The sequence below is a fragment of the Phyllostomus discolor genome, chromosome 14 (genome assembly GCF_004126475.2).
Source record: "Phyllostomus discolor isolate MPI-MPIP mPhyDis1 chromosome 14, mPhyDis1.pri.v3, whole genome shotgun sequence".
Taxonomy (NCBI): domain Eukaryota; kingdom Metazoa; phylum Chordata; class Mammalia; order Chiroptera; family Phyllostomidae; genus Phyllostomus; species Phyllostomus discolor.
This window is the reverse complement of record NC_040916.2, coordinates 36,408,763-36,547,996: the sequence shown is the minus strand read 5'-3', so window position 1 is coordinate 36,547,996 and position 139,234 is coordinate 36,408,763. Positions and strand designations below refer to the sequence as shown.

Sequence of the window (139,234 nt, the reverse complement as noted above, 5' to 3'; positions counted from 1 at the left end):
CCGTGGGCTGGAGGGCAGCGGTGTCTGGTCTGCTCCTCGCTCCCAGACCCAGGGTCAGCTTCTCCTCAAGCCCAAGCTTTTCCCCCGACTTAAGGCTGCCCCACGCTCCCCAGGCCTGACCTGAAGCCACCCTGGAGCCTCCGTGGGCCCCTGCCTTGGGTCTCACTAGGCGCCCCTGCCCCCCAGGACTTCCTAGAATGGGCACCAGAACGCTCCTCCTTCTCAAGGCCTCCGGCCCCGTGTAATGTCTTCCAAGGGAGGCTCGGTGGCTCCTCAGCAGAGGCTGGACTCCTTGGCACAACATGGAGGCGTGTCACAACCTACTCCTCGCCCTGGCCAGGTGGCTAGGTTGGTTGGAGCCTTGACGGGTACACCAAAGGGTTGTAGGTTCAGCCCTGGCTGGTGTGGCTCAGTGGACGGAGTGCCGGCCTGTGAACCAAAGGGTTGCCAGTTCGATTCCCAGTCAGGGCACATGCCTGGGTTGCGGACCAGGTTCCCCAGCTGCGGACGTGAGAGAGGCAACCGATCGATGTTCCTCTCCCTCTCTTTCTCCTTCCCTTCCTCTCTGTCTAAAAATAAATAAATAAAATCTTTTAAATAAAATGTTGCAGGTTCAATGCCCAGTCAGGGCATGTATGGGAGGAAACGATTTGATGTTTTTCTCTCATGTCAGTGTTTCTCTCTCTAAAAGCAATAAACAATGACAAAAATGAAACAAAACAAACACAGAAAACATTCTTCTTCTCTAGCCTAGTGCTCTAACCCGGCCAGAGACTCCGCTCCACCCCCACCCCACAGTTCACACGGGAGGTATGACAGGGCGCAGCCGGGATTACCCAGCCCCTGGGAGCTGTCTCTAAGTCCACTCCCTTCTCTCCTGCTCAAGGAGCAGCCTCGCCCTGCACCCCCTTTCAGGTCTGCTCAGGCACACCACCTCTGGAAGAGCCCCCTCGTCCCCCTAACGCCAGGCTGCTGGCTGGGGCCCTTCCTTGGCGCCGCCAAAGCACCTGTGTGAGGCTTCGTCATCCTCACTCCATCGCCTCTCCCTGCAGCCCCCCGAGCCCCCAGCACCCGGCGGGCTCGTTCATATCAGCTGGCTGGCTGGAAGGAAGCCCACCTTGACCATCTGCCCAGGAGGCGTTCTCCCGGCCTGAAGCCAGACCGTGGGTCCTGGCTCAGCCCCAAGCAGATGAAAGAATGAAGGCAGGACCTACAACTGATGTCGTTTATCAAGCGCCCTTCAGACGACGCCCGGGCCTGAGAGCTGTCGACGCCCCCGTGCGGCCTCACCGCCCTCTCCCCCCTGAAGAGTGAAGACCCAGCTAGGGCCGGGCTGGTCCCCTCCACAGAGCAGCTGCTCCGTCAGTGTTTATCGGGTGATTCGCTCCCCGTGCTCAGTTCTCAGGATGACGCTGAGCTCGGGTTCAGTTTTGTTGTTGCTGTTTCCTTCCTTGTTGTTTTCTGGTCTGTAGGGGGCAGCGCAAAGGACGGACTGAGGGGCAGGGGGTGTGAGCCGCTCCTCTCCGCCCACTTCCCTCTACGGATGCACAGTCAGAGCTTCCAGAGGTGGGGGAGCCCAGCAGGCTGTCCTGCTCTCTGGGCTGCTCTTTTGGGGCGGCTTCCTGCAGCCTCCCCCATCCTCCGGAGCAGCCAAGACGTCTTATTCACGGATGCGCCTTCTGCGCGGGGCCTCGGCAGTGCCACTCCGCCGCCGCTCTGCCACTTGCTCCGCTGGGGCCCTGCCAGCTTCCCTCCTCCACACCTGATGGCGCACCTGGCCGGCTTCTCAGCCTCGCTCGGGGGTGCTTCCTTGGGTTCCAAGTCAGGTTGGCTTTGCTCTTCTCCTCGGAAGGAGCGCCCATGGGGCCTCGGCCTTCACGCATTTGCCGCCTGACTCCTCTTCTTTCCTTGGGCCTCCCCCATCCCCCCGGGTGCATCTCCCAGAATGCTGCGGGGCCCTCGTCACGCCGTTTTTAGCACGGAACGGCACTCAGCCTCCTTGAGTCTCAGCGATGCTTTATCTCCCTGGGTCTTGCTTGGATTCCTTGAGAGCAGGTCCCAGACGAAGTGCAGCCTCATATCCTCCCACACTGTCCATCTCATTCCACAGGACCTTGCCCGCGCTCGGTGAGCTTTAATGCCTCTGTATCGATTGCTCCGATGCGGAGGCTCATTAAGGGGCCTGTGGAACTTGGGATCTGTTCCATTAAGACAATGGGACTGGGACCGCTTCCCCGAGGACCATGTTTGCCAAGGGGCGTGTGCTGTGGGCTGCAGGATATTAACAGGCATTACAGAAGAAAGAGATCCACGATCAGCTACACCGTATTTCTTCATGCCTTTAATTATGTTCGCGCACACATTGTGGTTTCTCAAGAAAGAGGATGTGGGAGCCCGAAGCCCCCATGGTCGAGGGCTGGCAGACACAGGAGTCCCTGATGCACAGGGACTCAGCCTGGTCCCAGGGAGAGGACAGAGACATCTGGTCAGAAGACATCTGGACTGGGGTGGGGCGAGGTGAGCAAGTAAAGCTGGCTGATCCGGCCTGGCTCACACTGCCACCGCCAGGTGGGCGTCCCGTCAGGGGAGGGGAGCGTGCGTCTCCTCACTCCCAGGGGCTTACCCCCCCAGCCCCGGGTGGTGCTGGGCTGCTCAGCCATTACACCTGCCCTCCGCCCACCACGCTCCCGGACCCGGCAGCCAAACTCCAGATACAGAATTCCTACCTGAGCTTCAGATCGAGAAAGGTTCTAAGCCAGGACTGAAAGGAAAACAGGGGGGCTTCCCAAGAGGCCGGCCTGGCCACAGCCAGACAAATGCGGCTGAGAAACCCTTCTTTGGAAGACACCTCACGAGACTGATGTGCCTAAGAACACACCGAGGTCGAGCGTCCTGGAGGCGCTGGTGACAGCCCCAGGCTCTGCCATCAGGGAGGAAGCGCCTCAGTGTCCTTTTGTTTACGAGGCGCCTGTGGGCACCTAGCCCGTCCTTCCCCTGGACGGTGGGGCTCCCGTGGCCATCGCCCCCATTGCACAGGTGGCAGAGGGCGGTGAGGGCGCTAGGAGGCGGCACAGTCCTGGGACATGTGTTTGAGACGCTGCTCTGCCCTTCACCACTTGTGGGCTCTCTCCCTCTGACGCAGGGGTCATTCTCTCGCAGGGTCACTGACGGGGCGTCGTGAACACGCGTGTCAGAGTCCCGGTAAAGCTCAGCACTCCCATAGGCGTGTATCGGGCCCACGCCGTGTGGCTCTCCGGAACAATGGCTGCGGGTCCCTGGGAGCTCGTCGGGGCCTGGCACAGTTCTCAGCACGCTCTATGCGCTGCTTCGCGTAATCCTCACGGTCACCTGGTGGGCTGGGTGGTTATAGCCCCATTGCACAGGCGAGGACGCTGAGGGTCAGAGATTTGAGGGGACGGGCCCAAATTTACACACCCGAAGTGCCAGTCGGAAGACTTGAACTCAGAGCTAGCCTGAAGTCTGCATTCCATACTCTTTAATGTTGGCAGTTAAGATGCTAGTTCAAAGTAAATAAGTAAATAAGTAAAGCCTACCTCACAAGTAATCAAAAACAAATTTCAAAATACTAGTTCTAAGTGAGGCTGTGCGTGGTTCTATAGCATAAAGATGAACAGCACTAACGTGTTCTAAAATTAAAAGCAGTAAGTTAGTGTTGCAAGAAGTGTATCCAAAGCTTCGTTCCCGGAGTCCCTGGCATAGCCAAACCCCCTCCTCTCCGTCTCCCACGGTCCCTCTCTGGAAAACGGGAGTCGTTGCCGCCACCTCCCAAGGCTGCCGCAAAAAGTAAATTGACCTAGAATATGCGAAAGCAGCTCCAGCAGTGTCTGCCTCTTGGCAGGCACTCAATACTTTTTAGCTGAATGAGATTCTTTGTAGCTTATAATCTGACAATGGCACCCGAGCACGCTGGAGAGAGAGTGATTGTTAACACGGCACGCAATGCCCGCGACAAAGCAGTGCTACTGTTTATCATCGCCTTTTAACCATCGAGTGGAAAGATGAGAGGGTGGGGCAGGAGCGGGCGGAGCACCGAGGGGTTAAGAGCACCTTGCAAGCTGATCCAATCCACTTACCAGCTTGGGGCCCTGGGGAAGGTGACTCAGCCTCTCCGTGCCTGTTTCCTGCTCTGCGAAATGGCAGGGCGGTAGCGGGGATTAAAAGGATGAATCGGTGCAAAGTGCTGAGAACCTCGACGCGGGGTGAGCGCTGTGTGAGCGCCCCCCTCCCCCACCAGCAGTCTCTCCCTCCTCGGAGCCCCTGTGACTCTGGCAAATGCCAATGTCAGGGTCAGGTAACTTCCACGCTTTGGTATTGTTTTGGTGGGGACAGGTCTCATCACTCCTACCAGTTCTAAGAACCTGAGGGCCGGGTGATGTCTGATTCAGCCCGTGCAGGGCTCACGCCACAGTCAGCTCTGCACAGCCGCTCGTGGGCTTGGTGAAGAAGCCAGCGACTCAGATAGAACACAGCCTCGGGGCCAGCTCTGAGGGGCCCTGGGGGGCCCTGGGCTTCCTTTTCCTGTCCAGCTCCGTCCTGGGCCAGGCCCCTCACCGCACCGGTGCCCCTGGGTTTCTCTGCTTTTCTCCTCTCGTCCAGGCTACAGGGGACCCCCCAGAAGCACCTGTGCTCTGGGGGGGCTGACGGAGGCCCTGGAGGCTTCTCTGCTGCCTCCCCACGATCCTCTGGCCACGCAGCCGGCACCCGGGGCCTGCCAGACAGGCCTGCGGACACGGCGCTCGAAGCACCTGGGCGCTGTGAGGTGAGAGGCTCTCCCCCGACCACTGTCCGGAAGTCCACAGCAGCCCTCCGGCACCCTGTGGGCCACACCCGGAGAGCGTTAGCCGCTCAGCGGTTAGCTCCAAGGCCCTCCCGGAGCTCGGGGCCCCGAGAAACCTGATCAAGGCACCTTCCGATGGGAATGGAGAGGAGGGAAGCAGGCTTCTCTGGAGCCTGGGAAGCAGGATCGCTCTGTTCCCCCCTCCAGACCCGGAGGGTCAGGCTCACTGGGTGTCGGGGGGAAGGAGCCCCAGTGATGCTCAGCCTCCAGTCCTCCTGGGGCAACGCCCGGAGATGGCCAAGTACACCATTTGCACCTCTGTTCCCTGCCCGGCCTCCACTCCTGTCTTCCCATCTGCTTCCCAGCCCCCTCGGCCGCTGTTCAACACACGGGCCACCTTCCGGAGAGGCCGCCTGGCGTGGCTGCTCAAGCCCGGGCTTTGGGAACAACCAGCCCTGATGTCAAGTGAGGACTCGGCCAGTTTCTCTCTGTGTGATGCTGGCCAAGTCCCGTGGCCTCTCCGGGCTCATGTGACTCCTCCAGCATTGTGGTTTCACGGTGTTGTTGAGACCGGTGAGAGCTCATTACGTGGCGTCTCCAATGGGGCCTCGTGCGTGGTGAGTGTTCTTCGGCGAATCAGTCCTCGGGGGTACAGTCCCCGGTCTAGTCCTGTGGTGCCGTCTCCCTTCCCCTCTGTTTCCCTCCAACTGGAAACCGGCCAGAGTCCCAGCGCGGCGACGTCAGGTCACCAGGGCGGCTGTTGGGAAGCAGGACGGCCCTTCCTGTTGCCTGGGCGACCTGGTGGAGGAGGCCCAGGGAGAGGCCCAGGCCGAGCGCCTCTCCCTGGGCCCGAGACCATCTCCCACCTGCACTGTGTCCCAGGAGAGTGGTGACGACCTCTGTGCTCGGTACCCTCCGCCTCCCTGTTCGGGTCGGAGGACCAGGAAGCCTCGGCAGATCAGAAGCCGCCGGAAAGAGGTCGGGGTTTTGGATCTGTCCCTCCTGCCCTGCCTTGCGTTGATTCTGTGACGTAGCTCCTTCTGTGCATCCCCTGGTGTGGCTCCAACTCTTTCTGTCCTGGGAACGCCCTCTCCTCCAGGCACCCCTGCTGGCCTCGGGGCGGGAAGAGCTTCGGGTTGAGGCTCTGGAAGCCTCAGAGGTCCTTGTCCATTACCTGCCAATGGCTCTTCCGTTCACTCACCTTCCTCACCCCAGCTGCTGCGTGTCTTTCTGCTTCCCGCTGGGGTCTGAACAAGCCTCCGAACATCCATCCGAGGCTGCTGCTGTTAGAGCGACTTGGCAGGAAAGCCAACAGCTTCTCTGTTGGCCAGACAGGCCCAGGGCTTTCTCAGCTAATTAGTGACAAACAGGACAGTGGCCAGGGACTGGAGGCTGGCTCCTGATGGTGTCCTTGCCCCCGTCCATCTGGAACTTCAGCTTCGGGCCGCCTGGCTTCTCCACGTCCTCATCTGTAGTAAGTGGGGTTTCAGCAGAGCTTCTCCCTGCGCCGTCCCAGCCCTGACCCCAGAGAGGGAGAGGGCTTGCCCAGCCTGCACAGCAAGGTAAGGGGCGAGGACCAGAACTCGTGTGTCTCAAATCAGTTGCCGGTTCTCCGCTTTCCTCTGCAGCCTTTCCTTCAAGGCTCAATAAACATGTCAGCGGCGGTGACTCAGAATTATCGCCTGCAACATGCCATCGCAGAGAGTTTACAATCTAGAAACCGTCACGGCCTGTCGCCGTATCCTGCCACTCTGCCTACCAGGTCCCCCTCCTCTCGGCAGCCTCTGGCTCTCCTCACACGGGAGAGAGCTGGTGGAAAGGCACCGTTATTCCCAGGTATTCCCAGGGGCAGGCTCAGGACCAAAGGGAGAAGACAGCTCTTCGGGGAGAGACGGGCACGCCAGCTGCCTCTCCCCACCTGGGTGAATACCTAGAGGAGGGGACGGTGGCTCGAGCTCTGGGAGATGAGCTGTCTTCTGGGACAGAAATACCTCCACTGATGGGATGCGGAATCCATTCTGGAAAACATGGGCCCTAGCTGATCCTGCTACTGGGCTATGAGAGGTAAACTGCCTTTGTTTCCAGCGCATAAACCCGGCCCGTTGGCTTTGCAGAAATTGCTGGGGAGAGGTTGAGGAGGAAGCAGGGCCCAGGACAGGTCTGGGAGGGGAATGTGGGCTGGAAGTAGAGATGGTCAGGTGGGCTGTACCCCTGACAATGTGGGGGCTGGGGGGCATAGAGAATGGCCTGTGGGGGGACTGTGCAGGGGCTGAGGAGGAGGGCACAGGGTCACAGCCCTCTCGGCCAGGCATGTGTGTGGGGAGATGTAGTTCCGTGTTGCCTCTCCACTCCTCCCTCCACACCAGCACCCTTCCCTGCCTGCACATCAGGAGGCCCTGTCCCGAGGACCCCCAGCAGCTCAGCTAGGAAGCTCCGGGGGTGGGGGACAGTGCTGGGAAGCAGCCCGGACCAGGGCCAGAGAGGCGCTGGAGAGGGAAGGCCCATCAATGGAGGGGGAGAGTGCCGCAGACAGCTGTGGGGAGGGCCTGGGGGCAGGGGCGGCTGGCAGAGGAGGGCACGTGGGGTGAGCAGAGGAGGGGAGCTGAGCTCCGGGTACAGGAGGGGGAGGTGCTGCTCCCCCATTTCCCATGGGGCTTATGCTGTTTAATTGAGTAATTCCTGGCCCCAGGGCAACTCAGAGAGTTTCTCTGGCTGGCTTTGGAGTTGTCACTTCATTGCCTTACGATTCTGCTTGGGGTTTTTCCTTCTGCATTTCCTCACATGGCCCGGCGTCACCTTGAGTGCCATGTTCGTGCGTTGTGTTTTCTCTGCCACCTAGGGTTTCTGGCAGAGCACGCCTTGCTGAAAGTCCCCGGGGGCCTCCTCCCTCTGAGTGTCTGGACCCCAGCCTAGGCAGACCCACTGACGAGCGGTGATTCAGGCACCAGGCCCCCACCCCCGCCCAATGCCCACTTTCCCAGAACACAGACTCTCAGGCAGTGTCTGAAATGCCGCTCAATTCTCCCCCAACAGTGGTTCCTTGGAAGAACAGGTAGGCTCCTGTACAGCTCTGGGACTTCAAGTGCAGGCTCGCAGTCAGGGTGAGCTGGCGTGCTGGCTGGGTACGAATTTGTCTACCCCGCACCTTTTGTCCTTGGGAGATTGATCTCAGATCTGACACTGCTCTGTCTCTGAAACCCTCATTTCAAACATGCTACTCTCTGCCCTGGCTGGTGTGACTCAGTGGGTTGAGCAATGGCTTGCAAACAGAAAGGTCGCAGGTTCGATTCCCAGTCAGGGCACATGCCTGGGTTGCAGGCCAGGTCCCCAGTTGGGGGCGTGCAAGAGGCAACTGATCAGTGTTTCCCTCCCTCTTTTTCTCCCTCCCTCCCCTTCTATCTAAAAAATAAATAAAAATCTTTTTTAAAAAACCAACACAATACACCACTCTCTGGCTACAGATTTGTCCTTCCTGCTTTCCCCTAAAGCTGTCGCTCTTCCTCAGGACCCTCAGCCCTGAGCCCCTCCTCCGAATCTGTTGTTCTCTCCTGACCTCATTGCTTTCCTGACTAGGTCTCTTCTCCTTGGCTGGCCGTTTAACCCAGCCCCCACCAGCCTCTTGAGGTCCGGCTGCTGCCGTAACAAAGTACCATAAGCCGGGGCTGGCGGGTATGGCGGGGGGAAGGCTTACAACAATGAAGAGGTTATTATCTCACAGTTCCGGAGGCCGCAGCGTGCATGCACAGTGCTTGGCTCGTGGCAGCCTAGCTGCAGGGTCTGCCTGCGTCTTCGAATGGCCTTCTTCCCTGCGTGTCCTTTCCTGTCCCCTACAGTGACACCCGTCATTAGATTCCGAGCGCACCCTACCCCAGTACGTCTCATCTCAATGCTCACCCAACTGCAGCGGCAACGTCCTTGTTTTCGAACAAGGGCACGTTCTGAGGTTCTGGACGGACATGAATTCCAGGAGGACGCTATTCAACCCACCTCGGGCTGCCTGTTTCCTTCTAAGGCACCTGCCCTCCTAAGCCCCGAGCTGGGCCCGTGACCGCAGATGGCATCTCCCTTCCGACCTTGGGGCTGTGGAGCCCGGCTTTCTAGCCCTTCCCATTCTCGGTTGACCCTCAGCCGAAAGAGGACCTCCCTCAGCCTGTCCGTGCCTTTCCCTCGGGAATGAGGCTTCGCAGGGACCCTGGAGCTCAGTGGGCAGGCGCTCCCTCGACTTCCAGCCCCAGGGCCCTGCCCGTGTATCCGCTCTTCCCCGCTCCCACCTGCCTGCCGCCCCGTTTCAGCCCCCTTGTGTCCCTCCCCTTCTTGGAGCCTGATTTGGTCCTCACAACACTCGTCTGGCTTGTAGTGCGTTACCCAGGCTGCAGTTCTGTGCCTTCACATCCGTCCCACTCTTGCCTCTCTTCTTGTGCCCTTCTGCCGCTTACAAGCCATTCATTCATTCATTCATTCATTCACTCACCGATTTATCAAGTGCCTGCTTTGTACCGGACAGGATGTCAGCTCCTGCCTAGCACTCTGGCCTCCTTTTTCACACCCAGTGAGACCCCTGCCTTTTCAGAGCTTCCGGTAGAGAAAGGGTTTTCCGTGGCTGTGCTGTAGGACAAAGGTGACGTTCTTTAGGCTGTGGGTGCCCACTTTAATACGTGGCCCAATCTACCTTTGACCTCGGCCTCCCACAGCCCACATCTCTAGCCAGGCCAAGCTGGGCTCTAACACTTCCGAGCCACGGTGCTCCTCCCTCTGACTGACATGCCTCTGCCCCTTGTCTGCCTGGAGACCTCCTTGTCATCTTCAAAGGCTCTGTTCCAAGGTTACCGCCTCCTAAAAGCCTTCCCGGACAATCTTCTCCTGGACGCCCCCCACCCCCACCTGTATCACATCAATCTTTTACTGCATGAGTCAGACTGACTTGTATACACAGCTGTCTTTCTTTTCCCTTGAAGTCAAGGACAGTATTTTATTCATTTTTCTATCCTCTGTGTCTGGGATATGTAGACATTTAACAAACGTTTGTTTGTGATAAAGGGTGGTGAGACTCAGTCCAGCTGCAAGCCCGAAAGTGGAACCAACCTCAAAGACTTGGAACCTCTTTACTTTATTTCGACCTTGCACTTGACCTCGCTGTGCATTCATTCTCCTGGGCTACCCACTGCCAAGGAGGGTCAGTGGGGTTCATGGAGGTGATTGGGGTTGAATTCATATATTGAAGCATTCACTCTCAGCGCCTTGGAATGTGTGACCTTATTTGGAACAAGGGCACTTGCCGATGTAATGAGCTCAGATGAGGTCACACCGGAGGAGGGCGGCCCCTGCTCCAATACGACTGGTGTCTTTACACAAGCGGGAAATGTGGACCCAGACGCGCACACGGGGACATGCCATGTGGAGGTGAAGGCCGAGATCAGGGCGTGGCTCTGCAGAGGCTGGAGCACCAGAGGCCGCCCGCAGGCCCCAGGAGCTAGAGGAGAGGGGCGGGACAGCTGCTGACGCCCCGCCCTCAGAGAGCTCATGTCCTCCTCGCCCGGCAGACAGTCAGTTTCTGTTGTTTAAGCCACTCGGTTTGCCGCGCTCTGTCACAGTGCCCTGGGGACCCAACACAGGAAGGAGGAGTGCTCAGAGGCCGACAGTCTTGACTCCACGACAGAGTCCTCAGCCTTCCACACCCGCACGCCTCCGATCCCCGCACAAACCAGCGAGGTCGGGTCCTCAGCACTTATCACCCACCCCGTGTCTGGTGTTTAAAATAAAATACATGGGATTGTGAAGGGAATCAATTCCTCTGAAATAGCTATCAAACATATTTTAAAGTTTGGTGATGTAGCAACATGTGCTTCATTACTAGGATATGGAATAGCATGATCTGGCTTCAGATCTTATCCTTGTTGTAACTTTAAAGTCGTAGCACAACAGAGGCCATTTCAAGACACTGAAAGTAACTGTGGCGTGTTAGGGACAGACCCGCGATTCCGGCTGGCGACAAAGCCCAAGTACTGCGAATACTTCTGTGACCTGCTGTGTACATGCACAGATGAAGCAAGGCCAAAGGTTGGTTAGCGGCGAGTGCACGTGAAAATGGTATGTCTCCTTTCCCCATTCAAGGCCATGGTCCAAGGTTAAGCGCCCCTGCATCTCAGACTTTCCTGTGCACCTGAGTCCCCTGGGGATCTTGTTAAAATGGAGGTAAGGACTCAGTAGGCCGGGGCGGGCCTGAGGTTCTGCATTCTTTACAATCTCTCGAGACGCTAGGCCAATGGACCCTTGGGCAGGGGCACTCTCTGGGTAGCAAGGTGCCAGACAACGGTCCCTACCCAGAGCCATCACCAGGGATCCGAGAGAGTTGCTGAGCCGGCTGGTCGGGGGCGGGGGTGGCGGGAAGGTGGTCAGGGCCTCAGAGCGACTGAGTGAACTGTCCTATGGTGACAGGGCTGTCCCAGCGTATCACCCGAGGAGAATGCAGAGGACAAAGCTTCAGGGAATCTGTCGCGTCTTCAATGCTCCAGCTCGGAGGACTGAGGCTTTAACCCGTGGGACCTGATGTTATCTCCAGGTAGATAGTGTGAGAATTGAATTAAATTGAAGGACACCCCACAGGAGTAGGGAACTTGCTTGGTGGTGTAGGAAAACCGCCCACGCGTGGGTGTCAGAATCACAGGACCCAGTCCATTCCGATACGTGATTGAGATACAACACGTCACCGTGTCCCTTGACCCTTACCCTGTGAGATCATCATTAATGTCGCCATTTCGTCCCAACAAAACCACGGCGTGTGGCGGTTTAGCAATTGCCTAACGTAACACAGCCAGTGGCTGGGCTAAGCCTCAAACAGAGACCCCGGTGCACACAAAAATAGGATAAAAATCCTGAGATCAGAGGGACCGATCTATGGTTCATTAAAAGGACTCTATGTACCTAGGGAGCTACAGAAAGGTAGTCCCAGAACCTGGAGCGGAAGTCGCTTTCAAGAAAATAAAACAGCCCTAACTAGTGTGGCTCAGTTGGTTGGGTAACATTCCGCAGGGTGGGGGGAGGGGTCTCCGGTTCAATTCCCAGTCAGGGCACATACCTGGGTTGTAGGTTCGGGCCCCAGTCAGGGCCCTTCCAAGGGGCAGCCGATCTATGTTTCTCTCTTGAGTTGATGTTTCTTTCCCTCTCCTTCTCCCTCCCTCCCTTCCCCCCCTCAAATAATAAATAACATCTTTTAAGAAGAAAGCAAAACAGCTAATAACCAAAAAAAATGGACACATTTAGCCATTTATGGAAGAGATCCACTCTAAGCGGTGTTTTGTAAATGTGTAATGAAGAGACTGGGAAATTCCCAAGCCCGAAAAGGTGACCAGGACTAAAAATGGAGCTCGAGACTCACAGCCCAATCAATAGTTCTTGGGCGGGCTGCAGAAAGGGCATGGTAACCGAAGGCCTGTGGTCGGCCAGGAGCCCGGGGAGGGGATGATCAAAGGCCACAACCAGTCACCGTGTCTCTGACTCTGCCTGCGGGAGACGGTCTGGCTCTGGGGAGAGAGACTCCGCTGGGGGCCAGGCGCAATCCGTCTCAACTGTCTACAGCCTGGACACCATGTCCCTTCGCTCTGTCCTCACTGAGCAGCCTTCCGACTGGCAGTTTTCTGGGTGAGCTGATACCAGAAAGGGGATACCTGGTAGGAGTGGTCACCCCTTTGATGTTTGCCTTGGGTTTCTCAGTCTCATAGGAGTTTCACGATTGAGTCAACCCCTCTTGAGCTTGGTCTCCAGTGTGATGCTGGCCTCAGGCTCATCGGTGTCGGATGGATTCAGAGGGTGTGTCGATGCCTCTTGAGCTGGAGTGTTTACAATCATATTTAGAATTCCTAGGTCTGGTCTTGGCTGGCGTAGCTCAGCGGATTGAGCACAGGCTGCAAACCAAAGCATCGCAGGGTCCCAGTCAGGGCACACGCCTGGGTTGCAGGCCACGGCCCCCAGCAACCGCACATTGATATTTCTCTCTCTCTCTCTCTCTCTCTCTCTCTCTCTCTCTCTCTTTCTCCCTCCCTTCCTTCTCTAAAAATAAATAAATAAAATCTTAAAAAAAAAAAAGAATTCCCAGGCCTGGGACTGCAAAGCATGCCCTGGTCCACAGCAGCCCTGCAAAGGTGCCCGGGAGACCCTTGACATGCACGCAGGATGTCTGGAGTGAGATTTCTCTTCCTTCAGCCACACACCTGCAGAGTGCAGTGAGGTTCACAGGTCACTTTGGTGACACCTTGCTGGGCACCCGCCACCATCGGGAGCACAGGGCTCCTAGGAACTAGAGGGATGCTTTTGGCTGCTCGAAATAGCACAGGTGATTGGAAGAGAACAATGCCGCAGGTACCCCATACGCCGAGGCAGAGGGCACCCAGAGAAGGGCTGTCATCTTTTTTCTTCCACGAGGTCAGATGTGTGTGAGCCCTGCTCCTTCCCCCGGAGGAGAAGGAAGCAGTGAGACGACAGATGGAGGCAGAGTTTGGGGGGCAGCGGGAGGCTTGGTAAACACTGGAGGCTGTCTGTCCCCCAGAGGGAGAAGTCACTGGGGTGGGGAGAAGTGGGGGGGACGGTACGGGGGGAGCAGAGCAGGCTACTCCAGCTCCACTCTTGAGGGATGACAGCTCCCTTTTGTCTCTTTCCCCCCCTGGGATTCGGGGAGTGATTGAGATAATGTACCAGTTAATGTGGGCAGATGGCTTAATTAAGCAAAATCGAAAGGCATTCACTGCGGTCTCTGACTCAGGGTGGGTGGGACCCTGGGAGGTGCCTGCCAGATGTGTCCTGGCCCCTCTGCGGGGTCTCCTGCTTGGTCCCCAGGTGCCAGTGCACAGGGCCGCCTGCTTGGTAACTCAGGGTCTTGACTCGGAAGCAGCTTCCTCCTGCAGCCTCAGCCAGAGCAGCCTGGGCAGGTCCCCGCTCCCCCTTTGACAAAGGCCTCTGGCCTGGTGGGCAGTCCCCGGGTCTAGGGACAGGAACAATAGAAGCGACTGGACCCACCCTGAGGCTGGCGGGCTCCGGGTGCTCAGTCACCCAGGGGGTGGACGCCCAGGTCCTGCCCCGCGGGAGTTCATGGTGGGGTAGTTCACTGAACTCCTGGGCCTTTCCAGGCAAGGCCTGAGGTCCTGGTCCTGAATCTGACGATCGGGCACGCTGATGCCTAGACAAGGGGAAGGGACTGCCTCACCGTGAGCTGCAGAAGAGGCGCGAGCACCAGCCTCCCAGCTCCTGTGACGGGAGTGTGTGTGCTCGCGTGTATCATGTGCGTGTCTGTGCGTGTGTGTGTGTGTTCCGTGTTCCGGGAGAACACGGAAAACTCGGCTCTTCTCATTCCTCCTTCCTCCTGGGCCCCCTCCTCATCTTCCTCAGTGTGGGGGCGCCTTCCCACCACTGCGGCCATGTCTGAATGGAGGGGTGGCAGCCCCCCAGCAGGCAGTGAGCGTCCAGGTTCCTCGGGCTCCAAACAGGAGCTTTACAGCCTTAGAAACAGACCCGGGGGGAGGGTCTCGGCATCATCTCCCCGAGGGAATTCTGCTTCCACAGCTCATTAACCTGTCCTGTCTGCAGCTGGGGGAGACACTGGCAACAAACCACCCTCCTCTCACAGCCCCCCAGCCCCGCCCCCTAAACACCTTACAATGGTTGCCTGGCCCAGAGCCAGGGAAGTGGTGCTGTTTTCCAAATGGCGAGACAACCTTTTGGGACTCGTTAGCTTCATTGTTCTGCTGGCCAGAAGCCCCTTCGTCATGCCCATGGGGAGCTGGGGTCTGAACAAGGAAGCTCAGGGCCCTGTCTGCAGGGCCACAGCCGTTCGCTTCCAAGAGGGCTCCAGGAGCGCCCGAGCTGCGTGAGGAGCACCCACCTGGCAGCCCCGGGCAGGGAGCGGGGCACAGGCACTCGGCGGCCTGTGTGAGCCAGGAGTTCCCACTGGGGCCAGGAGGGCTGGGGGTGTGCAGGGGGTGGCGGATCTGTAAACCAGGGACGATGGATGGAATTGCTACATCAAATACAGCACAACCCATGACATTCTAATTTCAGATAAGCAACCAATGATTTCTGAGTATAACTATGTCACGAACATTTCCTGGAACATACTTATACTGAACGATTATTTGTTGTGATTTGAATTGCCGAGTTAACTGGCCACTCGGTGTGTTTCAGTGCAAAGTCTGGCAGCCCTAATGGTGGGACAGGTAACCAGGAGACGGGGTGGGGCAGCTCGGACTACAGGGTCAATAGGAGATGGTGGGCAGTAACCAGGGGGTCATGGGGCAGTAGAGCAGAAATATACCCCATCCTGGACCCCCAATTCATTCCTCTCCCACCCTGGGGAGATTCCCAGAGTTCAGTTCTGCGAAGATAATTCCTAACCAGGCCAGCACCTTGGGGCTTTCTTCCACCTTCCCTGAGCTCTGGGGCCCTGGGCTGCTCGGCTGCCACCAGCTGGGCAGAGGGACGGGCCGCCGTCTCCTCCCCCCCTGCAGCCCCCGAGCACCAGCTCCCAGACCCCTTCCCGCTGAAGGGTCTGGGTCTACGGCCATGCCACCCTGAACGCGCCCGACCTCGTCTGAAGGGTTTGTGAGTGCCGGCTGTGGGGGTGCCCTGGCCTGGGCTCACGTGACATCCAGTCACCCCCTAGCTGAGCCTCTGGGCCTGACATGAGCTCCTCTGAGCCTCGGCGTCTGAGAGACGGGGGTAGAAAGAGAGCCGACCCATCGTGACCAACTGGTGGGTTGCTGTTGATAAAGCTGTTGGAACGTAGCACTCAATAAACAAGAGCTTCAAATGCCGAAAGCCCTCTCATCTCCACGGGGAACCGGGAAACAGATAATTAAAAAATAATAAATGTGGGGAGGTTACACAAGTACCAGATTCTTTCACAGTTCTCATTCCCAGCCACCAGCCTTCTTCTAAAAATAATGGAAACCAGCCTCCCCTCAGCCCCCTTTCTGTATCTGGGAGCAGAGCTCACCAAGTTGCCTTTGCTCCTTCCTTGCTGTCCTTCCACCCCCACTGGGACGGCTCTCTCCAGCGTTAGCCCAGAGCCAAGTGCGCAGTGGGCAACGCAGGGAGCTCGCCAGCTGCGGAGTTCTTCCCTCATCCAGCAAACCTTTAGTGAGCCTCTCTGGTGTGTCCTGGGAACAGGCCAGTAAACAAAACAGACTTGGGTCTTGCCCTCAAGGAACTTCCAGTCTAGTTGGGGGTCTCATCTCCTTGCCTCTCCCAACTGCTGCCATAGTCACTTGAATGGTTCAGAGACTGGGACAGCAATTTGGTTAAAATCAGAATGCCATCTTTGATCAGCTATGCTGTGTGTAGCCATGCTCCAGGGCAATGGGGAGAGGTTTGTGATTGATTGGTGATGTCTGCCGTGGGTGCAGGAGCGGGCAGCCATCCACAGGTGCCATTGACATGCACATCGAGCATTTCCTTGCATGCCAAGCCCTGGGATAAAAGCTCATAGCTTGCACCCTGAAATCCTTTTTAGGACTGAATCCAAGTCTCCTTGAGTCCCCAGCTCCGATGAAGGTGAGTCTTGCAGCTGGCAGACATCAGTCTCGAAGGAGGAAAGAAATGGACAGTGAAGTAAGAGCACACTCCCGGGTGCCTGACAGATGGAAACTGAGCTCACCAGATAATGAGAGAGATCTGGCGGTGAGAAAAGGCCAGTGATAAGTGACAACCCAGCCAAGTGATGGAGTGATGCCACCGTGGTCTCTGTCTCCACCCCCATCAGCTTCTCTAATGGAGAATGTCTTTCTTGATGACGAATGCTCTGCTAACGTTGGGGATGATACATACGGTGGCAGCAGATGGCCCTGGGTCTTGGCTTGGAAGGTGAGCCCCAGGAGGTAGGGACAAAAACAGGGTTCCTTCCGTGTACCTGAAACCAGTGCCTTGGGCCTTGCCATGCAAACTCAGGGGGCCCCAATATCCATGCTCATGTGGGTATTTTTAATATTTTATTTATCTTTTAGAGAGAGGGGAAGGGAGGGAGAAAGAGAGGGAGAGAAACATCAATGTGTGCTTGCCTCTCACATGGCCCCCCACTGGGGACCTGGCCTACAACCCAGGCATGCGTCCTGACTGGGAATTGAACTGGCAACCCTTTGGTTCACAGGCCACGCTCAATCCTCTGAGCTACACCAGCCAGGGTGATGGTATTTTTTATATTTAAAAAAGATCCTTATCTAAGGATATGTTTACTGATTTTGGAGAGGGAGAAACAGAGAGAGAGAGAGGGAGAGAGAGAGAGAGAGAGAGGAAGAAAGGAAGGAAGAAAAACATTGATGTGAGAGAGAAACATTGATTGGTTGCCTCCCATGTGTGACCTAACCCAGGAATAAATCCTCAGCCTGGATATGTGCCCTTACTGGGAATCGAACCTGCAACCTTTTGGAGCAAGAGACTACACTCCAACCAACTGAGCTATCTTGCCAGGGCTATGTGTGGGTTTTTGATACTCGTGCAAAAGGTCAGATACTCTTGTAGCTTGAAGGGAACTTAGAGGTCATGAACCAGGGCTTCTCAGTCTAGACACTATTGACATTTTAAGACAAATAATTTTGGGGGGCAAGAGGCTGTCAGGGGATTGTGGGATGTTTAGCAGCATCCATAGATACCAGTGGCACTGCACATTCCCCCATGTTGTTACAACCAAAACGATCTCCAGTCCTGGACCTTATGGCTCAGTTGATTGGAGCATCATCCTGTAACCAAAAGGTTGCAGGTTCGATTCCCAGTCAGGGCACCTAGGTTGCAAGTTTGACCACAGGTCAGGGTGCTAACTGGGAGACAACTGATTGATGTTTCTCTTTCATATCCATGTTTCTCTCTTTCTCTTCCTCTTTCTAAAAAAGCAATGAAAAAATCTTCTCAGGTAAAGATTAAAAAAAAAAATCTCCTGACTCTGCCAAACGTCCCCTGGGAGCAGAGGCATCCTGGCTGAAAAACAGACTCAAATCCTTTTGATTTATGGATAGAGACACTGAGGCTCAGAGAGGGGGCCTGCCCAAGGAAACTTCGGTTTGTCCTTTGGGGATCGTCCCTGGAGAATTCTTCTGTAACACCCCCCACAGAAGACAGGGCCTTATAAATATGCACCTACTGTGATCAGATAACTTCAAATACAATATATTTTAAAAAGTTTCGAGTTAGTCCTGCTCCTGAAACTTCTGCTGGGCTGGGGCAGGGCTGGGGCCTTTCACAGTGTTGCTTCCACGCCCAGACCTTCCTGGAATCAGCTTAGAACAGCATGTGTCAGCTTCAGAGGCGGCAACCTGTCACCGGCTGACCCCACGGCAGCCCAGGCCGGCTGACCTGCATGTTAGACTGTACCGGTCGCGGTGTCGAAGGGAAAAGGACTTTCCTTGAGTTCCCCAGGAAGGAAAGCACTTGAGGTGAGCAGCAGGTGGGCTACTTCAGGGTGGAGGAGATGCTGAATAAGAAAGGTGGTCGGCTGTCCATTTTACTAGTAAATCTCGTTTTCTTTTTCTTAAAGAAAAGAACATCTCACTGTTAGTTTGTGAGAGTCCAGAGGTGCCCATGACCTTCATGGTGGCACAGGGAATAACAGCGAGAGCTTTCTGTCAGCTTTCTCCTGTGGATGCGACTCCCTCTTGCTAGGCTATTGCACGTTTCCAGCTAAAAAACAAGCTATTTTTTGCCCTGGCTGGTGTAGCTCAGTGGATAGAGTACTGGCCTGTGAACCAAAGGGTTGTTGGTTTGATTCCCAGTCAGGACACATGGCTGGGTTATAGGCCAGGTCCCCTGGTGTGGGGGCATGGGAGAGGCAAACACACATTGATGTTTCTCCCCTTCTCTTTCTCCCTCCCTCCCCCTCTCTTTAAAACTAAATAAAGCCTTCTAAGAAAATTAAAAGCAAGCCATTTCAAAGGTATTTTGCTGGCCTTGACCGTTTTTAATGATGCGTTCTTTCTAGATTTCGTGTATAATACCCCCCACCACATCAAGTGAGCAGAAGCCCCCGTGATGACTGAGATACTGAACAGGAGATGCTGACTTTAGATTAGGCAGGGACTGGGGTGGTAGGTGGCGCAGAAAGCAGAGGCTTGCAAAGACAAGGACCGTTTACAGGTCCTTCGCAGTTCAGCTAAACTCGAGCCTCTGACTAACTAAACGAGTGTGAGCGACATCGGTAAATCCACACGAGCCAGGTCTCACCATTGTGGAGAACTTATGGGGGAGCTGCCCGTCACCAGCTCACACCAGCGGGTTCCCCCCGCGGGCCCCTGTTTGTGGAGCTTTGCGACGTGATGCCTGGGTCCTGCGTGAGGCGGAAAGCTGCTGGGGCTGTGGTGAGGACACTCTCTTCCCCGCCATCCCAAACACAAAATGCCGTCCTCTCTCTGCCCGAAGACAATGCTCTTGCATGTGTTAGATGCCCTAGAAGGTTAGCTCATGCCAGCTGGCCTCCTAAGAGAGGGATGGTCAGTGAGAATTCTCTTGAGAAATGTCACTCCCAAACCTGGAAGCAAGAGTTTTTTGGGTGGATTTGAAGGTGAACATTGGGACAGGAGATTGGTTTATGTTTTTAATGGTCACAAGAGCTGGGGACCCACATCTCTGCTCTAGAAGGACTTCCGTCAGGGGGTCCAGATACCTGCCCACGGGGGCTAGTCAGGGCTCCCTCATCTTGTTTGTCTGGCCGCCATGAAAACCACCCCATTTTGCCCTGGCTGGTGTAGCTCAGTGGATTGAGTGCGGGCCTGCAAACCAAGGGTCGCTGGTTCGATCCCTTCGGGGCACATGTCTGGGTTGTGGGCCAGGTTTCCAGTAGGGGAGCATGAGAGGCAACCACACATTGATGTTTCTCTCCCTCTCTTTCTCCTTCCCTTCCCCTCTCTCTAAAAATAAATAATTAAAATCTTAAAGGAAAAAGAAAAGAAAACCACCCCATTTCAACTAACTCATGTTTTATGTGTATAGGTCACAAAGCACGTGTTCAGTTCTCAATGGCCTTTTAGTCCTGGGAGCATTCAGGCCCCCCTCAACCGGTTAGACTCTGAGGCCTGGGTGGCCCCTCGGAAAATACAGAGCACCTGGTGAACTAGCTTCGGGACGACTGGTGTTGCTCCCGGCTCTACTCCCCAAGGAGTGGCTTTCGCTGTAAGTGCGGAGGGGAGTGGGGGCTGGGGGGCACCTCTCTACAGACACCACTCACCGACACTCAGAGGCAGGCGCCCTGAGTCCTTTCCGAAAGGCGGTCTGAGTGCTTTCACCTACACTCCTCACCTCCCACCCCTCTCCTTTTATGTCCCGGGAGCACATATTTCCAAGACTTGCTGGTCAGGGCCAGGATGACCATCAGAGGGCCTCAAGGAGCAACACAGCTCAGATCTACAGCCTTGACCCTCTGGTCGCTTCCCGGGAGCCAGACTCCGCCCACGTCTCAGTGTGGGGAAGAGAGATGACAACCCGGCGTCCCTGTCTGTCCTGGACTCCTTGTCTCACAGAAGAGACCACCACAGAGAGAAACAGCTCCCATGGAAGGCAGGCCAGAAGAAAGTCTTCGTCACGGTCCCAACCAACCATGCGCTCACGTGTCTGTCTCCCTCACCGAGCTGTGAGAAGAAACTGTCCAGTTCTCTGCGTCCTCTGTACCAAACCCAGGGTCAAGCCATAATGACCACTCAGGCACCGTAAACGATCACAGAGTGAGTGGAGGAGCTGGCTGAGGAAGCTCAGAGTGCTTCTTCTCCGGGGACCAGCTGAGGCAGTGAAAGCCACGTTCCCACTCGTACTAGACGCCTGCCCACATTCAGCCCCCCAGCCCGATGTCTCCCCGAAGCACTGCAGCTGCAGGGTGGAGCTTCACTCCTTCTTCTCCTCGCTCTGCTTCTTAACGATCCTCCCTTCTGCCAAGGGGATCGTCATGGGGCCTGCGGCGACTCAGGCAGACACCACCACCAACTCCAGGGAGCCTGGGGAGTGATCGTTCTTTATAATGCATGAAATCAGATTATGTGCAGATCAAGGCATTTTAGGAGGGATTTACTGGATGCAAAGGACAGAAAGCACTCATGCAAGCCACAGTAAAGGAGGTAAATAAAGTGCAGCCCAGGCTCTTAGAGAACGGACCTGGGTGATCTGAACTCTGAGGCTCTGCCAGTTTGGTTCAGCCGAGAACTGCAACCACGCGGGGACCTGGACCACGCAGCCTGACGGGCCCCCTAACTGACGTCCTCACTCATTTTGTCTCCCCCTTATTCCGCAGGGCTGCTGGGGTGCTGAGTGAACCACGCTTAAGCACATGCTCCTGCAGCGAGTAAGCGCAATAGTGCTCTCTCTGTCCTTGTGCAGAGCTCAGGATCCAGGCCCCACTCTGCCCCTAGTAACACCCCTGCTCCCCAGCCTGGTACTTCCACTCTCTTTGGTTCTCTTTCCATGGGGCCTCCATGGTGGCTCATCAATTGTACAAGCGGGTGTGATTTTCCTCTGTTCAGCTTACTCAAGAAGCTTCTTGGCCTCTTGGTCACTTTGGCCTGTTCACACCTTTGCTTTGTGGGCAAAGTCCCCAGCTCTCCATAACCTCTGAATTCTGATTGAGGCCTGGCTTTGCATCATTCAATTAGAATTCTCAAGAGGGTGAATCTGATTGGTTACCGACAAGCCAATAGATTATTCAGCACTGAGGGGACATGGTTCTGGTCCAATCAGCTGTAGCTGCCCCCAGTCCCTGCCCCCCAGCAGGGGAGGGAGTGTCATGGGATAGTAATGGCAGCTGGGGCCTGTCCTTTGAGTAGGCTTTCTAGACTAAGAGAGAGAGAGAGAGAGAGAGGGAGAGAGAGGCACAGAGGGAGGGAGGGAGGGAGAGAGAGGGAGAGAGATATCCAGGTACCTCAGAACAAAATGACTGTTGGGTCAGTTTTGAGGTCACCAAAGGTCCACAACCTTAGGGGAAGTTGTGTCAGGAAGAGGAAATCTGGGCCAACGTCTCTCTTCTCTTTGCTCGACGTCTCCACGGCCTCTGGCTCTGCCCAAGCTGCACAAGGGGCACAAAAATGCCCTCGACGCTGCAGAGTCATCTGTTTCACCTTTTCTGTCTGTTTCTGCCCTCCTCCAGGACTGCAGTCCTCGGCACCCCTCCGCATGCCCCCGAGCCCTCCTGAAAAGATCCTTCAGGAGAGTTCCAACCAGCCTCCCATGCCTAAATGTTGGGAACCGCCCTGCCTGGTATCAGAAGCTGTAACCCCTGCCAAGGCTAAGGCTGAGGGAACGACCTTGGACTGTAAGCCAGCTAGGAGACAAAAGCTTATCTCCCTGGCTTAGGAACACTGCTTCTGCTCCTTTTACTTCATCCATAACTGACCCCCAATGCTTGGTCGGTTAGCCAATGATGGGTAAGATTCCCCAAGGGAGGAACGACATAAGACAAGCATGATCACCTGGGAGGCCCCCAAGGAGGGACTTTGGGGGCTCCAGCAAAAGCGGGTGATGGACCCTCGCCCCTTGGCTTTGACATAGCCTGAATCCTCATTGTCTTCGAGAAAATCTCCTAATCTCTTAGCTGCCTTACTTCCCTTGCCCCACCTAAGCCTGAAACAATGACAGAGGGTGGTACAGCCCTGTGCTGGAAAGGGTGGGTTTCCTGAGTGATCAGGCCTAAGAAAGAATATGTAAAACCTTGTGAGACCTGCTTTGTTTAGGATGCTCTCAATGAAATGATAAGGATCCAAGCAAGAAGTAAGTTTGTTCCTCAAAGTTTTACAGCTCTTTAGCTACCTGACCCTGACTCAAAATAGGCCCTCAGAGTTCCTTGTTATCTATTTTTTGATCCTTACTTCCTGGCAATGATGAATGAGCTTTACCTGAATTTCTTGCGTAAATGAACCTAATAAAAGCCTGCTTGGGTGGGAAAACGAGGCGCTCTCCCCTAGGGAGGGTGGCTGTTCGTCCCTATTTCCCCACAGGACCTGGTTGTCTCTGTGTATGTTTTTCTCGTGTTTCGACGAGCCATCTGCAGCATTCCTCGGTCACTGCAGGCAAGTGGTCGTGTCACCTAAAGCCACTGAAAGGCTGACTGTCCACATCGGCAGTCCCCCCACTGTCCCTGAATGTGTAACTCGGAACCGAGGCCACCGCCACACCAGTCTGCGGGGACAAAAGGGGCGCTGTGGCCACTGAGCTAGGCCAGGCACCCCACAGTCAGCCCCTCAGGGCCCCGGTTGGCCGCCGCCCTCGGACGCTGTGTGGCTGCGTCAGCAGACCCAGGCCCGCTCTGGCAGGCAGCCTCTCCCCGCCTTGCAGCCTCATGCCCCCCACCACACGGTGCTGCTCCTTGTCGTCCTCGTCCCCAGCTCCCCGCAGCCATTTCTCTCTGAGTTCATGTTTTCACCCTCCCGGTGTGTGCTCAATGCTCTCTGGTGAGCAGCGGGTCTCCCTGAAGAAGCCTGGTAGCCACGCCGTGGGGACAGCTCACAGGGCTCACAGTGAGTGTGTGGACTCAGGGTCACTGGGCTGCCGGGCTGCCTCTCTCCCAGCCTACCCTGAGGCATCAGTACATCCTCACTCAACTCCGGGGCTGTGGTTTGAACTTTGTGGGCAGAAGCAGCTGTCCTTCCTAACAGTTCCCTCTTAGTTCCTCAGTCCTTACTCGTCCCCAGGAGACCACGCCCAGGACCCGCCGGCCATCACCTGGCCTTAGAAGGGAAGGCCCTCTCTGCACTGCTGAGTCCCAGAAGAATGAGGCTAATGCAGCGGGCAGCACCCTCAGAGAAAGGGGCCAAAGAGAAGACTCTGGGGGTGACAGGACTTTAAGGAGGGGTGAGGGCAGAGGTGGGCCAGGCACTGCCCTATGCCTACAGGGGAGTTGGTTGAATTCAAGTGTTTTTCCAGGTGAGAGTGCTGGAGCACTGATAGCTGCCCTCTAGAAACTTCCAAGTATCCTGGATAGTGTTCATGCATGCATTCATTCATTCATTCGTACAGACGGTATGATGTATTCTGTGAAGCAATATATTGAAGAGAAATAGAGAGATCCCATTTTCTGCCCTCTAGTTCTTCCACCTGAGGGAGAGAAACACAGAAACAGATCCTGAGAGCGCCAGGCAGCACATCTTTAGAGAGGGGGAAAGGTGTGCTGGGGAAACTGACACCCCCTAATGCTGGTGGGGACATGAAGCAATGGGTTTCTCAGACATCTGCAGGCGGAGATGCAGAACGATACTTTGGAAAACAGATTGACAGTTTCTTAAAAGTTCGGTGTATACTTGCCTCCCAACTCAGAGATCCCACTCCTAGGTATTCACCGGAGAGAAATGAAAATGCCCGTCCACAGAAGGACCTCTGCACACGGGACTTACAGCAGCTTCATTCATAATCGCCTAGACGGGAAGCCCCAATGCTCTCCTCCCGGTGGCTGGACGGACAGACTGCGGTGCGGCAGCGCCACCCAGCGCGGCGGAGGACCAGGCTACCGCCACATGCAGCAACACGGAGGAGTCTCCAAAGGCTCAGGCTGACATGACGGCACATTCTGGGACATTCTGGCAACACTAGAGGGGCCGGTAAAACCCACCTGGTTGGTTGCAAGAGGTGGGGTTGACTACAAGGTGTGGTAGGAGGGAAACTTTGGGGGAGATGGAATTGTTCTGTATCTTTGTTTTTCTTTTCTTTTTTTAAATCCCCACGCAAGGATATATTTTTTATTGATTTTAGAGACAGAGAGAGACATCGATCGGTTGCCTCCCATACATGTTCCGACTGGGGATCGAACCTGCAACCTTTTGGTGCGCAGGATGGCACTCCAGCCAACAGAGCCACCCGCCAGGGCCATTGCCTTGCACCTTGGCTGCGGCGGTGACAATACGCCCGCTGGTGTTGGTCAAAAGTCTCAGACCTATGTGCTGAAAAAGGGGGGTTAATTTCGCCTCAGTGACACTGACTGGAGAGAAACAGCCATGAGGTTTACCTGCCGTGTTCCGGGAAGAACTAGGGGCCCTTGCTCCCTCAGGGGGTGGCCCTGTCCGGGGGTGAGGTGTGTGGGAAGAGCGGCAGGGGGGACTCGGAACAGCTGCGCTGCAGAGGGCCCTTCCGCCGAAAGGGAGACAATTAGTGAGACAGTGGCTGCGGGCACGGCCTAGTCCTAGGGCGGCTGAAATGGAGTCCCATTGCTCCGGGCAGGAAGCAGGAGCCAGACCCTGAATGTACCCAGGAGTGAGTTAATGCGGGGGCGAGGGGAGGCGTGGGACCTGGAGGGTACAGATCCGGGAAGGATGCGGAGGCCGCGGGGAGTGAGGACCCGCCCTGTCGGCGGCGGAACCGCTGTGTGCGAGCACAGCGCCGAGCAGGAAAGGTTCTTCCGGGCCCGGCCTCCCCAGCCTGCTTCAAAGGAAACCCCCAGACAGCAACTACCGTATAAATAGCAAACAAGCAAACACAATGTTCTTCTGCTTCGAAATGGAGCGAAGACCTGCGCCGTGCGGAAGCAGCCTGAAGGCCTGATGGGAGGTGCAGCGGCAGCTCCGCCTGCGCCCCAGCCCGCCCCAGTGGCCCTCTCCGCTCCCAGAAGGCTGGAGCCCCTCTCCCCGGCAAAGCCCACCCTGCGCAGGCGCCTGCACCAACCGCAGCCGAAGGAGTGAGGAATGGCAGCCATCCCCAAGGACACGCCCGCAGAGGCTCCGGGCGGCTTGCTAAATGGAAACTATGAGGACCTCTGGGGCCGCTGCAGTTTGCTGTGCTGGGGGCCCCTGGGCACACGCTGTTTGCTCAGCCTGGCGCAAGAGAGAAAGTGGGTGCCCCAGGGGAACCAGCCAGGAGAGGGTGAGGGGACCTTAAAAAGACAACAGCGCTTCAAGGCCCGGGGTCCTCAGGGGACGAGGGAACCCTTGATTCCAGGGGGTCTCTTGGTAATGAGGTACTTTGGGGTACAAATGCCAAGGATTTCAGGGGGACCAATGGGGCCTATCACCAAGAGTGAGTTTTCGCATAGGGGGCCACTCAGGGCCGGGGAGTAGTGGTGACAGCTGTGGCCATCAGAGCTAAGGGACTGGAGCTAGACGGCTTGGGTTCAAACCCCAGCCCTGCCACTTTGCGGCTGTAAGCCCTTCGGCAGGTTGTGTAACCTTTCCGTGCCTGTTTGCAAAAACGGCACAGCCCCCACTTCCCAGGGTTGCTGGAGAGACAAAGAAGCAGTCCCAGGTTTAGAGGAAGCCTGGCCGAGAGTGAGAAATTTCCCAGCAGGGTCCAGGGCTGGACTTACGTGTGGGACCGGGTGATTCTGAGCTGCGGCCCCTCCCAGCCCTGCGGCCATGAACCTCTCAGGCTCTGCTCAGTTCAGTTCAGCCGAGAGCCTCACCCTGCAGCCATGTGGGGGACCCGGACGATGCAGCCTGGCAGGCCCCTTAACTGGCCTCCTTGCTCATTATGTCTCCCCCTTATTCCACAGGGATGCTGGGGTGAACCCCACTCAAGCGTGCGCACCTGCCGCTAGTGGGTGCTCGGTGGTGCTCTGTGTGTCCTCGGGCAGAGCTCAGCAGCCAGGCCCCACTCTGTCCCTGGTAACAGCCCTGCCCCCAGCCTAGTTCTCCACGCTTTCAGGAGTAGTGGGTCTGGTTCTGGGCAGGACCTAACCCGTCCTACCCTCCTCCCAAGGTCCCGGGTTCTTCTTTGGGGCCTGGAGCCGCTCCTTGCTGCTCAATGGATGCCGTCTCTTTAGCACTCCCCCCAGACCAGTGAGGGTTAACCCTCTGCCATGACTGTGCTGTAATCCAGGGAACTCAGGCAGCCAGGAGGACAGTGACCATGACCGGACCATATCCTGCTTCCTGGGAGAGGGCCTTGGATGAGCTCCTGGGGTAGCACCCATTTGGCTTCCGGCTCTAACTTCCAGCAGACTGGAAGACTTTCTTTCCTTTCTTTCCTTCCTTTCCTTCCTTTCCTTCCTTCCTTCCTTTTCTTTCTTTCCTTCTTTCCTTCTTTCCTTCCTTTCCTTTCCTTTCCTTCCTTTCCTTTCCTTTCTTTCCTTTCTTTCTCTCTCTTTCTCTCTCTCCCTCTCTCTCTCTTTCTTTTTTCTATTGCTGGAAACCCAGATAGACTGAAAATTCTACTGTTCACTCATCTGCCACTTGCAAACCTGTTTTCCAAGTCTTTCTGCCTCGCAAGAGCCTGAACACGGTAAAGGAGACATTTTCCTGGGGACTTTCAGAGGGTAGCAGAAGGCAAAGTTGCAAGAAGTTCCAGTAGAGCATCAATAAATTATGTTTTGATTGACAATTGCTTTTGCACTTTTTTGGCTCCTGCCTTTTTTCTCTTTTTCTTTTTTTGCACTGAGTCCCTTTTAGAATCCCAGCCTGCCTCATTTGTACTAAGGGCACCAGAGACAGACTCCCCCCCTCCCTCCCCATTCATTCTTTTAAGGAGAACGGGGAGCTTTGTACTCAAAGGGGAGGCAAAGCCCAGAGGCAAAGAGATGCTTGGGAAGCGGTCCCTGACAAACAAAGACCCTTGATCTTCACCCCATGTTAGGGAACCCGTTGGTTTGCAGGCCTGTATTTGCTTCTTGGAGCCGTCTTACCACTGAAGAGCTGTTGCTTTTCCTAGTGTAAAGCTTGGCTTTGGAACTATTAGCCCCCACGTGAGATGTACCCTGTGGTGAGGGGCTCCTTTATGTCAGGGCCACTTTGAACCCCAGGAACAACAGTAAGGCAGATGGTGGCTGTGTTTGGACCGACCCACGTATTTCCAGTGTCTGCCTGTCTGCCTGTGTCGTCCAGACGTGCCCCTGCTTACTCTGGGTAACCCTTGCTGGGCGAGGGCTGCCAAAGTCAACATCGGTCATTCTATCTGCCGCGACAATCTTAGAGCGCCGAGGAGAAGTCAGCCACAGAAAATAAGTCGTCCTAATATTAGCCCAGACGTGCGGGTATGTTCCCCCAGCAGGTGTAGGGGGAAAAAAACCACCTTAAATTCTTATGTATTTTTAAAGTCTGCCTCATGCAACCAAATCTCCCAGCACGTCGCTAAATGTATTTTGGGCCAGAACGGCAGTTATTACGGTAACTCTTACCCCAGCGAGGAGCTGGCACCCAGCCCTCACGTCTCTGGGCTCAGGCTGGCCATCTATCCCCGGAACAGACTGGGCAGCCCATGTCTCCTGACCCCACATGTCCCCTCTGCCACCAGACAGCCGGCGATTCTGTCACAGCACAGGGCCACTCCCTCCGCCACAGAAAATGTGCACGTGGCAGATGCAGACAAGTGACTGCAAAGACCCTAGGTGTCCCGCTGTCACCGGTGAACATTTCCCGTACTCAGCAGTAACGAGGTCCGGTGAGGCACAGGGCCTGCGTGCAGTGTGCTCCATTGTCCATGGGGCTCTGTTCTCGGTGCTGGGGTGACATGGAGGCTCATGGTCCGGTGCTCACAGGTTCGAGAGACGCGACATCCTCCCCGTAAGCGCTGGTAGTTCCTGACGGCGTGGATAAGTGCTGCAGAAAAGCTCCAGGAGGGGCGCCTGGGAGGCCAGGCCAACAGGTGCAAGGAGGAAATGGGATGTGAGCTGGGGTCTTGGTGCAAACCCGGACCTCAGACCAGCAGGGAGGAGGAAGGGTCCTGGAGGAGGAGGCCTCCCGGGGAAGAATCGAGAAAGGCAGTTTGATGAGGCCAGTAGAGACCGGGCCAGGCAGAGCATGGCCGTCCTGCATAGAAGTCAGGGTTTACCTGTCGGTCGTGAGGGAGCCAGAGGGTGTTGCAGAAACAAGTCCCCAGACGTGGGCTAGAGGACTAGGAAGTCCCTCCTGGCTGAACTTGACATTCCCAGGAACCAATGTGGCACCGGCAACCAGCAGGTGATGATGGTAATGATGGGACTGGGGCAAGGTGGTGGGGGGAGGGGTGGCGGGAGAGGAGGGGCAGGGACAGGAGAATGAGAAAGAGTCCCCCAGCTTCCCTTGGGGCAGATGACCAAGTGCCCTCCCACGGGGTCTGACAACCAGCAATGGAAAGCCGCATACAGCAAGCATCACACAGTTGCTCTAGCACCAAAAGTCTGATTTTAAGCAAACAGAAACATTTTTATGATCATTTCTTATGCAGTGTGTATTATATTTTTATAATTGTAATAACATGGAGATAAAAACCTACGGCGACTTCTCATTTAGAAGATTTAAGAACATCAGAAACTTCTGGCCTCAGTTCTTTCCCGAGGATGCGGATATGAGAGATTTAAAGATGTGACAGGCGGGGCTTTGGGCAAAATCGGATGACAATGGAAACATCCACACATCTGTTTTCAAGTGCTTTTTCCTTAGCACGACTGTATTTTTTTTTTAAAGAGACAATAAAGCATTTATCGGGAAGGGGAAGATCAAGAGTGCTTATTAGAAACGTCTGACAGCCATTTGCCCTCGCAGAGAAGGGTCGTGAAAATGGAGCGTTTGTCTTTACAGGGGAAGCACGTGATTTATCTGGAAGTTTGGCAACTGGTTTGAGAGCGCGCCGTGAAACCGCAGAAAAGAAGGAAACCTTACCCTTTTGCAACTACGTGGACGGACCTGGGGAGTATTATGCTCGGTGGAATCCACCAGTCAGAGAAAGACAAACAGCGTATGATTTCCCTTATACGTGGAACCTGATGAACAAAACAAACCAATGGACAAAGTAGAAACAGACTCACAGACACAGAGAACAGACAGCTGTCAGAGGGGAGGGGGCTGGATGGAAAAAGTAAAGGGATGAAGCAAACAGACAAAAAACAAAACCCCACAGACACGGACAGCAGTGTGGTGATTACCCGAGGGAAAGGGGCTGGGGGAGGTAGGAGGAGATGAAGGGTGGGGCGGGGAGGGGGATGGAGGGAGGCTGGACTCGGGGTGGTGAACACGCAATACAATCCACGGATGATGTATCGTAGAACTGTGCGCCTGAAACGTATAATTTTATTAACCAGTGTCACCCCAGTGAATTCAATAAAAATACATTTAAAAGTTTAGAGACTGCAAAATCTGCTCAAAAAACCAAGCCAAACCGGGGACCCCCCCCGTGGCCACAGGCCAGATCTTCTTGGTCGGCCCCACACCCCAGTAATAAGTGGCGTCAAGACTCGAATATTGTACTTGAGAGACCTTAGTTTTCTAAAACAAACAACACCCACGGTAACATTAACGCTGTGAGCACGTCGGGGCTTCCCTTCTCTGCTGCCGGCTGAACGGACGGATGTCCAGTGTGGGCCCGCCCCTGTCCCCTCGCCCCAGGACCCGTGTGTTCAAGTCAGTAGTCTCGTCTCATGGAGCATTTTGTAAAGGAAGTTGACTCTTCCCACACACACCTCTCCCTCAGTGGTTCAAAAATAGTCTTTCTCCCATGTTTCTAGTATTTAAACAGAATTGAGCAAATCCCATTCACGGAGATGTTAGAAGTCTCTATATTTTTAATCAAACGTAGAGCAATCTTCCTATAAAGCAGGGGTGGCTAGGAATGCGGCCCCACACAAAATCGTAAATCTACTGAAAACATTATGAGATTTTTTTTGTTTTCGTTAGTGTTTCTGTACTTAATGTGGGGCCCAAGACAACTCTTCTCCTTCTAGTGTGGCCCGGAGACCCTAAAAATTTAGACACCCCTGCTCTAGGGGAGATAGAAGAACAGGGTCCCCTGGGGTGCTGATACTCCTCCCCAGGGAGAATACGCCAGGCAGGAAAACGCTTCTGAGCTGAGCAGTCTCTGAGAAGGAAGAACTTGACTCTCCCAAACCCAGGAATAGGACCTTCTCCCTCACCCTTCCGCCCCATGGAGGGCATAAGACGGACCCCTGCCGATGACACCCCCCGCTGACAGCCCCGGAGATGGAGGATCTCAGTCCTTCGGGATCTGGAAGGGGTTCGTAGGCAGGAAATCACGAGTATCCTCTGTGGTACTTTTCTCCATTCAACTTTGTGATTGCCTACTCTGTGTCTTCACAAAATGCGCAAATGGCTTCAAAAGCTTCCTGCAAAGGCATCTGGGTTAAATATGTGCTCAGTAACGCAAATATCAGAAACAATAAGTCCTGACCCTGGCTGGCGTAGCTCAGTGGATTGAGTGTGGGCTGCGAACCAAAGTGTCGCAGGTTCAATTCCCAGTCAGGGCACATGCGTGGGTTGAAAGCCACAGCCCCCAGCAACTGCACATTGATGCTTCTCTCTCTCTCTTTCTCCCTCCCTTCCCTCTCTAAAAATAAAAATAAATAAAATTTTTAAAAATGTCCGGAATGACCTTCTGGATACGCTCTTTGTTAGCTATATTTATATGGCAAAAGCAACAACGACTTAATTGTATCTGAAAAGTTGACCCCCAAAATTCATCATTTTCAATGTAATTCCCTAAAATACGGTTGGCAGTTATCACTAAAGAAGGTTACTGACCTAAGAGTGTTGGCCTTGAGATATTAGCTAATAACTGCAGAAAGCTTCCCCATCAGTAAGATATTTAAAAAGTGAGACTCTGGACCGCAAACATAAACATAAAACATCAATTATTTTATTGACGCTTGAAGTTATTCCAACACTTACCCCAGTATTTCACGACATTTCATTAAATGTAGTGATGAATGTCTTCGAGAGTCTTGCGGTATTTCTTAATAATTGCAAAACACAAAAAGCCACATGCCCGCAGGGAAGCACTTGCTTTGTCTACCATGAAAAATGACTGAAATAACACACGGAAAACAATACGGCAACAAAAATGCAATCTTTTGTCAGCAGACATTACTGAAAGACTCACGGAAAACACTGCCGGAACTTTTAGGAAACCAGTATCAGGACAAAGCGTCCCACTCTCAGGGGTGTCCAGCCTTTGGGCGTCTCCGGGCCACACAGGAAGAAGAAGAGTTGTCTTGGGCCGCACATGAAATACACAAACACTAATGAAAACAACAACAAAGAAACCTCATAATGTTTTCAGGAAACTTACCATTTTGTGTTGGGCTGCACGCCTAGCCCTCCTGGGCCACGGGGTCGGACACCCCTGCAGAGTGACGTACGGACGGACAGACAGTCAAGGAAGAGCCCGGCCCGGCCAGAGAGGCGTGCCAGGCCTGCTGGGGGCTCAGCTGGGCTGGAGGATTCTGCTCCGGTTTCCTCCCCGATCCATGGGGTGGTCTGACCTGAGCTGGCCCGGTTCTAACCCCGCGGGGACCAGGCGATGGAACCAGGACAGCCCTGCGAGTCGGTTGTGGAGGCTGCGATCACACAGGGGGCACGGCCTTCGGCAGCCTTTGGGCATCAGTTAGAACCGCACTTGACTTTTTGTATCAGAAACTGATGCCGGCTGACCCAAATCGGGCTTTTATTTTCGTCATGTAACAGGAAGTCGGGGGCAGGTAGTCCAGGATGCTGCCGAGAAGTCATGGAGGACCCCAGACCCCGGCCCGGCTTCCCCGCCTGGCCCCCCTCGAGTGGGCTGTCCCCCTGAGGGACATGAGCCGGCTGCCATGTCCCCAGGCACCTGCCTCTCCCTGCAGGCAGGAAGGAGGGGAGGGGGAGGCCAGCTTGCCGTCTTCTCCTCTCCAGCCCTTGCCTTTGTGTAGGGAGGGCCGTTACCTCCACTAGGGACCGTTACCTCTGCTTACTGGACAACTTCAAGTGACCCTGAGAGAGGAGACGTCTCCACTGAGAACCCGACTGCTCCCCAGTGGAATCGGTGTTCGCTGAAGACAGACTCAGGCAACAAGGGTTCTGGGATACTAGGAGCATCTCACCTCATCTCATGAACGAACTCCCTGTACTTCAGTTCCATATTGCATCCGAGGGGGAACCAAAAAACCCGGGATTCATTTATTAAAAATTGTGTACTTATTCTTACACGTTTTAACTTCACTCACCTTCAAAGTGCTCTCCATTCGATGCAATACACCTGTCGAGACTTTTCCTCCACTGTTCAAAACAGTTTCTGAACTCATCGATTTTGATGCCTTTCTGTGCTTCTGCCATTTTTTCTTCCACCTCTTCCACATGGGCAAACCATCTCCCTTTGAGGACTTTTTTCATCCAGGGAAACAACAAAAAAGTCACTCAGGATGAGATTGACGGTGAATAGGGAGGGTGGGGCATGGGGCTCACACCATTTTTTGGTTAAAAACTGTTGAACATTCAGTGCAGTGTGGGCAGGTGCGCTCATAAATCACCCATCTTGAAATGGGCAAATGCATTGAAAGAGTCTTCAAAAAAAACCTCATGAAGCCTCTCACAACAACACCAGCTGGTACACTGATGCAGATGGGTTCCTAGAACACTCACCTAGTAGGGGAGGAAGCCTGTACTACAAGGGGCCCGCCCACCAGAAGATAACTCCGGTTCCTTTTGAGTCCCCCCTTGTAGCCTGACCCTTGCTTTGTCATGGCCGCCTCTCAAAAACTTCTCACCGTGACCTGGACACCACATCCCTTAAAAATGCTGAGAAAAAGCTCCGCATCGGGAGGCAGTGTTGGAGTGGGCTCTCAATGCTCCCAGTCAGCAGTCCGGATGCGTGGGCTCCGGCTTCGGTTTACGGGGAGATTCTCCGTGGCTTTGATCTGCCTGATGGGTCCTCGGGGGGGGGGGGGGGGCCAATTCCGATTCATAAATAACCCGTGCCATCTGTGAGAGGCTGTGCAGAGGCCGAGCCTTCCTGGCGGACCTGCAGAGTCCTCCCCTTCTGTTCGGTATGACTCCAGGCATGCATGCGCGCAGCCCAGCAGCCCAGCAGCCCAGAGGCCCAGAGGCCCAGTGGCCCGGCGGCCCGGCAGCCCAGCACTGGATTTCAGCAGGGAGGAGGTTGTATGTGGGAGGGACTCCCAGACAAGATGAGCTGGAGCCTGGAAGCGGGTGGTGGTGGGCTGGGGGTGGAGGGGCTCAGGGCTGGGCAGCTGGCTTTGCAGGAAGCTATGATTTTCTCAGCTCCTGGGTGGATTTGCCACTTCTGCCCCAAGCCTCCTCCAAGGGTGGTATCTACAAGGTCTGTAGATTTCATTCAAAACGAACTGAATTGAGTGTGGTCAAATCCTGTTTCAAGAAGTTTTGCACTGTCCTCATGAAGGTATAACAGGGGACTCTGGGCAGGGCTAACCCACGTGGGAGGAGGGAGGTGGATGGGCAATGTTGTTTTGTTTTTCCTCTTTGTCGAATAAATATACACACACTGCACAAAGTTTAGAAAGGGCAGAGAAGTTTTAATGAGCAGGAAACAAAAACCCTTTGTAAACCATAGGACCCATATTACATATTATATAATACATACATCCATGCAGTGTCCAGCGAAGTGCCTGAGGCACAAATTGCTGATGGCTCCCAATGTCCTTCTCCCATTCTTCATTCCTACCATAACCCCATTTTTATTTAGGTTGGCAATGTGCTCTGGTAAAAGATATGTCTTAACCTCCCTGGCAACAAGTAAGTGTTAATTGGTTATAAGTGCAACTTAGATGGGCGTTCAGGAAGACTCCTAAAGAAGGGAGTGGATCAGACAGGGCAGCACGCATGCTCTTTTGTTCCTTTGTCTTCCTTGTTTTCCTACCTGGAATGTGGATGTGATGGCTAGAACTCCAGCAGCCATTTTGGGTACTTTAGGAGTGAACCTGTGTGCTAAAGACAGTCATGCAGGAAGCTGGAAGGCACCTGCATCCTTGATGACTTTATCAAGCTGTCACTCAGCCCTAGAATACCTGCCTCTAGACTTTTTCTTATGAGAGAGAATAAAACTCTAGTTTGTTTAAATCACTGCGGTCACGTCTCTGGTAATATCAATGAAGGGCAAATTTCACCTGAACTAGGGCCTGACACAGGACGAGTGTCCGGTAAAAATCTGGGGCAGCATGTTGCTCTGGAAAGAGCTCTGGGTGAAGTGAGGAAGAGTGGGAGAAAGAATCCTGGCCCTCTACCACCAACTCCCTGCGTGACCAACTGTCAGGCTCTCTGTGGGCCTCAGTTTACCTTCTGTGAAGTACAAGGGTCAGGTGAAATGCCCTCTGAGAGCTCCTTCGGGCTCTTACCCCCCCGACTCCACGGACCCAACAGACCCGAGTGCCCTTCTGGCTCCATCTCACCGGCTTTGTACCTGCAGGTGGGTCACTTGGCCTTTTGAGGCCTCAGGTTTTTCATGTCGGTTGCCTAGCCTATCAGACACACACAGGAAATGTTTGTTGAATGAATGAGGAAAGTGGGTACCATGCCACCTGTCTTGGCTGCCCTCCCCTCCGAGATGACAGCAAGGCTAAAATGAAATGAGCATGGTCTATATTTCCAGGGCTCTAGGACGAGGCCCCCCTGGCCTCCCCCAGCCCCACACAGAGCTTGTCTTCTAGGTAATTGCCAGGACTGGCTTCCCTTACAAAATGGCCCTGCCACCTTCCCCACCAAGCAGCTTCCAGCAGATGGCCAAAGTCCTCGGGCAAAGGGACAGGGAGAGAACCAACCCAGGCTTATGGCCGGTGTGAGGAAGACACAGAATCAGGCCCTCCCCGAACGAAGTTCCAGAGACAGCATCCTCCGTCACCCAGATGGCCCCTTCTGGGGGTGCCAGGGACTCCTGCCATCCCCTGCCTTCAGGACACAAGGCTGTGGCCATCCGAGGAGCGCCTGCATTCCCATTGGCCCAGGGCTCTACCTGGGCCGCTGATTCCCTGCAGGAAGTTCGGTTGCCCTGGCACTCAATCTCCATGGCAACCCTTGCTTCTGAGACACGGAGTGGAAACTGCTGGTGTGGAGAGGCCAGTAGCAGAATACTGATTTGCCCGGTGTCTGTAACAACAACTGCATCTCGAAACCTGTCCAGATGCCCGAAGAGCTAAAAATACACCCGGCTCCGTCGACGGCCCTCCAGCCAGGCCGAGCGTCTTCTAGGGCGTCTGGCCGACAGCCGCCTGCTAACATCAGTTATCCTTGGCCCCTGGGGCCTGGGGCGCCGCCTGTGAAATCACAGAGCACGGGTCTGGGGCAGGGAGTCGGCTGGAGAGAAGGCAGGGAAGCGAGGCGAGGAAGCTCTGGAGAGAGGAGACTGAGGGGTGCTGGGGTGACAGCCTGGAGCCCTCCCTCCTCCCTGCAGGACTCCGGGGAGCGCGCTGGTCCAGCTCAGGGAAGCCTGGCATTTGCTCATTTGCACGCCCGACAAACGTGTGCTGAGACACACTCTGCTCCAGGCTGTGTCAGGCGCGGGGATGACAGGCGTGCGTGAGAGAGCACGTCTGTTCCTCGCTCTCCCCAGAGTTTACGGAATGTCTGAAACCAGGAATGTCTGAAACCAGGGTTGTTTCTGAGAGTGCTGACATGCCGCCTGCATACCTGGATGTCTCCCGTGCTAGGCAGCCAGTCCCCCAACAGGAAGATGGTTTTACTTAGCCCCCTGGCAGTGTTCCCGCACATAGTAGGTGATCAGCTAACACGGAATGGACTGGAATGGGGTGGAATTGAGTGGCGTGGCTGTTGCAGCTGTGGCCTGTGCTAACCCTAGGGCAGCGGCCCTCTCTCTCTGCGGGCCTCCCAGAGGCTCTGGCCAGCCCTGCAAAGGGCGTGCTTGGGCTGTGAGGTACTGTATGCGGGGTAGAGGAGGTGACTGCTCACTGACACCTGCTCGGGGAGCTCAGTATAAAGTGACAGGTTGAATGAATTCCTAGTCTCCTTGGCAGGATCGACAGACAGCCCCGCCCCCGCCCCATCGCCTTCCCGTAATCCTGCACATGTCATTCAATTAATTCTGCATTTCCCAGAGCAGGAAGCCGTGCAGAGTGTGGAACACGCAGTGCCTGCCAGGGCTGCTCTCAAAGAGCAGGCGTCGCACGCCCAGCCCTGGCCCCAGCCCCGGCCCCGGCCCCGGCCCCGGCCCCGGCCCCGGCCTCACACACGAGGCTGGAGAGATGGAACACAACTGCGACTCTTTGGGACGGTTCTGGGAGATACAGTAGGTGCTACGCAGGCACAGAAGGGTCCCACGAATGACACATCAGGTCACTTGAGGGTGCCTTCGTGACCTTGACACCACTCTCCTGAGCCTCAGGGGGGTCAGGCCCTGCAGCAGACTGGTTGGCTTGGAACAGAGAGAAGGGGCTGGGCTCCTGGATGCACCCCAAATCCTTCAGACTGTCTGGCTGGGACAGGAATGGTTCCATGCAACCTAATCCTCCTTTTCGGTAGAACAGTATGCCCGGGGGGGCACCCACTGCCCGAGGAGGTGCCCATTGCTCTGCTTCTGGTTCCTTCCTGCAACTCCGTGGGCAGCACCCTAGCGCCTGCTTCTCCATTCCCTCTCTCAGGCGAGGTAAGAGCAGGTCTCCGAAGGTTTTCCTTTCCCCTCCTGCTGGAGGAAGGACGCTGTGGCTCGCTGGGGACCGGTCTGCAACTGGCCACCTGTCCTTACTGTGGTCCCCTGCACAGCCACGGGGTGTGGCAGGGATCTGCAGACCCAAGACCTGATGTGAACCCTTCGGGGGACGCTGGAAGGCCCCCTCTCCTGAACCAGGACCTCACCTTGCCAAGTGCTGGACTTATTCAATGCTTCACCTGAGATGCTTCTTGCCAGCCCCCCTCTGACTCAAGCGGCCTCAGAGCCAGTGTGATGACAACCTCAACAGGGCCCCAGCAAGACCCTTCTCACGGCTCTGTGGGGGAAGAGACGGGGAGGAAACCAGCTGGTCGGGGCACGGTCCCATGAAGCAGTTGGTCACAGGGCTGTGGGCCGGCAGAGAAAGAGACTTACCCACAGGGCAAGCCTGGGTCGTGGTCCTGCTCTCCCAGCAACTAGCTCATCCCCTTAGCTCTGGCCAGCCCTCGGGACTCGCACACCCCTGGGCCAGGTTCTCAGGAAGACTCATCCAAAGATGGACATTCAGCCTGGCTGGTATAGCTCCATGGATTGAGCGAACCAAAGGATCGCTGGTTCAATTCCCAGTCAGGGCACATGCCTGGGTTGCAGGCCAGGTCCCCAATGGGGGACGTGTAAGAGGCAACCATACATTGATGTTTCCCTCCCTCTCTTTCTCCTTCCCTTCTCCTCTCTCTAAAAAAAAATAATAATGATAAAATAAATAAAATCTTTAAAAAAAGGACATTCAGCCCTGGCTGATGTGGGTGTGGCTCAGTGGATTGCGTGCTGGCCTGCAAGCCAAAGGGTGGCCGGTTCAATTCCCAGTCTAGGGCACTTGCCTGGATTGCGGGCCATGTCCCCAGTAGGGGGCGTGCAAGAGGCAACCACACATTGGTGTTTCTCTCCCTCTCTTTCTGCCTCTCTTCCCCTCTCTAAAAATAAATAAATAAAATCTTTAAATAGATATTCAAATGCCTTGAACAACACAAACACATGTGTGCAAGCTGAGGACACACCTACAGATCATAACGAAGTGCCTTCTGGTGAGTAAATGCCACAGGAGAGTGGGAAGGAGAGAGCGGGCCCCGCAGTCTGGCATGAACTACACTCACGGGCCATGAAGATGTTCCGTCGCTCCAGAGAGCTGGCCGACGGGATGGGGGCGGGAGCAGGGTGCTGAGGGACCCAGCGAGCCAAGGTGCGGAGGCCCCACTGTGGGTGGCCTGAGGGAAGACGGTCGGCCTGAGGCAGCGGGGAGATCAGGCCGTAAACACAGGTCTGGCCTCCAGTGTTAGCTCTGCCACTTGGCAGTTGTTTGCCGTGGACAAGCGCAGGGAGCCCAAGTCTCAGTGCCCTCGATATGCAAAGTTGACAGCGACACCTGCGATGACCGGGGTGAAGATCATGCTAGAGCCAGGCCACAGTTCTGCGACGCGCTAGCTGCCTGACCCGCCAAGAAAACTCTGACCCTCAGGTTTGTTGTCCTCAGAGAGGGGTCGCACCTCCTCTGAAGGACAGTGCGAAGGTTAGACGTGCTGCTGCGGACGGCAGGGCGGCCCACAGGAAGCACCCGGGGACTGGGATGCGCCAGGTCCTCCTCCCTGGGGAAGTGGGGCTCTGGGATGTTTTCTGAGCAGAGAGGAAGGGTCTGAGCTAAGCCCTCCCCCGTCTCCCACTCTGACCAAGGAACGGCGTTTCCGAGTGCTCCAGGCACCCAGGAGGGAGGGCCCACTGGGGAGCACAGCCTCTCTCTACCCCTCTCCCCGTCAACAAGCTAGCCAGTGAACCTGAGTTAACCAGGCCGGCCACGGCCCTGTGGGGTGGACTTTCATCCCTGAACCGAAATGACCGATTTAATGGCTGTGACTAAGGCAGGAAAGGAACTCTCCTCTGGCAGCCGGGGATGGATGGTCAATCTCATTTCTTTGTTGGAAAGAAAAAGAAATACCTCCAGTGGATTTATTTCCTTGCAAGCACACTGAGTAACAGAGCCGGGACATCCTCCTCGAGCCACAAGCCTCTGAGCTCCCCAGGGCACCTCCGCCAATGCCCGGGAAGGTCAACCATTGCACTCAAGCCGCCAGGGCCACTGGGCCTGGGCACCTAGGTGAAGAGAGGGGGTGGGGTGCGGTGGGCTCCACAGGCCCCAGGGGACCCAGAGCCTGCCCCACCCACCCCCACTCCTTCCCGTGGGCAGTCCTCAGAGAACTACCTGAGCTTGGTCCCACGGACCCCCAGCGTGGGACCTCTCCTTGCACCCATGTGGTCAGGGCTGCAACATAGCACGAGCAGGGACCCCGCACCGAGGACAGAGATACCACCATCGAGTGCCCTTTCTGCTGGGCCGAGCGGCCGGCGAGGGCCTTCACTGTCCGTGGCCTGTTTTCTTCGCCCGCACGATGGGACGGTGCCTCCCCCGAGCATCTGTTAGGGTTGACACGAGGACCATGGGTTAATTAATGTCGTTGGCCTGACGCCTTACAGATAACCAGGAATGACCAAATCACTTAAGTGCCTCCTCTCTCGGGCAGATAAGCTCAGTCCTTGCCGCCCAAATTCAAATTCCGTCTTTCTGCTGTACATTTTTAAGTCCATAGCCTGTGGAGCATGAAGCCCTATAAAAGGATAGGCACTTCCCTTGCCCTCTGGATGCAAACAGTCGCCACACCAGATACCTGGCCGTGTCTCTGTTTGCCTACTGTCCTCCCCCTCCCCACCCCCACCTGCCGTGTGGTCCTCCTGTCCTGTCAGCAAAAGCTGGAGCATCGGCCAGGCCCGCAGGGGAAGCGAGTGTGTCCTGAAATCCAGGGACTCGGCTTCAGAAGCGGCCACCGCTTCCTGCCCTCGGGCACGGCTGAGCCTCCCTGCCCAGCCTCTGTCCCGGTCCCAGAGAAGCCCCAGGCCTCTCCAAGGTGGGGGTTGGGGCCTCTGCCTGCGCACACGGCACCTCAGGAGAGGGCCTGACCTCCCTCTTCCCACTCAGGTGTGAGCTGGGTGCTGAGCAGGTGCCTGACTCAGAGAGCAAGTGCACGTCTGGTAACTGGGGTGACTGGGAACGTAGGAACGAGTGAGTCATCACGCCGAAGCTCGCACAAACGATTGTCCCCTGGGGATCCGGTTGCCGTCCTCCGGACGCGAAATCTACCAACTGGAAGGCTCCTCCTCTCCGTCCTTGGGCCAACCATGCGGGCACACTTCTCCAGGACGATGCTTCCATCGCTTTTCCCCGGAGTTTCCAACCACCCGACCCCCCCCCCCCCCCAGGGGCTCAGGCTTGTGCAGTGTTGCCCCACAGTGGCACAGGAGTCAGTCTGACAACTCTCTGCCTGGCCTGACGCAAACACGAAGTAGAGGAGGGACATTCTGGTTTTCTCTTTCTTCATTCCTCGTCTTCCTTGCTGCCATTGATTGGGTGAGTCACTGTTCATTGATTCCAGCAGCTACAGAGCACCGGGCCCTGGTAGGTGTGAGTGCACAAAGGGACCATGTGAACTGTGCCCGGAGGACCATGCAGCCAGGAAGGAGGGAGTACAGGCAGGCCTGGCAGCCCAGGGAAGCAAGGAGGAGGGACCCCCTCCCAAGGGTGTGGGGGCTGGAGATGAAGCTTGAGCTGAGTGGGGTGGGCCTGAGACAGCAAATGAGCGGGGGTGGGGGGTGGGGGGAGGTGGGAGGTCAGGGAAGGAAGGCTTGTGTCTGGGAGCCATCTGGAAAACAGAGTTACTTTAAGAGAAAACCAGGAATGACCCACTCTTCTCTGAGGTGTTAATTGTTAATTAAGGGAGAGTGTGAGCTGCTAACAGCTTTGGAGGTGTGGCCCGTCCTTTTGAGGACTGCACTGGTTTTCACGCCCCAGCTGCCTGGGAAGAGAGTGGCTTTGGAATCTAGCTGAACCCGGGTTCCAAATCTGACAGCCACTCATTACCTATGACCTCGAGCAAGGCGCTAGGTTTCTGGAAACGTCGCTTTCTGTAAAGTGCAGACGACCGTCTCCACCCCAGAGGGCTGTGGTGTGGAGGGAACGAGGTGTCACGGGGACAGAGACCAGCTCAGAGCCAGGCCGACACAGTCACACGCCCCTTATCCACATCGGCCCAGACTTGGTGTTGAAAGCAACCCAAGTCCTTAGGCCCCTTCTCATCTGCCAATTCCTGTTCCCTGTTTTGGTTATGCATGGTCAATAGAGGTTTGAGACTACAAAATGGAAGGTTCCAGAAATAAATGCCTCATGAGTTTTAAATTGCACACCTTTCTGAGTAGCGTGATGAAATCTCGTGCCATCCCGCCCGGGGACGCGGGTCCTTCTGTTGTGCAGTGTCTCCACATCGCACACGCCCCCACCCGTTAGCTGCTGAGCAGCCACGCCGGTTACCATGGGGACCGTCGAGGGATCGCGGTGCTTGTGTTCCTGTGACCCTACTTTACTTCACCATGGCCCAATGCCATTCGCATGACTCTTATTACAACGTATTGCTATAATTGTTCTGTCTAATTGTTAGTTCCTGTTAGCTCTAACTGAGCTGACTTCATACGCTAAGCCTGTAAGTATTCGCCATGTACGTATAGGAAAACACTTCATACGCATGGTGTTTGGTATTATTATCCTCGGTTTCAGCTGTCCCCTGGAGCTCTGGGGCCATACCTCCCGTGGAGAAGGGGGACTACTGTACGTACAGCGGACTATTTTTCAGCGTCAGAAAAGAAGGGAGTTCTGCCACATGCTACAGTGTGAAGGAGCTTGGAGGACAGTGTGCTAAGCCAGTCACAAAAGGGCTCATACTGCATGGTTCCACCGACGGGAGGCACAGGAAGGGGAAGGTGGCTGGCTGTGGGGGGGGGTGGGGGCGGGGCAGGGAGGCCGGGAGCTGCTGGCGGACAGGCTCAGCGTTTCACTCTCACAAGCTGAAAAGAGTTACGAGGATAAATGGCGGGAATGGTCATACAACACCTGAACGTGCTCAGCACTCTGGAACGGTGCGTTTTATGTAGATGTCACCACAATAAAAAAAAAATATGTGCTTTTATTCTCCTTCTCCAGCAGCAGAGCCTCGATGAACATGTCTTTTGTGTGTGAGGACAGTGGACAGGGCAGGCTTGGCGTGACACTTCTGAAAGGTCACCACCCTGCATTTGCTGCCTGACTGCCGGCAGGCCCGGCCCAGACCCCAGGGCGGGGTTGCCGAGTCCCTGTCCGGGCGAGGCCGCAGAGTCCGGACTCAGGCTCCTGGAGGAAGCTGGATTAGGCTGGAGCTGCGCAGTCAGTGGATTAGCATTCACCGAGCTTCTCCTGAGCCCCAGCAAAGCGCTCAGCTGGTGCCAGGCATACAAATGGCCCTCCAGGAATTCGCAATCAACCTCCGCCCCTACCTGCGGGTGGCCCCTCCCACTGTGGGGACGGAGAGCGGGGTCGGGGAGGAGGCGGTGTTTTGCAGCTGTCGGCCTGGACGCAGGCTCCTGAGACTGTCCAGGCCCCCCAGAGGCCCTGGCTCCGAGCCCAGCCCTGCCTCCGAGCTCCACCACGAAGGTGCTCCTGTGCCCAGACCCGCGTGGGCAGTCAGCGTGGGCAGTCAGCGCGGCCTGGCGGGACCTCACAGTGCTGTGGGCGGCGAGAGCCCAGGCTGGGGGGACAGCTGGGGCAGAGAGACCTATCTGGGTGCCCTGCTTCCAGCAACATCCTGGGGGGAGCTAGGAGGACCCCCCCTTTGAGCTGACCAAAGGGACTGGCTCTGGCCAACATCCCTTCGGGGTCCCCCCAAATCAAAGAATCTTCATGGGGACCACCCAGATAGCTCGGGGTCCTGAAAAGAGGGTCTCCTCTTTCCTATCGTGCATGCCCCGACCCCGGGCACATGGCAGAAAGGTATCCCGCCCTGCACTGTGGTTGGCAGTTTAAACACAAGGGCCCACCGCCAAGCAGGCGCTTTCATCCCTTCAACATTTATCCAGCCCGTTTCACCCAGGTGTGTCAATAATTCAATGTCCGTTCTCAACCTGGTCAGGAGACAGAGCCCTGTCCAAGTAGAACCTCCAAAAGGTTGAAAGCATGCGTCTCACACAGATACAGAGTGACCACGTGGCACAGATGTCCCTGAGCGCATCCATTAACAAGAGAACCGATACGATGACACAGCTGGTTCGGAGCGCCCTCCAGGAGCTAGGGTGCAAAAGAAGGGCACAGAGAAATATTTTTGGTGAAGCTGGAGACAGATCTGGCATATGTATGACACAACTGGGGTGGCCTCTCCTACCGGACAGAAACCATCTGGATCGCTACCAGATGAGAACCTCCAAGTCCGCGGGTAACCTCGCAGTCTGAGCCCCTCCTTAATAACAGCAAAGGGCAGAGGGGAGCAACGAAACTGGCCTCTGGCGCTGCCCAGTAGATGGGTAACCGTGCTTGTAAAATTTAAATTTTCCTGGTAGCCTCATTAACAAGGAAACACGAACAGGTGAAATTTATTTCGACAGGATGTTTTATGTCACCCAACCTGTCCAAATATTGTCACTGGAACACACAGCATTGGCCACATTCCAAGTGCTCAGTAGCCGTGTGCTAACAGCACGGTTCTAGAGAATTCACTAACCTTCGTGCGGGTCTGTTACGCAAAGCTTCACCGTGACACCGAAGAAACACACAGGCATTCTCTTGGCCTTATCTAAAGCTCAGGTAATTTTTCCTTGCACAGCTACCCAGGTCTCCGTGACCCCGTTGGCAGGGGGGTCAGGACAGATGAGTCCAAGCTGAGGGTCCCAGTACCAGGGTTTGTGCAAGGTGGTCGGGTGAACACCTAGCACAACAGACGCCCCTGGGCAGGGGCATCAAAGACACAGAATTCTGCTGGCGGAAGGGGGTGGGTCGGAGAAGACGTCACAGAGGATGAGCGGGCTTCACTCCGGGCAAAGGGAAGAGTGTGCTCGGGCATGTGGAGAGGGAGGGACGGGGGCCCAGGCCTGACAGACCAGCTGGGACAGGATGGGCAAGGGTCTTGGGGACTCACACAGAGGCATCATCACCCAAGAGGGAGCCATAAAGGGCTTGCAGAAAAGGAAGGGCGTGACCAGGCTTGTCCTTCAAGGAGCCTTGGCCCTGGCGCCGGCGGGCGGGGACCTTCCAGGATCCTACCCTCCAGCCGCCCAGTTGTGAATGGGGATGAGGCTGGCGTCATGGCTGGCAGCTAAAAATATTCTTCGCGCTTCGGGTTACAGCTGGGGCATCCAAATCCAGAGGGAAGAAAGCAGGGGGGCGCGGTGGCCTCTGAGGTCAGGACAGAGTGGAGATGACTTTTATGGGCCGGTGGTTCGGTAGCTGACACCCTGGCAGCCTGGGGGGGCGGGTTGGTAAGGGTCAGAGAATGCCCAGCCTGGCGTCAACTCTGGCGCCGGCCTAGGGAGGCAAGAGGGAGCACGTGCTTGGGCCGCTCTGATCCAGTCGCCGGGAGGGACACGAGGGCCGGCCTGGCTCTCTCCAGCCCTTCCCAGCTGAGGAACCCTGCGACCCTCTGGGCACTGCCTCAGATGCCGGGCTCCCGCTGCTGCAGGAGGAGGGTCCAACAAGGGTGGGCAGAGCCGGAACAGGCCCGCACAGCACCAAGTACCAAGAGCTCCGGAATTTTCTGAGACATCCCCTCGGTCCCCCACCTCATCACTGTGGGAAAGGAGGAAGCTGAGTGGCTTTCCCTCCAGGCAGCCCTACCCGACACACACGGACAAGCCACTTCAGGTCTCGAGGAAGAGGAGAGACCGAGTGGGGACCGGGAGACTTCGGGACGGCTTTTCCATCCAGGGTCCCTCAGCGGGGGATGGGTGCATGCATGTACCCAGGACTGTCCCCAACTTCACAAATGGGGGACTGAGCTCAGCCACGTCAAGCCAATGGCCACAGCCTGCATGGCCAGGCCAGGGGTGGGTGCAAGGCCGGAGTCCCAGCCCCTGACTCCTGTCCACCTCGCGTCCCGAGTCAGAGCTGGTCCGAGCTCTAGGGAATTCCATGATGAAGCAAAAGCTCCAAAGTGAGGAGGACTCCTTGGGCCAGATGGAGAAGCAGCCGCCAGGGGCCAAGGGCGCCCGCTGTCTTCACAGCCCGGGCTGGTCCCCCGTCTCACACCCAGAAATCAGTTCTCCATTCTGGGGCGGGGGTGGGGCTGGGCGCAAAGTCCTCGGAGAGTCTGATGAGAGGGCTGGACCCTGTTTCTAGAAGGTGCACATCCACACACACATACACACAACTTCGGCTTGAACTTTACGGGTTCCCTGGGCCCCAAGAGTCAGCGAATTCTCTTTACAACGCAGGAGTCTCCGCGGGGGCCTAGATGGGGAAAGGGAGAGAGAGCGCTGGGAAGAGGGGAGGGACAGGGTGCTGCGGAGCTGGTAGGGAGGGAGGGAGGCGGCCCGGGCACCTGCCAGGGTGAAGTTCGCGGCGTCAAGTCCGGTCATCCAAAGACATGGGGGCCCTGGGGGCTAAGAGAGGCTGCCCCCCCTCCCCCAGCCAGTCCTGAGCCTTCCGAGAACTGGGTTTCGTTCTAATAAGGGAGGTGGTATCCGGTGACACCACTCAGATTCCTAAACCTCCTTTTGGAGAGCGGATTAAGGTCCCTTCCCCTGAAGTCAGCAGCGTCCACAGTTAGAGCAGAAGCCCCGAGAGGTCTTGGTTTCAGAGTCCCCCGAAGCTGCCACCAGCCAAGGATGGGGTGGCGTCAGGCTAGCCCAGCAACCCAGTTAAAAATAACGATTACATAAAGAAAACGTTCGCAGGAAAAACAAGAAAACAGAAAAACCCCAGCTAATCTGGGCCGGGCCGGGCCGGGCCGGGCTGGGCGGCTGCCTCCTCCCGCCCCGACCTGCCTCTGTGGCAACAGGACCTGTTCCTCCCTTGAACTGCGCCCCCAGTTCTGTTCATCCACGTGCTCGCTCAGCAGACACCCAAACAGAGCGCTTGGGGTTCGCCCTGCTGTTCTATTTCCAGCCTGTTGGGTTCATCCTAGGTCCCACTGCCGGGACCGATACCCCTCCTCCCCCTCCTCCCCTCCCAGTCTCCCCCTTCCCGCTCTTTTCCTCCTCCTGCCGGTTTCCCCTCCCACCCTCCAGCTTCCACTCCTGCTTTCTCCCTGCTCTCCCCTCCCCTCCCCTCTCCTCCCCTCCCCATGCTCTCCCCCTCCTCCCCTCCTCCTCTTCCTTACCTTCTGAGATCTCTCTCTCCCCCTTCCCCCCATGGTGCTTCCTCTCACCTCCCCACCCGCCATTCCCAGGGGCTCCCACTGTGTGTGGGGAACAGACTGGGGGCGGCTCCTGACCCCAGGCCCCCGGGAGAGAGGAGTAGGTGCGACAGAGGCGCCCCCAGCACAGGTGGTGGTAGCCTTGGGCGCAGGCAGCTTCTTTAAGGGCTCCCCTCTGACTTCCCACTGCTTTGGGGAGCGGGTACACAGGTGGCACTGCTTCTGAGTCACGGAGAGGGAAGTGGCAGTGCCCATGAGTCATCTCACGGGCACTCATGTCCCCCGGCCCTGCATCGAGCTGGACACAGCCACCGTCCTGTCACCCCATCGTGAGTGGCCCTAGCGAGGGCATTCTGGAAAAGAGCTTCCAGTGCTTTCTGTTGCAGAAGCCAGGCCGGCGCACCCCCACCCCCTGGACCGTTTCTCCAAGTGGAAATGGGGCAGGACGCGCACTGAGCACCGTTCCCCTGCCCGAGTCTGGCTCGCTGCTCCTGGCAAAGTCTGCAGGAGATAAACAATTCCCCACTTCACAGAGGGAGGGCCCTGCTCAGAGAGGTTAAGTCATTTACCCAATGTCACACGGCTCATGAGTGACAACAGCGGTGGCAGCAAATCACTAAGAGTGGTGCTGAGGCCCAGCTCCTGCCCATGGCCATGGCCGTGGGTGGCCATGGAGCCAGGGGGGGGAGCACAGGGGGCCGGAGCCAGGCTGACTGGGTTCAGGTCAACACCAGGCTGTGGAATCTACCGCCCGTGAGATGTCTGTCGAGGTCATCCCTGGGCCTTGGTCTCCGCATCTGTACAATGGGGCCGGCTGCAGGAGCCCTGACCTCCCGGGTGTGCTCTGAGGGCTCACCTGCAGAGGGGGCTTAGCACAGTGCCCCCCCGTATCCAGCGCACAGTGTTCGCCGCTGCTCTTTCCAAGGCCCCAGCTCTCGGGCTCCAGAGGTCCCCCAAGGCCCGTCCGCCTGCTTTCTCCTTTACCCTTCACACCACCCTTGGGTAAGAGCAAGAAGCGGATGCCCCCGTCACAGACGTGGAACCTCCTCCAGTCCAGCAATGTCACAGGACTGGCTCGGTCCCGTGGGAATGACCCTTCTGGCCTCCCAGGACACTTAACAGCAGGGATTCTGCCCAAGAGGGCAAACCTGAGCAGCCACATTGGCGCCTGGAGAGCTGGGGAGAGCACGAGGCCCCTGAAAGAACACCCCCATGAAGACTGAGGAGGAGGAGGAGGAGGAGGATGGAGACGAAGAACCCAGGACACGAGCTCCTGGGGTCCCAAGTAGACTCCGGTGCCAGTCCAAAGCCATTAGCACCAGGAGAGGGGGACCCAGCCTGGGTCTCAGAGGCTGGGAAGCTGAGGGGAGGCGGGGGTAGACTTGGCTGGCACGCACTGGCCGGGTGGTAGGGGATTGTTTTGGACAAATTATGAGGCCCAGAGTTGGGCTGGAATGACAGGGATGAATGACAGAAGTCAGCAGCAAGCCGCTACTTCCTTCCTTCCTGCCTTTTTCCCTTCCTTCCTCCCTTCACTGTTGAGATCCTGAACTCTGAGCAGGGGCCGGAGACAGAAGTGTTGCCACATGGAGCGTCTGTAAGTGAGAAACCAAGCAACACACCATCGCTGTGGTAAGTCTAGTGGACAACAAGGTGCTGGGAGAGCTTAAAGGAAGAGTCCAGGAAGGCTTCTCAGAGGAGGTGACAGTTGAGTGGGCTTTGAGGCATGAATAAGAGCTTGCCAGGCAACGGACTCAATACTGGAATATCAAAGGGGAACAAAAAGGAGAAGAGGACCTTCTATCTAGAGGCAACTTCTATTGTACATCCTTTCTGATTTCCCTTTCACACTTCGTTTTCTTTCTTGTCGATGAGGGCCAGGCCAGAACTCCACGTAGGGCCCTGGACTCGGACTCACACAAGGAAGCCCCTGCTTTCTTTATCCTCTGAACAAAAAGTATGTACTCCGTTTGGAGCTCTCTGGTGCTCAGGGTGCTAGGGTTTCCTGTAACAGAGAACAAGGTTCTCATTCCATAAATTGAGAGGAGGTCTAATAATCCCATGTCCTAGGAAATAAAATACACATGGGTCCTCAATTATACTAGAATGTGGTTGACTGATACAAGATACTTTCCTCTGCATGGATTAGAAAATGAAGAGAACAGGACCCTGGAAGTGTGTGTGTGTGTGTGTATGTTTAAGGGTCAGTAAAATGGTAGCAGTTAGTGAGAGCCCCCAGCAAGGGGAGAGAAACACCCAACCGGAGAGATGAAGAGAACTAGAGACCAATTTTCTAGTCCTGTCCAAGGAAGCCCAACCTGTCGCAATCCAGCACACTGAGGCCTGGAGGGCGAGTGCTACCACTGGAACCTTCTTACCTACCCTGTAGGCTCCACATCCTGCCCCCAGGCTCCCGGGAGCTGGTTGCCACCTGCAGTGGGGTCCTGAGGGAACCGGGGGTCCTGAGGGAACCGAGGTCCCTGATCGATTTGCCAGGAGCACAAACAGTGTTGGCCCTCGGGGGAGGAGGCGGCCCTGGGGCGCAAGGCTGGATGCGGCAGGGGTGTCAGGAAGGGGGCTGGTTCTGACTCCTGTCCCTTGGTCTTACGTGGCCCGGTGCACTGAGAGGATGTCACAGGCTGGCCACCAGGTCTGAGGATCTCCGGGCAGCCTCGCCAGGGTGGTGTTGGTGGTCATGGCATGATTCGGCTCTCCGTAGCGGCTTGGGAGCCACCACCCCAGGGAGGCCCGCCGTGGCTACAGCTAGTCCAGGAGCAGCATCTCGGGGCCTCTGAGCTGCCTGGGCTCGCCCCTCCTCTTCCCAAGGGGCACCTGGCCCGGCCCGGGGCCCTGTGGATGGGGCTCAGGGTTTTTGTTTGGTTCCCTTTGTCCGCTCTGAACGTGTGATCACTGCTACTGAGTCTGAAGTAACTGACCTTAGGTCTGGGGCCTCAATATGGGCACCCGGAAGGAGGCGCTGGGGGCGGGGGATCTCTAGGCCCCCAGAGGCCCCGGGGTCTGTGTGCCCAGGCTCAGGGTGCTGCTGGGAGGCGGGGGGGGGGGGGGGGCGCTCCGCTGCCCCACCCAGAGGCCTGAGCGGGATCAGGAGGCTCTGAGTTTAGGAAGGACTGCATGGGGGTGGGGGGACTGGCCTGAGGGCCATGCTGGGCCAGGCGAGTCCCGGCTCCAGGTTTTCCTTCCCTCCACCCTTACGTTCCACTCTCCATCACCGCCTTCACGGCCCCTCCCTCTTCTTCCTCTTTCCCCCACCTTCTTCCTCATCTCTTCCTTTTCCCACCCCTTTCTCTATTCCCTGGGACACTTCCCGGAGCACTTGCTGTTCTTGGAGCAGCTGGGCCCCAGAGAGAGCCAGGGTGAATCAGTCGGGTCCCTGGGGGGGCTCACCGTGGGGGAGGGGGAAGCCTACAGGAACCTGAACCACCAGGTACCAACGCCAAGTTCCAAAGGAAGAGAAAGGAAGAGCTCTGGGAACTCTCCTCCCCGCCCCCCGGCCACCCTCATTATTCCGACAGTTGCTCGGGCAGGAAATGCATAATGCAGAGAGGAGAGCTTTCCCGTGTTCCCCCACGGCTCTCAGGAATGCCCTAGAAGGGAAGTGCGGAGCCAGCTGCAGCCCGAGCTGGGCGGGGAGGAGGGAGGCTGGCGTGCAGCAGGGCCCTCTCCACCTGGTCGTTCATTCGTGAAAGATCGATGGGGCCCCGGCACGGCGCTGGGCCCAGGCTCCTACAGGGAGGCAGACCACAAACAAATACGCCGCCGAGGTTCCAAGGGGTCTCCGTGCCCTGGGGAAAATGAGCCAGCTGCGGCGACAAACAAACACACGGTGGGGGAGGAGAGGGGGGCCTCACCGAGGAAGTGACATGTGAAGCCAGACTCAAAGGGTGAGAATGCAGCCCAGTAAAGGGGTCGGGGGAGCTGGCCTGTGTGAGGGGGGGTCAGCGTGCATAAGCCACGAATGGTGGAAGAGACGGTGAAAAAAAAAAGGTTCAAAATGCTGGCAGGCTGGGTGGGAGGTGGGGGCAGAGGACTGAGGGAGGGGCAGGAAGGGCCCCAATGAGCCTGCTGCTGGGCCCCCACCGTGGGTTTCAGCAGGGGAACTGGACGGGTTTCCACTTTAAGAAGCCCTGTCCCGGGCTGCTGAGTGGAGCCTGGGGGACCAGGTGAGAGGTCCAGCGGATGAAGAGCGTGCCATTATATTTCAGAGCTAGGAGAGACAGCTTGCTCATGGGCTGGAATGCGGGTGGAAGACACGGTGTTTCTGTTTCATTGACTGATCTTTGGGGTGTCTGCCCCACTGGACTGTGGGCTCCCTGAGGGCAGCGATCCTGTTGGCCTCGTTCACTCTTGGTTCCCCCGGACACGGTGCAGGCATTTAATATAAAGACTGAACACGTGGGGAGTGAGCGGATTAATGAATGAGAGGGCAGGCTTAACGATGGCACCCCGTGTTCCAGTCAGCCTCGGGGAGGCTGGGGGTAGCCCACACAGAGGGGAGGGCCTGGGGCAGAGGGCTGAGGTCCAAGTCCAGTGTCAGGGAGGCAGTGGAGGGGCCAGTGAGGGGCCCAGAGAGCAGGAAGGGGAGGGGGTTGGCTGTTTGGGTCACTTTCGTCTCTCCGGCATGGAGAGCAGGAACTGGAAGAGAGAAGAGGCTCGATATGGGTTTGTTGGATGGACGGAGGGACAGACAGATGAATGGGGGGATGGGGTTGAGAGCTGAGTTCTGGGCTGGAGCTGAGCTTGTGACTGTCCCCAGAGCCTAGAAGGCATTTAAGGCTGTGGGAGTGAAGGAGGTCACCTGGGAAAGAGCGTGGAGAGAGCAAGGACGGGACCCCGGCTAGCCAGCACGTCGCCCCAAGTCCGGTATTGCTGATTTAGGAAGCACAACCCCTGACTCGGCCAAAGGCCGAGCCCTGCAGCTGTGGAGTGGCCCCAGAAGCAGGCAAACAGGGCAGAGGGCGGAGCCGGTTCCACAGGCCCTCAGGGAAAGGAGAAGCTTCCGGCACCAGCAGAGGCCTCTGCCCCGTCTGACCTGCAGCCACAGGTCTCCCCTGGCTCCCTCTCCTTGGACTACGATGCCCAACAGGGGCTGCCCAGGTGACAGCAGGTGCTCGAGTCTCCCGCTGCCCTTGCTGGCCTCTGGAGCAACACGAGCTGTCTGGGGCCCAGGTGTGGCTACCACAGGTCCCGGGGACACAGCCAGCTCACATGCCCCCCCACTGTATGGGTACCAGAGCGTGCACCTACTGTGGCCTGGAGCTGGGACAGGAAGGCGGTGCTCACCGTGATTACAGGTGCTCACCTGTAGGGGAAGGCGTGCTGGGTACGGGTGGTCAACCCAGGCCCGGGGCACCCAAGTCCCTTGGGACTGGCCACACCACCAGTGCTGGCCCCCACCCTGGCACACACCGGGGCTGGCCGGGGAGAGGCAGACAGGGAGTCTAGCAGGGAATTCCACCCAGAGTTTAGGATTTTGAAGAAAAGCATGCTGGGAAAGACCTTTTCATAGTTGTTCTGACCTGGGTTCTGGGCCTGTCCCCACCACTCACGAGCTGGGTGGCCCCCCGTGCGTTGGGACCTCTTAGAAGTGGAAAGGTCTTCTAACTCCACCCTCCACGCAGAGCAGGGATTCCTCCCACAAACCCGGGCACGACATCCTCTGGTGTCTCTCCGAACGGCCAGGGACGGAACCCCTCTGCCCACAGGGCAGCCCGTTCCTATCCGATGGTTTTGTCAGAAAGCACCCCTTTCTCAGCAGGCCTGGAAGGAGCCGGCAGGTGTCGACAGTGTCACCTCCGTCGGGGAGGAGAGCGGGCTTGAGGGAGGGTGGCAGGGGCTGCCCTGTCCGTTTGCTCTGCAATGCCGTGTGTTCAACCTGCTACGGCAAGGACAGTGAGCAAGGTTCCTCAATGAACCCCGTCTGCTCTCCTGACACTCCCGCCCTTTGGGCCCAGGTCTGCTGCCCGGGACCAGAGACCAATCTACCCGCCTCCTCTCGGATGCTCTGCAAGTACCTGAAGGCGGGGGTCTCGTCTCCACCGAGTCTCCTAACTTGGTTTCCAGACAGGTCGCCACCGGTCGTCCCCTTCCGAGCAGAGACAATAGGACGCAGCGGGGTGCAGGAGGGAGGAAGCCGTGTCTCCCTGAGCTGGGTGTGACCTCCTGCTAATTAAGGAAGCCTGGGGAGACAGCCTCCTCACATTTGTGTCGTATGTGGGGTGGGTGGGGCAGGGTGCCTCGGTCCTGCCGCTCCCTTCCTCGAGCCTCGGCGTCTCGTCTACACAGACGAGAAAGCGACACCTTGGCTATGAGGATCCACTGATGGTGAGAACGTGAAACCTTAAAAGGCACTCACCCCCACCCCAGGGGTTATGACTTAGGTGCCCGTTCCATTCACGCAGCAGCTGAGTGGCGGCCCCTAGAGCCAGGCTCCTCGGGTTCAAGCCCAGCTCTGCCGCCTGCCTACGGGCTGTGTGACCTTGGAGATGCGACCTGACATTGCGGGGCCGTTTTGTCCAGGATGACGACACCACGCAGCTCGGAATGCATTTGGAGGAGCATTAGAGGCCAGGCCCGGCGTACCATAAACATCCGCTGTTTGCTATTATTACCCTGTCTTATTCCTCTGTCGGGAAGTGAAGGCGTCACCAAAATGAGGCTAATTCACGGCACCTGTTTGAAAGGTGCGGTCGTTCCCCCACACCAGTCGTGGTTATTGGGGTGAGTTGTTCCCCAATCCCCCCCCCCCATATCGGCAAGCAGTGACGCGTGAGGCAGGCACTGTCTCCGGGCTCCCAGGTCCCGCTCACTGAACTCTCCCCTCGGCCCCAGGCCGTATTGGCATCATTACTCCCATTTGACAGATGAGGAAGTCGAGGGTCACTCAGCTTGTCATTTGCCCAAAGTCGCACCACTGGGAGGTGATGGAGCCAGGGCTCGAACCTGAGCCTCTCTGACTACTGAAGTCAGTCTCAGTCACCAGGGTCCTGCCCTTTTAACCAGCTCCCCAGCCGGGGCTCCCCTCCGGCCGTGGGGACCACAGGAAGCCAAGCCCAGTCCTGCAGTTTCTGGGAGGGGGGGCGCTCCTACTTCTCACTGAGCTCCCTGCCCTCCTGTACCTAGCCCATGGCCCCTCCAGGGATCTGATGGTATCGCTGGGACTCCAGCTGCATCTCCTGGGGTCCCTGCAGGGCCACCCTGGCGTCTGGTACCCTGGGGCTGCTTCTTGGTTGGGTTCTCAGCCCCTGATCATGAAATGGTTCCATATGATCTCCAAAAGAAAAAAGGAAAAAAAAAAAAAAAAAAACCCAGCCATTTTGGACGTGGGCCCTGATGCGTAACATCATCATGGAGCCAACCGACTGTCCCGCCCCATTATCGCCCGCCAAGCTTCTGCACGGCCAGCCGGGCTGCAAATGGCTTTCTCCTGCCGGAGGGGGCAGAAGCCCGGCTCGCCCTCCGCTGCCAGAGGAGAGAGGTTTTATCTTTAATTGACGACTGGCCGCCTGCCACGCCTTGCCTCTGCGGGCCCCGGCTCCGGCCTGAGTTCCCCTCACATTTCAGGAACAGGCTTCCCCTCACGCCTTCCCTGCCCTCGGCCTTGCCCTCATCCCCACTCGGCCCCCCAGTGTGCTCCTGGGCCCCCCAAGGCGCTCCTGTCCTCTCTCGCTGTGACTGGTTGAGGAGATGGCAGAAACCTGGAGACAAACAGCTGAGAACTCCAGGAAAAGGGTGGGGCAAGAGCGAATGCCTTCATGCATCTACTGCATGTCGCATAGAGATAAAGGGCCCCAAAAGAGCGCTTACCACCGTTATCCCCATTCTACAGACAAGGAAACTGAGGTTCCCAAGTTGTCCCAAGGGACCCACCTAGGAAGTGGCAGGCCAAGACTTTAACCTGAGGCCCGTGTGGCTCTCTTGTGTCTGGGGTAGGAGTAAGAAGCCGGGCGAGAGCAAGGAGAACAAACATGCACCCAGGCCTGGCTATGTAATTCTCCGGGCCCAGCGCAAAGTGAAAACCCAGGGTCCCTTCTTCAGTCGTCACTGGTCACTTCAGGATGATGACAGCCCAGAGCGTGGGGGCCCTTGTGAGCAACGGCCCCAGCTCCCCGCCTGTGAAGTCAGCCCTGCGTGTGCCCCTCTGACTCGTGTGACGTTGGGGACCACGTCTGACTGTCCCTTCCCACTACCCCAGCGTCCCCCATCCCCTGAGCCCTGGAGGCATTTGTTCACCGGCCCCCCGTGGTCCGGCTGCGCCACCAGTGCCTTGGCAGCCGCGCTTCGCCAGCCATCCAGCATCTCAGCGACGCTGGCGTCCCTCCCCTGGGCCCTGGCCCACATAGAAACGATGCGATTTCCGGAGGAGGGGAGGGGGCCCCGTGCCACTGCCGAGGCGGAACACGGTGGATCTCCCTACACAAACAGCAGCCTCGGCTTCCACCGGCTTCCATGGGACGGAGGGGGGGGGGGTCCGACAGCGGGGTCAGAATGCTGCCTGCGGGCGGGGGTCCCCACCTAAGCGCGCGGCCTCGGCCAACTCACTTTTCCTCTGTGGGCATCCGTGCCCAGCTCTAATCGGACCCTTGCTGGTGGGGGCCGGGGTTAGGCCAGGAGGGCGGCGCCTGTCTCCGGGGTTGGGACGGAAGCCCAGGGAGGTCCCCACGGACGGACGCAGAGCCGGAAGGAGAGGCGGAGGCAGTCACGGGAACAGCAGGAGCAGCGGAGGCCCCGGGTGTCTTTATTGAGAGTGGAGCACGGCATGACAGTCGAAGGCATGCAGACAGGGCGGCGGGGCGGCGGGCCCCGGCCGCGGCTTGCCTCGGACACACGGGAGGACACAGCTTTAGAAAAGGACCGACACCGGGGTGGGGCGGGGCGGGCGGGGAGTGCGGCAGGGGGGCAGGAGGGCTGAGGGAGGGGCAGAGGCCAAGGTCGAAGGGGTCACCTGGCCTCTGCTATTGCACGCGTGCTCTGGCCACCGGCCAGGAAGTACAGTATTGCAACTGGTCTCCGCTCGCCCAAGGCTTCCCCTTCTCAGACCCCTGAGCCTGATGGGCAGACCGAGCCCTTCCCTGCCCGTCTGCCCAGCAGCATCTTAAAAACAAGTGGACGAGAGAGACAGAAAAACCCAACGTAAAAAAAAAAAAAAAGACAAAATGCCCCCTCAGTCAAGGTCACAGGTAAGGGGGGAGCGGGAGAAGCTGTGGAGAAGCCCCTGGAAGTCCCCCCACAACTGGGGCGTGGGGTGGGAGGTAGAACCCCAATCTGGGGTGGGGTGGGGCCAGTGGAGCAGCGACCCTGGGGGGCAGTCTGGCCTTCCACAGGCCACCGGCCCACAGAGGTCACACCCCCAGCGGAGTCCAGCCTGGGACCACCCAGCTGGACCAGCAGTTCCAGCCCCACTTTTCCCGGGGCGCCCCACACATACGTACAGCAGAAACGGGGAGTCGGTGGAGGGGAGGAAATGGGGCCTGGGGGAGGGGCAAGGGCTTGGGGAGACAGCCTAACGAAGACAGACCACCAATAGCACGTGCACTACACGCATGAGTACAGTATGTATGAATATAGATACTATATGTGCATATATATCTCTTCAATGTACAACAGAACAAAACGGCAGGCCCGGCTGGTTCCGGGCCCCGAGGGTCACACGGGAGGTTTTCCGTCAGTCTTGTGCAAACAAGGGTATCTGCGTCTCTCCCAGCGAGAGGTTCTTGCCTGGGCGCCAGAGTCCCCCTGAGCCTCTGGCTTCCTGTCTGTCTGCCTGTCTCTCTCACGCTGCTGCCGCTTTAAGAGAGGGTGAGCACTTCAGCCTGGGCATAGTTGGACGAGAGGGCGTCTTGGCAGGTCTCTGTGTTTAAAGAGCACAGGTGTGAGACACTGGGACGCGCACTTTCGGCCCAACACTGCCTTCTGGGGGTGCAGGGCAGGGCGTTCAGCAAAAGGAAGGGAGACACAAAGAATGAGAAGTTAGAAGGCAGGCAGCTGCTGACCCCCGGTCTGTGGGCGGGCGAGCAGGCCAGGAGCAGAGCCAGACAGCACGGGGGCCCAGGGCCAAGAGGCGGGGAAAGGCAGGGATGGGTCGGGGTACGGGGGAAGCCCCTTCATGGTCCCTCTGCCCACCCAGCTCCGGGCCGATGGGCCTCCCAGGCAATGTCACAGCTCATCTCCACACGGGCTGAGGGAGTGAACTCTGGGAACCAGCAGCCCGGGTCTTCGAAGCTCCGGTGCAGTGGAGACAGGGGCCCCAGCTGTGCAGCCTGGCATGAGGCAGGGGGGTGGCGGGAGGTTCCTGCTTGGCTTTAACCCACAAGCCATCACCGGGCTGCCGCCCGCCCCACTTGGGCTTCCCCCCACGGCTCCATCTGCCACCACCACCTGGGGCCCTGCCATTGTTCCATGGGCTGCCACAGCCTGCCACAGCCTGCCACAGCCTGCCCAGCCCCCTTCCCTGATCTGGCGGGAGCACGGGAGGGTCAGGAGAGAAGGCCAGAAAGCAAAGCCCTCGGGAGCCCTCTGGGCATTCCACGCCAGCCCACGAGGTCAGTGGCCCCGGCCTGCCCTTCCCCCACCCTCCCAGTGCAGGCACAGCTGGGACAGGCAGGGAGGCGGCTGCAGGGGCAGGGACTTTGGAAGGTGACGCTCTCTGCCAAGATCAGAGGCCCTCCTCTCCCAGGAAGCCTGTGAACCACAGCACCCCCCCTCCCCCAGCCAGGGCTCTGGGCTGAACGGACACCTTCCCCTCTGGTTCGAGCTCACGGCCACTCCTCTCAGAAGCCCTGGGGGCTGAGAAGTGGCCTCTAGGGTCGCCAGGAGCCCTGGCACAAACGGGGAGGTAAAGCTAACAACTCCTACCCGGCTGCTTCCCTGCTCTGCAGGGAGAGGCTGAGCCCCAGCTATAGAGGAAAGGCTTCTAGAAGCCAAGCACAGGTCCAAGTCAGGACGCAAGGTGAAGGAGACTGAGCCCTCAGACTGTCGAGGAAGGGAGGACCTTCCGGGAGGCCCTGCAGGCACAGCCTCCCCGGGCAGAGCCTGGGGTCTCTGTGAGTTCCAGAACCTTCCCCAGCACCCTGGGAAGGCCGAGGTCCTGAGAAGCAGAGGCGCAGACAGCCTACTCGTCTCTCCCGTTTGCTAGGGTCTGGGTCTCCCCCACAGGGGTCACGGGGCCGGGAGAGATGTGTGGGAGCCCCACTCCCCAGGCACGGGGGCCCCCTGCCTGGCGCTCCTGCATCACGTCGCCCAGGGACATCTGTGCCTGCCACAGGGGTGCTGTGAGCACGCTGGTCCCCGTGGGAGGGGAGGAGGCGGTGGGTGCCGTGGAAACCTGGGCTCCTGACAACTGCAGGGCTGCCGCCGAAATAGCCACCTCAGTTCCCCGGAGAGAAATGCAAGCCAGAGCAGGGCAGATCGCTGTGGGGCCCGAGCTAAACTGGACACCTCGCTCACCACACGTCCCTGTCGCAGCCAGGCCCCCAGAGCTGGGGAGCCCTGCGGGGGCCGAGCTGAGGCTGTCCTCATGCAGGAGCAGCTGGGCCCTCGCACTCGGGCGAGAGGAGAAGCTTCCTGGCGTCTCCATCCTCATCCACAGGGCTTTCCTGTCCCCGTCCCTTAAAGGGAGCTGTGCCTTCTTCACGGTGGTCGCACGGATACCCCTGTATCTTCCCAACTCTTAAAGCAAGTGGGAGGGGGCCCCGGAGACTGCAGCGGGGCCGGGCCATCCCAGCTCCCACCCGGGACGGACCTTTCTGGAAGGCATATTCCGGTCTGCTTGAGGCTGAAGGAGACACGGACCTGGAGAGGCCACCCGCCCTCCAGGAGATGATCTGACCCTTCTGCCCAGTTCGCCTTGTGGCGTGGCCCCCAGATTTCCCGGCATCCTCCCGAATACTGTCCTGCCATACCTATCCCTGCCCACCCCGGACGAGGCAGCTTCTGCCTTTACTTAGTCATTCCCTCCACGAAGTTGCATAATCTGACTCTAAAAATGGCCAGGCGCACGGCGCTGCTGTCAGGCCTCATTCCCATCAGGTGGAGGGGAAACGACGCCCCTCCATCGCCAGGCTTCCGAGGGCCTGCTGGGGAGCCCTGCTCCGTGCACCGCCGGGGGGTGGGGCGGGGTGGGGGGCTGGGGCTCAGCCCTCCCTGGGAGTGGCAGGGTGCCCGTGGGGGAGGGGCGGGGGCAGGACGGCTGTCCCCACACCACCCTGCAGCTGCCCCTGCCCAGGGTGCACCCCGATCCCACAGTGACTCACAAATCTGTTGTGCTCCTGGGCTCGTTAGGTAAATGAATACACTTAATTATAGAAATTAGATGAGTCTCTGGTTCTGGCAGCAACACAGAGCGCAGAGGCTGGGTGGGAGCGGCAGGCGACTCAGAGGCTGGGCTGGGTGTGCGAGGCAGCGGGGTGGGGGGAGAAACTGTCGTGGAAGCAGAGTAGGGAGCAGCGCGGGGAGGGGTGCCGAGGCTCGGGGCGCAGACAGGGTGCTGGGCCCGAGGCCTGCCGGGCATCACCTGGATAGGAGGGGCTCCCCAGGCTGGGCGGCCTATCCTGGGGCTCGGACTCCAGGGACCCCACCTGCGCCCCAGGCCAGAGCTGGAGAACAGCAGCCTCTTTTCCGAGGGGCGGGGGGCACTGCTCCCCTCGGGAGAGAAGGCCCCTGGACACCAGCCGAGATGCCCCAAGGGACAGCTTTATGCCTTGCTGGTCTGGGTGTGGGATGGACAGACAGACAGACAGAGATGTGTGGTTGCAGGCTGTTTGCTTACTGGTTGAAGGCCACCGGGAATGGAAATGTGTTTGCTGGGATTAAGGTGGGACTCTGTGGGGGAGGCAGGGCTCAGGGTCACAGGTCCTGGGTGTGTGCCGGCCGGTCCAGCTCAGGATGGAGGCCGAGAGTGATCTCCCCCTGCTCTCGGGCTCAGACCCGAGCATTCTGGGGAGCTGGGTGCTGTGGAGGAAGCTCAGGGGCCTAAATTCTCTCGCCTCTGGCCCAGGTCTCTGGGGCCCCTGGAGGAAGGGGGGCTGGCAGGCATGGGCGCGCTGCCTGTGAGTGCGGGCCCACGGGCTGGAGGGCCGAGGCGCAGTTACGAGGCTGAGTGCCCGGGGGGTGGGCTGAGGAGGGGGTGGGTGGGGAGGGGGAACAGGAGCTTTCTCGCAGGGTAGGGCGAGCTGAATCTCGTTGCCAGTGGCGACAGCCCCAGGCTGGTTGCAGCCGCTGCTGATAGGTTGTTTAGACTCCTGGACTTTTCACAGCCTTGGTGAAGAAAAGGCACAGGGGTCAGAGGGCGGGCTCCTCGCCAGAGCAGCTCCGGGGCATCCACGCTCCAGGGGGCCCCGCAGGGCAGGCCTACCTGGGAAAGGCTCCCTGACTTTCCCTGGTCTCTGGGTCACCTGGGCTCCTCAGGACGGACTCCAGGACCGCACGCCCAGCTGACCTTTGCCCTGTTGTGTCCCCAGCCGAGTGCCTCTCCAGCTGCACGCACCCTCCTTCCCCAGCCCTTGGAAGCCTCAGTGAGCACCTGCCACCTTCCTCCCAGGGAGCTCTCGCTCTGATGGGCGTGCAGCTACAGGCGGACAAGGGGGTCCGCGCCAGTGGCTGGCAGAGGCCCTCGCCCACCCACTCCTGGTCCTGCGTGAAGCCTGGGCGCGGAGAAGTGAGCACGGCAGAGTCTGGCACAGGGAAAAGTTGCCGAGCGAGCTGCCGGGCCTGTTTCCCGGCAACCCACCTGTTCCCTCTTGAAGGTTACTCTAATTGGCTGAGCTGCACGGTTGTTGCCAAGAAGCAGTGTGGAGGCATCTTGAAAATAGAGCAGCCAGGCCCCATGAGCACCCAGAGAGATTTGGTGGTGGGGCACAGGTGCCACCTCGCCCGTGTGTGACCCCTTCCCCAGGGGCCACCCGCTCCCCATACCTTGCGGTCCCTCCAGACGTGCACCCTCACGGCCTCTTCCACTGCGCTACCGCCACTGGGCCTCTCACAAGGCTGGGGCGCAAGCAGGCCTGCTCGAGTCCTACTCAAGGGTGGGGGCCCCCTCCTCACACTCTGGGCTGGCGACTTTGTGTGCCCCGGCCAGGGCAGGGGCTGGGACTGACCAGGACCCAGTGGAGCCTCTGCGTGTTTGGAGTGGGGAGCAGGGGAGAGAGAGAACCCCAGAGCCAGAGGACTGGGGCACGCAGAGGCCAGGGGTGACCGGAGGGACATGGAAGGTGTAGCAGTCTGGACACAGCCACTTGCCACCCTTCGGGGGGGCGCCTCTCCTCTGGGCCACCTCCTTCCAGCTGCCAGGTCGCAGCCTCCGCTTCTGACAGCCAGCAGGGCTTAGGCTGACACCCGCCCCGCAGGGCCCAGCCAGGGTCTGGGTGCGCTGGGGATCCTGTGGGAGCGGGGGCACTGAGAGGGCCAGCGCCAGGGACCTGGGAAGGTGGCTCTGGAGGCTGCGTGGCTGGACAGGCCAGGGGACACCCTTGGGAGGACAGACACCACAGGCTGTTCCTACAGCAGCCACTGTCCGTGCCTCAGTCAACCCAGACTTGGTCTGGGGTTCGGGGACAGTGAGAGGCGGCAGGGGGAAAGGGGTGGAGGAGGGCTCGTTAGGAGGTGGCCCAAGAACCAGGGCACGGCTTTGTTCTGGGGAAGTCGGGGTGGGTCCTGAAACCAGACAGGGTGCTCAGGGAGGTTGGGTCACACCGGTCAGGGCAAGAAAGACAAGCAAAGTAATTGGGGGCTGGGCGGAAGGAGCACCTGGGCCTGAGGCCCCGGCCCCAGCCACCCCCCCCACCCCCACCCCTGGCCGTCCTTGGTGGTTCCTGCCCCTCGCAGGCCGGGAACCCCGGCTCCAGCGCCCGGGCCCGGGCACTGGTGGCACTGCAGCCTTCTGGGACAGGAGGCCATGGGCGGCCCCCCTGAGCTCCCCAAGTTCTTCAGAGCACTCCCTGGAGGTGACCCACTCTCCCTGCCCCCCACCCCTGGTCACATCACCCTGTGGCTCTACTCAAGTCACATCCCAGGGGCTTGCAGAGCTGGGCCAGCCCCTCTTGGGCTCCAGGCCCCCCAGGGCAGGACGGAGGAGGTGAGCCTCCTCAGCGCTGACGGGACGGCTTACTCGGGGAGCCTCGGCCAGGCGTAAGGGAGGCCGGAGGAAAGGCAGGTGGTGACCCCGGGAAGCCGGGCCTGAAGGTCTCAGCAGGAGCCAGAGCGGGGGCGGGGGGGGGGGGGGAGGTAACAGACTGGGGGGTGGGGTCCCCTTGTGGTCGGCACCTGCCTTCCCTGGGGGCACCTGGGGAGCGGGCTGGGGGTACCTTCTGAGAACACCACAGGCCTTTCTAGGGAAATCAGGGGCTGGGGGTCCTAAAAGTGGGGGCTCGCCCAAGGCAGAGGAGATGGAGGCCACCGCCTCGGGGGCGGAGGGGACCTCGAGCTCTGTGGGGGACACCGGGGAGCCCCAACTCCGTGGGAGCGCCCCCCCAGCCCTGCCTGGGGGGCCGTACCTTTCCGGACACTCCCGTCGGCACAGGCGTAGTCCCCAGCGCTGAGCAGGAAGCAGGCGGCGGCCTTCTTGTTCCGGTCCCGCGTGCCGGAGCGGCGCAGGGCCCGGCGCTCCTCGGGGCTGGGGGCGGAGGCCAGCGGCTGGGTGAGGCCGGTTGCCTCCTCGTCGGACAGCACCGCATTGGCCTCGCCGTTCTGCTTGGAATCTGCGGGGACGGACGGAAGGGACGCCGCGTGAGGGCCGAGGACCCTCCTCACGGGGTCACTTGGGTGGGTTCGATCCCAGACCAGGGTGTGGCTTCACCCCGAGGAGGGGACCCAGGACGGGGGCCTGGGCCTGGGGTCAGGTGCAGGCTTCCCTCCCGGCCTCAGCTGGGCGTCCTTCCTGGGAGACAGGTGCCACGAGCAGGGAGGCCCAGATCGGCTGCAGCGAGGTGCAGGCTTCCCTCCCGGCCTCAGCTGGGCGTCCTTCCTGGGAGACAGGTGCCACGAGCAGGGAGGCCCAGATCGGCTGCAGCGGCCCTGGGAGACGGGCCCTGGTGGGCGGCAGCAGAGCCTGCTCCCTCCTTGGGTCTGGCTCAGGCTGACCCTTGACGAGCACACTCCCGTAGAGGATGCCTGGCTCATGGGGTGCTGGGGGGCCTTGCCACGGCTGTCGGCCCAGACCCCCCGAAGGCGGTTCCCCTTGTTCACCAGGCATCTGAGCTAGAGAGCCCTCTGAGCTTGGGGCTCCCCTGGGTCTGGGGGACCCTGGGGTGGAGGAGGCCCCATTCAGCTCTGGCTGCTGTGGGCTATTTGTCCCAGGCTCCCTCAGGCAGCGGCCCAGGCGAAGGGGAGCCCTTGGATCTGGAGAAGGGGACCTCTCTGTCTGAAGGCAGCAGCCGGGCATTGGCCCGTGATGCCCTGACTGTGGCTGCGCGGGGAGGGTCCGGCTCAGGCGTGGCCGACGGCCATAGGTCAGCGAACGCCGAGCGCTGGCCTGCGGACCTGCACACTGCGACACCGGGTTTCCCTCCGAGCCCTGCCGGGCCTCGGGGTGCAGCGGAAAGTCCCTGGGGCACCGGCGGGGGGATCTCTATTCAGGGGCGGGGAGGGGGTAGCACTTTGGGGGGGACACAGAGGGGAGCGTGATGGGTACGGAAGCCCCAGGCCCCAAACGGCTGAGGCACAAGTGGCTTCGGCGTGTGTGATGGGCACCCACCGACAGGCCACAGGTGAGCGTCCCTGGTCAGGCACCTGCCCCAGTGGACAAGTCCCACTCTGCCCACAGAGCCTAGCCAGGGGCTGCTCCCTCAGTGTCCTGGCCCACTCCCAAGTCCCCAACGGCCCCCCATACCGAGAATCCCACCTCCCTTAGGAGCCTGTCCCACACCCACCAGTGAGGTGCCCCCTCTGACCGAGCTCCGCCTCGCCGAGGGTTAAGTGAGCCAACCTCCTTTCCTGTCTCCTGACTCAGGTGGTAGGGAGGTTCCCGGGGGGCCCCTCCTGTCCTTGAAGAAAAACAGGGTTCAGACACGCAGGCCCTCCCTGTCCAGGACGCGGAGGCCAGCTGCTGCTGCCTTTCCCAGCCCTGCCTGGGCCACTGCCTCTGGGGTCCCCTTGGTGCCCCATAAGTCCCCGAGCCCAGGACTCGATCTAGATTGTGCCGCACAGAAGGCAGCTTCCCGTTGCTGTTACGTCAGCACATTTCTCGGGCCGAGAGACGGCAGACCCGACCGTGTGGAGAGCCGTGATTCCTGTGTCCACGCCCCTCGGAAGAACAGTGTGCTGCCCTCCCTCCGGCCGACAACGACAGCCTCTGAGATTCGCAAAGTGGGTTTGACGTCTCAGAGGACTTTCGTTCCTGTCATTCGTTTGGGTCTCATCAAAGGCCTGGGGACAGGGTATGAATATCATCCCCATTTCACAGGGGAGGCATCTCTGCCCAGAGAGGGTGAGCGACTGGCCTCAGAGCACACAGCAGAGGGGGCAAGATGAGATTAGAAACCTAGGCCTCCACCTCACAGCCCCAGGTGCAGCCCATCCCAGCGTGTTTGGCGGGACACTCACGCCACAGACCCTGACGCTCGGGAAGCTATCAGAGAACCAAAGGGGAGAAAGAGTCAGCCTCAGCAGTGTGCCCTCACAAAGGTACGGGCTGCACTTGGGGCAGCCCAGAGCAGGCAAGCGCAATTCCAGATTCCGAGGGCGGAGGATCACCGGGGGGGACACCCTCGGCCATGGCCATGGCGCGAGAGGCGGCCTCCCCGCCCGACCCGCAGCCTCACCTGCCCGCTTCCTCTCGACCAGGCCCTCTTCCTGGGCAGGGGGGCTGGTGTCGCTGTAGGTGCTGTCCCGGGGCGAGGTCTCCTCCGACTTGCAGTACACGGGCGACTCGAGCTGGGGCGGCCGCGGCACGTGCTTCTTCCGCTTCTTGGGCAGCTTCTGCTTGGCCATGGCCAGGGAGTAGTACATGCCGAAGTTGTTGACGATGACCGGCACGGGCATGGCGATGGTGAGCACCCCGGCCAGCGCACACAGCGCCCCGACCAGCATCCCCGACCACGTCTTGGGGTACATGTCCCCGTAGCCCAGCGTCGTCATGGTGACCACGGCCCACCAGAAGCCGATGGGGATGTTCTTGAAGTCGGTGTGGTCGTTGCCCCGCGGGTCGGAGGGCCTGGCACCGATGCGCTCGGCGTAGTAGATCATGGTGGCGAAGATGAGCACGCCCAGCGCCAGGAAGATGATGAGCAGCAGGAACTCGTTGGTGCTGGCGCGCAGGGTGTGGCCCAGCACGCGCAGCCCCACGAAGTGGCGCGTGAGCTTGAAGATGCGCAGGATGCGCACGAAGCGCACCACGCGCAGGAAGCCCAGCACGTCGCGGGCCGCCTTGGACGACAGGCCGCTCAGCCCGACCTCCAGGTAGAAGGGCAGGATGGCCACGAAGTCGATGATGTTCAGCAGGTTCTTGACGAAGTCCAGCGTGTCCGGGCAGCACACGATGCGCACCAGGAACTCCAGCGTAAACCACAGCACGCACACGCCCTCGATGTAGGTCAGGATGGGCTCGGTCTCCATCACGGGCCGGTACTGCACGCTGGTGGTGTTCCCCACGCGGAGGATCTCCGTCACGTTGCGGTTGATGTTGAAGGCCTCGTGCGTCTCCAGGCAGAAGGTGGTGATGGAGACCAGGATGAAGAAGAGGGAGGCGAAGGCCACCACCTGCGGGTGGGGGGAGTGGGGACAGCTTTAAGACAGGGACCTCTGTGTGGAGAGGGTGGGGACCCGGGCCACCGTTAGGGCTGGGCTAAAGCACACAGTCAGGAGCTAGAATCCCTCCTGCAGGGTCTTCATCCACCCCCGTGGGGGCTTTCGGGCTGCATTTCCCAGTCACTGCCACAGCGCCTTGAACTGCGAGGCTGCTCCTGGCTGGAAGCCCCTGAGGACGGCTGCCCTGCCCCACTCACTGCCCAGCTCTGCCCACCTGTAACCAGGTGCGCTGCAAGGCTTCTCTGTCGTGGGGGGTGAGTCACTGGAACTTTATTAGAATGCCATTCTGATCCTGGAGGTCGGGGCGGGACCTGGGACTCTGCACTTCTAACGAGCTGTTGGGCCAGGCTGCCTGCCTGCACACCAGCCTGACTTCGGGGCCATGCTCCTCCAGGTGGGACCCGGGACCGGCAGCAGAGCACCGCCAGGGACCTAGTTAGGAGTGCCAGTTCTCGGCCCCTACCCGAAGCCCCTGAATGAGAGATGCTCGGGGCAGGGCCCCACAGTGTGCTCTAACACACCTTCCAGATGACTCGGAGGCACGCTCAGTCTTAGGGCCCACTGCATCATGGGAAACGCCCCAAGGCAGGTGGCTGGAGGGAATGACCCCGGGCCTCTTTCTGCCAGCTGAGCCTATTGAGCGCCAGCCTCGACCCACCCGCAGAAGCCCCAAGTCCGAGCCCATCTTTCTTGCCTCCCCCCTTGGGGCGTCCCAGCTGACCGCCCCGCCAGTGGGCAGCACCCGAAGGAAGACAACGCGCCAGAAAGGGCGGTCTGGCCCGAGTAGCCACCCCTCCCCCTCCCGACAGCGGGCCCTTCCTGGACCCTGAGCTCTGAAGAAGAAACTGCCCCACCAGGATCCAAGCGTGGCAGCAGCCGGTCCTGACAGCTGCCGGGGTCTCGGGGAGAACCTCAGGGGCACCGGGCAGAGCAACGGCCGGGCTTAAGTGCCCAATCGTCATGAATGGAGATGAAATGCATGTGTAATAGCACCAATTATGGAGCCTTCGCCTGTGATTCATGCCATGCCATTCACCACTGTCAGGGCAGCGGGAGCGGGGTCCGGGGCCCACCATGCCACGCCACCTGTTCTGCTTGGTGGGTGGATGGCTGGGGGGGCTTCCTCCCAGAACACAGGGCTGAGCCGAAGTTAGTGGGTAACAGGACGTCGCACCTCCGAGTCTGCCCCATGCCCGATTTCCTCCCCGCCATGGCGCTGCCCTGCCTAGTGAATGACGCCTCTCGGAGCTGCTCCCCTCCCGGGGAGTCCGCACCAGGAGGGGGCGGTGTGGGGCATGCGCCTTGCTCCTCCTGCCACTAAACACCAACGGATGACTCAGGACGTCCAGGGCCCTGGAGCAGGAGCAAGTCTGAGGAGGGAACTTTGGGGATGAGCCCGCATCAGCTGTCTCTTCTGTGCCTGGCACAGTGGGGCCCTCTGTGTGCGCTGTCGCTTTCCGTCCTCCCGGGGACCTGGGAGGCAGGCCCATCTTCCCACTTTGCGGAGGAGGAACCGAGGATCAGAGAGGTCAGACACCTGCCTAACGTCCCACAGCCTGGAGAGCACGGAGACGACTTGAACTCAGCGCTGCTTCACGTCAGAGGCTGTGCCTTCTCTTCACACCCCTCCCCAACCCCTCCCGGGCAGGGCTGGTTCGCAGGCCCTGGGAGGCCTTCTCGGAGCTGCTGCTGCTGCTCCCAGCCAGCTCCCTGAGGACCATGCCACCCTTCGGGACGTGGGCCTGCGGCTTCGGACAGACACCCGCCACACGCTAAGACCTCTTTACACTGGAACATGGGCGGGCTGACCAGACAGAGCACGGAAGAAGGGGGTGGCAGACACTTCCTCCACTTGACCACTTTGCCGGAGCGTCTCCTGCCTGCTTGTCCCCACGGAGGTGAACTTCAAGCTCCTGTCCCGGCCTCGATATTCGTCCCCCGGAAGCAAAGGGGGTCGGGGTGAGGGGTGGGGACAGCACGTCCCAGCGCTGCCAGGAAGCATGGGAAGCCGTCACTCGCTCCCTCCAAGGAGGAGCAGCGAGCCAGGAGAGCAGCCCCCCTGGGAGCCCCGTGTGTGTGATGGTAATTAGTGATTCAGAAAAACAAGCTCGGAAGAGCTTGGAGCTCGAGGAGCTGCCCAGGGGTGGGGCGGAGTGGGGAGGGCGGGGAGGGCCATGTGGCTGGGCCACAGCCACCTGCAAGGCCCGGAGCCCACCTCGGGCCTCCCTGCACTGCTGCCCCAGGCCCTCCGAGGCAGCCTGGTGAGTGCCGAGCACCCGGCCTGCGTTAGGATTTACCCCCGAGTTCCTGCCGTGTTCACTCACTTTAGCTTTTTGTCTTTTTTAACACTGAGCTGTCCCATATTGTCATCTCTACCCCTCGCCTGCCACCACCTCTCAGGAGATGAGGGCAGGCAAAGGGCAGCCACACGTGTCCACTTCTCCTGGGCAACAGCGGCGTAAGAGGGGGCAAAAGGCTCGCTCGGGGTGGACCTGCGGCCAGGCCCCCTGCCCCTCGGCTGGAGCTCTTTCCAGTCTGGCCCTCTGGCCAAACACGTGGGGTCAGTCCTCTCCTCCTGGATGGCACCTAGAGGGGCCTGCGTCTCCCCTCCCACCTCTCCGGGGCTGGCAGCAGGTGCTAACCCGGCAGGCCCAGGCAGCCCTCCCTCCGAGGAGACAGGCGGACCTGAGGCTGAGCCGTGACAGAGGCGGGGACGTGGACTCTGGGCCCCGCTCTTCAGGGCCCAGTCCTTCCTCTCTCCCCTGCGCTGCTGTCCGAACATGGCTGCTTGGTGAGTGGGGGCCCTGCCTGCAACAGGGCTGTCACCTCAGCGGGCCGTCCCCTCCGGTGGCAGGCCCAGTGCTTTCCTCCCCCCACTCCTGATGGGGTGGGGGGGCTTCCTGGGGCTGAAAAGAGCCCGGGGAGGAGGCAGCACCACCCTGGTGGGGGGTCAGGGCCTCAAGCCTCCCGTTCAGGCCCCACTGGGCCATCGCACACAGCTGGCAGCATGCGTGAGACCTCCCTTCCCACCGGCCCCTACCAAAGGGGACCACTCTCCTCCGAAGAGAACCCAGGACACCACTCTGCTGGAGGTCAGAACTTCCCCGGGCGGAAAGCTGCCAACGAGGCCAGGCCCCCGTGCACTGGCTGGGCGGAGTTGGCCCTCTCCTGGCAGCTGGGAGGGTGCAGGGTCGCATCCCCGGGGACAGGAGGTGTCTCAGCTCTGAGCAGGAGACCGCTGCCTCTCCAAGCTCGCTGCTCCCCGTGGGCCCCTCCCGCTGGCTGCCTGGGGACCCTCCTGTCCCCAGAGCCCCAGGTATTTCGTCTAGTGGCCCAGCTCTGTGACCAGCCTCCTCCACCAAGCTCATCCTAGGACAGTCCCTGATGAAAACGGAAAGCCACGCACTTCTGGGTGCAAGCTGGGCTCCACTGCTGACTTCCTGGGAGACCTGGGGCGAGTTTCTCAACCTCTCTGATCTTTGTTCACCGAACGGAAAGCTGAGCACCTACTAGGCGCCAGATGCTGTTCTGGGGGCTGAGGAAGAGCAGGACACAAAACAAGGCCTTGAGACCTTACCTTCTAGTGGAGGGGCACTATCAACACATGAAAAAGCAAAGTATATCAGATGGTGTTTAAGTACCAGGGAGAGAAACAAAGGCAACGGGGGGTAAGGAGCGTGAGGGTGGGGGAGCCGTTTCAAATAGGGTGCTCAGGCCGGGCCTCAGCGCCGAGCTGACACACAAGCAGAGACTGAAGGAGCTCTGAGAGGACCCAAAGGGTAGGGGGGAAGCTGGGGGAACAGGCAGGGCCAAGGCCCTGTGGCCTCAGCACGCTCACCGTGCTGAGGGGCTGAGGGCGGTACCTCCTTTCTAGGGCCACTTCACGGATGAGCAGAAACGATATTTGTCAAACTCAGCAGAGAGCCTGGAGTGTCTGGGGAATCTGGCACAGGCCAGGGGGCGGTGGGGAGGTGACAGACACCAGGCACTGGGAACCGAATACAACCCGTGGGGGCAGGGCAGGGGAGCCCGAGGAGGGAGGGCCAAGGAGACAGATGGACAGATAAACATAAGGAGACTCATGCCGGGGAACCTATATTAAGGATGAAGTGTAGGAGAAAAGGAATGTGAGAACACAGCCAAAGGCACTTGCAGGGGAAGCGCTGCGGGGCCGAGACGAGGAGCAGGGCCTTCTGGGGAAGCAGGACCGGGAACCCCGGGAGGAGCTCGAAGGAAGCGGGCAGCCTGGAGGGCTACGGGGAGGGCAGGGGCAGGTGTCTGCAAGGCAGGGCACCTCCGAGCTGTCCCTGGGCTCCTGGGGGTGGCCCGCCCACCCTAGGAGACCCCGGTTCTAGCCGAGACCCCCGGATCCCTAAGGCAGAACCTGGGCCCTCCGACCCACGGCCAGGACCCACACTGGTTCTGGGGTCCAGGGCCAGCCTCTACCTAGTCCCACCCCCGTCACGCCGGCACTTTGGGGCCTCTCGGGGCCACTGAGCTGCTGCCCGCAGCCCACGAGCCCCTGCCCCCGGAGGAACCCAGCCCGGCCTGGCCCGGACGGCTGGCCTGGAGCGCGTCCAGCCGCACGCGGCCCGTCCCTGCCCCAAGCTGTCCTTTCTCTGCTCGAGCTTGTCCCCTGGCCAGAAGTCCCCCCTCCCCGCAGTCTGCACGGGTAGACGCCACCCACATCGAAAACTTATTTATTTATAACCCGCCTCCTTCTAAAAATTACCTCAGGGAGCCAGGTCGCCACCCTGCGGGGCTCGCAGCTCACTGCCCCCACCCCCACCCCTGCCTCCCCCGAACTCTATCTTCTAAGACACCTGGGACGCCGCTCCTGACCTGTCTCGTGTCGTCATCGCTGTGTCTCGTCACCTAACTTCCCTCCACTGCCACCAGCTGCCCCTGACCTGGCCCTCTACTGGACTCGTCTCTACACTTGACAGAGCCCGGCCTGGCGTCCGGCGGTAAATGTTTTCTGAATGACGGGGGCCCAGCGGGCTGCCCGCCCCCTCTCCTGGCCCCAAGGGGCTGTCTGGAGGAGAGATGGTCAGCCCCGCGAGCTCGCTGGCTGGGGCTGCAGGTGACAAAGGTGTGCCTGGGACCGCCTCCAGGCACCTAGGCTCTCAGTCTCCGTGGCTGTCCGGGTTGGGCCCTGTCTACAGCCTGACAGGGACCCCGGACAGGGACCCCTGCTGGGGGCCGGGTAACCATCACCCACCCGGCCGGGAGTGGGCAGAGGTCGTGGCCAGCGGCTCGTCCAGGCCCAAGGACCGCACCAGTGCACGGGGCCCAGGCCCACGCTGTCCATGGGGCGGGGGAGGGGCCCCGGGGGCTGCCTGTTCCCTAGGCCCAGCCGTGCCTGCCCCTCCCCTGACTCTCCAAAATAGCCCAAGTTTATGTTATCCCCTCCCCCACTTCACACCCAACCCCAACCAGCGACAGAAACACCTCGTCATCCAGGGACAAGATGTTCAAGAGGCAAATGGGCCAGAGAGAAAAACACAGAATCAGCCCAGGAGGACACGGAGGCTGCTGCCTCGGGGCAGGTGGAGGGTGGACGGTGGACGGTGGAGGGTGGAGGAGGGCTGCGGCCTCCGCCCGACACCCCTCACCCCCAGAGGCCGTGGAGGGGCTGTTGTAGGGCCTGCTGGCACCGCCCTCCCAGGGAGCTGCAGGAGGCAGGGCAGCCAGCACCCGGGCTCGGCCGGCTGGCTCTCCCTAGCCCGGACGGGAGGGACCAGTGACCCCTGTCCTCATTCTGAAGCCTGTCATGCCCACTGGCCAGCTGGTCCCAGGCAACGCCTGGGCCTGGGGGCAGAAGCACTGGGCTCTGCATTTCCTCTCTAGAAGGCCCTGGTTCCAGTCCTCAGCCGGACTGGGGGCTGGGGATGCCTAGTCTTGTCTTTGGTCCTGTGGAAGTCCTACAGTGAGAAAAGACAGCAAGCTCAGACTCGGGCGCTTCTGGAGACAGAGGAGACGGGGGCTTTTGTGTGGAGGGCAAAATGAGGGAAGGGACAGCGGGACAGCAGAGGGGCCCCTCCAAGCCCCCCTAAGTTGGAGGGCCCCCGGGTCGCAGCCCCAGGAGGTGCTGAGGCGGCCACGTAAGCGGACGTGGATTCATGGCTTTGAGTCTCGTTTACCACTGAGGGGCGACCTTGAACAAGCCCCTCTGGGCCTCAGTTTCCTTCTTCGCACACTGAGGTCAACAGTCCCTGCCTGCTATGGGCCGGATGAGATGTTCCAAGAAAGCAGAGGGGACAGCAGCCGGCACACAGCGGGTGCTTCATCGGTGTGCAGACCCAGCCCCAGCCGCCCGAGGGGCAGCGGGGACCCTGCCCGCCACATCCTCTCCTTGGAAGGGAAGCCTCCTGGGGAAACTCTTCCCTGGGACCGATTTAGCCAAAGGAGGGCTCTCATCCTTAAGAGGGTTGATACGTGAGCTAGGCCGGCCCAGCCCCCGGGACCTCTGCAGTGTGGGTGCGACGGAGGGAGTGTCCCCCGTGCCATACACCAGCCTCCGGCCCTCCCTCAGGAGGGAAGGCCCGATTCTACAGCTCTGGCTGCTGCCCGAACCGCCGCTGGTCTCCCTCGGCCTGCAAAGCCACCCTGGCTGTCACCCAGCCCCACTCTACCTGGGACTGAGGACAGTGGGCAGGTGGGGACAGGACCAGCTTGTGCTCGCCGCCAGGTCCGGCCAGAGAAACGGAACCGCAGCACCTCGGCCCGTGGGCCCGGCTGCAGTGAGGGGAGCAGGGGTGAGCACCCCCTGCCTGACCTGGGCCAGGCTGGTAGCTAGGCAACAGGCTCCCACGGTCAGCTCGGCTCACTTCCCCTTGGAGGCTGGTCTGTTCCCGTCATAACACGTTCCTCAAACCAGACGCTGCGGGCGGAGAGATGCCCGGGGCCAAGTCCTGCTCCTGGGCCCCGCCGGCCCTCAGTGAGGACCCCACGGCCGTGGGCACAGCGCTGCTGGCCCCTGCCAGGGAAGGCACGCACACAGACCCGGGTGACAGAGTGGGGAGGGCCCAGGCCCAGAGGGGTAAGAGAGGAAGTGTCACCGTCTGCCCTGGGGCTTCCCAGTGTCATCCACAGGAAGTACAGACCCTCAGACCATCTTCCGCACCCGAGTGAGAAAGGAGCCAGCTCCCCACCGTCAGTGGGAAAGGCGTGTTGTAAAGTGGGGGGGCGGGGGATTGGTGGCTGGGGCTCCAGAGCCCTGGCTCTGACTCACGGCCCGCCGCCACCGGGTGGCTGTGTGATCTCGGGCCCCTGTTTACGGCCTCGGTCCATTAGCAGGGATAACGCCTCCACTGTAAATTCATTGGGAGGATTAGAGTCCAGTGCCAACTACACGCACGGAGTGCTCAGTAATCACAATTGTCATTAGTTAATTTTTAAAAAAATTCTGTGTCTTCATTAGAGTCCCAGGAACAGCTGAAGGCCCCCTTCGCCTGGGCTCCTGCACAGGAGGCCAGGGCCCGGTGGCAGGGGCCTCCCCCGAGCCTCAGGCATCGGTCTCAACGACCAGAAGCCGGAAACCCGCAGTGGGCTGCTGGCTCTGCTATTGGTCCAATGTCTTCGACACGATGCTGAACAGCTCTGAATCCTGGTCTCCGAGTAGCCTCCATGGGAACCCCAGGCTGACCCCAAACTTCCCACCTCAACCGGAACGCCCTGGCTGATGTGACTCTACAGCAAAGGGACGCTGGGCCTGGCGGACCTCAAGGGGCTGAGTGAGCTCAGAGCCCCTGGCCGGGCCGCTCTCCAGTGAGGGGAGGAGGAAATAAACTCACTGATGGCACGGCCCCTTGGAATCCAAGGGGGAAGAAAGAACCTGAGAAGGTGCAAAGTCGCCGGAGAGCCTGGAGCGCCCAGGAATAGGGCCTAGCTCCCCCGGCACCTCACTCACTGCCTCCGGCTCGTCCCATCGCCATCAGGCTAAATCTGCCTCCCTCCCCTGCCCCCCACTTTGGAAGAGCCTGAATTATCTGCACTTGTCTGCCCCCCACCCCCCCCCACCCCCCGGCACACAGCCAAGGGAGGACACCAGCAGGGTCAGGGAACTGTGCCGAGAGGCCCATGGGACTCACAGCAGACCCAGGCTGGGGCGTGACCTCACCTTCTGAGCTGGCATGGGGGCCGCAGGGGAAGGAACTAGGGCAGCTGACCCTGGCTTCACTCTCTGCCCTGGAGCAGGTCCCTGCCTTCCAGCCCTGGGACACCTGCAGCCCCAGCGAGGCCTGCCACGGCCATGGCCACGGAGACCTCTGGTCCCTTGTCTTCCAGGCGGGAGATCCGCGTGCCCTGGTCTAGCAAGCCCACCTGGCCCCTGCCTGCACCCACCACCCCATCTTCCGCCCTCGCCCGGAGGGGGTGTGCAATGAAACTCTTCCTTCCACGACCAGGGGGAGGCTCAGCCCTGGAGGTGCTGGGGACGGCGGCAGGGCTCTGAGACTCAGCAGCACGACAACCTGGGACGCCAGAGGTGACAGAGCCAGTCCCTAGACCCAACACACAGTGTCCCAGAAAGACCCCGGCCAGGCTTCCGCCGCCAGCCACGAGCCCAGACGCCAGCCCAGGGATCCCCTTTCAAAGAGTCTAAAGCCACCCTTCAGGGCTGCTTCCCACTGCTCCACCACCCCTCCCACCCAGGGGTGTCTAGGGAACCCGGATCGACTTAGGAAAGGAGGGCTGGGGAGGGACTAGGCCGCCCCCAGCCCACCCTGTTCACCCATTTCAAGCAGAACCCCGCACAACGGCTCTCCGGGAAGCCAGGCAGTGCTGCGGCAGCAGGGAGACCCGGCGGCAACCCTGGGCTCATCCCCAGGCAGCCTGTGGCCGGCTGCCGGCCATGGGGGCCTGCAGGGCCCAGGCAGCAGGCCCCTTCTGAGGAACGCTCCCCTCACCCAGACACCAGGGTGTCCAGGAAGTCTTGGGGCAGGCATCTTGTCACCCTGATAAGAGACCTTTCCCAAACCTAGGATCACAGGCCTGGCTTCTGGTCCCAGCTCTGCCTTTTATGAGCAGAGGCCGAAGCCGGTGCTCCCCTCTCTGAAACTCCCGGTTCCTGGCACTCTGAGCTGCGGGAGGATGTCAGAGAGGTGGCGCACCTGGACGCAGCTCACCAAGGGCACTCGACAGAGTGGGCACTAAACATCCTCTGTAGTTTTCTTCCCCTGAACCCAGCCCGACCCCGGCAGAAGGCCCAACAGCAGCTCCCCTCCAGGGCTCTGACCCTGTGGAGGAGTGGGGGTGCACCACCACAGGGGGCCTGTGCAGACAGGAGTGGGGGAGAGCTCAGCAAGCGCACCCCCAAGTGCTGGGACAGCAAAGCGGCCGGGCCCAAGTAGTAAGTCAAGTGTGTGCAGTGCACAGGGCGGGGTGTGCTACTACCGGCCTACGGAAGGCAGGGGGAATGGGAGGGAAGTCATGGAAAGCTAGGTCAGTTCAGGTGAGGATCCCCCCTGCCTCTCCCCACCACCACCCCGGCCCCCTTGCAGGCCTGAGAGATGGCCCAGGCTCCTGCCACTCACCCTGGCCGCCCTGGAGGAGTAGGGATCCTCGAAGAGTGCCCACATGCGGGGCTGCCAGCCGCGGCAGCCCCCGGACCCAGCTCCTGGGCCCGCGCCTCCCTCGTGGGGCCCCAGGCGCTGCAGGGCCAGCTCCCGCTCCTCATCGCCGACCTCATCGCCCTGTCCCGCACCACTGCCGCCCCCGTCCGGGCTCTCGAAGATGTCCAGCGCCTCTTCGGCGTCGCGGTGCTGCCGGTAGGTCATCCAGCAGCAGGGCTCCACGTCGGTCTCGTCGATGCCCCAGAAGGTGAGCTCCTCCTCAAACAGCGGCCCGCACACGTCGGCGGGGCAGTGCAGCTTGCCAGTGCGGTAGTAGTTGAGCACGTACGCAAAGACGCCCGGGTGCCGGTCGAAGAAGAACTCGCAGCCCCCGCCGCCGCTGCTGCCGCTGCTGCCCGCGCCGCCGCCATCGGACTCTGGCCGGCCCCCGCCATCCGGATCAGCCAGCCAGGCGAGGCGGGTGCCCGGCAGGGTGCGCAGGGTGCTGCGGTAGGTCTCATGTCGCGTGCCGCCCACGTTGATGATGATCTTCTCCGACGCCTCGCCCTTGGCCATCTCCTCCTTCAGACATGTTTTGGACGGAGGCTTGTTCCCCGACTTGCGCCCGCGGTAGGAGGAGACACACACCGAGCTGATCATAAGAAGCGCTGCGGGGCTTCGGCTTGGGGCGGCCGCTGCCCTCCAAACACCCTTCCCGAGGAGGCAGCGTCAGACGGGGGAGGGGGAGGAGACGACAAGGAGGCAGGAGGCGGCGGCAGCCCCCTCTGCGGCTTGGCCCTGCCCCTGCCTCCCCCCCGGGGCGCGGAGCGGGCGGAGTTGGTGCACAGGTGGTTGGGGTTTGGGCCGGCAGCCCAGGGAGGGAGGCGGAAGGGGGGAAAGGAGAGCCGAGAACCCCAGCGAAGGGCCGGAGGCGGCGGGGGTGGAGCAGGGGCAAGCACACACAAGCTCCCCCGCTAGGACTGGACACTCCGACGCTCTGCGCCCGGGACACACCCCCACTTTACCCCCCAAAAGGCGAGGAGGCGCACAGTACCCGCGCACCGCCAGGCTCCGGGGCGCGCGCGCGCTCACACTCACACGGGCCACCTTCTGGCTCCCCGACCGCGCCGAGCCCCGGTAGCGGCCGGCTTCCCCGCGGTGGCGGCGGCAGCGCAGCAGCAACAAGTCTTCCGACCGGCTGCTGGGGCCGGGCCGACGCTCTCACGGCAGCCGGAGCTCCGCGGGCCCGGGCTCTGTGCGGTCAACACAAGGCGGCGGCGGCGGCATGTGGCCTCTATCCCCCATTCATAAATCCAGCGCAGGGCACCGATGGCGGGCGGGGCTGAGCCGAGCGCGGCGATCGGGCGGGCGGGGGCTGCGCAGGGCGAGGCGACGGCAGGAAAACAAGCGCACCCGCAGGAGCGAGCCTCAGGTCCTGCGTCCGCGGCTCGGCAGCGGCTGGGAACGGCGCTGGGCTGGGTGCTGCGCGGCGGAGGCTGCGCTGGGGCGAAGGGGGCCTCAGACGGGGCGTCCTGGATGCGCCGAGCCCAGGGGGCGGGACTGCTCCGGGGAGCTGGGATCTGGGCACTGGCGAAGAAGTCTCCCGGGCGGCGGCCAAGCGGCCAAGGACACCTGCAGGCTTCCCGGGATGCGCCAAGTGGGAGCCTCAGCGCAGCGCCCCGGCACCGGGCTCCTGTGATCTGGCGGCGCTGGGAGCCATGCCATCCACGCGTCTGCCCATCTCCAAGCGGGGAGCTGGCCTTGGCTCGCAGCAGGGGGCGGGCGAGAGGTGGCCTAGCGAGTGGGAGGGGGATGCCTCGGCGCCGGTGGGCTGGGGCTCAAAGGGTTCTCTGCCTCTCTCCGACGATGCTAGCGGACACCATTCTCCGGTGGCGCCTTTTCCTCTCGGCCCCGCCTCGCCCGGGCGCGCCCTCGGCTGGGCGGGGTGGGCGGGGCGCGGCGCGGGTCCGTTAGGGCCAGCTGCAGGGCTTCGGCGGCTCGATCTCAGCCTTCCTCGTCCAGGCCGAGCCCAGCCGAGGCGCGTAACCCTCTCGCCGCCAGGGCCCAGCCCAGCGCGCCACCCTTGCGCGCCTCCGCCACCTTCTCCGCTCGCCCCACTCCTCCCGGCTCCCCGCCTCCCCCGAGCCCGCAGCTCCTCCCACTGCAGCCCCGGTGACAGAGAAGCGCTCTCCACCCCTGACCTCTAACCTCCGCTCTCCCCTTCTGGCGGTTTCCGTAGCCCCCTCCCCGCCAAGCTGGTCTTATTGTTGCGGTTTCATTGCGGCTGACTGGAGGCGGGATAAGAGAGTGGAGAGATGGTGTCCCCTTCTGCCCCAGACGCCTTGCTGGGCCTCCTGACCACCCCGCCCCCATCCTCCGCCTACCAGGCCCAGCCAGGCCCAACCAGGCCCAATTGCCCGGGGTCTCGATGCTTACCGCCTCTGTCACACTCACGGAAGCCCCCGCGTTTGGAATGGGGACCACGCTGGCTCCTGGTCTGGGGGAAGGGAACTGGAGTCCTGGCGCTGTTACGGGTGTCGGGTGGCTGGGCCCGGAAGACGATTAAGTTAAGCCCAGGCTCGTCGTTGCCGGCCCTGCCCCGGGACCCGGTCCTGTTTCTGCTGCTGTTTCTCCCACTGCAATGTGACTGTGCCCTTGCTGCGGCCCGTCCCCCTCTCTGACCCCAGCTCCCCCAGGCACTGCGTTTCCATCTTGCTCTCTCCCACAGCGCCTGCCTCCCAGAACTTGTTTGCTAAGTGATTGAGAAGCCGCTATGCCCAAAGCATTAGGCACCAACCGACTTGACTGGCCTCATCCCAAAAGCAGTTTCCAGATTCATTTGTTTTTAAGTCCAGAACCTCTTCTACATCTTTCAATTAAGCCTCCTCTTAATTTTTGTTTTATTTTTTACAGTCTCGGGCAGCCTCCAGGTCCGTCTGGGTGATGTAAGGAGGATCTTAAGGCAGAAATGCAAGGCTGTTGACACACCTGCCGGGACACCTGCCAGGACACCTGCACGCCATCGGATTTCCGGACCAGGAGCGCTGGCAGTGCTGGGCAAGCAAGACCAGGCCCCGGGGGTGCTCCGAGAAAAGGGTAAAAGCCCGTGCACATTCAAGGGATTCTCGTAAGCCAAAGCCTCCTTAATGATGGAGCGAGAAAACCAAAATGACGATGATCTGTGAGGATCTATATTAATAGGCAGAGGAGGTGGGGCGTCTGGTCTGCAGCCAGAAACACACACCTACGGACACCCCGTCTGTGTCTCGTCCCCCTGCCCCTCGGACCTGATGTCTGCCTGTGAGAGTCTAGCTGGCCTTGAGGTGCCTGCGGCAAAAAAGAAAATCCCAAGTACAACTGGGAAGAGAAGATCCAGGCCTGGCGGTAAGCTGGAGCCAGGAAGGAAGGACTATAGCGAGGATATGAACGACTGGACCGCAATGAGCAGCTGTTAAGCCCAGCCTGGTTGTGCACTGGCAAACTCCCTTGCAGCCTGGCCCCGCCCCTCCCCCCCTTCTGTCTTCAGGCGGCCTGAACTCAGTCATCCCAAGAAATGGAGAGGCTGGTGGGAGAGGTGAAAACCCATCTTACTGCTGAGTCATTTGTTCATTCAATTAGTATTTCTGGAGTCCTACTATGTGCCAGAAGCTGTTCTGGTCTCTGGAAATCATTCAGGACGACAGAGCCCCACCCCATCCTTTCCCTGCTGAATCTCCGCGCTGTTGGTGCTTCCATTCCGCGGTGTTTGCGGATGGTGATTGGTGGGTGGGGGGTGGGGGGAGGAAGAAAGCTGACCAGGGGAAAAGGAGCCCTGGAGAGGGGTCAGAAAGCTGACGCTGACAGTAAGGGAACCTCGGAAGAGTCAACAGAATCAGAGGGCCCAGCCTGGGAGACACAGTGGGATGAAGGTGGCGGGGGGTGGGAGGGCCCCTGACTTAGGTGCTGACGAGCTCCTGAATTGGGGACGGCAGCCTCAGACCACTGGCCTCCAGAGAAAGCCTCAGCCCTGGCTGAAGGTTTTATTCTAGAGCTCTGGGCTGATTCCTTCTGGAGTTTTCTGGGGGCTTCAGTATGCCACAGTTGGCATCCTAGGACTCAGTCTCCCATCAGTTCTGCGTGTATGAGGTCATGCTATTTCCCCCAAGCACAGAACGGGGGAAGCGAGGAGAGCCCCCTGCCTAACCTGCAGTGAGTCCATTCTGGATGGGTGGGTGCTGCCCCCTGGTGGTGCGTGGACACCTTGTGCCAACCCTCCCCTCCACTCAGGGCTGAGTTGATCAAGAGAAAAGGGGGCGAACCCGTGGGGTGGCAACTGATTCTGGACTTCCCATCAATCCCAGGACCTCGTGTATGGCTGCCGGCATGACCCTCCCATCTGGGACTCTGCCTGCTCCTTCCCTGTTCCATCCTTGATGGCTGACAGGCTGAAGCGAGGCTGAGCACTAACAGTTGGAAATTCCTAATTCCGAGAGCTTCTTTCCCTCGGTTACCCCCTCTCCTCCACCCTAGTCCCCTTGGGGTCTGACATCTCTGTCCAGGAGCCGGTTCAGGCCCTAGTGTCAGCCACCACGGGCTTCCCTCACCGGGAGTCCAAGCATGGCAAAGGTCTGGGAGAAGCACGTTTGGGTCCAGAGTGGCGCGAGGGGCTCTTCCGAGCACCTGCAGCTTTTTTGCAGCCCCTCAAACAGGGCCCTTGTTCTCAGAGAGGAGGCTGGTCCCACCAGGGCAAGCTGGGGAGCCTGACATCAAAGCCATTCCCCCACCCACACCCCACACGGAGCTTGGGTGTGGGGCTCAGCCACTTCCAGGTGACGGGAAATCTCTCCTTTCTCTCTGCATGTGGTCTCTCCTTTGGACTCCGCTCGTCTGGAGGCTCCAGGCCTAGTAGCAGGCCCCGTGGCTGCCAGAGCAAGGTCCTGTCCTTTGCTACCCACGCCTCCCTCCGCTGGCATTGTGGCTCCTGCCAGGGACCAGCCCCTTCTCCCTCAGGTCTGGGTCCAGGAGCCGGCACCCTTTCCCGGCCTGCCCTGCTCCCCAGCCGGGTTAATTGAATTGCTTTATCGGCCATCATCACTGAGGGGAGGCTGGTAGGGCCCTGCCACTCCTGGAAGGAGAAAGGGAGGGAGGTTGAGAGGAGGCTGCAAGCCTCTAGCTTGCTTATCAGTTCATGTAACCCTGCCTCCCACCCCTTCTGCCCCCTCCCCCCTCCCCCCAGCCTGTAGAGATGAGCAGGCTCCAGATCAAAGTGGAGAGCCTTCCCAGGAGGGGTCTGAGGAGGACCCAGCAGTGTAGAGGACAGCCCAAGGGCCCCGTGGGGTCAGCTAGAATGGCTGTGCACCAGGGCTGGAGTCAGGGTTTGGGCTGCTGGGAAAATTTGCTTGAAGGTGTATCGGGGGCTCTGGGGATCTCCAAGTGTGGCCTTTGATGGCCCAGTGTTAAAGGGAAAGGACCAGAAGGGTGCAGGCCACAAACTCAGGCCTGGCCAGGACTCCAGGCTTGTGAACCATGGGCTTGGAACCAAAGGGCCAGAAGGGACCTGAGTGCCAGCTTGCAGGCACCGTCTCCGAGAGGGATTTCGGACCCAGGGAGCAGCAGTGAGCTCTGGAGACTGGGCTGGGCCTGGGCCTGGGTGGAGGGCAGAGCGCGACACGGGGGCCCACGTGGCCTCTGCGTGTAGAACGGCGATCACGGGAATCACACGTCCAAGGCCAGCCAAGTGGACCCCAGAACCCTCCTTGCTCAAGGCAGCTGCGGTAGACACCCAGCCTGTGTCCAGAGAACGTGCACGCGCACACAGGTCAGTGTGGGGCCCAGCTGGCGAGACTCGTTGGGCATGCAGCCTGCCTCCGTCTTCAGAAGTGCAGATTCCTCCCACCCGGGCTAAATTCCAGCAAAACTGGTTCATTTCATCAGCATAGTTAATTAGCCCTGATGGACCGGGTCCCCTCCAGCAGTGTCCTGGGGGAAGGGGAGGAAATTGTCCGGAGAGGCCGAGCAAACTCGGGCTCCTCTGCGGTGCTGAGCCCGGGGACCCTCCCCTGCTCGGGCCAGCCTGGGAGGAACGAAGACCCTGTCCCCAGCCGGGCCAGGCTGGGGAGCCGCAGGGGGGATCAGCACCGTATTCCGCTCCGCCGCTCCTGTGCCTGGCACGGCGTAACCGAAACAATGGTTGGTTTGCTGCTGAGGGACAGACGTCATTTTCTCCTCACTTCCCGGGCCTCTTGCTGCAGGAGATGACGTAGGTCAAGAACGCAGCGCTGTGCCTGGCACCGGGGGGCTATGAGCGTGGCAGGCGTTCCGAGTCAGGTGGTGACTGCCACTAGGAGGCAGGGCACGCTGCCTGGCCCTTCTCTGTGTGTTCTCAGTGACTGGCGCAGCCCCGGGCACTCAGAACACTCCGCTCGTGCCTGATGCGTGGACTGAATGAGGGGCGGGGCCAGGGAACAGGGGCGAGCCCTTCCTGTTGGCAGCTTGCCATCCTGGAGGGAGCACAGGACCGAGTCAAGAAACCCGGGGCTTTGACCCAGTGTCCCCCCTGCTTGGTTATGGGAATTCTGGGTAGAACCCTTCCCTCTCTGGGCCTCAGTTTCCCCAACCGTTCTACGAGGGTGTTGGGCCGGGGAATCACTAAGGTATTGTGGTTACGATTGCTGTGAAGCAAATTATCCGCACAGTTTTGTGGTGTAAATCCAGCAAGCATTTATTTGGCTCATGGTTTTATGGGTCAGGAAGTTAGGGGGGCTCGGTTGGACCGTTCCACGCGGGTCTGTCAATGCTGGGAGGTCAGCTGGGCTGCATGCTCACTAGGCCATGTCCACTGGGGCAGTTCACCTGGCTGGCCGTCGATACTGGTGGTCGGTTTGGGTTTCAGCTAAAACTGTTGACCTAAGCACCTGCAAACATGCAGGTTCTCCAGCATGGGCAGCCTCAGGGCAGCTGGACTTTTTATGTGGCAGCTGGGTCCCCGCAGAACCAGTAACCCTTGAACACCTCAAAGGTCACAGAGCATCACTTCTGTTATAATGTGCTGGTCAAAGGAGGCATCTTTTTTCTCTCTGATTCCAGGAGGGCACGCCGTATCAGTGAGACCCCCCCCCCCACACACACACACACACAATCTGATACTTCCTTTCCTGGAAACAGTGCCTTCCCTTGCCTCTTTCCAGAGCTCCCTTGGATTTGAGGCTGGAACCGTTCTTTCTGAATAGCTCTGGGAGAGGTCTCCTTGCCTGGGTGACAAGCCTCCAGAAGGAAGCAGGCCATGGACTTACAGGTACAAGAAGGAAGTTCATATTTAATGAGCACCTATTATGTTCCAGCTGGAAAGAATTCGACACTATATTCCAGTAGGTACTCCAGGAGTTCATTTTTTTTTTCTCACATCATTTGTGAAAGAAAGAGATTTTTGTTGTCATTCTCCTTTTACATTAGAAAACAAAGGTTCAGAGAGTTAAGTGACGTGCCAAAGGTCGTGCAGCTGGTGACAAAGCGGTGACTCAAACCTGCCTTGTGGCCCCCACGTCTGGAGCTCACAAGGCAGAGGGAGCCGGCTCCCCCACCCACCGCTCGTGTTTCCCATCCTCCCGGCCTGCTCCCTCCACCCGGGCCCCAGCGCAGCCACTCACCTCTCTCTGTGAATGTCCCCGTCCTGTGCCTCTAAGCTGACAGCCCCTTAGGAGAAAGTACCCTCACAGGGGCCGATGACTGGGAGTCCCTAGCCCCCTGGCACAGACCCATCACATGGGCAGCCACAAGTTCTTTGCCCCCCTTCCTCCCACCTACAAGTGGGCTCTCGCTGCCTTCCCATGAACCTGGGGCAGATGCTGTGACCCACAGAACACAACTGAAGTGCCACAGAGCCACTGTCAAGGCCCAGGCCTTAGAGAAGTGGCAGCATCCACCTCCCGTCCCTTGAAACGGTCTCTCTGAGCCACCACAGAAGAAGTCTGGCCCCCGGAGGTGAGCGATGTTGGAGCAGTCAGCGGTGGACGCGCCTCTGGAGACACGGCGAGCCCGGCCCTGCGGCTGTTCTCACCCACATGCCAGCGTCTGCACGAACATGCGTGAGGCTGCCCTGGGTCCTCCAGGCCAGCCCGCCTGCCGCTGAAGGCCACCGAGTGACCTCAGATGCCACTAGGGGAGTCACTCACAAGCTCTGCCTGAATCCCTCACGCAAAACCCCGAGAGACTCGATAAAGCGATTGTTTTAAGCCACTGAGATCTGGGGTAGCTGGATACATAGCAAGATGTGCCATCTTGGTTCAACCCTCTCATTGGACCTACTTTACAGACCAGGAAATGTAAGCTCAGGGGCATCGAATAACTTGCTCTAGTGCTCCCAAGAAGCAGAAGGCCTGGCTGGCATTTGAACTTGAACTTGGGGAGGCCAGCTCCACATCTCCCTCAAACCCAAGGCCTTGTTGTACTGCTTCTTAGTGCACTTGTGCATCCCTCCTGGCAGGAGGGCTGCCATTTCAACCAGAACCTTTACTTTCAACCAGAGGGCTGAGTAAATTTTCCGGGAGTGACATTTGTAGCATCCAGACATTCCCCATTTGGGAGGCATGTGAGGAGACCGGGAATCGGGAGAGGGGGAGGAGGGGTTCCCTTCCCCTCCCCACACTCCGGACGGTGGGGGATGATTCATCTGTCTTTGTGAGTCCGTAGCTGGCACAGAGCCTGTCACAGCGGATGCTTAATAAATATTTGTTTAACGAATAAACTGGCCCACAAAGGCGTGAAGTGATGGAGTTGGGAGCGGACCAAGAGCTGGATAGAAAGGTTCTCCTGCCATCTGCTGGCTGTTCGTGGAACAGCATGGTTTTCTCGGCCGGAGGAGGAAGTGGAAGGTGCCTGGGGGACTGGGCTGCGTGTGTCCTCCCAGGCAGCAGCATCCCACCCAGGCTGGAGAGGGCACCGTGGGAGTGGGGGGGCCTTCCCCTCCCCCAGGAGCCAAACCTGCTTCTTCCGCTGTCTGGGCTCCTTGTTGGAGAGGCAAGAAGCAGAGCCTCCCCTTCCCACAACCCCTCCAGTGCTTCATAAATACTTGAGATTGAAATTTGAGAAAGTAGGTAATGTGCCCTGGCTGGCGTAGCTCAATGGATTGAGGGTGGGCTGCGAACCAAAGTGTCGCAGGTTCGATTCCCAGTCAGGGTACATGCCTGGATTGCAGGCCATGACCCCCAGCAACCGCACATTAATGTCTCTCTCTCTTTCTCTCCCCCTCCCTTCCCTCTCTAAAAATAAATAAAATAAAAAGAGAGAGAAAGTAGGTAATGGCAAATCCAGTATTTCATCTTCACCTTGTACTTGAAGAGAGGGGCGGGGCCGCTCCCTCACAGCTTACAACATGGCTCACTCCCCTGAACCCTCAAGTCCCCTGCTGGCCCCTACCTGGCTCCCAGGCCTTCCCAGCCACCCCCCACCCCTTCCCTGTGGGACCCCCACACACCGGAGTCCTGCAGAGCTGACAGGTACAGCTCCTTCTGGCAGCGAGGTGGGGCAGGAATTCCCCCCTCAAGTCCCTGTAAGTGGACACCAAACACCGTCCTCACATCGGAAGCAAAAACCTGACAGCCAGCTGACCCTTGGACAACGCAGCCAAAAGTCCAGGCGTGAGCAGGCTCTGTCTGTGGAACAGCCAGAGTCCGGCTTCCCCGCTGCACGCAGACGGGAGGCTCTGCCTTCCCCCGTGCCACCCCCCCACCCCCCGCAGTTGGTTGAACTCACAGAAGTGAAGCCCGCGGGCACAGGGGGCCCGGCTGGCCGTGTATTCACTGGCAAGACCCGCGTGTAAGCGGCGCCGTGCACCGAGAACCCCTGCTGCCCAAGGGCCGGCTGGGTCTTCCTTGGAGAGCCTGCTGTCGCAAACACCGCACTCGATGGCCGGCGTGGAGCCCCCGGAGCCCGGTGAGGCCCGCTGCAAGGACACCAAGACAGTTCCCGGGGGAGTGGGTCCATGTGCCTCCTCACTCTTCCCAAGTCCCCAGCCGGCCAGCCGCACCCGCAGCTCCCACGGCCTCCCATCCACGCTCTCACCCCAACACTGCCCCGACCCCCACCCGGGCCGGTCAGAGAGGCAAGAGGGGGTTGGTAAGAACAGACATTTTATTGTACACCATGGGGGAAGCGGAGAGGAAGGAGGGGCTCCAGGGTGACAATACCTCGTCCCCTCCCCTGGGCTGAGTGGTCTTGATCTACCCAGGGCTCCGGCTGGCCACGGGCACACAAACTCGAACCTGCGCCAGGACCTAGGGATGCTCTCGGTGTGTACCGGGTCTGTCCAAAGTGGCGCTTGGGATGAGGAGGGGCCCTGGGCCCCCTTCCGCAGCCCCAGTCGCCAGGCCCCACTGATGGGGCAGCAGGCCCCCAGTTTCGGGGCCTAGTGGACACTCAGGGGGTCAGGTGCCTTCCAACCTGCCCGTCTCTCCTCTTCTCCACCGTGGGGACCGCTCTGGGGGCGGTGGCAGGGGTGCAGCTGTAAGGACAGGCAGAAGGGCACCCCAGCCCGAAATACTGCAGGCCTGCCCAGGGTCCAGGACCATCCAGGCCCCCGGCCCCAGCCTCTCGGCTTCCCCTGGCGCTAGCGAAGGGGCCATCTCTACAGATTCATGGCCGAAGGGCAAGGCCGGCCTCACTGGCATCGACCTGTGCGCCCCGCCTGTCCGGACCCACCTGGGCTTCCAGCTGCCGCAGCGGAGACGGCTCCCTGAGCACTACGCTGGTGACCGGGCCACAGGGCAGGGAGCAGGGGAGTCTCAGGCACGCCCTGCCCTGGAGCCCACTGTCTCCCGTGGGTGCTGCGGGACAGCACCACAGCCGGGGTGGGCGGGGACCCTGCACAGGGATGTGGTGCTGCCTCCTGCTCCCCCCGGGAAACCTGGGGCTGGATCTCACCTCGTCAAAGGCCCCACCTGCCCTGGACCTGCCCCGCCTCCAGCCCCCTGAGGACTGGGCGTAGGTGTGCATGCCAGCAGCCCAGGGGCCGGGCGCACCCAGCTCCCTTCTGAACTCGGTCGGGACTGTCCCAGAGACACACGCAGGGCCCGGGTGCTGTGAGAGGCCTTCCTGGGGCCGCACCACCTCAAGGAGCCCAGGATTTTCCTCGGGACGAAGAACTTGGGACTCTGGTGGAGACAGCAGGAGGCTGACTGGAAAATAAATGCGGGGGCTCCCCTGGCCTCAGCAGGTCCCTCCTTCCCTGCGGTACGAAGGCAACAGGTCCCCGGCAAGGAGAGCCCGCCTTGCCCAGGCAGGGGGCTTCCGGCAGGCTGGGCCCGAGGCCTGACTGAGAGGAGGAGGGGGAGGCGAGGAGGGCGGCGGGGTCTTCGGGGGCACGGTAAACACCGGGGTCCACAAGTCAGCACCCTACACACAGCCACACGCACGTAGGTGCACACGCTACACACGCACACGCGCACACACACACGCAAGCTCCGAGCCCTACGGCTAACACAGCAGACACAGCCGGGACGGGCCAGGCGCACCCCCAGCCCGAGGGACCAAGCGGCTGCCCTGCTCAGTCCCCGAGGCAGGCTGGTGGGCTGGGGCCTGGCCCAGCCACAAGCTACAAAATTAAAAATATATTAGATATACAATGAAAATAGATCTGTACAGCATTGAGGATGGAGAGAGTCCGCCAGCCGCAGGATAATATCGGGGTTGTCATTGATAGCACGGACACCCCCATGTCCAGACTGACTACACAACAGAAGTGGGGTACACGGAGGAGGATGTATAGTGGGGTGTCTCTCCTGGGGCCTGGCCTCTCCTGTTGCTAAATAGGCTGGGACTGGGCTTGGGGCCACGGAGGGGGTGCTGCCGGGCGAGAGGGCCTGAGGCGGGACGTTGTGCTCCAAAGGCTGGGGTCTCTGGGGAGACCTGGGTCTCTCCTCTCCCCTCAGGTCGGGGAGGTGGGTGGGGCTGAGAGGGCCAGAAATGGGGGAGGGAGGGAGGGGTGGGTAAGGAAAATGGCGGGATGGGGGATGGCTCCCCAGGCAAGGGAGTGGGCAAGGGACTACGGAGGGGAGGAGGGAGCCCTGGGTCTAGTCTGTCCCCACCCCCACCAGTGACTCAGGACCCTCTGTCCAGGCGCCCAGGCCTAGCGATGTGGCCTGTCCCCTCCCTTCCTGCCACAGCTCTCAGAGGTTTGCTGTGCCAGCCAGTCTGCCCTCCCTCCTACCTTCCATCCTCCACCCCCACCTCCCTACCCATCCATCACCCATCCATCCGCCAATCCACCTGCCCATCCATCATCCATCCACCCATCATCCATCCATCCATCCATCACTCATCCATCCACCAATCCACCTGCCCATCCATCATCCATCCACCCATCATCCATCCATCCATCCATCCATCACTCATCCATCCGCCAATCCACCTGCCCATCCATCATCCACCCACCCATCCATCATCCATCCACCCATCACTCATCCATCCACCAATCCACCTGCCCATCCATCATCCATCCATCCATCATCCATCCATCCCCCCACCTCCCTACCCACCCACCACCCATCCATCCACCAATCCACCTGCCCATCCATCATTCATCCATCACCCATCCATCCATCCATCCATCATCCATCCATCCCCCCGCCCAGCTACCCATCCATCACCCATCCATCACCCACTCATCTATCCATCCTTCCATTGGTCCATCCATCCCTCCCAGCCTTACTCTTAGGGCAGCCGTACTCCAAGGTCAGCCAGAAGGTAAGAGTTGGGGTGAGGAATGCTGGGGGGCTGCGCCCCAGGACAGAGACCCAGCACACCCCACCCCGGGCAACCTGCAGGGTCCACAGCAATGCCTGTGGCCCTGGTCCACGTGGGCGGGGTGGTTTGGGAAAGGTTCCCGAGGCGTCTGTCCACGACAGGCACCCGGGAAGCTGTGCTCACACAACAGAGGGTGAGGGGCGGCCCAGAGGGGCAGTGGAATTCTCTGCCCAGGTGCCGGGCATCCTGGGCGTGGGCCCCAGAACCCCGGGGACCCCGCTCCAGGGGAGGAGCTGCCGCTAGAGAGAGAGCAGGGGCCCCGGGGGAGTGAGGGGATGTGCTTTGCAGCCGTGCTGCCCACCATCTGAATTGTGCTGTGGGCACGTGTGCTCTGGAAACCTCGGGGGAAAGCAGGGGCCGCCACTCCGGGCTCCAGGGTGGGGCTGGGGGTGGGGAGGGGACAGGGAGATGGCGAAGCCCTCACGGAGGTAGGCAGGCTCCGGCCTCGCCATCACCCTCCCAGGCAGAACCCAGGACACCAGAGATCGCACCTGGAGTTGGGGGTGGGGGCGCCCCCTTATCCCTCTGCTGTCGGGGCGCCGTGTGCCTCATACCACCCCACGCCTGAGCCCCGGGTGCAGACATGCCCGCCCCATCTCCAGCCTTCAGTCCGGCAGCCTCTGGGGCACCCCACCCGCCTGCCGTGCCTGTCGCCAGCACCACCGCCCGGCAGCACAGAGGGACTCCGAGACCTCAGAACTGTAGGCAGCAGGTTAGGGGGAGAGGAGGAGGGCGAAGTAACCCCAAAAGTGGTCACTTGGAGTCTCCCCTGTGCTGGGAATCAGAACTTCAGGATTATTCCAATTACATGGCCACCATCTGGGGAGATCTCAGAGGCTTAGATGGTGCGGCCCCCACCTAGGTCTGGGGAGCAGAATCAGCTGGGACTGGGGTGGGGGACGAGTCAGGGTGGACCCCTCTCTGGGGAGGGGCGAACAGGCTGGGGCGGGGGCTGGCTGGGTGTGGAGGGGAGGCGGGCGGTGCTGGGGGCCGGCGGTCACAGCTCTGACTCGGGGGTGCTGGCCAGGAGGTAGCCGCTCCCATAGCGTCCGTTGGGGTCCCCGCCGGGCTCCAGGGGCGACGTGCCGCCGGGCCCCAGGTAGGAGCGGTGCGTGGGCATGGGGGAGGGCGCCTCGCTGGGCACCTTGTTGAGGATGAAGCGGGTCTCATCGTTCTCCTCCAGGTTGGAGATGTCCTTCATCATGCGGCCCTTCTTGTAGGACACGGAGAGGGTGTTGGAGCCGTCGGACAGCAGGTGGAAGTGCCGCAGGACGAACACCACGGGGATGGGCAGGGTGGCCACCAGGATGAGGATGATCAGGAGGGCCATGGCCCAGTTGGGGAAATACAGGTAGCGCTCGGCGGCCTGGGGGCGGACAGGGGGGGCCGCTGCTTCACAGGGCACGCTGCCCCAGCCTCGCCTGCCCCAGACCGCCTCTTCCCGCCCTCTCCAGCTGCCCCACCCACTGGCCCGGCCCCCGCAGGGGTCCTTACTGAAGTTAGCTGGTCACCTGTGTCCCAGTCTCTACACTTGTACAAGGAAGGGTGATGTCACCCCACACACACAGGGACAAAACACGGGTTAGAAAGACGGGATCGGTGCATTAGCCCTCCTGACCCTCGTCCTGAGGGTCCCGGCGGCCACCCTCACCTCCTCTTTGATCCAGGCGCTGTAGCCCGGGGGCGTGACCCCCAGCTGGATGACGCTGGCCGTGGTGAGCACGGCCATGCACAGGGGAGACACGAACTTCCACATGTAGAAGTAGAAGCGGTAGGGCCGGAAGCCCAGCATCTCCGTCAGCTCCTGCATGAACCTGCCAGGGGCGGCAGAGGGCCCAGAGGTTGTTGCCTGTTCCTCCAGTTGTGTTCCTCCAGAGCCACTTCCTCCAGGAAGCCTTCCCTGACCACTCCATCCCTCCCAGGCTCCTCCATTCTTTGTCTCCAAGGATCCTGGTGTATTATCTGTGGCCCCGCTGGCCTCTGGGCAGGCTCTGCCGCCTTCCTCTAACCTCCTCTGACCACATCAAGTCACAGCCCACCCAAGGCTACCATACAACCCATGGGGCACACCAGAGGGCTGTATGCTCTGGGCACCCCCACCCCCCACTCACAATGGCCTGGCTCTAGACTCCCCCTGCTGGAAAAGAGGTGGTAGTGCACCTTCCCCAGTGTCCGGAAGGCTCCCTGACTCAGGGGTTTCTCAGTACCCCGCCAGTGGGTGGAATTCTGGGGGGCTAGCAGGCTGTGTCCAGGAACGGTGTTAGAACATCACCTTTACCTCAATCATACCTCACTGCAATATCACATTTCATTTCTATTATAAATGCAAGCAACCGAGGTAGTATTAACAGCACCTGGGACTCTGCCAGCAACGGATTAAACCTCAGACCTTTTCCTATCACACTGCGGTGGAAATTACCTGCACATGTCACTGGTTCTCATCGCTCATTTAAAGTTGCCACTGTTACTAGACCCACAGCTAGATCTCGCAACTTAATGTGGTAAAAATGAAGTACACAGATATTACATCTCCGATTTTCAACATCTTGCTAATTTTCACTAAATCGAGTTACCTGTACAATACTATACATTTTATCATATGCATTTAAAAATAATGTTCTGAGAAGGGGCACACGAGTCAGCACCTTCCAGAAGTGCGTCCCAGCCCTGGCTCGAGGGTTGCTCCCCGCCTTCTCGCTAGCGCCCCCCCCACCCCCGCGCCCTCCCAGAGGTGGGCGGCTCTCTCAGGGATGGGGAGAGAGCCTGGTTCTAAGGCCAGGTCCAGACATCAGGGGAGGGTCAGGCTGAGGGGACCAGCGGAGCCCTGGCCCTCAGCAAGGGAGAGGGACCCAGTCCTGGGGCTTTCTGGGGGTACAGCTTGGTCCTTAAATGAAGAATGAGGCCGGAGCTGGACAGTGAGCACAGGTCTGCCCCAGGCTCAGGCCACGAGACCCCATCCTTTCTCATTGCCGAATCCCCTTACCCACCCAGACCCCCAGTTACAGCCTGCCTCTCACCCCTGTGCAAACAGCCTTAAAGCCGTGAGTCGGGCTGCTGGAGTCTACCAGCGCTTGGGAGGCAGGGGCCCCTCGCACACCCACTAGGTGCCTCAGCTTCAGAAAGTTCTGAGCAGTCGGCACCCAGGAGAGGTGCTGTGGTCACTGCAGGCAGTGGAGGGCGGCGTCAGGGCCTGAGCCCGGGAAACACATGCCCTCGGCCTGGCTCTGCCTCTCACCAGCCAGGATGCCTCCCTCTGGGCCTCAGTTTCTCTAAAGGACCCGTGAGAGCACCTTCGGCTCTGTGACCCCCTGCCCACTCACAGCAGCCCTGGGAACACGGCACTCCCGGCTGAGCCATGCTTGCTGGGACAGGCCCCTCCTCCTGTCCACACCTCCCCCCCACGGCCCCCTTACTTCTTGGTTCCATAGATCCAGGCCACGGCGATGTTCTCGAGGATGACAATGAGGGTGAGCGGCAGGGTGGCCGAGTAGTCGTCAAACATGGTGACAAAGTAGTTTCCGGAGCGCTGGACGAACAACAGCCCCACGAAGAATGCAAAGACACAGCAGCCCACTACAGAGAGCCGGGAGGCCGGTGTGGGGGCAGAGGTGCAGGTGGGCGGGGCCCGGGGGTCTCAGGGGCGCCCAGGCCCCTCCCATCCCACCACTCCCTCCAGCAGGCCCCGCCCCATGGGTCGGGAGTGACTCTGTCAGAGCCACAGCCCCGCCGCCGCCAGCCCCGGGGCCGCCCACAGGCCAGGCGCAGTTACCTGTGAACATCTCCTTGGGCACCTTGAAGGTGTCGATGATAGGCGTGGTGATGCCGGCCATGGTCCCGATCATGCTGCCCAGGCCCAGGTTGATGAGCATCAGGAAGAACATGACGGACCAGAACGGGGAGGCGGGGAAGTGCGTCATGGCCTCGGTGAAGGCGATGAAGGCCAGGCCTGTGCCCTGCACGGACTGTGGGGGCGGGGCTTCGTGAGGGCCCGGCCCGCGCCCGCCCTGGAGCCCCGGGCTTCAACCACCTCTGCCCTCAGAGCTTCAGGACTTTCCCAGGGGTCCCCACCCCCACTACGTCCAGCTACTTTGGCCGGTGTGTCTCAGATTTGAGTGGGCATCAGAATCCACCCCCCCAAAGGCAGTAAAACACCAACTGACTCAAGAGTTCAGCTGCGGGGCTTAGAACCTGCCAGCTGTACCAGGACCCGAGGTGATTCAGACGAAGATGCCCCCTTTTAGAAACACTCTCAGCGCAAGGCACTCCTCCTCTAAGAAGTCCTCCCAGATTGCTCCCAGCTCTGATCTCCAGGCCTCAATGGCGTGATCTCAGCTGCAGCTGCCCCACGGGATCACAGTGGGGCCTTTAAAAGCACCCGCACCTAGGCCTCACCCCAGGGACAATGATCAGACTGGTCTGGGAGTAAAGCTGGGCATCCAGGTGTCACAGAGCCCCCAGCTGGCTCCGACGGGCAGCCAGGTGGAGAACCCCAGCACTGATGCTTGGGCCCCGCTCAGGGGGCGACTGACCACACACTGCCCACTGACCCCACCTCCCCGTTGTCCTGTGACGTCCCGTGGCCGCGGGAGCAGCTCCCCACGGTGTGGGTGTGCAGTGTTGTCGTGTGGGTGTGTCAAGGGGGAAGCACCGGAAACACTGCTGGGGTCCTGGCTTTGTTCCAAGGACCAGGCCGCGCCCGTGGGAACGGGGCGGGGTGCATGGGGGAGGGGCAGGTCCTGGAGGCGGCCAGTCACCTGGGGGAGAGACAGGCAGGGGTCCCCGGACAGAGCCCCTGTGCTCATGCTCACACGGGAACAGGTCAGGGGGACGGTGCGCAGCTCCCTCAGGGCTCGGGTGGTGCCTGGAGAGGCCAGTGGAGCTCGGGTGTCTCACGGGGGTGTCACCATCCCTACCCACCCCCCCCGGGCAAGGGCGAGGGGAGCTGGCTGTGAGCACCAGCCAGGTCCCGGAACCTGTGGGCATGTCCCCCTCCTGTTCCCACTTCTAACGAACAGTCGTTGGGAAAGCTTCCGGTTGTACAAACAGGGATAGAACGGGGTGTCTGAACCCAGGCCTGGGCATTAACAAGGGCGCGGCACCCCCTGCCCTACCCCAGGGTCTGAGGGCCCTAGTGGCCATGGGTGCCAGAGTGGGCAGTGGGGACAGCCGGGGGATGTGGCAGAAGCATCAAGGGGTGACTTAGCATGTGGCAACTTGAACTCTGGGACCCCTACTGACTAGGTGACCCTGACCAAGCTGTCATTGCAGGCTCCTCACCCGCAACACTGGGACAACATGAACTCAACTCCGGGCACGTCACGAGGGCCGGAGGGGGCAGACAGCAAAGGGCAGGGGCTGCTACAAACCGTTATTTTCTGTCTGCCGTGTGCAAGGCACTGTTCGGAGTGTGTGACATGTGGCAGTGACCGGTGCACAGGAAGCGCACTCAATAAACGTGAAAGTTGGTCGTCCCACACGCTCCCTGCAATTGCTGTGACGAGTGTGCCAGCCTCGTCCCCTCACCGAGACTCAGCCCACCTCAGGGCAGGGGTTTGAGCTGACACCTTCCCCTCCCCCTGTCTGGACACGCAGGAGGCCCTGCTTATCAGGTACACGAATGAGCCCCACGGTCTGTCCACCTCCCGGCCCACCCGGGAGGGGCAGCCTGTCCCGCACCTTGTCCAGCTCGTCCTCCAGCAGGCAGGGGTCGAGGCCCAGGGCTGGGAAACGGTCCTCCTTCACGGTCATGATGACCTTGTACATCTCCGCGTAGTCCTTGGTGGTCAGGTGGGAGAAATTCACGTGGGGGGGGATGAGGTCCCGGCTCAGGACGTTGGTGTGGAGGTACCCCAGGATTTTCTCAGCATTCCTGCAGCAAAAAGGGGGGAGGACCCAGGAAAAAGGCAGTGGTGAGCACGATCCTGGGGGCACCTCCCAGGCAGGACCTCCCTCGGCCTGGCCATCAACAGAGACACCTGTGACACCTCGTGGGCCAGGGCTGGGGCTGGAGAGCTCCTCTGGCCCGGGACACAGGGACTTCCCGTCCACAGCCCACCCACTGCCCTCCCGGGTGGTGCGGACAGGGAGAAGAAAGGACGGGGGGGGCGGAGGCGCCACCTACTCGACCACGCATTTCTCGTTCATGATGTTGGCCTTGAAGCCCAGCACAGCAAACACCACAAGGGTGGCCAGCACCGAGGTGAAGAAGTTGATGAAGGACACCAGGGCGGCGTCGAAGTGGCAGTTGTTGTCCTGCTTGTTGTAGCTGGAGAAGGCGATGACACCCCCGAAACCCAGCCCCAGGGCGAAGAAGACCTGCGTGGCCGCCTCCCGCCACACCTGCGGGTCCAGCATCTTGTCCAGCTGTGCGGGAGGGGAGAAAAGGGACACATGGTAACGGTTTTGTTCAAGTGCACTGGAGGTCCCACCGCACCACCTCTCCTCAGTGGAGTTCAGAGGCTCCTTGGCGCAGCGGGAAAGAGCCCTGTGACCCCGGGCATTTTCCCGAGCCCGTCTGTAACCATTTCCCCACGTGTAAAACACAGATACCAAGAGTATGGACTTCAGAGCATCACCGTCAGGCTTGGGTAAGAAAATAAACACTGCGTGCTTTGCAGACTTTGTTCATTCTAATTGCTGTCATTGCTTACCATGGAGACATCGTACAAAGGGACATCACCAGGGCCATAAGTATAACGCATAGTGCACAGCTCCAGGGAGTGCCACTCACTTAGACTAGAGTGTGAGTAGTGCCTCCTGGAACTGCTTGGGGTACAGCCTGCACAACAGCACAAGAGAACTAAGAACATCAAGGTCTCCTTCCACTTCAAACCACAAAAAAAGACATCAGCATCTTCCTCCTGCCTACCCACTCTCCCTCTTCCCAGAAATAAAAGGCCCAGCGCTCATTCACACACACCTACAGGCTCCAGGTCACAGAGGAACCCCCCTCCCCCTGCTCCACCCTTCCTGGAGAGGGGCAGCCCCGGCCTGACCCCCCATCTGCTCCCAGATAGGACAGGAGCCTGCACCACAGCAGCATGTGGAAGGCAGGGGCAATTTCCAAAGCGTTTTCACGACCATTCTCCTTTTAGGGACAAGGAGATAGGGACCAGGGCCTGGACCCAGCCCAGGGCTTCAGAGTCAGACTGGCCGTCTGCCTACACCGCTGGACTCCCACCTTCAGTGAGCCGAGAACACAGGCAAGTGGTCGTGCCTGTTCTAGGGCCTGGGATTCCTCATCGAGAACGTGGGAATAACAAGTCTCCCTCCCAGAGCCACGGCGAGCATCAGATGGACAGCCGCCGGTCGCGCCTGGCCCCTGGCGGCACTTAACCCTGACAAGACGCCTCCGTCCTCATCCGGACAGAGGACTTTGTGGGGCAGGGTGCCGGGATTGCGATTCACACTTTGCAGAGCGGACAGAGGCCCACAGGCGCAATGACTCGCTCCAAGCCCCGGCACTCTCCGGCCGGCCTGGGCAAGGCGTTCCTAAACTGCAGATCACCTCATTCCGGGCTGTGGTGCCCTCCCAACACTGCCCCCGACCCGGCTGGCCCGTGAAGCAGCGGGGGAATCATCTGCTGGGGAATCATCTGCTGGGGGCCAGGGTGCTGGGAGGGGCGGTCTGGACGTGCAGGCAGGTGAAGCAGTTTAAAACGGTCACAGCGGAGCACGCACGGAGCGCACGCCTGCGGGAGAAACGGAGCAGGTCCTCTTCTTTCCCCAAGTGCAAGCGCGCAGGCCCGCCTGTCCTTCTGGAGCCACCAGGGCCGGGCTGGTTTTGGAAATCAGGCTTTTGTTCCCGGCTGTGCTGTGGACAGGTAATACAGCGCATGTGCCAGCCAATCACACGGCGCCCCAGGGGGGTCTGGGACGGGCCTGCAATCGAACCCATCCGCGGTTCTGCCGCAGACTATGGGTATCCACACGGAGGGAATCAATAGTGGCTATAAATAGCCTCGTATCTGCTCAGGTCATTCTGACACAAAACGAGTTCCGGGAAAAGGAAAGACAACACCTTTGATTTTCCGGGCTCTTTGGATTCAGGCATTGCGGGTAAGGAAACGGGCCTCTACACGCTCCTCACAGGGGTGCGAGATGATGAAAAGGAAAAGAACACAGTCGCCCTCCCTTATTGGCTGTTTTGCTTTCCACGGTTTCAGTGACCTACGCTCAACAGCATCCGGAAATGTTAAATGGAACATTCCAGAAATAAATGATCCACAAGTTTTAAGTCGTGCGCCATTCTGGGGAGTGTGGTGAAACGTCACGCCGTCTGGCCCAGGATGGGACCCGTCCCTCCGTCCGGCGGGTCCCTCTGCACTCGTGACCAGACGTCAGTCCCTGCAGCCACCTTGGTTATGGGCTTGACCATCTCGGTAACGCATATTCATGTTCGAGTCACCCTTATTCTACCTAATAATGTCCCCAAAGTGCAAGAGCAGTGAGGCTGGCGATTCGAATGCGCCGAAGAGAGCTGTAACGTGTTCGCCGTGAGTGAACAGCTGTGTGTAGCCACAGGGAACAACGATGGTGCGTAAGGTTCGGTGCTGTCCGCGGTTTCTGGCATCCACTGGGGGGGTCCTGGAACGTATCCCCTGCAGGTTTAGGGGGGCTGCTGTAACCCTAGTCCTACTGGTAGCCCTTCTGCACCTCCCCTCTCCTGGGTGGTTTTTTTTTTTTTAAATCCTCCCAGAAAGTAAAGAAATGGGCGGAGGGATTACTCAGGCCAGCATTCCTTGATGTAATAGATGTCAATCATGACCGTTTGACCAATCCGGAACCTGGGCACCCCTCTCAGACTAGAAACCCGGACCTAGTGGGAGGGCTCTGGGTAGTTGGCTGAGTTCCAACCACAGAGCCGCAGAAGGTTCTGGAACAGAGGCAGGTAGAGACGGACCTAGCTCTGGTCGCATCATTTGCATGTTGAAGTATCTTTCTTGGTTCCCTGCTGTTGGCTGGAAAATCTTTCCCACTGAACGCTCCGACTGCAGTGAACTCACGACTCTTCAAAACACCACGATCTCCTCCTGCCTGTGGTTTTTGCCCAGCATATTCCCCCTGCCTGGAATTTCCTTCCTCCTGTGCATTTGCTGGTGAACTCCTATGAATACCTCAAAACCCAGCACAAATATCACCTCCTCTTAGAAGCTTTTCCTGACTGCCTCTAGCAGAACTAGTCATGGTCCTGGGCTCTTGTGAGAGCTCAAACCTGACTTACAGATGAATGTGTCTCCAACACTTTGTGCTTCTTAGGGACGGAGCCCACCTGGGCCATCTTTGCATGAGCAGCGCCTGACCCACGAGAGAGAAGGCAGGATTGGGGGAGTAGGGAGGGGAGGACAAGAGAGAGACAGACAGGCCGAGGCTGACCTGCATCCTAAGGTGAGCCGAGCCAAGCACCTTCCGTACGGGATGCCGGTGCGCCCTGAACTCAGAGGGGACCTTTCAGGGGTCCCGGGGTGATGGAGCATGACTCCAGCAAGGTCCTGACCACAGTGTCAGCGAGAACGAACCCACGGCCAGGCCTCAGGAAGCTCGGCGCCCTCTCCGGACACCAGAATGAGACTGCAGGGGAGAGGTGGGGAGGGGCCGCTGCACCGAGGGCGAGGCTCACACCCGCCCCAAGGGGGCGCTCCCCCAGTGGCCTCCTGTCAAGCCCTCGGCAGGACAACTGACTCACTCCTCACACAGGAAGGAGGGGTCCGCGGCATCTGACTTGGGGGCATGGAGATGCTATTTGACTCCACGAGCTGCAGCTAGCTGAGTGTGCAGCCCGAGTGGGTTTGTGACGGGAGCACACGCCCTTGTCCCCGAGCACACCCTGCCCTGCGAGCGCCAGGTGGGGCTGAAAGACACCAGCTGGCACTGGAGCTCCAGGTGCCACTGCCCGAGGGCAGAGTCACCTTCAGAGGGACGGGAGTAACAATACTGACGCTCCCAGGGCCTCTCCTGACGCTGTGACGGAGCCGCCGTGCTTCGCCCGTCTTGCAGCTGCAGCAAGAGGCAGGCGGAGGAGCTTGCCCTGGGACTGCTGAGCCAGGCGCTGGGACCGAACCCAGGCTTCGGGCTCCAGGGCGCCCCCTCTGGTGACAGGCTGGGCTGCCTGCCTCGTCCCGCTCTAACTGTGGAGCGGAGAAGTCCCACGGCAGACCTCCACGCCCGGCCTTCAGGGCTCGCAGGGGCCCCACTTCTCTCGGGGCTCCAGCCCACCCCTGACCCTGCGGCCACCCTGGCTCGCTGGTCGGGAGCTCGCTCGTCTGGAGCCCGGGGGCGGCGATGCCCACAGCTCCACGAGCACGGGCCCCACCGAGTCCAGTGCCCGGAGACGGTGTGGCTCCTCCCATCGTGGCTGCCTGGAAGCACTGCAGTCTCGTGGTTTGGAGCTCAACAGGCAAAACAGGGTCCACAGTAAGGTCTCCTTTTCGTCACCTCTGTAGCCCAGACGCCCCGTCCCCTTCCCTAGACAGAGCCATGACATCGGCTTCTTGCACACCCTGCCGGTGATATTAACGCAGTATATTTACACACACATACACACATCCGTGCACACACCTGTGTGGGTGTGTATTCGCCCCCTTTCCCCACTGCCCACCCCAGAGATGTCCGTGGAGCTCTGCACCCTCCTGGGCCTCCGCCCTCGACCCCAGCCTCGGCGCCCCCTCAGCATGCTGAGCTGGGAACCCGTGGCATTCCAGGGCTCCTGGCCGGCTGCCCCCTCTCTGCCTCACCCCTGCGGTCTGCCCACGGGGCCACCAGGCCTGGCTCCGCAGTCCCTGGGCCCTGTGGACCTCAGCGGCTGCAAGACGTCCATCACCCTGGGGCTGTCTTTCTTCATCTGGACTGCACCCGGGATGACCGGGCCTGTCCCTGGCTCCGGCCCGAGCCCTCACCCCTTCCTCACCGCTGGCACCCTGCTCCACCCAGCCGGGGGGGCTCAGTCCACCATCAGCAAACCCCCATCTCACCACCCTTCCCTGCAGCCCCCTCACCTCCCCGTTCTGACGCCTGGGTTCTCCAGCCTGGCTGCCGGTTAGAGGCCCCTGGCGAGCTTGGAAGAGACTGGACACCATACACAGTGGTCGGGGTAGTTAGTTCCCTCACTCAGCTGTGATTAGCAGGAGCGGGTCTGTCTACCCTGCTGCCGGGGCTCCCAGGGGCACCTCCTGGGCGGGGGGAGGGGCTGAGTGAGCCTGGCTCCGCCCTGAGCCCTGGGTTTCCACGTGGCTCTGTCAGGGGAAGGCACGCCCTCCCTCGGGTTGTCGGGCCTGCAGCGGCCGGGTGCCCCGCCCCGCACTGCACTACACTGCACCGCACCACCTCCTCTCCCCAGTGCGAGCCCCGCCAGCGTCCTGGGCGGCTCCAGCACCCACGTCGGTGAGCCTTTCAACACCTGCCTCTCGGGCCCTTCACCGCCTCCCTTCCGGGGCTCTTGCCTCTCCCCAACCCCTGTGGTCATGCTGTGACCTCTGTCATGACATCTGCGCTCCAATGGTAACCTCAGCGTTAAGGACCCCACACTCAGACACCCCGTCTTTCCAGCTCACTTCCTCCAGCACCTGGACCCCAAAAAGTCTTCTGTCCCCCTGGGCCCTGCCTCTGCTTCCTGCCGCCCACCCTGCGTGTGTCCTCACTTCCCTTCCTCACTGGCTGAGTGACGGTCCATCCTTCCGGTCCCTCCCTTGCTGACACTCTGAACTCCCCTGCCATCCCCCCGTTGTCATCACCTGGTAAACTCCCCACCCTGGGGACATCCAAGCCTCCGTCTCCTCGGGGCTTGGCCCGTACGCAGCCAAACACATGATGCGCCCCTGGCGCCCTGGACAGGTGCGAACTTGGACAAGCCGCCGGCTCTCCCTGCCCTGCAGTTTCCCACGTGCAAAACGGAGGCGACAGCGATGCCATGTCTAGGCTCGGAACGCGTTCAAACGAGCTCATGTATGGAAGGTGCGTGTGACAGTGCCCAGCCCGTAGGGAGCGCCATCTGAGTAAAACATGTGACGGTTCTAAGTCCCCTGCCGGCCCACTTCACCAACGCACACGCCCCGACCCCTAACCTCCGGGAGCCCACCTCGCCCTCTGCCCTCCTCAGGCCTCCAAGCGCCCTCCATCACTCTCTCCCTCCTCCATCATTCCCTCTCCTGCTCCTCAGAGAAGGAGGACACGGTCGGGAGAGGAAGCCTGCTGTGAGCAGCTGCCAGCACAGCACGGCCCGGCCCAGCTCTCCAGTCCCTGTGGGGACAGCATGTGCTCCCCGAGGCTGAGATGCACCCCTCCACTTGGGCACCGGGTCCCACCCTCCCGCTCACTCAAGGGCATTGTCTGCCTCCCGTCTCACAGCACCAACTCCCCCCCAGTTGGATGTTTTAAGCGTATAATTCAGCAGTTGTTAGTAGACCAGGGTTGGCAACTGCGGCCTTGTGACCAAAAAGCTATTTGGTCTTCATGCACAGCCCTGTCACGGCTCCTGAGACCCTGGGAGTTCCCTAAGTGTGCAGAGCAAGAAAGGTGCCTTGTGTTATGTGAGCGAATTGACTTTGGGAAGCACCTAAGGGTGGGGGCTGATGCTTTGTGTCTGTGTAACGAAGCCTCCATAACAACCAAAGAGGACGGGTCCCGAGAGCTTCCAGGCTGGCCAATGCGTGGGGAAGAGGAGGGAGCAGCTCACCTGCGGGCATGGCAGCTCCGCACTGTTCCCCATGTCTGGTCCCGTGCAGCTCTTGCTGTTCCTGACTTACAACCTCTCCCGATAAACCCGTGATCTGCTAAGTAACATGTGTCTCTGAGTTCTGTGAGCCATTCTGGCAAATGCATCGAATCCAAGGAGGGGGTTGTGGGAACCTCTTATCGATAGCCCGGAGGTCAGAGGTCAGAGGTACAGGTAACGGCCTGGGCTGTGGCTGGCATCTGGGGACAGGGGGCAGTCTGTGGGACTGAACCCCTGACCTGTGACATTGGATGCTATCTCTGAGGAGTGTCAGAATTGAGTTAAATTGAACTGAATTCTCAGACACTCGGCTGGTGTTCCAAGAATTGCTGGTTGGAGGTGGGGGGATCACCTTCCCCACGTAGGAAATTGAGTCTCAGAACACAACTTCACGGCCATCACCACCATCGATCTTAGAACATCTAGCGGCCATTACCACGGTCGATTTTAGAGCATCCTCATCACCCCCAAACAAAGCCCGTACCCATTAGCGGCCAGCCACTCCCTACATGCCCCCATAACTGCCCCACGAGCCCCGCCCTGAGCCAGCCCCACAGACCGCTGTTTCCCCCCAGATCTGCCTGTTCTGCAACCACACACTGTGTGGTCTTCGTGACAGGCTTCTCATGTACGTCACGTTTTCCAGGTTCACCCATGCTGCAGCGTGGATTGGTACCCTGCTCCCTAGGATGGCTGGGTGCTATTCCGCCGTGTGGATGTACCATCCCCGACCCGTCCATCCATCCGTGATGGACATTTGAGTTGCTCCTACTTTTTGGCTATTGCCGACAGTGCTGTCGTGAATGCCTGGGTATAAGTTTCTGGGGGGACATAGGCTTTCAGCTGACGTGGCCCCGTGCCCAGGAGTGGGGCTGCCGGGTCACACGCTAGCTCTGCCTGGCCTTCTCAGGCACTGCCGGATCGTTCTCCCAAAGCGGCCACACTGTCTTACAATCCTACCGGCAGGGCGGGACGGATCGTATTTATCAGCTGAAATAACACCTTTGGTCCCGCAGCCAGGTCCGGGCAGCACCCCATTCTCGTGTCTCTGCACCCCTTTACGGGACAGCTGAAAATAAATGGCCTCTATTGCTCATTTCCAATTTCTCACCTCCAGTTTCCCCTGGGATCCCTGACTAGGAGACTCTCTTCCCCGGCCCTCCACCGAAACGGCTCTTGTCGGGATCACCAGCGGCCCCTCCCTCTGTGGCTCAGTGTGCCGGCCATTTCCCAGTCGCATTACCTGGTCTCTGCAGCTGTGGGCTGGCCGTTCCCTCCTTCCTGAAGCACCTTCTCCTCTTTGTCTCTGGATGGACACCTCCCTCCTCCGCCTCCTCCCTCACGGGCGCTCTCTCCCGCAACCTCTGGACCCCAGGACCCCACTGCTTGGGGTCCACACCTCCTCTCTGTCTGCTTTCGCTCTCAAGGCGCCTGTAACCAGTCCTTGACTTTAAATTCCTGGACTCCCAAACTTACACGTCCACCCAACCCGCACACTCCTGTACCTAACCACCCGCCCAGCATCTCCACCCACCGAACCTGCTGCGGCCAAAACAGTGCTCGGTGCTCCCCACCAACCCGGCTCCTCCACCGCCCTCCCCGTCTCATCACTGTCAATCCACCCTCCTCGCGGCTCTCGGGCAACAGGCCCTGGAGTCATTCTGGAGCCCTGCCCCCCGTCACGGCTCACAGCCAATCCAACAGCGACCCTGCCTGATGTCACTGCCTGCACAGGCCCATTGCCACACCTGGGCTCCCACGGGGGAACCGCGCACCCGGAGTGAATGCCAGCACCTGGTGAATTCACCTGGAGGCCGCCTTCCAGCAGGGCTCCCTGCTCCACCCTGGACCCCTCAGATTCTCCATGGCAACCAGAGCGACCCTTCAGAGATGAAGTCAGAGCAGGTCACTCCTCTGCTCAGATGGCTCCAGCGGCTCCTGGAACAAACTCCAAAGGCCTTGCCTGGCCCACAGACGCTCAGGATCTGCTCCCCACTGCCCCTGGTCTGCATGTCCGACCACCCTCTCCTCCGTTCCCCTCCAGCAACGCCAGCCGCCCTGCACGCACCAGCCACGTCCTATCTCAAGGCCTTTCGTTTGTCCTCCATGTTTGCAGGGAACCTGGCACCTCCACACAGCCACACCGTGTTGTGTTGAGCAAACCACACGATTAATGGCGGGGTGCAAACCCCCACACTGACTTGAGTTTTAACTGGACGGGGACAAGAAATCAGGACAGAAACGGCTTAAGGAATTTGAGAAGCCCATTCGCCATTAACGTGAGTCCAGGTCCCATCCAAAATGCTACTGGCCATCGTGGTATCCTGACCACGGGGCATCTGTCATGCTCAGCAACTGCCTGGAGTCGTGGGCAGGGAGTCTGGGTCCTATGGCTTTGATTGCCTCTGTGGTTGGAAGGCTTTGTGGGAGAAGAAAAGACTTTACTCCAGGGCACTCAGCACGTCCGCAGAGAGCCTGTGCTTCCCTCAGGGCGCTGAGACACCCTGGCCAAAAATCTTCTTGGCCTCTGCCATGGCTGCCCAATGTCACGGCCCCTGTCGTGCCCCCTGTGGCCGGTGGGAGTGGGGCAGGGCACAGCCCGGGTGGCCGTGTGCACCCCCAGCCCTGACACTCTGTGGCGCCAGTCCAGGGCAGGAACTTGCAATGGCTCCAGGGGTCCTCCCGTCTCCCCGTCCTAGACCTGGCCCAGCCCCGCCCCGCCCAGGCTGTCAGACGGCTGCTTCCGGGAGCAGGCCTTGTGCAGACAGCCAGAAGGATTCATCCACAGGAACCTCCCCCAGACATCGCTGCTGGCCTCACCTGCCTCGGACAGTGACACAGGCTCTGGTCCTGGATGGAGGACGTCCCCTGAGGCCCTCAGGCCCCCCTTCCCTGCTGAACACATCCCCCAGGGTCAAGGGCAGGAGCTGCCCCACAGAACTGTGTGGTGGGCAGGGTCTCGGGATGGTCCCACAGATTCCATCCAGACGGAAAGTCACAAGAGCTAAGTGGGCCAGGGGCCACACCGGCCGGGTCCCAGTGGCCTGGCTCCTCCAGGGCCTTCTGGACTTAGTTCCTTATCCTTCACCTCCAAAAGACTCCAGCCTCTGCAGGTACGCAAGTGCTGTTACCTGGTTTCCCCCAACACCCAGGAGGGGGGTTTGGAAAGGACAACCCCCCCGCTGTTCAAAGTGTACCCCAACCATCTGCGCCCACCTGCTCGAAAGTAACGGAAGTCTAACGGACCGGGGCAGCATGAGTGGAGGCCACCACTCTACGGAGCAATTTGGCCAACACCTCCTGGAGCTGGAGATACGCCCACCCTTTGGGATGGCAATTCCACTCCTGAATACATGTGCCCTAGGGAGACCTGTGCACACGAAGACCTGAGTAACCATGGTTACCATGGCATTGTTAACAATGGTGAGCACCGGAACGATAAACTTAGAAATGAAAAAAAAACAACCTTAGTGTGGTGCTACAGTGGAATAGTATGTAGCAGCAAAGACGGATGCACTCGGCTACATATGTCTGTATAGCTAAATCTCAAAAAAGAGTGTTGGACGGCCCTGGCTGGTGTGGCTCAGGGGAGTGAGTGCCGGCCTGTGAACCGAAAGGTCGATGGTTCAATCCCCAGTCAGGGGGCATGCCTGGGTTGCGGGCCGGTTCCCAGTTGGGGGCACGCGAGAGGCAACCACATGCTGATGTTTCTCTCTATTTCTCTCTCCCTTCCTCTTTCTCTAAAAATAAATAGATCTTTACATATATAAAAAAAGATGTTTCCAACAGTGTCTGATTCAAACAGGGAGCAATGCGTGTGCAGGGATGGGCAGCCGATGCCACGACTTGGTTCCCTTGCTCCTGGAATTCAACGCCAGGCCTTCCTAGCACCACGGGGGGCCCTCTGGGGGCCTATCCGCATCGCCGTGTTTATGACCACCTCCAGGGCGTGTCGTTTCCTCGTGGATTCAGCAGAGTGTGGCTGAGAGACTCAAGTGTGCGCGTCAGACTGACTCTAGGGACAGAGTTGAAGTGACTCATAAAACAGCGCGCTTCCTCCTCACGGCCGGCACCCCCTGAAGAAACCAGGTTTGCATTATCTTCCCTTGTCGGACACCCCGTGTTCACAGCGACCCTGGGCCAGCCACCTGGCCCACTCATGCCTCTGGAGGTTCACCAAGAGCCTTATAAAGAGCACCTCCGTGGCTGTTCCCATAGAAACCTCAGAAGTGACTTCCCAGCATGCTGAGGGCCAGTGTCTGCTGTCCGGTGTATAGGGAGCAAGTGTGTCCTGCCCATCACCACCCACCAGAGGGAGCAGGGAGGGGGTAGGGACTCCTTGCCCTGAGTCATCAGGATGCACTTTCTGTGTGAGCATGTGTGTGTGTGTGTGTGTGTGTGTGTGTGAGAACACGTGAGACACAGCACTACTGAGGGCCAAGGTCGGGGGCCTCAACCTGGAAGCTTCTGACCTGTGCGCGTGGACTGGAGTGTCGCCAGGCCCTGCCAGTGGCTGATCTGTCAGCTGGCATTTGGAGGTGGACTTCCCAGCCTGCCCAGCGGGGTTGCTAATTACATGGCTCGGGGCACCTTGAAGGACATCCCAGCCTGCGCTGAAATTCTCTTACTCCTCAGGGACCAGCTCAGGCCAGCCGTGCCCAGGGGTCTCAAGGGGAACCGCCTGGCAGGGGCACATGGCGGGCGGAGACCTCCGGGAGGAACCCTGGGTGACCACCTTCAGGACACCTGCGCAGCAGGCCCGGGAGAGGGGCGCAGCGGTCCTGCTCGGCCCCTTGCTGGGCTTCTGGGAGGACGGAATCAGAGGATATGTGGGTGGATTCCGTGAGGGCACAGCCACTAACCATGCGATCTCTTATCCCTACAGTGACATTGCTCCCCTGATCCGGGTACAGGCTGGGATTCCCGGGGGCAGCTTCCCTCTCCCAGGCACCTTCTTGGTTTCTGCTGTCCCAGACGTGTCCCCTGAAAGCCCCCCACCCCGTCGTCCCTGAGCCCCAGCCAACCCTGACACCCCCCACGGCCTGGAGCATGCCCAGTGCTTTTCCACACTCTTGCCCACGTGGACCCTTTGACTGCACTGTCCCGCCGCTCGCTGAAACCCTATCTGCTCCCGGAAGCTCAGCTCACCCATCACCTCCGCCCTGAAGCTTCTTCTGGTCTCACCCAAATTAACTCGATGTCCTTCTCCTGGGACGCCGCCCCCCAGCGCACCCCTCCAGGGCCTGACGCACAGCGGGTCCCCCCCGCCAGGAGCGCGACACCGCCCGAGGCCGCCAGGTGCCTACCTTGGGGGTGAACATGTGCAGGATGCCGTCGATGGCGCCTCGCAGCAGCAGCCCCCGGACCAGGAAGCAGGCCAGCACCACGTAGGGGAAGAGGGAGCTGAAATACATCACCTGCGGAGAAGACAGGGACCCACCACGGGGCCGGGGCCCGCCTCAGCTGCCAGCTCCCTCCCTGCTCACAGCTGGGGCACACGGGCCTCCTCTGGTAGCTGCAGAAAGCAGAGCCCCGGGACCCCAGGGCACGGGGCCAACCCCACCGCCCATCTGGCCCGGAGCCAAGGCAGAAACAGAAGCGAGGAAAAGCCAGAGTCAGCAGGGCTGGGCCTGGGGCTGCCTTTCTCCCTGCAGGGGCTGGCTGGGCTGGGCCCGAGGCCTCCCTGCCCCTGAGGGCCACCAAGGGGGCGCGGAGCCCTTCGCTCCCCCTTCCTCACTTTTTTCTCATCTCAAGCCTGCTCTTCTGTCCCTGGCTCCCCCCTGAGGATCTCCCCTGTCCTCAGAGCTCCTCTGACAGAAGGCAGCCAGGAGGTCGCAGTCAGGGCTCCCAAGCCAAAAGATCAGAAGGAGGTCCTGCCTCTCGAGGTTGTAAATCGTGCGCCATTTCCTAGCATGTGTGTTTCTCGCGCCTTTGCACGTCCCCACGTGCCGGGGACAGAGTGTCACGCAAGGAAGGCACACACACACAGTGTCTGCGGCACTGAAACGGATCGGGAGGGCTGCTTGGGCCCAGTGGGGTGCAGCCAGGGGCGTGAGTGTCTGCAGAGCATCCGTGTCTGCAGCCAGACCACCTGTGTTCTCCTGGCTCTACCACTTACGGAGCACGTGACCTTGGACTGTTTACTTAGCCTCGGCTTGCCTCCTTCTCTTCATCTATAAAATGGGCACAATAACTCCTAACTCAAAAAGTCACTGTGGATCAAATGCATGCCTACACTGGTAAGGGGCACAGAGTGTGGGCTACAGTTCTGGCCTTCAGAGGGGGAAGGGGCAGTGGCTGAGACCACGCCACCGTTCCAAGGCTTCCCTGCTCATCGAGTCTGGTAAAGAGCCTGGGGCCCAAATAGACAGCCAGGGCGCTAACTCCAGCCCCGAGGTGGACAGACTGGCCGCGCGATCTCCGGCGAGCTGCTTCCCCCTCTCTCGGCCGCATTTCCCTCTTCTGAAAAACGAGCGGACGGGGCGACAAGACCACTAGTGCCCTTTCCAGCCCCGTAGTCCACACGCACTGACACATGACAGAGGAGCATGGGCCCTTATCTGAAGGAGATCCGACTGTGGGGAGGAGTGGGGGGTGTGGCTGGTCTGTACCCGCTGAGACCTGCGTGGAGCCCCCTCAGGGGGCGACGATACTGCAGCAGGGACTCTCCATCCCACCCTTGGGGGGCCTGTGTCCTCATCCTGAGTCACCCAGAGGCCAAGCCCACCCACGGGACCCTGTGTGGGGTAGCCCAGATTTCTCAGGCCCCCACTCTCCCTACTTTTCACAGACTTCTGGGGTCTGAGGGCCCCTCCCACTCACCTTCCCTGAGGACTGGATGCCCTTGACGACGGCCAGGCCCACAATGGTCCAGGCCACGAGGAGGCACAGGGTCATCTTCCAGTTGAGGCCGCCGCTCTCGGAGATGGAGTTGGAGATGTCCAGGGCCTCTCGGTACCAGAAGTAGGTGGTGGCTGAGCTCTTCTCACACTCGGTCTCCACCACTGCGCCAGCAGCAGAGGTCTCAGCGGCGGGCCGCAGGACCCCCGCCCCCGCGGGCCCCCACCCGGGCAGCAGTGGGCGAGTGTGCAGCAGGGAGGGGCTGGGCCTGCGCTGCATCGGCCCCCAGGGCACATCAGCCTCAATTCCCACTGAAGCCACGCCCCGCCCACATCCAGGCAGCAAGGGTCAGGCGGCCCCGGCCCCCAGTTCTTCAGGAAGGGCCTGAGCTGGGAGCTGACGGCCTGGGTTCCCATCCCCTGGTTAAATCAGTGGTGTGACCATGGGAGAGTGGTTTCCGGGCCTCAGTTTACCCGCCTGTGAGTGGGACAAATCGCCCAGCCTTTTATGGAAACAGCACACAGATCAAGGCTGTTTCCAAAGAGGAAGGGGGTGTGGTCAGAGCAGAGCAATGGGCAACAGCCAGAGAAAAGTTGCCATTTCCAGAGTTTCACCTGCACTCACTGGTTGGTTCAGTCCCCATCAGACTCTGGGGGCAGGCCGGTGAGCCGGCGCCCAAAGGGGCAATGTGGACCAGAGAGGGCAGGTGTCTTATCCGAGGTGACACAGCACTCAGTGCTGCCCCGAAGCTGTGCCGAGGCCTCCTCGGCTCACCTGGCTCCTTCCCGGGACAGGGCCGGCTGGGGTCCCCAGCTGGTCACACTCGTGGGGGGGGGGCCGTACTTGCCTGCCACGGTCCCATTCCTGACGACAGGGCACTCGCTCCAGGGCAGCGGGTACTGGAAGGACTTGAAGAAGTAGAAGATGCTCCACCCGATAATCACGTTGTAATACAGCCCGACGAAGAGGCAGACCTGGGGACGAGGGTCCGTGCCAGGGGTCACAGAGGCGTCAGGGCACTCCCCCAGCCTTCCCCCTCCCATCCCCCACCCCACCCAAGGCTCAGCAGCAGGCAGACCGCACAGAGAACACAGCACAGCCTTGGAGGAGGAGACAGAATGAGACTGGGCAGCCGGAGACCCCTCCTGACCCTCCCTCCCCCTGGCATTCAAAGAATCCAGAGAGGAATGTTTCTGACATTAAAGTTCTCTCCTTTAGGCAATACACTCTTAACACGTTCATCTTTTCCAGTGTGAAATTCTTCTAAGATGCTCTAAAGCACTTCCCCATCCTTGGCTGATGCCTCAGAGTCACCGCTCCGGAGCTGCCCTGGGACCCTGGGGACACGCACGGCGTCAGCCTCCGTGGTCAACTACCCCCAGACTGCGGCGCTTTTCGAGGTTTTCCAGATGCTTCTCATTGGCTTCCTGGACCCTCTCTGCTCTCGGGACACTCCTCTCCCGCAGCACTGCCCGCGGCCCACCCGTCGGCGGAGGGCATCATGCTCGTGTTCCGGAAGCACGGTAACTGACGTGGGGGGACGGACTGAGGGTCCAAGGGGCTGCCCTGCAAGCAGCGCTTTCTGGTGCACGGATCTGCTGCAGGGACGGCGGCAGGTCCCTTCTGCCTTCCGGGGCCCGGCTGTCCTACCCATCGGTGACACTGCCGGTCAGTGCGACAGCTGAGGGCCCCGGGCCTTGTTGATGTCACCTGCGCCCTGGCGTGCAGGGGCAGACACCCTATGGTACCCTTTAGGGGGTACAGAGGAAGCGGGTCCCTACCACCTTTACTGGCCGCTTTCAGTCTAAGCGGGGACCCCACTCACCCACGGCCAGCCCAGCAGGGGGCCATACTCGGCCGTGTCCCCCGTGCACAGGTGACCCTGGCCGAGAGGGGTGGCGGCGCAGACCCCCCTCGGCCTCTGCCTGAGCCAGGGTTGGGCAGGCCCTGTGGCCATGCCCGATGGAATCCTCCGTCCCATCCAGAGGCAGGTCCCAGTTTTGAGCTCAGGTGTGAGCCTGGGCCCCTGTGCGCTCTGCCCCAAGGGGGCTCGGTGTCCTCACCTAGAGCGCTAAACCAGGCCCTGCGGATGGGCCGAGGCCCTCATGACACTCCCCACCCAGGGGTCTCCCTGCCTCCCGCTGTTCCCAAGCCTCACGGGTCCCGGGCGGGTCGTGTCAGAGCCACCCTCCGGATCTGCTCATGTGCACAGCCAAATGGCCAGGAGACCCTGTGCCACCCACGAGCCCAGTTAAAATGCCCTTTGACCAAGGATAGAGAAAGGGCCTCCCTCGTGGGAGCTGACGGGCTGGCGAGCAGAGCGTGGTCTCCAGGGTGGTCTCCCTGTCCCCAGAGAGCTCCAGCAGACGCGTCCCAGGGACCCCCTGTGCTCACATCCCCCCTTTTCCTCCTTAACGACACCCCCAGTTTAGATCCCGCTTCAGGCCGTGGAGCCAACTTTCAGTTGAGGACATCACGTGGTCCCGAGTCGCCCGCCAGCTGGGAGCGGTCCTCATGCAGAGGCCCCCTCCCTGTCCTCGGCCTGGCCCGGGACTCCAGCCTGCAGACCCTGTGCCCTAGAGCCGTGTCCCTCCACCCCCCAGGACGTGCCCGGGGCCAGCCCCCGACTCACGATGCAGCTGGAGAAGCCGATGCCCCCCAGGCGGGGGCACACGTAGTGCCACACACCAATGCTGCCCCGGCGGATCCTCTGGCCCACCGCCAGCTCCAGGAAGAAGAGCGGGATCCCGATGATGATCAGCAGCACCAGGTAGGGCACCAGGTAGGCACCTGCAGGGGAAGGGGGGCATCACAAGGTGTCTGGCCATGGCGCAGTCCTGCCCACCTCTCTGGTCATCTCCAGCTGTCACTGGTCCTTGGGCTCCTCGGGAACAGTCTGGCTCACACCTGTGACAACTCCCCTGACCTGAAGCACTGAGGGAGGATCCAGGCATACCGCAGTGCCTCCCGCTTACAAGGCTGGACCCACAGACAGGCAGGCAGGTAGGCAGGCAGGCTCTGTCCTGCCTCTGAGAACCCACACGTCAAGTCACACGCCACAGACACACTCACCTCCTGATCTACTCTGTGGACCTGCTCACAACCCCTGCCACCCACAGAGCCTCGGCCCAGAGGGAGTTGGCCCCCTGGAGGCATGGGCCCCCTGGAGGCCCAGGCCCTGGGCAAAGCCTTCCCCGCATCTGTGCCAGTCACAGCAGGCCGGGCAGCTCCAGTGAAGTGGGGCCTGGAAGCTCTCCAGGGAGAGGGGTCTGACCAGCATGGCCGTGAATCTACAGCTACCTGGGAGGGACGGGAGGGAAATGAGCGGCTCAGGAAGGCGGCGCTGAGAGGATCATACAGGACAGAATGGATACCGCCAAAGATTCCAAAGGATAAATTAAACTCGCTGTCCTGGGCCTCGCTGCACACACAGTCTCATTTCCAAGTGACAGGGCATTTAGCAGGAGAATTAAACCCAAGTCTGGACACGGCCGAGCGGCCCCCAGAGAGCTGTGCCAATGACTCAGTCCTGTTAGCAGAGCTGCTGGCCCAGCCCTGCCTGTCCGTCAAACGGCATCAGGCCAGTGCGGTCACCAGTGTCCTGCTGGTCGCCCCAGACCGTGCCCTGCGAGCTGAGTGTCCCCAGAAGACCCTCCAGCCACACCGCTCTGCCCTGCACAACACGACGGCCCACATGCTCCCCAGTGTGTGCTCAGCCTGCCCACAAACCCAGGGGGTTGGCACCTTCCAGGCACAAGGCCCGGCCTTGGCCACTGTCAGGTGTTGGCCACCCCGCACCAGGCCCACGCAGGGAGGGCACGTCAGGACAATGGAGGGCTCAGGCGCTCTCCTGGGCGAGCTGGCAGGTCCTCCAGACTCATGTGAGCAGTGTCAGCACACACGTACACACACACACACATCACACAGAACCAGCTCAGCACACATGTGCTGAGGGGCCAGGAGAGCCCATTAGGAAAGGTTTCCCGGGGAGGCACCCACCAAGCCCACACAACAGCCTCCAGTGTGCGCGCGCGCACATACACACACACACACACACACACACACACGCAGAGTCACATGCACGCCATGCACGCACAAATTCCACTCGTCACCGACAAGCAGCCCCAGAGGCCATGGCGCTAAAAGAAGGGAAGGTCGGTCCCTGCACCGCGTCCTGGCTCTCGGCCTTGGGCCAGGGAAATGGAAGGGAGAGCGGTGACCTGCGGGCAGCAAAGGGCCACGGCCTCCCTGGCTCCGAGTTTCGCCCGAGTGGCCTTGGGTGGGCAAGGCGTTCAGGGAGTGGGCGTCAGGGTGTCGGAGGAGGCAGTTGGCTTCTTCTCCGGGCCCGCCTCTCCCCTCTCCAGAGAACCAGGGAAGCCTCCAGGTGCGTACAGTCCAGAGAGGGGCCTGCAGCAAGGACCGGCCACCCGCCACCCACCACCTGCCACCCACCACCCTTCACTCAGGCCCATCCACCTCCGCTGGGCTCCAGGGTGCTGCCTCGATACTGGTCTCTGCACCGGGCAGAGGCCTCACCCACCGGAGGGCCCGGGGGATGCGAGCTGGGTGGGCAGGATTTCTGGGTAATCAGAGGTACTTTTTCCTATCAACCTTTGTTGAGATCACTGGGAAATGCACCCTCTTCCACCCCAGGAAATACAACTTAGGGACACACTGGACTTCCTTTGAGGTTCCTGAACCGTGGGAGCCTTGGGCCACCCCCCTGAGTGGCAGGAGCACTGCTCAGGGTTAGGGACTTTAGCGGGTGATGGCTGTGGGGACCGGCTCCGGAGGTCTCCTGGATCTCGCACAATCGCTGACAGTCTATGTCTCAGCCTACACTTGGGTCTCGTTTCTGGCCAACCCTGAGGCTATTTCTGGGATTTGAAAGACTGCCTTGGGCCCTGGTTGGTGTGGCTCAGTGGAGGGAGTGCCAACCTGTGAACCAAAATGTCACGGGTTCGATTACAAGTCAGGACACACACCGGGGTTGCAGGCCAGGTCCCCAGTAGGGGGTGTGCATGAGACAACTGCACATTGATGTTTATCTCCTTCTCTTCCCCTCTAAAAGTAAGTAAATAAAATCTTTAAAAGGAAAAAGAAAGTGGTCTCAGGCTGTTGTGATGCATACTGAGCAGGACGGGCTGCGACCCAGAGCAGAAGGGGTGTGAACTGGAGTAAGACCTTATAGGGGGATTTGAACTCAGGGCCCCCCTACCTGGGAGGAGGTACGGGTGGGGACTGCATGCTTAGACCTGGGGCCACGCTGTCCCGGCTTGCATCCTGACTTTACCACTAGCTGTGTGGCCCTGAGCAAGTCATCGAACCTCTCTGTGCCTCAGCGGCGCAGTCTCTAAAATGAGGGTGATACTGACATGGGGTTGCTGGGGCATCTGATGGTTGATGGTTAAACCGTACGAAACCAGTGCTTTGATCGTTTCAAGATGCTCAAGTATCGGCGGTTTCATCTATTTCAGCCTAATAACATCTAGTAAGTACCTAGGATGGCGCCTGGCACCTAGTGAGCATTTAATCATAACACCCGAAGTTGCTCCCTACAGTGTGTAAGATCCCGCGCTCAGCATGCCTCATGTCAACCTGCTTTCGTCCTCCCAGCCACCCTGCTCAGGCGGGAATCGCTATTATCCCCATTGTGCGGATGAGGTGCAGAGCGATGACACTGCACCACAGACCGCTGACTGCTGGACGGGGACTTGAACCCAGGACAGCCAGGATCTCGGTAGGCATCAGCGCTTAGCAAGTCCTGGGGAGCCTCACTCTGTCATCCTGAGCCCCAGCCTGCAAGGGTTCCAGTTCCGCCTCGGACAGGAGGTGTTCCTCATCACCCCTCAGCCCAACCGATTGGCAGGGCACCCCGAGGCCCGCCGGCCCGCCGCTTACCGCCTCCGTTTTTCTGGCACAGGTAGGGGAACCTCCAGATGTTGCCGAGGCCCACGGAGAAGCCGATCTGGGCCAGGATGTACTGCAGCTTGCTGTTCCAGGCCGGCCGGTCCTCGGCGTCCAGCTCCTCGTCCACCGCCTGCTTGCCGCCCACCCCGCCCGCCACATTCAGGACGCTCTGCTTGTAGTCCACGGGCTCCTCCAGGGCCAGCAGGTCGGCCACCGACTCCGTGACATGCTCGTTGCTGTGCTCGCGCTGGGTCACCTTGCTGTTCTTCGGCATCGGTACCACCGGGGCCGTGCGGCCCTGCTGCCCGGCGCGCAGAGAAGGCGGGACTCGGCTGTGGTCAGCTCCTTCTCATTCGGGACCTGTGAAGCCAGGCGGGCGGGACAGGGTTAGCTGGCCAGACCCACAGGGGCGGGAGGCTCGGGTGGGCACAGCCGAACCCACCCCTTGTCACACACGCAGGGCTGGCCTGTCTCCCCATCGGGGGTGCCCACCGAGGAGCCCGGGGTCTGCAGACTCAGTTCCCCCCAGGCCTTATCGGAGCGTCAACAGAGGGCAAACCTGACGAGGCAGAAGAGGCCACAGCGGACACCAAACCCTAACCCGAGGTCGCCCACGGAGCCGTGTTCTCTCCCATCAGAGCAGATCCGAGTGGAGTGGGGAGGCCCCACGGCCATCGGCAACCAGGGTGGAGCAGGTTGTGCCAAGGCCAAGGCCAAGGCCAAGCCCTCTGGTTCTCATGAGCCTAAAGCATCTGGTGGGACCCAGGGAAGCCAGCGGCTGCCTTCTCGAAGGTCCTTCCGCTCAAAACGTCACTGTGGGCCCACGGCATCACCAGCGCTGGTTAGGAATGCAGAGTGCCAGGTTCCCTCCAGCCCTGCTCAGCCTCTCTCTGTACTTTTGCAGGATCCCCAGGTGATTCAAAGGGATGTCAACATGGGGGGGGGGCTGTTGTCACCGTGGGGCCCCTGGACGCCAGCCCCTGTGGCCCCTTTGTCCCCAGGCAGGAGCGCTGAGCAGGCTCAGGGTTCTGGCACCAGAGTCCTCGAGGTGTGTGCTCGCTGCCAACAAATCCTGGGTCATCGCTCACCGATGACATTATCTGAGGGCCACCTCGGCCAAGAACCAGCTCTCCATCCTCAGGGACAGTTTTACAGCAGACGCTGTCTGCTCCCCAGGGGCGGGGGGGCTGGGGAGGCGGCACCTTCCCCGCCATGCCTCATCCACCTTCCCTGCTGCCCCGTACACAGATAAAGCCCCTGGAAGCGAGCCCTTCGAAGCACCAGCGTTCTGCCCTATTTCAAAGCACCTCCTCGTTAGGGGGAGGCAGAGGATTGTAAACTAAGCACACGGACACCTGGCCTGCCATTGCCCTGCATCTTTCTAGGGATGTAACCTGCCCGGCTCTGTCATTACTTAACTAAGCGACGCTCTGCCTCTGGAAGCCGGCTCCCGTCTGCTGTCCTGGGGCGGGCCGCCCGAACGGCACAGGCAAGGGCACGGCGCAGCAGAGGCATGCCCAGCTGCCCTCCCCGCTGGACTTGACCCAGACCTTCCGGCCGACTCCAGCAAAGACCGCACTTCGAGGGGACCTGGCCAGCCGGGTCCTGCTGATGAAGTGGGGAGGCCTGGCAGATGGGGACCACTGTCCACGCCGTTCTGTGGGGTTAGCCAACCCTCCCAGGCTAGGCCTTGGGCCACATGCAGGCAGACGACACTTCCCTGTCCTCTTCATCCAAGGGGGACAGTGAGTCCTCAGTGACTGCCCCCTGCCACCCCAGGAACAGTCTGGGTCTTGGGCTTTGGAGTGACCGGGACAGAGTCTCCTGCCTAGAAGACCCCAGAGTTCCCTAGAAGACATGCAGCTCTGCTGGGACTCCACAGTGGGTCGGCTGACTGTCCCACTGTGTCCTGGAGTCCCCCCAAGGAGGGACTGTATGTCCGTGGGCCCTCCAGCCCTCGGGCTGCCTGGGTTGCTGCAGAAGCAAACGGTGCCCCAGGGCACCAGCTGTGGGGAGGCCCATGTGCCCAGGGGGCTCCCAGGATGAGCCCCTCCCCCGCCCCCAGCACCAGCAGGTCCCTGTCCCCAGGGCCCTGAAAGGGAGTGAACCTGAGGCGCCTGCAATGGCTGTCATCTAGCTTCCCCACCTCTCCTACAGCTGACACGGAGAATTTTTATTAACGCTGGACAGGGGAGAAGGGTTGGGGTCCCGCTGGAGACCGCGTGGGTGGGGCACCTCAACACAGAGCCCGTCTCCAGCTTCCTGGCCGCGGCGGGATCTCATCAGAGCGACTGCAGCGCATCAGGCTTGATTCACTGCGCATCCTGCCGCCACGGGAGACAAGCAAGGGGGATTCCGCAAGTCTGCAGAATTCATCTCGATGCTGACTCCATACATGGCCCCGTGAGTGGCAGCTCTGGTGGCCAACGTGAGAAAGGGCTGGGGGTGGGGACGCTTCACTTTCCGCCAGGAGGACTCAAGGGCAGAATCAGCAGGCTGTGGTCGGGCCCGAGCTACCTCGGCAGCACCGCAGGAAACAGCTCGACAGGAGCGGCTCCTTTCTCCCCAGACGGCACTGCCCTCACCCGGGTGGGTCGAGCACCCTGCAATGCAGGGGGGGCCCAGGGGCCTCCGGGCACCAGCGGCTCTGCAGGACGCAGGGTGCTGGCTGCACCGTGCAGGCCGAGGCTCAGGGCTGGGCTGCGGTCGCAGCTAGAACCTTCTGTGCTCAGGTGACAACCCCCGACTCTGACACTTAAAATGTGAGGGCTCAAGGGACCCTAGCACCATTCCCAGCTTATGTACGAGGCCACGGAGGCCCAGAGAGAGCGCGCCAACAGCCCAACGGTGCTGGGCCAGACCCTGGGGTACGAGCACTGGACGAAGGCGGTGGGGGCGAAGGTCGGGGGCTTCGAAGCCAGACAGGCCCGGGTGTGAGCGCTCCCATTCGTTTCTTTCTTTCTTTCACCCATTCATTCTGTCCCTCATTCCCCGAGTGCCTCTGCTCATATGTCCCCTCCCCAGGGATGCCTTTCTGGACCACAGAATGGCAGCCCTCCGGGCCCCAGCCCCACAGCCCACCCCACTCGCGCTCTGTCTGCAGCAAGTACCTACCACCACTGGCCCGCCGATGTCCTTTCTCCCTTTAGTGCCTGGCCCTCCTACAGGAAGGATGAATCCCACAAGAGGAAACGCTCGGCTCATTTCCCGCACTGCTGCACCCCGTGCACCTAGAACAGGGAAGGCAGGCACGGCCCACGGGTCTCCTCGCTCTGGGGCTCTCTCTGTGATTTTAAAGGGGAGGTGGCACCAGCAGTGACTGGGAACACCCCTCCCTCCCCACCTCACCCACCGCCTGGGGTCCCTGTGCTGGCGAAGGCCAGCTTTCAGACCCGCACGCAGAATCCAACGTGCACGCAGCCAGTGACCTCGAAGCATGACCTGGGACAAACGCCAGGGTCAGCGAAGGACCCAGGAGGGGAGCCAGCCATGATCTAGGCATCAGAAGGTCGGCGAGCTGCTGGGCCTGACCCACCACCAACCAACCGCGCAAACTGGCAAACCGGCACAGCGAGCCTGACCTCCGGGGCCTCAGTTGCCCTGTGAGTGAAAGGGGGTGGTCTGGGTGGCCTCTGAGGCCCCTTCAGCTTTGCATATGACCAGGGAGTGCCCCCATGCACCCGGGTGACAGGGAGGCCTGGCGTGCCCCAGGCTCTGGCTTCTGCAGGCTCTTGGGCCTGTCTGTCAGGCCACCCTCACCCACGGAGGGTGCACTGGGGTGTCATGGGGACACTTTGACAGCCGCCCCAGCTGTACTGGAATCCCCCCCGGGGGTAGCTGGGCAGGTTGGGAGGTTGCTTTGGGGAGCAGCACGTGAGGTGCCGTTCCGTGGCATTCTCTGCCAGGGACGCGTCCATCGCTCCAAGCACCATACGGAGGGGCTGGACAGCCAAGAAGCCCTGTCACCTAGCAACTGTGCGGCTCGCAGCTCAGAGGAGCGCATGTGAGGGAGGCAGGACTGAGCCGCCGAACTGTGCATCTTCCTAAAAAGAGAAGAAAAACACCGACTAGGAGGCAGACAGAGAAAAACATCTCCTGTCTGGGGGCGGAGGGCTTCACAACAACTTTCCAAGCACAGCTCTCGGCCAGCACCTCAAGGGGTGTGGGCGGCTGCTCGCCCCAGACCAGGCTGAGCCGGAGCCCCTCCGCCCCTCACAGCCAGCGCCCCCTGAGCTGCCTGCTGGGGTCAGGGGGGGGTCTCTCCCTTGGGAAGGTCTTACCATGTAACTCAAGGGAGCCTCTTATTTTCCAAGTCAGACCCCTAGGGAGCCGAGTGGAGAGGCCACGTCTTTGGGAAAGCAGGCAGCCAAGGTGGCCACAGACCCCGAGCCCCATGGGACAGGCCTCGCCAGCTCCCCTCTGGTCCCCTCTGCTCTGGAAAGAGCGCTCTGCATTTTTTTAAAAAATTTATTTATTTATTTATTTTTAGAGAGGGAAGGGAAGGAGAAAGAGAGAGAGAGAAACATCAATGTGTGGTTGCTGGGGGTCATGGCCTGCAACCCAGACATGTGCCCTGACTGGGAATTGAACCTGTGATGCTTTGGTTCGCAGCCCGTGGTCAATCCACTGAGCTACACCAGCCACGGCGGCATTTTTAAGTGCAAACCTCTGCATCAGGGAAGCCGAGCTGTGACCAGCCCCCAGACCCCAGGCCCTCAAAACAAGGTCCAGTCCGAGGCTGACGTGGGCAAAGACGGCAGCGAGGTCGGGGTCCTCTCTCGGAGACCTTGCCAGCCTCCTGACTTCCGCGTGACAAGCTGTCTCGTCCCCGACAAACTCCCCTAATTACCTCAGAGCCTTGGGGCTTCCACCGAGCCCAAACCAGGTCACTGTGATCAGAGACACAAATTGCCCTCCAAATTATTTTTAATTGTTTCACTGAAACCTCGGGCGGTCACCTGGAGCACACCGCTGCTGGCAGGCCCTGGCCTCGGCCGGGCGGCTGCCCTCCTTGGGTTTCCTCGCCCAGGACACCCAGGCGGGCGCGCGAGCACCGTTCCTGACCTCTCCGTCCTGCATCCTCCACCCAAAAGTCACCGGGGCCCGTCAGCGAGTCCAGATCGGCCCTCTTTCCCACACCCCATCTCTGGTCTGGACCCCCCCTCTGCTGGACGCTGAGCAGGCTCCCAGCGCACTTCTCCTCCAGGCCTTTGGGGGCAGCTCCCTGAAATGCCATGGGGCCTGGCGCCGACTTGCCGTGGCATTTACTGCTCCTCCCCTGGGCCCCCCTCCCCGGCCCGCCCCATCCTCTGCCCCCTGAAGCCCCCTGTCTTCGGAGGGGCGGCTCAAGGTCCACCGCCTGGCCTCCATGAAGCCGTCTGCCGTCCCCAAGTGAGAATGAATGTCCTTTCTCTCCCCTTCTCAGCCTGCTCCCTGGGATACTCTCCTAGGCTTTTGCCATCTGGCCTTCTCATGCAGCTGGCTGTTTCCACGGCTGCTTCCCTTCCTGAGTGCCATGCCCGGGCCACACGGGACCGAATGTGGCACTTCACGAATGTCCCAGGGTCCCTGCCTCCCCAAGAACCACCTGCTGCCACCAACAGTGCAATCTCTCTCTCCCCCCTGCCTTTACCTCTGAAACACAGAGGTGGGTCCGGGGAGCTCACAGATCTGCCGAGGGAGCCGGCTGAACCTCCAGGGGAGCTGCACGCCCAGTCGGGGTGGGGGGCTCTGGCGGAGCGTAGCTCCGGCGCCCATGTGGGGAGGACCCCGCATTGGAAGCCAGCTCTCCGTTCCTGATGCATCTGCACACCAGGGACCAGGGCCCACCTCCCTTCCGTGTCTGGTTACCACATGGAGGGAAGGGGGAAGAGAAGGAAAGCCTGACTGAGAAGCCGAATAACCGGAGCGGTCACCTCTCACTCCGCTTCCCGGATTTACGGGGCCTGAAGCCACCCTGGCTTCCGCGAGGCCACGTCCTGGTGTCTCACTATGACGTGTGCGCAGGAAATGACATGACTGGACTGAATGAGCGAATTGAGGGCCTGATGCTTGAGCTCCCCGACTTTTCTAGAGTCTGATGTAATTCCCAGCTTCCACTTTGTTCCCGTCGGCGGCTGCGGCGTTCTGATCCCAGGAACACCAGGTGCCCACGGGTGCCCCGAGCGGCAGTGCAAAGCTAAGGCCTGACCCTTGCTCCCTGACTGCGGGCTTCTCACAAAGGAGCGACTCTCCTCTGCCCCACTTTCTCCGCTTTGTAGACGGCATCCATCCTCCCCGCCGGGAAACACGCACCGGATGGGCACAGGCTCAGCCCCGAGTGTCCCGGGGGCGGGGGGGCCAGGTCCAAACGGCGGCTGGGGCTCAGGAGCCAGTGCACGGTCCGCAGCACAGCGCACCTTCCCGTCCCCTGCTCCTGCGTGTTCTCGGCAGTCGGCGTTTTGTTTTTCTCCGTCAAGAGGAAGAGAAGCAAGAAAAACGGGCAGATGGTCGGCAGGGGTGGGGGCAGGAACCGGCACCGGAAAACGTGGGCGGGCCAGTGCCAGCCCAGTCTTTTGGTTCAGTTTCACCGCTTCACGTGGGGGAAATACATGCCCGGGGGGGAGGCAGCGAGACCAGCACCACGGCCGCCCCAGGGACGCATGACCTCGTGCTGGAGTTCAGGTGCTGAGGGAACTTCCGACGGCACAGCGGGTGTGGTGACAGTGACACGGACAAGAGTAGCAGGCAGGCGGTGCCCCTGAGGGCAGACTCTGGAGCAGGCATCACCTGCTTTAACCCCCCCCCACCCCCTACCAGCGGTGTGGGGTCGGGACCACGATCACGCCCATCGACAAACGAGGCAGGAGAGGCTCAGAGGGATGGACGACCTACATTCCCTTGACCTTCAGGCCCTTTGATGCTGGTACTTTCTGGAACTCACTGGAAAGGGCCAATGGGAGGTTTCTACCCAACTAGGTCCTCACAGCCTCCTGACCAACAGCCAATCTGAGGTGTCGCTGACTGTGCGTCACGTCCTGACTCGAAGCCGGGACAGTGCACGCAAGTATGGACGGTGGAATCGGCACGATGAGGAGCACCGTCGGGAAGCGGAGGCCCCGGGTCCCCGCCGACCTTCTGACTCCAAGAGCACATGGCTGTCACGGAAGGGTCATGGGCTTTGGGCCCGGGAAACCCGGGTTCGAGCCCCGGGGCCTCTGACTAGCCATGAGTCTTCGAGAAAGCACACAGCCTCTCTCGGTTGCAGCTCCCGGCCCTCAGATGATGGGAACGGGGCTCCGACCTCACAGGGAGGCACGGGGATCAAATGAGATTGTGCAGGGGACACACCATAGGCCAACACCAGGTTCACGGGAGCACAGGGGGGAGGGGGCTCAACCAGGAACAGGTGTGCGCCCACCCCCTGTCCCACAGTGTCCTGGCCCCGACGTGGCACAGCAGCAGGTGCCCGGGGACTCGGGGGGGGGGGGGTGGCCGGATGCAGGAGCTCAGGGCTCCCACAGACCACCCACCTCCCTCATGGGCTGAAGAAGAAGGGGGATCCCAGGGACCCCTGTGAACTAGAGATTCTGCTGAAGTGTAACTAGGGGATCCTAAAAACCCCTCTCCACATCTCCCCCTCCTTCTCCCCCTCCTTCTCCCCCTCCTTCCTTTCCTCTCCTTCCTCCACAAATACTTACTGAACACTGAGCACGGTCCAGGCCCTAGCAGGGCAGAGAACCGAGCAAATAATGTTCCTGCCCTGTGGGATCTATATCCTGGTGCAAAGGGACAGATACCGCAGACAAATGTGTAATTCACAGTGCACAGGAATATACTGTGTCTGTAGCATACACAAAGATACCAGGTAAATATGTAATAGAGGGTAGGAGGGGATGGGGTGAGGCGGGGAGGCTGCAATGCAGAGGGGGCTGGGCGAGCAGCTCTGAGGGAGGCCGGGTAGAGCCGTGTGCACGTGCCGGGGAAGTACCCAGGGCCGCGCTGACAGGGAGCGCAAAGGCCCCGAGGCAGGACCGGGCGCCACTGATGAGAAGAAGGACAGGAAGAAGGGGCTCCACATTCAGAGCCCAGAGCATCCTGAGCAAGGGGGGCGGCGCTGAGATGGGGGCGAGCCGGACCCCTGAGCAGGCAGGACTCGGGGGCCACGGAAAGCACCGGGGTGGAGGGGGGTTGCTCTCAGGGCCAACGGGAAGCTGGTGGCCGCTCCTGGGCAGGGGAGTAAGGGGACCCTCCTGTGTTCACAGGGATTGCTGTCGCACCAGGGAAGAGACAGGGAGGGTGGGTATGAGAGGGCGGGGCCCCGGGGGCCAGGCTGGTAGACGAGGCCCAGGTTTCACAGAGAGGTAAGCGGATGACTCGAGGGCGCTGAAGGGCGCGCCAGGGCGCGGACAGGTAGACCGTCCCAATCTGGAAGCCAGAATATTTTTAAAGATGAGATGTGAAGATAAAATGCCCAGAAGCGAGGCGTGAAGGCCTCGCTCTCCTTCTCTCACTCGCAGGAGGCGCTGGGTGGTGACAGATGGGTCCTCGCAGCATCTGCCCAGCTCCTCTGACCTGGATTTCCTGAAAGCCACTTCTTCTCTCCTGTCTCGGACGGACGGAGCGGCAGACACGGAGGGAGCCCAGGGTGTCCAATTACCTGAGCTGCCCACCAGACTGCTGAAGAGCCCTTGAAGAAGCAGCGGTGAGGAACCCTTAATTACCGCCCACCATGACGCCTCTTTCCTGAGAACCAGAAACGTTCGTCTGCTTCCTCGCCGGCCGCTTCGTGAAGGGCCGGGCAGAAAAGAGCTCCCATTGGGACCAGCCGCAGCACACAGCGGAGGGAGCCGCCATCTTTGAAGTCCTACTATGCTTACAGATGTTATTTACCCCCCACCAACTTGGGGCGAACTGTTATTCTCATTTTACAGACAAAGAAGCCTGGGCAAGACAAATATCAGGCCCAAGATTACCCAGCCACGCCCTGGCCAAGTGGCTCAGTTGGTCAAAGCATCGTTCCATGCGCCAAAAGTTTACAGGTTCGGTTCCCTGGTCAGGGTGCATGAGGGAGGCAACCGATCAATGCTTCTCTCTCTCTCTCTCCCTCTCTCTCTCTCCCCCCTCACCCCGCCTCCTCTCTCTAAAATCAATAAACATATCCTCAGGTGAGGACTAAAAAAATTAAATAAGATGACTCACCATGAATGGGGGAGAATGGGGATTTGAACCATGGTCTCCCAAACTCTGCAGCCCACGTTCTTCCCGCTACAGGAGAGCTTCCCAGTCTTTTGCACGCATGTCTGACCCGTGGCAGGGAGCGAACTGGCATGGCACACCGGGGCACGTGGAGGGGGCTCCAGCACCCTAGGCAGCTTCAGGCTACTCCAAAGGATGAGGGTGTCCCACCTACTGGGCCACGTGCCACCCACCTGTGGCACCAGTCAGGGAGTTCCCCAACACACTGAGCCTCGTTGCAAAGCGTTCACCCGAGTCTCATCCAGCAAGCCGACGGACGGTGGGACAAGCCTGGCCTCCACCATTTCTCCCTGGGTCAGGAGCCTCCTCCGCTGGCTGGCTCCTTTCCCAAAGCCAGCAACCTAATGCAATTTGGGGAACCGGTCAAGGAGATTCCTTCCAGCTGTTCTAAAGGAGTCCCCAAGTGACCAGCAGGCAGGGTGTCTCAGCGGCGTGCCAGGACCGTGGACAGCGCCTGCCAGACCACCCTGGGAGCCAGTCCATATCGCCCAGCGCAGGAGAATCCCCACTCTGCCCTGTAGACACGCGGGGAAGGAAAAGGTCCATGTCCTCACTGTATATTCACCTGGGAACACCTGAGGAAGCCACTCCACCAGATGCGTTCACATCTCCTGAAAGGTAGCATTATCAAACAGCACTCCACACCTGGAGTGGGGCTTAAAGCCACAGGAGCCCAGGTGTCTTGTAATTAAAGGGACGGTGCAGCCAGCAGGAATTTGGGGTGTGCACCGATGAATTCTGTTTGCAGCTGGGATAGGTGGCAAATTAGCGGTGCACAGAACCCTGCAGAAACGCTCATTAAACCGGCAGTTAGAAACGACGGGCTGCAGCGAGAGGCAGCTCATCTTCTAGGGAGCCCTGAGTCGAAGGCGGGGTGGCGGCTCAGTGGGATCGGCGCTGGCGAGGTGGCCCCAGGCTGGGGAGCGGGGGCCTGACTTCCCCGGGCCCTCTGTTCTCCCGAGGGGCCACAGAGCAAACAGGCCCGCATCTCACCTCCCAGGCTGGGAGCCAGGGCTGCCCAGAACTCACCTGACCCAGAGCCATTCCCTAAGGAGTGTGCCTGGTTCCGAACGCGAGAATAAGGTCGTCCGGCAATCCAGCTTGTGCCTGAGCTTCTGTTCTCACGAGTTTTCTGCACCCTGAATATCTAATTATGTTTCTTAATACCTGGATTTATTCATAGATGCACAATGTTTATATTTTTTAAATGACTCGTGCTGGGGTGGGGGTGGGATTATCGAGGGGCTCCCAGCCCACAAAATGGCTGCCTGGGGGGCAGGGGTGTCTGGGAAGAACCCCTTGTGTCCTTGGGGGCAGGGGGCAACATTAGTGCTTCCGGTGCAACTATCCACCCGCAGGTACAGGAACTTCCCGCCCAGAGCAAGGTGGCTTGGAGGTGCTGGGCAGGCTGGGGCAGTGTGGGACTGTTCCTCCGGCATGGACATTTATTTCTCAGAGAGAGAGGAGATGGGGAGAAGCACACGCCAGGTTTCCCAGAACTGCCTAGGATGCAAAGTGGCAGAGCCCTGAAGGCGAGGAGGGTGGGCTCTCCCGGGGGAGGAGCCCTGGACCCTAGCAGCGACCCTCTGAGCAGCTGACGCCATTCCCATTCGGGCAGCTGCTGCAAACACCCCTGGAGCTTTGTCTGCAGCTCTGCTCCAGGATCTCAGCGGGACCTGCTGCTGTGCGACGTCCCTGGCTCGTGCTCGCCAGCAGAGAAACCTGACACACCAGAGTTCCCACCTGACTCTGCAGATGCAGAAACCCTCCCCGCCACAGCCAGCCTGCCCCGGCCCCAGCCCCGGCCCCAGCCCGGCCCCTGGGCAAACTGTGAGGGAATGAGGTGGGGGCGGGGACGGCGAGAAGTCAGGGAGAGAAATGCACACGTGACAACAAGGCACCCAGACACAGCCAGGAACGTTCTTCTGGATGGATTCCAGCCCACGCGGAACCACGGACTGCATTCCCCACACCTTTCTCAAGTGGAGGTCCGTTCATTCTGTACCAGCTTCCCATTGGCAGAGGCTCCCTGCCTCCTTCCTCCGGGCCTGAGCTTCGAGAACGGGACCCGCGGGCTTAGACAACCTCGTGTGGGTAAATGCTGGGGGCCGGCAAACGTGCGTAAAGGACTTAGGATGGAGACATAGCACATGCATCGTCAAGGGCACGAAGTTTGGAACCTGACAGACCAGAGTTCAAACTCTCGGGGCGCCACTCGCCTCTTGGGCGACCTTGACCAAGTTATTTAACCTCTCTGAACCTCAAGTCCCACATCTTCAAAACTGCCGAGTGCAGCATCTGTCTCCTGGGACGGAGTGGAGATTAAGCGAGATGGCGTGCGAATAAAGCACTTAGCACAGCGCGGAAGCCTCCGTGAAAATCTGGATGTTGGCGCTGGGTGCCAAGTGCGGCATGCACTGTTAGACTCCAGGACGGCACCCGCCCTCCTGCGAGCTGGGGAAGCGGGCACGTCCCCACAGCCTCTGTCCCGGTGCGGGGGAGTGCACTAATGCAGATCTGCCCGTGGGACTGTGCTTTTGTCCTTGGAACCCGGGGGACACCAGCGGAGGGAGGCCGATGTGAGACCACTTTGCAGGGGCCGAGCGACAATTTTCTTTGTCCTGTCCCCGCACTCCAGATGTGTGACAGTGAGGACTTCTTGCAGCCCAGCCTGGGAGTGAGTGATAACTCAGACCTGGTTCTAGGGGGGAAAAAAAGCCTAAATTCATCTTCCCTTTAAAGTATGCTGCTGCTTATCTTAGCGGCTTTAAAGGGATTAGTGATGAATTGTCACCCTGCAGCTCAGCCAGACAGGAAAGGGGCCTGAGGGAGGGAAGGTGCCCAGGGAGGGAAGCCTGCTTCTCGGCCTCCTCTCCTCTCTGTCCCTAGCACCCTCGGAGTTCGCCAGATCGCACGGGGAGGGCATTGATTTCCAGGGTGCACAGCCCCCCCCCCACGTGTGCAAACACACGCACGTGGTTCCAGGAGCAAACGAGAGTGCCCTGGGTCCACAGAGCCTCCTTGCTGCCCTGGGGATCCCCTGATCTCCTCCACTCTTGAGCAAACACCCTAGCGGAGCACCAAGTCCAGACACACTCCAGAGGGGGGAGCCAGGGGCCCGGGACCCCTCAGGGCAGGCAGGGGGCGCACTCCTTCCCCCTTGGGAAGGGCCAGCCTCACCTCTCCCTGGACAGCGGTCTTGCAGCTTCCGACTCCACTACAGATGGGACAGGTGGGGAGCAGGGTGGCAAGACCAGATCAGAGGGCAAGGGCCCCTGAAGTCCTCCCAGCAGGTGCCACAACTTGGGGCCAGGCCACAGCCATGAACAATCCTCAAGAGTCAAGGTCTCTGCAGGAGCCACTGCAGCCGGCCCAGGGCATCCGCAGACCCAGCAGCGAAGGCTAGCCTGCCCCTCCCCCGCTGCCACCGCTGCTGCCGGGCCCTTCCTCAGGCTTCCCCGCTCGGGGTCTCCTGGGGAGAAGCGAGGGTCAGAGGTAGGTCGGTTTGCAGCTGAGCTACGGTGTCCTTCTCAACAACCACGAGTGAAGTCTGTCACTTCCTTTCGTCTCCACTCCCCCTCACACCAAGGAGCAAGGGCAGGGAGAGACAGAACGCTTCCGGTTAAGGCCCCAGAAGGAAGAGGTGGGGAAATCACATTTCACGACGGCGCATCTGCTACCTGCCTGGCACATCTGCCACCGGCCCGCACTGGGCTCAGAAGGAGCCTGCGGCAAAGGCACCTCAGGCATCCCTGGTTCTCCACCGAGGAAGCCCAGGCTCCAGAGGTAGAGAGGCTCGTCCAAGGTCACCCTCCTGGCACGTGGCAGAGCACCGGTCCGTCTGAGCACAACCACAAGCCTCCCTCTCACGCCCAACCTGGCCCTGCTTGCCCTTCCCAGGGCTCAGCGCCCGAGGACCCTTGCCCAGGATCCAGGCAGCCTGAGCTCCGCTTAGCTCCCCCTGGGAGTACCTGCCCACCCCCGACGCTGGCGTCAGGGGTCCCCATCGCCGGCCATTCCCACTCCCAAGCCCTGGCACTGAACTCCATTCAGCTCACAAGCAGCGGAGGCAATTCCGCGAGTGACTCAGGCCAAGCCAGCTCCCTCCAAGCGGGGCGGGCGGCACGATCTGCCTCCTGCACTGAGTCACCTCCAGGCTAGGGATTCACCGACACTCACCACCTACTTAGCCACAGCTGCTCCATTCGAGAAAAAGCCAGCAGAGAGGCTGGAGCCTCTGACGGTCCCCGTGGAGGGGCCTCGGCCAAGGACAACCAGGTGTGACCTCAAAGCCTTCTTGCCCAGCGCTGGGTCCACCTCACCAGATCACCGATAATGTAAGCACGGCCAGAGACACAGGAAGCCCCCGTGGCTAACCTCCGCACACTCTGACCGTGTTCTCCAGACAGACGGACGTCTGCACAGCCTGCACAGGACCTAACTAAAGTTTTGATTGATTTTTTTTTTTTGAGCCGTTACAGGATCTTCTTAGTTTCTAGAAGTTCCTGTTCACAAGGGCCAGTGCCCTCAAAAGATCTCCCCAACCCCACCTGCCTCCTGCTCACAGCAGAATGGCCCCAAATATAGCTCCGGTTAGAAAGTCCCTAATCCAAAGAACTCGTTATAATATTTACCAAAGGAAAGAGGAGGGGGTCAAATTGTTTTTTTTTTTTTTTAATACCTCTTGACAGAGACGGGGGTCCTCCTCTAAGCGGAGTGACCTCGGGTTTCTGACACTCGCGGCCCCAGAGGGCTGTTCGGGCTTTAAAAGGAAACACCGGGCTTCCTTCCGGCGGCAGCGCCCCTGGAGCATTGCGAGCGTCGCTAGAGAGCCGAGCCCCGTGCGCGCAGGTATAAACGCGGCAGAGGCCTCTCTCCGGAGACGGCGCCCCCTCCAGACCTGTACCCCGCGCACGTTCCCCGTCTCCGCCATTCCGTTCCCAGATGCGCTTCCCTCGAGGGAGGATAGGCTCCCCGCTAGCTCCGAATCCAGCAAGGACCAGCCCCAGAACGGGGGATTAAATATTCATCTCGGGCGTGAGCGCTCTGCTTCTCCTGCCAATGATACTGTCAAGGTCACGGGCCTGAAGCCTAGCGGCTCCGCTGGGGTCTCCAGCCGCGCCGATGCCTCCCCGCAGGAACTGCGCCCAGGGCGCGCAGCTCCAGGATGGGAGACCCGCCGGGCCTCCTCCCGGCTAGCCCCGGGCGCTTGTTTCTGCAAGTCTGCCCCATTTCCTCCGGAGTTCTTGGGCCCATCAGGGCCCCGGAAGCCGGCGTCAGGTGTCCAACTCGTGAGCACGGCGCTAGGCACCCCGGAAACGCCGGAGGAGCGCAGCCCCGGGGCTCCGTCGCCAGGCAACGGAGGCAGGAGAGGCGGGAGGGGCCAGGGCCCGCGCAGAGCCGGGCGGATACAAGAGCAGTGCCGCCTTGCACCCGGGTTCGTAGGCCTTCCTGGCTGGGGCGGGGCCGGAACAGCTAAAGTTGCGGTGGCTGACCTGGCAAAGCCAGGCAGGGCGCGGCCTGCGACTCACCTGTCCCGCGTGAACCGTCGCGCGGACTGGACCCCCTGCACTCCCACGGAGCACCTGCGGTCCCCGACGGGTGGCGGGCGCACGGCCCCTCCCACAGTCAGCTGGAGTCTGGCGGCGACCGGCAGGGGCCGGGGCTGGGAGGGCACCCGGAGCCGCGCGTCCGCGACTCTGCTGGCTTCTCGCTCGCTCCCTCCCTCGCCGCTGGTCCCGGCCCAGCTCCCGCCCGCGGCTCGCTCAGTGCTCCGGGAAGCGGTCCGGGAACCCAGGTGCAGCGGCAGAGGGAGCGCGTGGGGTTGCAGAAGTCGGAGCCTGGTCACGCCGGGCTCTGCGGAGCGGAACGAAGCTGGGCGGAGCGCAGCGCGCGCTGTTCCCTCGCTTTCCGAAAGGCCACCCTGGCGGCGGGGCGCCGTGACGCAGGCTTGACTCACGCGCGGGCCCGCGTCAATGCGAGGCTTTGGGGCCGCAAGCGAGGCTCTGATGGCCGACGCAGGCGGAGGGGCGGGGGGTGGGCAGGAGGAGGGACAGGGGCTGCCCAGAGCACCAACCTCTTGAGGCTCCTCGCCAAGGAGCCCAGACCCTGGAGAGGAGTCGCCTGGGCTTCGGCCCTCAGAGGGGAATTAGACCCCAATGGCCAAGGGCCCCTTGAGTCCTGGGCCTCATTTCTTCACCTTTTCAGTCCCAGCCCTGTCGGCCCACCTTCGTGATCTCCGTGGCACCCGAAGTGCTTGCTCCCCCTGCCCTGGCAACTCGCACCTTCCTGCCTTTCCCCCCCCCCCCCGCCCCCCTTCTCTCCTGGAATGCCTCTCCTGCTCCAGGGCCCTTCCACCCCACCTCCAGCGGGACCACTCGCTGTGCAATTCAGCTCCTCAACGTGTCCCTCGTCTATTGGGCTCCTGCGGAGGGCACGTGCTCCAGGGGTTGAGATCATGGAAACGGTGGCCGGAGACCTTTGGGAGTGGCAGAGTGGGGTCTGCCCGGTAGCCACAAGACACAGCAGAAGGACAGAAGACTCTAGAAGATGAGGAGAGTGGGGGACAGTGAGGGGAGACTGGGCTCTAGGAAGACCTTATGGAGGAGGGGAGACAGGGTCCTGGCCTCAGAAGGTGGAAGGAGAGGAGGGTGCCCCTTGCAGAGGGCACAGCCCGGCAAGACCAAAGCTGCAAGAGAGTGGCCGTGGGCAGGGGCAGTGACCGCCTGAGCTGGAGCAGGGGTGAGGGTAGGGAGGGAGGCGCCGGGCTCCAGGGCTGTGGGGGACCGTGCGGGGAGTCTGGGGTGAATTATCTCTGCTCTAGAGGACGTCAAGGGGGGCCTGGCACGAGAGGCAGGTGTTTGGCAAGGATGGGACGTGGGGGGTGTCGCAGTGGCCCTACTGAAAGGCAGTAAGTAGGACCGTTGTCATGAACTGAGGGCTCAGAGACTTTACCTTTGCTTTCTGACAAGGTGGCCTGCCATGGTTTCCTGGATGCTGGCAGGAGACACGAGACTCCTGGGCCCGAGACAAAGGACTTGACTACTCAAGGCACAGCAGGCAGCTTGCGCCTCCCGGTCAGATCGGTCTACCTCAACGCCAAGTCCAAGGCAGGGGCCTGGGGCCGTGCCCAGGTGATATTGCGCGTGCAGGGGAACTCTGAGCTTAGGAAACCCCAGCCTCCTACCACGGGCTTTGAGCAAACCCACCCAACCTTCGCCTGATGTGGTTACACGTGTGCTCATTATGACACTGGACCGCACACACGCCTGTCCTCCACTGGGGAGACCCTGTCTCCAGCTTCCAAAGCCGTCTGCTACACAAACACCCTAAAAAGATAATTCTGGAACAGTAAGCCATCCGTGCCCCCTCCTTTAGAAGCACGATGAGGAGCAGCCTTCTCAAGCTTGCAGTGTTGCCCCACCTCTAACAGGCGCCCCCCCCCAGCCTCATTCCACGTTGCTCTCCCCCGGCCCCTCCTGCAGCCCACCACCGACACCGGCCTTCTCACAGCTCTCCGCTCGCCCGCTGCGTCCTGACTCAGCCCTCCACTCCCTCGCCTCGGACCCGAATTCTTCAGGCCTCTCCTGACCACGGAGAGGAATTCGGTCAGCCTCCTGGGTGGACATGTCCTCTCCTTAGTGGCCTTTGTCACGATCGTAGCTAAGTGCTCAACGGTGCAACAGCCCCCAGCGGATGTGCACGTCCCGCAGGGCGGAGACCGGGCCCGGCTCCAGCACCGAACGGCCTCCCTGTGAAGATTTGCTGACACACACGAGGGGTTGCCCGAGGGGTTGAGGGGGTGCTGGTGAAGGGGAGCAAAGGGGAAAAAATTGGGACAACACTAATAGCATAAACAATAACATATAATTTTTAAAAAGAGACAAAAAAAGATTTTCTGAAAGAATAAAGAAAGAATGGCTAGACATGTGGCTATTGAGTCCCGGAGAGTGGACTGGAGACAGACAGAGAGAGAGAGAGAGAGCCCTCCAGAGAAGGGTGGGGAAGACGGGCAGGAGGCCAGAAGCTGGGGTGGGGGCGGGGCAGAGGGGAAGGGTCTGGAAACGGGACAGAGAGGAAGAGCCGAGAAGACAACGGCCATCCCGGAAGACCCAGACGTGGTCGGGTGGAGGAGGAGCGGGCAGTCCTCGGTGTCCGGACCTGCAGACAGGTTTCAGAGGAAGTCTGGAAGTTGTTCTTGCCAAAGGCACCCATGGGTGGTGGGCAGGGCACCCTACTGAAGACCCTGAGATGGCTATAGGAAGGAAGGCTTCCATCATGAAGTCTTCCAGAACCTTCCAGCTCTCGGTGGACTCTCTAGAACACTGATTCTGCCTGCTACCAGGCCTATAGAAATATATTTAAATTATATAGTTTTAATATCAACAGTATGAGGTAAGCACCATTTGTCTCCCCACCTTGCTAATGGGGAAACTGAGGCTTAGTGTCTAAATAATTTCTCCAAGTCAGAGAGTGACATCTGTCCTGGCTCGAAATCCTTGCTCTGAACCTTGACATTTAGGGCTGTAGAGTGCAGGCCCCTCCCCATGTGTCTACGCCCTGCCTGCTGTGTCAGAGTGTGATGCTTACAGGCAGGACCCTCCTCACTCAGGCCCCCACCCTCGCGTCCCCAGCACGGTGACAGGCACCCAGCAGGCGCTCAGCCCGAGCTTACAGGCTGGGCAGCCCCTCACACCCCGCAGGTCGGACCTGGCCACCTGAGTCTGTGTTTCTGAGTATCTTAAAGGCACAGAGAGTAAAGAAACTATGAGCTCGCCTTTGTTCTACGTGGCGCAACTGTCCATTTTCCCAGCATCTTCCCCCCAGTTCTTTGACCACACTGTCTCCAAGAAGGGAAGCCTGTACGTCCGTGCTTTGAGGCTGGGCTCCGCGACTCCGTGAACGAGAGCAGTCCTGCCGTCTGTCCACTGTGTCCAGACCCAGGCTGTGAGCTAGTGGCAGCGTCCACTCCTTCTCTCGCAGGACGCTGGCTCTGAGTACTTAACTCCCATTCTGTGCGGAAGCCCACGCTGCCCACGCAGAGGCCCACGCAGAGAGGAACTGAGGCCCCGGCCCTGGCTGTGCTCCTGACCCGCAGCCGGCAGCCCCGGCACGCTGGCCCTGGGAAGGAGTCCCCTTGGAGGCGGATCCTCCAGCCCGGTCAGGCCCCCCAGCTGGCACTGCACGGAGCAGAGACCAACGGAGTCCTTCCCAAATGCCCAACCCACGGAAACCATGAGAGACGGAGAGAAACATAATTACTGTTTTAAGCTACCAAGCTCTAGGGTGTTTTGAAACACAGCAATAAGTAACCAGAACAGCCCTGTGATTGCTGAATAATTATGGGAGTAGCAAGCAGGTCTGGCCCACATACTGCTCTCACACCTTGCAGTCTCAGGGACCCCATCCTCCCGACAAACTGTGTTCAATCAGCAAAGACCATGCGCCAACCTCACCCATTCAGGGCACAAGGCCCAAAGCACAGCTGATGAGCCCCCACCCGCCTCTGGTGTGGTGAATGTGCAGAGGACATGCCAGGTTCACCGCGGTTCCTTGAGAGACGTCACCCTGCCGTGGCCTCCAAGGATGGAGCCGGCCCCTGTGCGCGGTGGAGTTCTACCTGCAGGAGGGGGCAGGTGCCGGGGTGACTCCCCGGGGGAAACAGAAACTGGAAGCAAGAACTCGAGCCCAAGTGTCTCTGGGGCTGGCCCACATCCCTGGCACTTCTGACTCCTTGCTCCCCTTCCTGCCCCGGGGCCGCTGTCCCTAACAAGAGGCGGTTTGCTGTCCCGTGGAGCCCCCACTTGGCTACACTGTGTCTGGCCAGTCTGCTGGAGTCACAGGCCGTCATCGAGGTCCTGCGTCAGGAAATGAGTGAGGGAGGGAGGTCTCGGCCCGAGAGGCAGGGGGACAGAGCAGCACGGCCCCTGCCGGCGTAGCGCAGTAGGTAGCACGGTGTGTGTGTGCGGTTCAGAGCTTGGTCCCTGTGGTCATGGTCACAGCCTCGCCCCTCAGCACCAGCCTGGGACCCCTCAGGGCCAGGGTGTCCTCACCTGGGAAACGGGAGTAGTAACAGTGCCCCCTTCACAGGCGTTGACTATTAAATGGGACCTTCCCAAGTCACACCTTTATAACAGCCAACAGCCAACCTGGCACATAGTGAGGACCCCATACATGTACACTCTTGCCGCTCTGACGATGATGGTGGTGGTGATGATGATGATGGTGACACAGTGAGGAGCTGGGCCAGGAGCTTGAAGGGGCTGCTTCAGGCCGGGGCTCTTTGTCCTGGGGTGCTCTGCAGAAGGAACGGAACTCGGAGCCCGAGGAGGAAGCTGTCCAGAGGGTCCCCTGTCCAGACTGAAGCCATGTGGCGAGGAGGGAGCGGTGAGAACTGAACAGGGAAGGGACTTCCCTGGGTAGAGAGACAGGACACCGCAGACAGATGGCCCTCCTTGCCTGCCTCACCTGCTACCAACCTGGGGGCACCCGGCCCTTCCCACTGCCCAGAACCCACCTGCTGCGGCCGACACGCAGCGGTCGGGCTTTCGGGTCCGACTGGGTCACACTCAGGGCAAGTCCCCTGGTGCTCAGGTAAGTCAGCTCGTGGTGCATCCAGGGCAGGGTCAACAACCAGAGGGCAGCTTGCACGGTGCAATAAAGGAGCTCAACAGCTTTCCTCTGTGGAGGCCTGAGCCTGACAAAGACCCTGAAGCAGCCCCCGAGGTGAGGGGACAACCACAACCTTCATCCAGGTGAAAAGCACCTACGGGGTACATCCAGCCCACTTCTGCTCTGAGTATTATGTCGCTTGGAAGAGGGAATAGGATTATCATCCTTCCTTCCTCCCTCTCTCTCTCTTTCTCCAAAGATTCACGTAAGAATCTTTATAGAAACAGCACAGATGAGTTCATTCTGTTACATTCCTATTTCTTCTCAAAATCCATTATCCTCAGTTTCATCGGAGTTGATACAAAAAATTTACTGGAGTTTCTTTTATTTCAAGCTAAAACAATGAAGCAACGAGGTGTGATGGCTGCTCAGACAGAAGCACCACATTTCAGAAACAACCGAAGTTCGAGCTGCATTCACAGAATCCCAGCTGGCGGGTGCAGGGTGGGGAACACCGAGTTCTCGCTTCCTGCCCGGAGCTGCAGGACCACCGCCAGGAAATGAAGAGCCGCGGGAGCAGGCTCGTGCTGGAATTCCCCACGTCCCCAACCTCCGGGCCTGGGCCCAGCCGGGCTGTTTAGACGCCTGGGCCCGAGGGACACATAGGAGAGAAGGCCGGAACGTGAGTGGACGTCTCCGAGGTGGAGCCTGGCGTGTGGAAAGCCTCTGCTTCTCTTGGGAGGTACCGAGGCAGCCACACAAATGCAGGCCCGGCCCGGCCTTTCACTTTAATTAGAACTCACTGGTCTCGAAAGCGGCCCAGGGATTCTGAATCCGCAGAATGGAGCAGGGCAGGGAGCCCCAGCTAATCACACGCTCATGTGAACACGCAGAAGACACACCCAGAGGAATGGTTCCAAGGGGCCCTCCCCTTTGCCAAAGGACTGGCCTCGTCCCTCGTTCTGAGACGGCGTGATGTGCGGTGTCGAGAAACCTGGGTTCTGACCCAGCACTGCCCGACAAACGGCCTCTGACAAACCAGTTCACATCTCTGACCTTCGGGTTCTTTACCTGGGAAATGGAAGGAATACTCTGTTCTCTGTCGTCCCGGGGTCGTCGTGAGGATTTAATGGGACAAGACCCTGTGTGTAAACTCGAGGCCGTGTTAGGACGGTCGGTATCACCAGTAGCTCATTACACACGCAGGGCACTGTTCTAAACATCTACACTCGTGAGCTTGTTGGGTTAAGAAACAGCCATTTGCCCTGGCTGGCGTAGCTCAGTGGATTGAGCTTGGGCTTCGAACCAAAGCATCGCAGGTTCAATTCCCAGTTAGGGCACATGCCTGGGTTGCAGGCCACAGTCCCCAGCAACCGCACATTGATGTTTCTCTCTCTCTTTCTCCCTCCCTTCCCTCTCTAAAAATAAATAAATAAAATCTTTAAAAAAAAAAAAAAGAAAGAAACAGCCATTTACCCTAGGGCTTGGGGGGGTGGGGAGTTTGCTATAATGTGCATTCTCCCCTTAAAGTCTGAGAGCTTCATTTAAAAAATAATTCACATCTTAAAAAAAAACATAAAAAAGGAATATAACTCAGCGATGTGATTGGATGCAAAATTAGCATGTGAAATATCATAACCTTCAAGTACACCAACCAGCGAGAAGATGCAAGAAATGCTTCAGCGACAAGGGCAATGACCAAAAAAGAAAAATACTGGGAATAAACTTTAAAAGACGTGTAGGGAATCTCACACGGTCTCACTCATACGTGGAATCTAAGGCACGACATGAAGTGACAAACACAGGAAGACCAGAGGCAGGGACACACGGAACAGACCGGCAGATCTCAGAGGGGAGGGGGTGCAGGCACTGGACGACATCAGCCGAAGAAGAGACACGCACAGCCCGTGCACACAGAGGGCAGTGTGGCCAAGGCGGGGGTGGGGGCGTGGGCCCGGGGGCTTGGTGGAGAGGGGTTGGGGGGGGGAAATAGGGGACACCTGTAACAGTGTCAACAATATAAACAAAGAAAGCACCTGAATGCCACTGAGAAATTGCAAAGGACACTAGGACATAAGAAATGACATGTTCTTTTGCGGAAGAGAAAACGTGAGGAATATGTTAATTCACTCTAAATTAATCTATAGTTCTAAAATGACTTGATGGCAGTAACAAAAGGGTGAGCTATTTTTTCCTTTTCAACCAGACCAGCTGACTGGAAGGTTCGCACAGAAAAAGAAACGAGCAATTAGCCAGGGAAATCACCAGGGGAAGCGCGGGGCGTGGTGGGAATTCGCCCGCCAGCCGGTAAAGCACATCATCAAGCCACGAGTCTACGCCGTGAGAAGCACGGGAGGCAGAGCCTGAGGTCCAGAAGTGACTCCAGATCCCGTCACTGAGGACGTGATAAGGATTACGTTCCAAGCAGTGGGGGAAAGACCGACTTTGAACACAGGGAACTGGTTTGACCATCCAAAAACAGGTACAGCTGAAGAATCCTTTCCGTACGCCTCTGCCAATATACATTGTAGACGTATCAAAATTAACAAACGTACGAAAATGGGCCACAGGAAGGCATCTAAAGCACTACTTCGGGAGATACTTATCACCTTCGGTGGATATGGTAAAAAGAAAAAGACTGCAAATGAGTGAACCCAGCCACCATCTCAAGACCTCAGGACAAGGAGGCCGCGGAAGCAAGGATCCAAGCAACGCAGGGGTTAGTAACACGGGGAGCCCAAGGTACACCAGACGGGGCCCTCCGAGTCGGAGCCTCGGCTTCGAAAAGTCTAATTTTGTTCAATGAAATCATGAAAGTACTACAAGAAAAGACAGGAGAGGCTGTGGTAATGCTGAGTGAGGAAGACCGTTCTAAGTGTGACAGGGTCACGGGCTCTCCCTCTTCCTTCTGCCTTTTTGGTCTCCACGCCGCTGGTCGCCTCCTGGCCCTCAGTTCACCGTCCCATTTATCTGCTTGTTGTTGGCTCCCCAGCTAGACAAACACGGTGCCACCCACAAACGTTGTGCCGGGAACCCTCCTGCCCTGCTCGGGGCGTCCAGCGGCATCTGCTGAGTGGCTGCTTAAAAAGCAGGAGAAGTAAACGAATTCCTAAAAATCAGTAAGAGAGAAGAATGTGAATAGAAGGTTCATAGAAAATAAAATGCAAGTGGCTCTTATACACATAAAAATGCATGGAGCCCTGCCTGGTGTGGCTCAGTGGATTGAGCATGGGTCTTCGAACCAAAGGGTCGCTGGTTCGATTCCCAGTCAAGGCACATGCTTGGGTTGCGGGGCCAGGTCCTCAGGGAGTGAATATGAGAGACAACTACACACTGGTATTTCTCTCCCTCTCTTTCTCCTTCCCTTCCCGTATCTCTAAAAATAAATATATAAAATCTTTTAAAAAACATAAAAAGGTGTGCAATTTCATTCATAGTGGAAAAGTGCAAAATGAAAAATGAGACACCATTTTTAACTTATCATGCTGGCAAATAATTTTTTTAAAAAGGTCAATAACACACATGTGCTAATGGAAGAGTTTAAGTGCACAATCTCTGTGGAAGACAATTAAACCATTATTTATCAAAACTACCCAGGTGCGTACCCATGGCCCATTAGTGTATACCAGTGATTTTCAACCTTTTCCACCTCATGGCACACACAAACTAATTATAAAAGTTCTGTAGCACACCAAAAAAATATTATGTTTTTTGCCAATGTGAAAAAATAAGCATAATGTTGATTGATTTACAATAAAAATAAGAGTAATTACCTACCCTTTTTGTTGCAAAGTGACTTTTCAAAAAATCAGATGACTGTACTTGCACATAAGGATTCTGGTACCAAGAATTAACCAATCAGACGCAACCCTATTACTCAACGTAACCAATCAGATGCAACTCTCTGATAAGACCTACACACTTGTGGTTCCAGACAGGGCATTCACGCTGGATGGCTATTGCTGTGTTGGCTGTTGTCTTTTTTTTTAATTTTTTAAAAAGATTTTATTTATTTTTTTTAGAGAGGAAAGGGAGGGAGATAGAGAGAGAGAGAAACATCAATGTGCGGTTGCTGGGGGTCATGGCCTGCAACCCAGGCATGTACCCTGGCTAGGAATCGAACCTGTGACACTTTGGTTCGCAGCCCATGCTCAATCCACTGAGCTACACCAACCAGGGCTGTTGTCTTCTTTTTATTAGACAGTGGAATGGAAAAGAGGTCAGTGCCCCCAAATGAACAGTCAGGCGGTGCATGTTCTAAAAACTGCTGAAAATTGCTGGCGTCTCTCTGTCAGAGTTTTGCAGGCACGGGCTTCATGTGTTTCTGCGTGTGTGCTGTTTAAAGACATTCATTTAAAGATACTCCTTGTAGCTGTATTTGAAATGTTAAAAAAAAATGGAAACAATTCAGATGCCTATCCACAAGGATCCGTTTAAATAATGTATGGTACCTCCATGCACAGAAATTCTTTGCAATCATTACAATGAACAAGTCTGGGGGTGGGTGGGCCAGGGGAGGTTGGTGGGGAGAAAGTGGAAACAATTGTGCTTGAACAATATTAAATTTTTTTTTAAAAAAATGAACAAGTGTGCTCTCTATGTTCTGATCGAAACATCTCCAAACACACAGTTAAACGAAATAAGGGCGCAAAATGGCGGGGAGGGTGTGGCCATGTGGGCACAAGGCACGTGCTCGGGGGGGGGGGGAATAGAGGAACCCTTTCTGGAACGACATCTCAGACACTGGTGTCTGCTTGCCTCTGGGGGGAGGAACTGTGTGGCGGGGGCAGGCACGGGAGGAAGGTCCACCTTTCATCCGACACCTCTGGAATTTCATGCCGTGTTCTGTACCACGCACAATATAGCCCACACATCTGTCTGCTGCTACACGAGCAGGAGACTTCTGGAAACCGACGCCCCAAACTGCCCCCCGTGGCTTCCCCAGCAGAGCGAAGGGAGGCTGGAGGACCCTGGAAAAGGAAATTGGTATTGGACTTACCTCGGTTTTAATTTTTCTTGGAGCCTGTGCATTTATTACTTGTTTAAAATTGCAAGATGCGTTTCTCCTTGCTTTTCTAGGCTGCCCCTCTACCTCTCCTGGGTCCCCTGCCCCCTCCGTTCAGGCACACTTTGCAGGGACGGAGAGTCAGACAGGTCAGCGTCCCCATCTGTGGAATGGGGATGACAGCAGCATCTCTACCATTGGACGAGACAGCAGACACCCGTGAGCGCTCAATGACCAATAGTTACCGAGAGCATTACCTCGCTGTTCTGGGAGTGGCTCTAACCCCTGCAGGGCCGGGCGGCTGGCCCCGTCCCAGTCTTGCTCTACATTTCCTCCGTTTAGCAGCTCCCTCCAAACTCAGAAGGAAGAAAGAAGTGGCCAAACCTTTGAGTAATCACAGTGTCTTCTACTGTTTCCTGAGAGCTGCAAGCACATTCCTCTTGTTGCTACCTGAGGGGAGCTGTGAAGTAGGGTGTCCTGGTACCCAGTTGCCCAGGTACCCGGCATCCTGGGGCCCCAAACTCCCAAGCTGGGAGGAAGCCCTGTTTGTAAACAGAAGGGGGTGGGGTCTGCAGTAGTGAGAGCAGCAGCAGCTGGGAGGGGGTGCGGAAGGGGAGGTGCCAGGACACAGAGGAAGGGAGGGGGCTGTGAGCCCCCGCCCAGATGTAAAACCCGGGCGCGCTCCGGGGCCAGCGCGGGGCCAGCGCGGAGCTTTCCTACCTCAGTCAAATATAGACCCATTTCCATAAAAGCACCAGACTGCTTCTATAAATACCTCAGCCAGTTTTTCCGGGGCTCTCATGTGACTTTGATGACTACCTCGGCTGCGGGGATCCGTCGCCATGGTGACCAGGCCACGTGACCAGCCACTCTTCATTCATGGCAAGTTGCCGCATCGCGGGGTGGGGGTAGGGTGGTGAGGGGGGGTGAGGGGTGGGGGCTGGAGAGAGGGCCGGGAGAGGGAGCAGGAGATGAACAATGAATAAAAATCAGGTGCCATCGGTCCTAGGGGGAGACTGCAGAATTCTCGCTTGACTGCAAGGACGCTCTGACAGAATTATTGATCTGCCCAAGCTGCCGGTCAGGGGAGGGACGCTTTGTTTGTGCAGCTATAGGCATCTTGTGTTTGAGTGGGAGGAGCAGAGGTTCTGGGCTGGAAGCACCTCATGAGTCCCCTGGGCCACCACTCTTACTGTCAGATGAAGAAAATCAGGCCCAGCAAGGTGCAGTGCCTTGTCCAAGGTCACACAGCAAGTCAGTTGCTAAACTAGGGCAAGAACAGGGTGTGTGTCCTTAACAGGCTCCCTCTGCACCTAGTGCAGGCTCGGCTCTGGGCTGGGGCTGGCTCCCGGGAGCGGGACTTTAGATACCTTTGTCCCCAGGTTACCCCAGCTGGCTGGAGTCAGGGGGCCTTCTAGACCGGTGGAAACAGCTCAGGGAGTCTGTACCAGGACTCAGCCCTGTCCCCCACCCCCGCCTCGGCTGATAAATGAGGAGAGAGGACTGATACATCCCTGAGAAGTCCCTCTGTGTGAGCAGAGGCAGATG

General features: G+C 59.6%; 2 protein-coding genes across 4 annotated transcripts; both read right to left on the bottom strand.

Annotated features, from left to right (window-relative positions):
* Positions 1-55,002: 55,002 nt before the first annotated feature.
* On the bottom strand, positions 55,003-75,288 carry KCNC4 (potassium voltage-gated channel subfamily C member 4). Of its 3 annotated transcripts, none has more exons than XM_036015895.1 (4): positions 74,580-75,288; positions 64,059-64,995; positions 61,794-61,997; positions 55,003-59,559 (listed from the first exon to the last, which is right to left on the bottom strand). In XM_036015895.1, exons 1-4 carry the CDS (start codon positions 75,255-75,257, stop codon positions 59,390-59,392), a joined length of 1,989 nt encoding a protein of 662 aa, XP_035871788.1. In that variant the 5' UTR covers positions 75,258-75,288; the 3' UTR covers positions 55,003-59,389. The 3 variants fall into 3 exon arrangements, with proteins under 3 accessions (XP_035871788.1, XP_028359039.1, XP_028359038.1); XM_028503238.2 differs by having other exon boundaries at positions 55,003-56,217; XM_028503237.2 differs by having other exon boundaries at positions 55,003-56,155.
* Positions 75,289-84,685: 9,397 nt separating this feature from the next.
* On the bottom strand, positions 84,686-128,057 carry SLC6A17 (solute carrier family 6 member 17). Its single transcript, XM_028502773.2, has 12 exons — positions 127,602-128,057; positions 112,825-113,193; positions 109,556-109,713; positions 107,771-107,897; positions 106,906-107,087; positions 105,390-105,500; positions 93,496-93,737; positions 93,051-93,243; positions 91,144-91,336; positions 90,788-90,947; positions 89,026-89,188; positions 84,686-88,740 (listed from the first exon to the last, which is right to left on the bottom strand). Exons 2-12 carry the CDS (start codon positions 113,105-113,107, stop codon positions 88,372-88,374), a joined length of 2,181 nt encoding a protein of 726 aa, XP_028358574.1. The 5' UTR covers positions 113,108-113,193; positions 127,602-128,057; the 3' UTR covers positions 84,686-88,371.
* Positions 128,058-139,234: the final 11,177 nt, after the last annotated feature.

Bases quoted from the DNA above. Each gene is read 5' to 3' on its own strand.
- SLC6A17 (XM_028502773.2), bottom strand. From the start codon at position 113,107: ATGCCGAAGAACAGCAAGGTGACCCAGCGCGAGCACAGCAACGAGCAT. The intron at 91,337-93,050 runs GTGCGGGACAGG...CCGCCCCCACAG, and splicing joins TGGAGGACGAGCTGGACAAG to TCCGTGCAGGGCACAGGCCT. The intron at 90,948-91,143 runs GTAACTGCGCCT...GGCTCTCTGTAG, and splicing joins GCCCAAGGAGATGTTCACAG to TGGGCTGCTGTGTCTTTGCA.
- KCNC4 (XM_036015895.1), bottom strand. From the start codon at position 75,257: ATGATCAGCTCGGTGTGTGTCTCCTCCTACCGCGGGCGCAAGTCGGGG. The intron at 64,996-74,579 runs GTGAGTGGCAGG...CCCCACCCGCAG, and splicing joins ACTCCTCCAGGGCGGCCAGG to GTGGTGGCCTTCGCCTCCCT. The intron at 59,560-61,793 runs GTACGGCCCCCC...TTCTTCACCAAG, and splicing joins CGACGGGAGTGTCCGGAAAG to GCTGTGAAAAGTCCAGGAGT.